The sequence below is a fragment of the Gossypium hirsutum genome, chromosome A07 (genome assembly GCF_007990345.1).
Source record: "Gossypium hirsutum isolate 1008001.06 chromosome A07, Gossypium_hirsutum_v2.1, whole genome shotgun sequence".
Classification (NCBI taxonomy): domain Eukaryota; kingdom Viridiplantae; phylum Streptophyta; class Magnoliopsida; order Malvales; family Malvaceae; genus Gossypium; species Gossypium hirsutum.
In genome coordinates this window covers 8,830,703-8,974,881 of record NC_053430.1, presented here as the reverse complement: position 1 = coordinate 8,974,881, position 144,179 = coordinate 8,830,703, and the positions used below count along the sequence as shown (strand labels likewise).

Sequence of the window (144,179 nt, the reverse complement as noted above, 5' to 3'; positions counted from 1 at the left end):
TCCTCTCAACACCCATAACCAGATCTCCCGCTAGAGGAACCATAATCCCCACCAGAGTAACTACAACCCCTACCGAAAGCTGGACAAAGGAGGAATCCAGCACGTAACCGCCGACAACCCCCATGTGGCATTGAATCCGGTCGACACCAACATTGATTTTTTAATATATTTGTACAAACTTTTTTATATTGTTTCATTTCATAAAATAAAAGTTTTTTTGAATAAAATAATTGTAATTTACTTTTATTTTTTTAATAAAATAGAAGTTCTTTTAAATAAGGTAATATTTTGAATATTTTTATATTTTTAATAAAATATAAATAATGCAACATAGTTTTATTACAACAACTATCAGCTATTTCGATTTGGACATGATCGACTTATATGGCTTGGGTTCCTACACCATCCGCACAACTTCTGTTGGTTGGCTGTTTCTAAGATATCCATATTGTTACGTGTTCTAGTCGAGCAAGGTCGACCCTTTGGTTTGCGATGCAATTCTGTATCCGGTAACAACTTAAATAGAGCAAGTGATACAGACAGCCACTTACATTCATCTGGGACCGGTGGGAATACATGTCTTCACACGTTGTACATGTATTCTATTTTGTACACTTCATCAACATAGCTCATAGGATCCAGACGGAGATTCTGACAAGCTGCAATTACATGAGTGCATGGATAACAAAGTGCGTCAAACTTCCCACAGTCGCAAGTCCTATTTCTCAAGTGTACACAATATTGCCCGTCAGTAATACCTTGGTGCAGTCTGTCAAACTTCGCCACACGAAACCATAGGTTGTCTCGATCGTGACGCACTATGTGTATGGTGTTCGTCATCGCCTTCGCCTTGTTAATTTCTTGCAATACCTTCCTACACCATACCTGGCCTCCCTGCATTTGGCCTTCATAACTCGCTGCTTGCTTTGAAAACAATATCGCTAAACGAAAATATGTCTCTCCCATAATCGATGTTATTGGCAAATGACGTGTTCCTTTTATAACAGAATTTATGCATTCAGCCAGGTTTGAGGTCATATGACCATATCGTAGGTCGCCGTCGTATGCTTGTGTCCATTGTTCAAAAGGTATGTTACAGAGGTAGTCTGCGCCTTCTTCATTAACTGAACGCAAAACTGACAACATCTTATGAAAACAGTCCTTACTTATCTTATACCCTACCAATATAAGTTCATAGCGAAAATTGCGTACAACTCTTCCATTTAGAATGAATTCATTATTACAAACGAAATTATATTAATAGAGATTAAATACCCATGTTGGTCACTTGTCGCTTTCCACTTGTAGATCGAAATTGCCCATAGTAGTTGGACACAACGTGCATTAGACAATACCGATAGTGTGTACGATGTCATAGGATTTCCTGTCGCTCAATTGCAGCTAGTATTCCAGTGCCCCAGTCCGATATAATGCAGTATCAGGTTGAGGGCAGACATGTCTCCTTAACCTAGAAAGAAAAAAATCTCAGTCATCAGCTGACTCCCCTGGTGTTATTGCAAACGCAATTAGAAGGATTCTCCCAATGTCATCCTATGCCATAGCTAGCAATAGCCGATGGGTATATTTACCAAATATAAATGTACCATCAATTTGTACCATCAATTTCTACCAATGGCTTGCAATATAGAAATGCGTCTCGACATTGCTTAAAGCTCCAGAATAGACGATTGAATACTTCACATCCACGGAGCAATCGGTTGTTGTAGTACGCAGGTGCCATTTCAAGGTCTGTTATGCAACCTGGGACGTATCTCTTTAGCTCTAACACCACTGTCACATTTCATTATATGAAGCGTCCCACCCACTATGCATCTTTTTCAACGCCTTCTGCTTAGCTATCCAAGCCTTGCGATAAGAGGGCGTGTACCTTATTTGGCTATGAATATTGGCAATTAAGACCGACACTAAAGTCCTGACATATGCCTTTACCGTCGGTAGTATTAAGCTAGCTAACATATCTGAATCCGTCTTGGGATGATCTTGTGAAACACCTGTCAACGAAGTACGTTAAATAATGCAACATTACATAATAACAATATTATTCAAAAAACCCTAAATACTGTACCTTCAGCACATGTATGTGGACCTTTGTACTTTTTTATCTACCACAACCCTGTCCTTTTCCTCAACGAGGCATAGATTTTTCATGAACATGTACCGTCTTGCACTGCACACTTTGCCTCAAACTTATCGGTAGTTAACCTCGTTCATGATGCTATGTTGTTTCAATGCACCAAGAAAACTGTAATAGCCGACTTTCAATGATGTCGGGAATAGTGGTTCGAGACCACTAAATTCAAAAAATAAGCTCGCAAATTTATTTATTTAATAATTATGAGCCAAATGTAATTTTTGAGGGATTTTTAAATTAGTAATTTGTGTTTTGTAAAGATTTATTAAGTCAAGAAATTGAAGAAAACAATTATCGAGATCTCAATTTTATAATTCGAGACGTAAATATTTTTATAAATATTTATGGAGTATCAATAAGATAGTATTAAAATTTCGTCAGAAAATTTTAATGTTTAAGTGGTTAATTAAATAAAAAGGACTAAATTAAAAAAGGTGTAGAAGTTGCTAAAAGGATTAAATAGCTCAATTGTCAAATGAGGAGGACCTAAAGTGAAAATAAGCCCAAAGGAGATATTTTGGGTGGCAATAGCTGAGAAAAATTAGGAAAAGGGTGAAATGGAGGCAAAATTGGAAAATTGCCAAAATAAGCTAAATAAAAATGGGACCAAATTGGAATATCTAGAATTCTCTTCATTTTTTTTTTATTTTCATCAGCTGAAAAACAGCCATGAAAGAGGGTTCAAGCTGGTTTTCATTATCTAGCTACATGTAAGTTTAATTCTTGCTTTCTCCTTGAAACTTCTATTTTTTAGACTTTTACAATTGGGTCCAACTTACTATTTCATTAGTTTTTGATTTCATGGCTAATTTTTGAAGTTATTATGGATGAGTGCTGGAAGAATATGATGAATAAACATAGAATTGAGGCCAAAATTTTGATATATGATAATTTTATCAAGTAAAATTGATGGAAGTTGATTTTAGGACCTAATTGTGAAAATGTTTGGAATTAAAGTCTAGTACTGAAATTATGATTTCCAAAAGTTTTAAAGTAGTTTAAAGTGATAGAATAAAGTGTTAATTGAGAAAAATAAGATCAATTGAGAGGCTAATTGAGTAGGGACGAAATTGTTATTTATTAAAAGCTTAGGGGAAAAATGGTAATAAATAGCTTGCACTAAAACAATATTTGACAGCAGCAGTAGACTAACTTTTAAAAATCACCATAAATTGTAGAAATCGAATAAGAAAATTAAAAAAATATTAAATTAAATCTTATTGAGTCTAGTTTCTCATAGAAGAAACGGTGCAAGCAATGGATTTGTAAATCATGAGATATAATGAATTTCGTGAGACAAGGTCAGAATGAAATTCGGGTTCCCTTGTTCTGACATTGGAAAATAATAAAAAATTGGAGAAAAATAATTAGGGAATTAAATTTAATGCTTATAATTTTGAATGAATCTATTTTCAAGAGAAATAAACGGGAACATTATTTGAATTCTGTACAAGGAGACAATCATTTTTTAGTGAATTAGGGTCGGAACTGTCAGATAGCAGAATAGGGGTGACTTTAATGAATAAACTGTACTAATTGGATAAACCAAAAATTCTGAAAATTTTATGGTAATAATATATGTGAGTCTAGTTTCAGGTAAAATTAACGGATCTTAATTTGGAGTTCTGTAGCTCAAGATATAAATAATTTAGTGACTATGACTCAAATGGACAACTTTGAATATACATATAAGTAAATAGTGAAATTATTGATAATGTTACTTATAAGCGTATTATATAAATTTAAGGATATGAGATGGAGAGGAGGAGGAGGAGGGAAATATGTATGAATATTCATCTAGCATAGCTAATTTGGATGTTTTAGGCTCAGGGACTAAATTGAATAAAAGTAAAACTTTATGGGCAATTTTGTAAAAATGTCAGAAATGACCAAATTGCATGAAATGGATTATTTTATTATTTAAATTACAAAATTGAGTGAAATTATTAATTTAGTTCAAGATCGGGGAAAAACATGTTTTAGGGATTAAATTGAAAAGTGTTGAAATTATGAAAAATTTTGATATTTTATAGAATTCATGGGCTGTTATCAATATGTATGAGAATAATAGCTGGAAATAAGGATTAAATTGCAAGAATTTTATTTTCCTGATCCTAAGGATGAAATTATCATTAAATAAAAGTTTAGGGGCAAAATGGTAATTTGCCTAGAGCATTAATTAAATGCATTACAATATGAAATGAATGAAAATGATGATCAAATTTATTTATAAAGATCCGGATGACTCAAATAAGAGACTTGATCATGGAAAAGAAAAGATATCGGATTAATGAAATTATAAACACAAACAAGTAATGAGGTAAGTTTGTGTAACTTGAATTGTATTTTTAAATACTTGAAATATGTGGTTATGTGATGAAAATATGATTTGAATGTTCAATTCATGATAATTGATGAAAGATTGATAATACTCGATATAAATTGAAAATAAATCCCGATTGAATGGAATGGAATTCGATGGCTCATTGGAAAAGGAATTGACGGTAAAAAAGATCAAGCCCGGACGAGTGATCCTATTCTGATATAGCCCTCCCGAAGAATATGTGGAAAATGGATTTAGCCTGGACGGGTAATTCGAATTAGGGTCTAAATTTAGCCTGAACTGGTAATTCAGATCCAAGCTCATTAGAGTAATTGTCATTGCAGGGGATTTAGCCTGGATTAGTAATCCCGCTGTAAGGATGAGGTTCGCGGGAGTGTGCTTTCTGAAATGAAATGTGTAAGACCATGGTTGAAAGATACCATGGCAACATGATATGAAATGTGTAAGACCATGGTTGAAAGACACCATGGCAACATGATATGAAATGTGTAAGACCATGGTTGAAAGATACCATGGCAACGTGACATGAAAAGAATAAGACCATGGTTGAAAGATACTATGGCAACGTGACATGAAAAGAATAAGACCATGGTTGAAAGATACCATGGCAACATGACGGGAATAAATAAGACCATGGTTGAAAGATACCATGGCAATGTAACATGAAATAAACAAGACCATGGTTGAAAGATACCATGGCAACCTGACAGAAAATGAGTAAGACCATATTTGAAAGACACTATGGCATCATGTCAAAGATAAATAAGACTGTGGATGGGAGATGCTATGACATCAATTGAACAATTGATATTCAAGTAATATGTATCAGATAATGAATGGTTATATGAAATGGTTCTTTGAAATATTTACAAGAATTGGTCATATGGAAATATATGTACAAAATAGTTGAATGAAACAATTAAGAAGATAGATAAATGAAATAAGTATAGGAACATGGAATTTAATTTATGTAAATTTTAATATGAACTATTACCGAAATAAATATACATAAGATATATGGAAATTATGGTGCATGAAATATTGATATAACGAAATGAATGATATATGCTTACGAAGAAACAGTAAGAGAATAATATGTGTCGTGACATGTACATATATGATTATCTTTGATATGTTGATACAAGGAAATTATGTAAGTAAAGACAATTATTAAACTCAAGTGTGACACGTCGAGAAAATAAGTATATCAATGTTGAATTTATATGAAATATGTACTAGTATACTAACAATGTTCCTGTTTGATGCTTATACAAGTGCCAAGCTATTGATTGAATGGTAATATATTTATTTATATGATGCATTGAATCGGTAAGTATTTAATTGAATTTTTTTAGGTGATCTGCAAATTCTAGTAATGCTCCGAAACCCTGTTTCGACGACGGATACGAGTTAGGGGTGTTACAAAAACTATCCTTATTGGAAAACTCATTACCAACTTCTAATTCACCCGAATCTAATAACGAACTTGTATGATCACTTGTTCTGTATGGTAGATCTGGAAACTCTAACGCATCATCTGCAGATAGATCGACATTATGCATGTGGACTGGAGGCGAGTATGCCCTGAATCATGGATCTTCTTCTTCATCTGAACCCCCTTCAACATCTTCAGGTTCGGTTGGAATAGGCTCTGTTTCAGAAAATAATGCAACTTCTACATTATCGGGGTCGGACTCTTGAGGTGGATCCACATCAGACTCATTATCTAACTCACCATCATCTGCAACGTACGAGGTCCCCTCACCAATGGATGTCGTAGGGAGTACATCATCCCTTCTTCTGGGCATTTCATAACGTCCCCAATTAGATGTAAATTGCCAACCACTAGAAGTTGATGTCATTCCCTAGTATGTATTTCTAGCATCAAACATCGACCCACTGAGGTGCATTTCCCATCTACTGACGGAGTGTTGTGCAGAGGTTGTATATTCCATACTGCTACCAAACATAGGCACTTCTGTGTTTTGCAACCCATTAACGGAGTGTCAGGCAGGGGTTGTGTATTCCTCTCGAACAACAGTAGATGTTGAAGTTGCAAATGCATCATTTGGCGATGAAAATTGTACATATAACTCAATATAGGGTGATCTACTAGCAAGATGAGTCTGCACCATTGCCTCCAAGCTACGAGCACCTTTGATGTCGAACGAGTCATATGTCACAGGATCAACAGAAGCACAAAATCGATACCTAATAGACAAAACTTTCATTGGTGTCGTTCCGAAGATTTTACGCCTAATTCTTTTACGAAGTTCTGTCAAATCTATGTTCTGGTTAAAAACTAGTTGTACTGTATTCTCCGATAAAAAAACAACGCCTTTCTCGGTGTGACGAACCTCACCATCATAGTAAATAACAGCACTAATACGTTCACTCATCTTCAATTTCTATTCTGCTTAGCGTCTCTAATTTTTCTTGCTATAACTTATGCAACCTGAGAATAAAATTTGGCTCATTTATAGCCTCAGACAAAATAAGAACTACTGTAGAAAATGAGCGTCTACGTGGGAGCTTTTTTCAGTACTTTTGCTGACAGTGCATCCTGCTTGAAGTGTTTTTGACACTATTTGTTCAGAAACATCTTCTCAAAATTATTTTTTCAGAAACTACTGTAGAAAAAGAGCGTCCACGTGGGAGCTTTTTTCAGTACTTTTGCTGACAGTGCATCCTGCTTGAAGCGTTGTTGACACTATTTGTTCAGAAACATCTTTTCAAAATTATTTTTTTAGAAACTACTATAGAAAAAGAGCGTCCACGTGGGAGCTTTTTTGAGTACTTTTGCTGACAATGCATCCTACTTGAAGCGTTTTTAACACTATTTGTTCAGAAATATCTTCTCAAAATTATTTTTTCAGAAACTATTGTAGAAAAAAAGCTTCCATGTGGGAGCTTTTTTCAGTACTTTTGCTGACAGTGCATCCTACTTGAAGCGTTTTTGACACTATTTGTTCAGAAACATCTTCTCAAAATTATTTTTTCAGATACGTCTTCTCTAATATATTTTTTCAGATACGTCTTCTCTAATTTATTTTTTTCAGAAACTACTGTAGAAATTTTTTTATTGCTAATATATTTTTTTCATAACCCTAAACACAGAATTATTTAAAAAACTAATCCATAATTTAATTAATTAACCCTAAACCCTAATTTATTTAACTTTTTTCTTAAAAACCCTAAACCTTAAAACCCTAACCCTAAACTCTAACCCTAAATGCAAAAAAAATTCTAACCCTAAAAAAGGGCAAAACGCGTCCCTAGGGGAGCGTTTAGTCTACATCAGCACAAAGCGCGCCTTAAGGAAGCTCTTTGTGCTGACGTGGACAAAACACTCCCCCAGGGATGCGTTTTTCTGACATGTTACTTGACATTGCGTTGACGTGGACACGCTTTCGGGGAATTCAGCCCTTTCTAGTAAATAATCAAAAAGTTTATCCATTTTCGTAAATATTTAAAAAAACTTTTTCTTATAATTTGCCCGTACATATTTTCACTTATCAATTACTTAAAATCCATCTCTTTTACTGTTTCCATCATAATTTTATTTGAAAGTGCAAATTTTACCATATTAGTTCACTTTGTAGATCAATTTCGGCACAATTTAATCAATAAAATATAATTTACTTCATTCATTCCATAATATAAATTGTAATAGCCATATACACATACCTTCATTTGGTTAGGAGATTTTTATTAAAGTATAATAATAAATTTAATTTTTAGTGTCTATATGTTTTGTTAATTTGGTTATTATTATTATTGAGTTAAATTTAATCATTAGATTTTTTTATTTAAAAATTTAAATTGCTTTTTAACGAAAATGTTGACTAAAACATTAATTTTTTACGATGATGTGGTGGCAACCCGTGTCATAGTTCACGTGTACTTTATGCTGACACGTCATTATTTATGTTATATGTTATATCAATAAATAATTTAAAATTGATAAAATATTCAAAAAAATAAAAATTCAAAATTATAAAAGTTATAAGAAGTTCAAAAGAAATTAGCATGAAATACATGTAGATTGTTATGCAAATTGTCATATTAAAGAAGTTAATGTTTTAGTCAATATTTCTGTTAAAAGATTCAATTCAACTCTAGTTGATGGTAAAATTTAGTCAGTATTTATGATAACACTTCTTTATTATCCCTTAGGAAAATTTTGAAATCATCCAACCAGAATACTACAATTACAAAAGAAAGCTAAAATTTAAAGAGCACTTACCTAGCACCAAGCTCCTCACTTCAAATGCTAACTTTAGCTTCAATTTTCTTCCTTTCTCACTAATAGATAGGCATGGAAACACACCAACATGAGAAGAGGTCAATAAAATATTAAGTGCAATATAATCAGGGACTGTATGGATGTAGTTGCAGTAATTTATAGTAGCTTGAAGGATTGCATAAAAAGAAGGAATTGACGAGCAACTGCAGCACATTCATTAGGTGCTTTGTCTTCTCTTCAACGTACTACATGCAAAGCAACTCAATAGCTCTTCTTTTTCATAGATAAATTTATACATGACAATTTAATTTTGTTGAACAGCCACTGTGAATGGCCATAAATGACAGCAGCAATCAATCTTGAATTGGTAAAAGCCAAAGCTTGAGGCGATGCAGCAAGAAAACTGCAGCTGCTCTCTTCAGTATTGCTAATAGATATTTGGTAAATTCTTCTATTAGTCCATCTACTTTGCAAAATTTGTTAATGTAGTCTTTGCACTTATTCTAAAATCCATTTGGTCAAACTCTATTACTAGTCTTATACTATATGTACAGTTGTAGATTTTAGTCTTGACGCAAATAACACTCATTAATCCATTAACTAGATCTTTAGTGAATAATATCTGAAAATAACAAGCTAACATGGTATTACACGTGATAATATATTTGTCATGTCAAGTTTTGGAAATAGAAAAATTTTAACTTAATGAACTTAACAATTATTATTTAGTAATGATTGGAATTCTAAAATTTAAAAAGTATCCGGGACTAAAAAAATTAAATTAAAGTATATAGATTAAATTCACAACATTCATAAAGTACATAGAAAATCTAAATATTTTCTTAATTAGGGGTCAGCATTCGATCCAGTCGAGTCGGATCGAGTCAAAAAATTTCGAGTTAGTCGAGTTGACGAATCCTATTTTAGCAACAGAACTCAATTTTAAATTTTTTCGAATCGGATCGAATCGAGTCAAAAATTTCGAGTCAAGTCGAGTTGAGTTAACAAATCCTATTATTTGTACTCAATGTTGCTCTTACATGAACCGATTATTTAACTAGGAAACGAAGTATAAAATTATTTAAAAACATAAACAATATAATGGTTTTGCCTTTTAACTTAATTAGTAAATATTTATCAAAACAACATAATTTTACCTTTTAACTTAATGGTTTTGACTTTTAATTTTAAAAAAGGCAAACATTTATCAAAATGACATAGTTTTACATTTTTTTTATTCGGATTTTCAGATAACTCGAATTGTGTAATTCACATTCGAGTTAAACCGAAAAACTTATTTTTTTATTCGAGTTAATCCAAATAACTTGATTAACTCAAATAACTTGAGCTATTTAATTCAAAATTTGAAAATTTTATCGAAATTTTCGAATCGAATCGAATTTTGCTCACCCTTATTCTTAATTGTGTAAAGATTTTGTCAAAGTGGGATGGTTTTGCCACCTAGGAAGTAGATTTTCAATTAGTTTCATGTCTATCGATATGTCATTATCTTAATTAATTATGTTACTTATCACCACTACCAATTACTTTATAGAATTTTTATGTGGTATAAACACAATTTAACCCCTCTTTACTAAATGGCATAATTACTCTTTGAGTCCTACAATTTATCATTAAATTTAAATTAGTCATTGTATCGCATTTCATTAAGTTTGAATATCTTGCCACCTTTTTATATATATATTTTTTTCATCGATTTTTATTTTGGTTAATACCATTGTGTAATTAAATCATTTCCCTCTTAACATAATATCCATTTGCTAAATGGTCTAATTTTACTTCAATCCTCCAAATTATATCCATTAACGTAAGGATAATTTACACCTTTACTGCCTCACCTAGCAGAATGAGTACTTGTTTGGTGGGATTCCTGGCTCCTATTAGGCTAGACACCTAGCCTTCAAGGGTTATCATTAATACTTGCTGCCATCTTCCATGCATAAATCTAAAACTTCAATAATTTATTCTTATTTTATAATTTCTAATATATTTTAATGACTAATTATTAACTCTCAATTTGCCACTTTTTCCCATTATTTATTTTAACCAATTTCATTGTCTATTTCCTTCATCGCCTCTTCCATGCAATGGCCTGAGTATTATTATTATTATTATTATTAATTTATTACAATTTTCGTAAATTTAAAATTTAATTCTTTATACTTTTAATTTTAAGTATTTAATTCCTTTATTTTTCTAGATTTTAATATTTAGGTCCAATAGTTAACACTATTAAAATTATTTGGTCAAATTTAGGTTCATTATGTAATTTTTTTAGTTACATTGCTACCGAGTGAGTATTTTTTTCAAATTGTCACACTAATAGATAGGCTTAGATTAGAGTTCTAATCATACTAAAATATCCCTGGAATAATCAGAGTTCAACTGGGAGAAACAGTCTTACTTGAAGTCTAAAACGCAGCTGCCTACTAGGAGAACATTCTTGACGTCCCATGCATGCTCGTCACGACGTCATTGCCACATTCATTTGGGGTTTCATTGTGTTGTCGCAGCGTCACTTGTCTTCACATCGCGACATCGCCTTTGTTTTACCTCTTCTTCACTGAATCGTCGAATGTCTTCCTAAGTGCTTGTAAAACATCTGATAAATGCTAGCCACACCCCACGAAACTCCACCTTGACTTGTATTTATCACGCCTCCATTTTCATTCCTTGTAATGGGCTAAACTCGAATTTTGCAGAATGTCAACCAAGTCTAAACCGTGCTCGAACTTGGAAACTAAAAGACTTCTAGTAATACTCAAACATGAGAGAAAACATCAACTCTCTCCACCTGACTATAACCCTCTGCGGCCAACTTTGCCTCGAGCACTCTGCGAACTATTCGAGTCTTAAAGACCAAAAGGGGATTAGATTATTCTCTAAATCAAGTACATGCCTGCCAATTGACACTACGCCACCTTCAACCCGATAAAGTGAAAAGCTACGAATCAACACCCTCGTCCTCGACCACATCAGCTACCTCCGTAATTATTTGAAGTTACCAAAAATTGAAATTTGTGATTGTCAAACTTCTTGATATCCAAAATTATTATTGTGTCACTGAATGATTCGATCTGTGGAAGCTGAACCTTGGGACTGATTCCAATTTGTTGGGGATCTACCCGTATAAACAATGAGCAAGAAAGGGTAGAGAAGATTGAACACAAATATTTACGTGGAAAACTCCTCTGAAGAGGATAAAAACCACAGGCAAAAGAGGTGTCGACTTTTCACTAAATGAGTAAATAAATGAGAGTACAATATGGAGAAAATAAACCTAAATGTACAAACCTAACCCCCAAAAACAAAGCCCTATCTCGGGAACAAAATTCTCTCTATAGTCACCATGAAAACTCTCACCAAACTCATATGTGATACATCTTGTCGCCTTCAAAGAAAAACCCTTATTGATTGGCATTCCAAAATAGGAATACAATGGCCCCTTTAAATAAACTTAAATTAAAGTTCTAATCATATTAAAATATCCCTGGAATAATCAAAGTCCAACTGGGAGAAGCAGTCCTGTTTGAAGTCTAAAATGCGACTGCCAAGTAGGAGAACACATCGTGATGTCCCATACATGCTCGTCACGACATCATCGCCATGTTCGTTTGGTGTTTCATCACACCGTTGCAATGTCACTTGTTTTCACGTCGCGACGTCACCTCTATTTTACCTCTTCTTCGATAAATCATTTAACGTCTTACAAAGTGCTTGCAAAATGTTTGATAAATGCGATGCATACCCCACAAATCTCTACCTTGACTCGTATTTATCACACCTCCTTTTCCATGCCCTGTAATGGGCCAAGATTGATTTTTTCATAATGTCAACCAAGTTTAAACCATGTTCGAACTTGAAAACCTAAAGACTCCTACTCTTCAAATCAAAGTTGTATAACACAACAAGGGCTAGTAATACCCGGACAAGAGAGAAAGCATCAAATCTTTCCACTTTAATGTAACCTTTTGAGACCAACATCGCCTCAAACATTATGTGAACCATTTAAGTCTTAAAGATCAAAAGGGGATTAGATTCTTCTCTAAATCAGGTATATTCTTGACATCTGACACGACTCCACCTTCAACCGAGTTGTGTGGAGAGCAACGAATCATCACCCTCATCCTCGGTTACATTAGCTATCTCCTTAATTATTATAAACTATCAGAAATTAAAATTTGTGATTCATTGAACTTTTCAATATCCAAAGTCATTGTTGTGTCACTAAACGAGTCGAACTGCGGAAGCTGAACCTTGGAACTGATACCAATTTGTTGGGGATTGACCCATATAAACAACGAGCAAAAAAATATAGAGAAGATCAAACACAAATATTTACATGGAAAACTCCTCTGAAAAGGATAAAAACTACGTGTAAAGGAAGTATCGACTTTTCACTAAATGAGTAAACAAACGGAAGTAAAACATGGTGAAAATAAACCTAAATGTACTAAATGTACATAATTTTAATAATTTCTAGTATAGCATGCTTATATGCAACATTAATTATGTTTTCAAAAATTACATAATTTTAGCAAGACTATCCACTAGAGTAGTAGTCACCAAATTATTTATATCTTGACCTACAAAATTCAAAATTAAGATCCACTTTTTATTTTTGAAACTAGACTTAATGAAATTTGTACCATAAAAAATTCAGAATATCTACTTAATTAAATTAATACAGTTTATTCTTTAAATCCTCATTTGTTCTGGTACTAGGCAGATCTGACCCTTCCTCACTAAAAAAATATTAACTTTCAGCACAAGTATCATATTAATTTTCTATTTATTTCCTTTGAAAATAGACTCTTTAAGGTTTTATTCATATGAATTTCATATCCTAAACATATTTTTAAAATTTACAAAGATTTTTCAAATTTAGAATAGGGGAACCAGAAATCATTCTGACATTGTCTCACAAAAATTACTATATATCATAATCTATAATTCCATTGCTTACACCGTTTCTTCTATGAAAAACTATACTCAATAGGCTTTAATTCCATGTTTGATTAAAAATCTAATTCAATTTCTACAATTGTTAGTGAATTTTCAAGTTTTAGTTACTTCTGCGGTCCAAAACTATTTTAGTAGAAACATTTTCTTTTCCATGGTTCTTTTGTAATAACTTTCATCTAATCACATATATTTATTATAATTTTAGTTTCTGTCCGATTTAATCACTTATATTTATATGTTGATAACATATTCATTTCTTTACCTTGACACTTTTCATAGTTATAAATCATATCCACTCACTTGAAAACTTGGTGTCTCTTTATGTCATACTTCATCAATACTTTCTACCTTTAATGTATAAATTAAAATACATATATTATGTAATGGGCCAATTTAGCCCGGGCCTGTATAAACACAAAACCAAATTATAAAGTCCATTTACATTAGCCCATTAAAAAAATACTAGTCCAATTACAATTCAAAATTCAAGGCCTAAGTGGCCCAAAATTGAAACAGTTGCAGAAACCCTAGGTTTCTCAGGTGAGCCGCAACGACCCCTTCATGCACCACTCCACAACAACGACCTGTACGCCACAGCTGGCCCTGTACACCCCGTACCTGCGAGTAAGCCAAAACCACAACAGCAAGAGCAAAAAACGAAGCGGAGCAGAGAGAAGAAATTGAAATTGTATTTTTCTTCTTCATTGTTCTTTGGTTCGGCTATAAAGCCAAAAACCTTTTCATTGTAATTTTTACAGACAGAATACACGCATACTGAATAGCAAAAAGAAATAAAAAAAGTCATTGAAAGGTGATTTCACATTTTTTTCTCCTTTATTTTCGATCTGCTTGTGATTTTTTTTAGCATAGAAAATGAAAGGTGTGTTTGAAACAACACCGATGAAAGCCCACATGCCTCAGAAATATGGAGATTCGGGCTAGGGTTGTTTTCTTTATTATTATTATTATTATTTTCATCAGATTTTACTTTGTTTTTTGGTAGAATAGCATAAGATTTTAAGTTTTTCTTTAAAAAAAAAAGAAGAAAAAAAGGGAGAAGGAGTGCGCTTACCCAATCTCCGTGGGCGTGTCCTCCGTTGACAAGGTCCGGTCGCCATTGGTGCACAGTCGGCCATCAAATAAATGATGGTTTAGGCGGCTGCATGTTGAATCAAACACTAGGGGGAGGGGTTAAAGCTTTTGTTTAAAAAAAATGAAAGGTTGTTGAGTTTTGAAAAGGAAATAAATGGGAATTAAAGTTTAGCATCACATTTGGAAATGATGGAGTTTAAAGGAGGGGACCCACGCGTGTTGACCTAATCCAAAAGATTGGATCCGCATTCTTTTGTTTCAAATGGGTTAATGGCGCATTTGGTCCTCCTCTTTCGCGCCAATTTTCAATTGGCTTCTGTTTGTACTTTGTTTATTTTTTAAATGTTCCCTAATATTTGTATGTTCTTACATTTTAGCCCACGGTGTACTGCTGCGTTTTAGGCTCTGGGATATTCCCAATTCTAGTCCTCATGCGATCGTGTGCATTATATATTGGCCTCATAAACTATTTCATTCCTAAATTATTCTTATTATTTTTAATTTGATTTCAATTAGTTTCCTTTTTCTTCATTTCATACTTCTTTAATCTATGTTTACCATCATACGTCATTTGATTACTCATTTTAGAGTAGTTATATTTTCATGTTCAATACATTATTTTATGTAGTTTCTTTTTATACATTATCATATACATATATATACATATACATTATAATAAGGCTAATGTCACTTCATTTGTATAATGTTTTCTTTTGTATTCTAACCATGTATTTTAGCATAATTTTTTGCTACGATAATATGTTTTGTATATATATTTTGCATAAAATTATTTTCTACTTGTATTAGTACACATATTTGGTTTATATATTATTAAACCTATACACATTATCATTTCTATATAAATTAAATTTGCATGTACTCAATTTTAAATTTTTATGTATATATATCGATACACTTATTACTTTAATAGATTTTTTATTTAAAATACTTTTTGCTTTATGATTTATTAAATCTTCTCTTTATATATATATGAAATTATTTTTAGAAACATCATCTTTGTAATTTTAAAAATTATTATTTTTGAGTATTTCTCGATATTATGTTTATGTTTTTATATAGCCTCTTATTTAAATATTTTTAATAAAAGGGTGTGTATATAATTTTTAGATTAACAATGTATATATATATATATTATTAATTTCATGATCGTTTTTTTTTACAATAGATTTACATGTACATATGTCTTTTAAATCTATTTTGTGTGTTATGTCTCGTCTTGTACCCTTATTATTCTTTTGTGTTATATATTATTAAAGTTAGCATGTAGTTTGTCAACTTTTAAATATATTTGTGTCTAAAATATTTTACATGTATTTGATTCAAACTTTCACTTTATAATGTCTATTTCAAAAAAAATTATATATCTATCCCTAGTTTTTTATATATAAATTTGTCAACCTACATTTTATGTGTCCATTTATTCGTCGTTACTTTAAAATAATTTTATACCATATTATTTCTTCGGTTTGCATTTTGTTTTGTGTATCTAGTAGTGGTCATATTACATTATGCCATGCATGTTATCGTTGCATTATTTATTTGTTCATTGTTTTATATTACTATGTTAATTATTCCTCATGCATGATTGAGATTGAGCTATATTTCCAAGCTAATTGCACTTAGTTGTAAGTGTTTGTTAGTTGGTTAAATAAATCGTATTGCCTCCACTCTTCCATTGTCATATTTTATGCGTACACCTATTACCTCATATCATCGTTTTCCACTTGGTTTTTGAAATGCGGTTCTATAAGATCCAAATTTTTACAATTAATTTCGTCTTATTTCTAGTCGAATTAATACGTTTTAAGCTAGTTTTATAATTATTCATTTAAAAATTCTTTAAAACGAAGACGAGATTTGATATTTGGCAATTCGCGAAATCATGCCCTAACGTGTTGGGTTGCAATTTCGCGTTTGCTCAAAATGATCCAATATCCCTTTTGTAACATCTTGATTTTCGGGTTTTTCGCGATTCTTGATATTTTAAAAAAAGTTTCTAAAATTTGGTATGTAATTGTGAAATTCAAAATTTAAGTATGTAAATGGGCTTGTGGAAGGCCCATGTGTTGGCCAAAACCCGGTAGAATTTTCAAAATTTGGACTAAAGAGTTAGGGGTTCTGGCTAGGTAACCTTATGTAAAGTTGTGGGAGAAATGTATCACAAAAAAGAGCTTTAGTAAGGTGGCAAGGGTGACGCCACTAAGCTCCTAAAAAGGTGGCAAGGGTGGCGCCACTAAGCTCCTAAAAAGGTGGCATGTGGAGCTTAAGGGAAGACATGGGATCGATTCCCTGTGTTGGCAAATGAGGTTATTTATTTTTGAGCAGGAAGGGTAAGTGATGAAACCCAGGTGGATTCTGTTGGAGGAGTTTGAATTAGTCAAGTTCATGGATTAAGGAGGGATAAGGGGAGAGATTTTAGGGATTTGATATGGAGATAGAGTTGACCGAATAAGGGAGATTGGAGAAGGGATTTTCGGCAGAGGGGTTTTGTTAGGGATTTTCGGCACTTAGGTACTTGTGTGTCTTTTTCTCCCTTTAGGTTAGTCTTTTCTCTTTATTTTTTCTTTTTGCAGCCGAATCTACTATCTCTCCATTCACCTATTCTTCCTTCCCCTTCTTTCAAACCAGCCCACTATTTTCCCTCCATTCATCCATTGTTTCTTTCTTTTATCTCTACTTCTGCCGAAATACCGGAAAGCTATAATCAGTGAAGTTAGGGGGGTGCTGAATCTTTGTTGACCAGCAACTCTCTTTTCCTTTTCATTGTTGGTGTTCAATCCCCTTATATTTTAGGCATAACGAATTCAAGAGGAGAAAGACTGTGGTAAGTGCTCGAACTCTAAACGATTCCTAGAGTAACTATTGGCCAAAAGCCGAAACCCCTCTAGTTTAGGGAGGTGGCCAAATATGGGTATAGGCTTTATGGGGTTCTTCTTTTAATATTTTTATGGTTTCTATAGTGGAGGAGCAGCAAGGCATAGTGTCGATTTGGATTAGCTTGGATCACCGGAGTGGCTAGATCTCGTCATAAATCTCGGCAAAGGTAAGGTGCCTAAGGCCATTATGGATGGTGGCCGAATGTGTAAGTGTTAATATTAGATGGTTCTTGATTTGGTTCAATTATTGTGAGCTAATTTATTAACGGTTGATTATAGGAGAAATCGTGTAGGAGATCTCGTCGAGGAATATCGCAAAACAAGTGTGTAACGAACCCTTTTCATAGCTTAAAGCGATAAATGCCGAAAAGCCTGAATGCCGAACTTCTGGCATTTCGAGGACTTGTGAGCAAGTGAACGCTCATTAGTTAGTTAGATTCGTTGAGATGATGATTGGGAACATTGGAAACGGTAAGAGCGCAATTTTTGGCGTTTACGGTAAGTTGGGCTTCGAGGGGCCGAAGTGGGGCCCAATGGGCTTTCGGGCCTATTTGTAAAAAAATTGGTAGAAAAGGAGAACCTATTAAATTGCGCATCGAGACTGATAAAACCGTTATTGAATATAGGCTAAATGGGCCTAGATGACGAAATTGGCTAAGTAGGGCCCATTAGGGGTTTTTAGGCCCAATAACTCGATTTCGCTAAAAATGGGCCAGAATCACTGTTTGCACCTATGAATTGTTAGTAACCGTTAATGAACATAAAAACCCTAATTTTTGGAAAAATTACAGGATTACCCTTATAATATAAAAATGACCGTTTTGCCCCTAGGTAAAAATGACCATTATACCCCTAGGGTTTATAAATGAATTTAATACATAGGATTTTGATAAACATGTTATGTATGATATGGACATGATATGTATGATATGCACATGATGTATTCATAAATGCATTGGGTTGGGTTTTTATATGGATGAAGGAAGTGCAAAAGGGCTTCTGCCCCAGTTATCAAAAGGCCTTATGCCCTAGTTATCAAAAGGGCTTATGCCCCAGTTATTAAAAAAGGGCTTATGCCCCAGTTATCAAAAGGGCTTATGCCCCAGTTATCAAAAGGGTTTATGCCCCAGTTATCAAAAGGGCTTATGCCCCAGTTATTAAAAGAGCTTATGCCCCAGTTATTAAAAGGGCTTTTGCCCTAGTTATTAAAAGAGGCTAGGCCTCCAGTTATATGATAAAGTAGCTATGCTGCCAGTGGAAAGTAATGGTTGGGTGGGTTGAGTTATTCCCCACATGGTGTGTTGGTTGGTACGGGTGAAGAGTAGCGGATGGTGGGTCAAGTAGTCTCCCCAAATGGGTTTGCATTCATTTGTTTTTTCATTGACGATACATGTGATATTGAAATGGGCCTATGGGCCATACCGTTTATAGTAAAAGGCTTTAGCCCAGTTATATGATTTATGAAAAGGCTACGGCCCAGTATATACATATTGAGATTGGACTTGGGCTAAGGCCCAGCAGGCTGATATTGTTTTGGGCTCTGAAAGGGGCTTGTTGCACACTGAGTTTCCAAACTCACCCCCTTTCCTTAACCTTGCAAGTGAGCCTTGATATGGGGACTTGGAGCCGGAGGGGATTCAGAGTGGCCACGATGACCGCCTTTGGGCTTTTAAATAAGCGTTGGTTTCCTTTAAATTTCCTTTAATTATTATTTATTTTTGGGTTGTAATAAGGCCATTTTAACTTTTCTTTTATTTCTTTTCGGGATTATATTATTTTTAATAACTATAAAACTGGTTGATAATTATTCAAATGGGCTAGACTTAGGACGTGTTTTCAAAACGATACTTGATTTCAAAATATCATAACGCCACGATTATTCGATTTATCAAAGACGTCCACTTAAACAAATTTAAACTCGATATAACAAAGTGTGGCAATGGTCGTGCGCATGTCTAGGATTGGATCCAATCGAAGAGATTGGTACTTAAGCAGCCTTCATGGCTCACCTCCTCTGTCTCGGATACCTACCTGGTGCCCAGCTTCCATTCATTTTGTTAACTCAACAAAATATATGGTTTTTAAAACACTAAAACGGAATATGGGTTTTCAACTCTAATGTGGCACGTCAGATTCAGCCATAACGTCTGGGCGGGGTTTGGGGTGTTACATATTTAGAATTTCACCAATGTCTTTTAAAAACCCTTTAAAACGGAAGCGATATTCGATATTTGGCAATTCGCGGGATTGTGCCCTAACGTGTTAGGTGGCAATTTCTCATTTGTTCAAAATAATCGAAGGTCCCTTTTGAATTTCACTTATGTTTTCTAAAAACTCTCTAAAACGAAGGTAATGTTCGATGTTTAGCAATTCGGGGAATCGTGCCCTATCGTGTTGGGTTGCAATTTCCTGTTGGTTCCAAATAATCGAACATCCCCTTTGGAATTTCCCTCATGTTTCTTAAAAACTCTAAAAAATAAGGCAATGCTCGATGTTTAGAAATTTGAAGAACCGTGCCCTACTGTGCTGGGTTTCGATTTTCTCGTTGAACTAAATAATTGGGTACCCTTTTGCAGTTTTCAACATAAAAATTTTGGAAGTCAAAATTCATCAGGTTTTCAAGGGCTTAAGGGATCATGTCCTATCGTGCTGGATGTGGTGCTATATTCCTCTTAGGCAAGAGAATTTTGGTGACTAATTCTGGTTATTCAAAAGTTATCAAAAGAGAATCACATTTCAAAAAACATTTTTTTAAGCTTTGACATAAGGACAGTATTTAATCGATTTGGTACCAATTTTGGGCGTAGTGAGGGTGCTAATCCTTCCTCATGTGTAACCGACTCCCGAACCCATTTTCTCATATTTTCGTAAGACCAAAATTGTTGTTTTAGTAAAAAAGAAATGTTTTATTAGAATAACCAAATTTTTAGGTGATCCGATCACACCAAAACGAAATGATCAGTGGCGACTCCCCTTTTTCATTTTTTAAAAGTCGATCCCCATTTTGATTTTAAATTTAAAAATGGTTTGGACAGCTTGGCAACTCCACTGGGGACTATCGAGAGAGTCAAGCCATAAAATTGATTGTTTGCTGTCCTTTTGTCAAAAATCGAAAATTTGTTTTGAAAATCATGATTGCATTTGTTTGTATGATTGTTATGGTTCGGCCTTTTAAAATAATGCTGCATTTCATTGCATGACCGCTGCGGTCACACCGTCTAAGTGGGAGTAAGAAACTATGCTTTCATGAGGTTTTCACCTCCGCATGAGCTAGTGGATTACTTCCGGGATACAATCATACCTATGATTTCGTGAGATTTTCATCTCCACATGGTCATAGGGAAATGTATTCCCCTGAACCGAACTCGATCCGTATGAGCCTATAATGGGTGAGGATTGAGGAATCTACTGGTTTGGGTACCTTTACTCTAGAACCGAGCCACATATAGAGAGACCTAGGAGCTTACCCTAGGTAGAGCCACTCCGAACCTCTAGTGATCACCCGAATAGGTACTTTATTTGTTATTTATTTCTGTACTAACGTGTTTTGTTTTTATTTGTTCATGACTGCATTGCATTACATCATCATAGAAATGAAGTGCTGATTCATATTCGATTACTAAATAGAACAGTTTGTCATAAGAAAACGAATTTCTTAATAAAGCGGATTACAATACGGTTGTCTGAATTTGGTCCAAGTGAACACGACAAAAGAAGGCTAACAGTTCATGGAGTAAAACAAAATTTTACCTAAGGATTCAAGCTGATAAAGGTTATTTGAAAATCGTCCCGTCTCGACTTTCTTAAAGGAGCTAATCAACATCGCGAGGATAGTAATTCATGGCCTGGATCAAGCGAAAAGGAGCGAGTAGAGGCATTTATTGGAAGCTTGCGAGATTTGACTTTCACGAAGAAAGGGGATCAATGCCTTTGCCTGGAATACGAAAGCAAGGCTGTATACGTAATCCGTTTTATGTAAAAGAATTTGTTTTCTAGAAAAGTTGTTCTAAGGGAATTGAATTCAAAATCAACATCTTTCTTTCCTTTGCATTCATCCCATGCATTTGCATTGTATTGCATCATTTGCATTGCATTGCATTGTTTTACTTGCATTAAATTTTCCCAAAAGGACTCTAATTAGGTAAAATTATTTCAGAACCGACAAATGATATAGACCAAAGGTTGGAGAGAATAGAGCAAAGGCAAATATAGATGCAAGACCAATTAATCAAAATTCAACAAGATATGCGAGAAATGCTAGAACTCCAAAGAAATATGATAGACCAGTTAACCCAGTTATTGGCCGGAGAATTTGAAAAGAGGAGTTGCCCAGTGGTCAATAGTGAGGATGATATTAAAGAGATCATCTATTCCCCAGGCTTTACCCCAATAAGCGTCCCGACCCAACCAGACATGCAAGAGGTACCCGTCATTATCGAACCCCAATATCAAACTGATACATCGGCACTATTGAGCTTCCCGATGGGTTCAGGTTTTAATCCGGAGGATGATCAAGCTAAACCAGTTGTTCTGGTAGAAACGAAGGAAAGGAGAGAGTGGACTTTAAAGGCCCCGAAGAAGAAGGAAAAGAAAGCAAGTAGTGCGAATAGGTATAACAAAGGCTGTTCGGAGCCGGTTATGGTAAACCAGCCAAAAATGGTAACTACCAGTCGTCAGGCCTCCCCAAGGTAAGAACCCCGTCGAAGACTGAACTTAGAAAAACCCCAATTCATACACATCCCAATCACGTATGGAGAGTTGTACCGCGTTCTGTTCGACGCGCATGTTGTATCCCATTTTTGCATAAAACCTATACAACCCCCATACCCTAAATGGTACGATACAAGTAGCCAATGTGAATACCATGCGGGAATCACAGGGCATTCCATCGAGAATTGTACCGCTTTTAAAAAGCTAATCGAAAGATTTATTAAATTGGGTATCGTGAAATTCGATGGTCCCTCTGGAGCAGGAAATCTGTTATCCAACCCTCTTGTTAAAGAGGTGGACATTATGAGTTCCATGATGGATAGGGGCATGAGATCTAAGGGTGCATTAAGCTCAGGACTTTAATGCAAGACCTGGTATTGGGTAATCCAAACATTAACGACATATCAGAAGAGGGAACCCGGGAGTAGACTCTTCAAAGCTTCTGCCCTTACGTACTTAGGGTGTTTTAAACAATGGGACTGTGAAAGAAATCCTTATATTTTTAGAGCTAATCTAGAGTAATATTCAAAACACACTTGTTGTTTTAAGCCTAGAAGCAACAAGAATCCTTTTGTGAAATAGGCTTATGTCCAAAATCTTTATTTCAATGAAATACATGTTTGTTATCGTTTTGAGTAAATATTCTTTTATTCTTTTTATTTCATACTGTACAAATGATTATTCTTAGATTATTTCATTCATGATCATACCATATAAATAATCATCCTCAGAATCATTTATTCTTTGGAATCTGCCTTCGTACTTACAACAGGTCTCCAGATATCAACGACGTGAGCGACGCTGTCACTAATTCCAAGTCTCTTTTTGGGAAAGATATGGGTATAGAGGGATCTCGGGACCTTGACGATGATAGAGATTGTAGCCTATCTCCTGATTTGTTGAGAATGGTAGAACAAGATGAGAAATAGATCCTACCTTACAAAGGGGCAATGGACGTCGCGAACCTGAGAGAAGAGAAAGAGATAAAGATTGGAGTGTATAACACCACAGATACAAAGTGAGATGTCAAGAATACTAAGATATTTTCACATGATCGTATCAAGATATGCTTGGGCTACTAAGGACTGTGAATGCTAAAAAAGGTCCATATGAGTGTCAGGAGAACACATGCTAATGGTTAGCTAGGCTAATCATGAGGTTCGAGTGCTGCTGATCCAACATGGAAGGGGATTGTATCAGTCAAGCTGCGAATGCCAAACGAAAGAAGATAAGACTTTTATGCCTCCTCGATTTCTTCACAGATTTTCTATATGAGGGGCATGGATATTATGGGGCTGATCTCGTTAAAAGTTTCTAACCGATACCGATTCATCTTTGAAGTTGTCGATTACTTCACGGAAAGGGTAAAAGTCATTTCATATGCCAATGTTACTAAGTCGATAGTCATCAAACCCTAAGAGAGAGAGAGAGAGAGAGAGAATTAAGTGTCGATAAAGAACGCCAGAAAGATTCAATGTCAAAAGTTGGCAATCTATTCAAAGATCAGACGCCATATCATAGCGCAGCAAAATCGCGAAAGATAATTGAGGCTTGTAAAGATTAGCATAAGGAAGTCACCGTCGAATGTCGACCAGAACTTTTTCGGGGCAACACATTGCTCATTTGAATAGAAACGGTTTTGGAAGATGAGATTTCTTTTGGCCAAGTCTTGTCAAAGCCGAAGTTGGATCAGGTAGAATAGATCCAATCCCGACATGATCAGTTGAATTTGAAGAAAGGAGGTTGAAAGTCATATGTCATGGTCCAATGTACCAGAAATGAATGATGCGAGTCTACGTCAGAAAGGTTCATCCTAAAGAATTCCACGAGGGGGACCTAGAGTGGAAAAAGATCATTTTTATACAAAAGGACTTCAGAGGAAAGTGAAAAGCCAATGCGAAAACCCGTAAAGGACACTTTGAGACCTTCAAAAAAAAAAAGAAAGAAAGAAAGAAGAAAAAAAAAGAAAAAAAGAAAAGAAAAGGAGAGGTCAAGGCGAAAACTCGCAAAATGCGCCTTGAGATCAAAAGGGATTTGAGTTGAAAACCCGAAAAGGGCGGCTCAAATTTGAATCAAAATGAGGTATACAGTAGTCTTGCTACGCCTGAATTAACAATGAAGAAGTATGTTACTCTTGGGGCATCGACAAAGTACTCCAGATCCCCTAAATACATATTGAGCTCAAAATAGACCTCGAGAAGTTTGTACAGAGAAGCTCGGGCTGCGATATCTGGGGCACCTAATTTTTATCTTACCGCACTGAATTTACTATCTTTCATTACTATATTCGTTTCAAAATATGCTCCCAATAAACTTCCTTCTTATTGCATTGCTATCTTTGATTAACTTATTCATGTGAGTTAATTGCCTTCTTATTACATTTGCAATCTTTGATTAACTTATTTGATTCGACCTGTGCTCTTACTCAATTTCCTTCTTGTACATTGTTTTGATTTTTTTTGAGCATTTTGCATTGAAATAACAATTAATTGACCAATAAAACTTTCAAAAAAATTATGCATATTACTCTGGAGGCTTCTAAATAGCACGGGAACCTGAAATAGGACTGTTGTTTAGAACTCACCAAACCTAAGGGATGGAAATGTTTGAGAAAGGAAAGTCTAAATTGTGGCTATCTCTTTGAATTTTCTATTAAAGGTATCGATTAACAAAGAGGCAAGTATTTCATCGATGATACAACCTCGACAAATGACGAGCAATGTCAACCCAAGTGTAAGAGGGGATCATTCTCAGGAAAAGAAAGATGATATTCTGTATTCACGCAAATATCAGACATGCACACAGGGTCATTACACCCGAAGAATGATGTAACAAATCAAATTGATCCTATACCCTGAGTTGTAGTGGGTTGGATAAGCAAAAACTCCATAAAGTTTCAGTTGGGCAAGCTTGCCAAGCAGATTGAGATTGTTTCTTTGGGTTTTCTGTCAAGAATACCAGCTGAACAAGATGGCCGCGAAATACGTCAGTGATAATGTCCTGATGAACGAGCAATGATACCTGGATCATTTTCATTTCCGCATTCATATATCATTCATAACACATCTAGTTAGGAGCATTTGATTTATTTAGATCATAGCATTCTAATCATTTTACATAAACATCACATCTAGTTAGGAACAATTGATTTATGTTGATCATAGCATCCTAATTATTTGGCATAAGCATAGGCCTATGAAACAGATTGTAGATCTTGTCTCCCTGAAGTTGCAGTGGGGCAAATCGAAGACAACGAATCTTGGCTTCTTGAAGTTGCAGCGAAGCAGATTTAAGCCACCATCCTAACTCCCTAAAGTTGTATTAGAGTAGGCTGAAGATTGTAGATCTTGTCTCCCTGAAGTGGCAGTGGGGCAAATCGAAAACGACAAATCTTGGATTCCTGAAGTTGCAGCGAAGCAGATTTAAGCCACCGTCCTAGCTCCCTAAAGTTGTATTGGAATAGTGTAATACCCCTACCCGTATTCATTGTCGGAATAGGGTACGAGGCATTACCGGAGTTTACGAATTAAATTTTTTTTATATTCAATATAGCCCCTTTATAAATATCTAACCTTCCCTGCAATATTAAATCGAGACCAATCCACATCAACCAAATCAATTCAACATATTTTCAAGATAAATTCATGCATATTTATAAGATAAGATAACGTCATCACATATCTAAAACCAGGTTTTTTAACCATACTAATGGCTAACTTTACATTCATTTCACGTTAACATTTACTTTGTTAGCTTATACATGCCATTGATTTCCAAAATAAAGTTTCTTTATATACCGAAATCCTGAGATTGACAGTGTGATATGTCTCCGACCAAATCCGACCTCCGAGCTCTTAACACTACAAAACAGGGAAAAAGGAAACGGGGTAAGCGCTTTGTGCTTAGTAAGCTCATGTAACAAGAATTATACTTACCTAATATTTTCAATACAATATAATAAACATTCATATATCCATTCAATGCATTATTACCCTAACATGCACAAACTCAACATTCAAGTTAGTACAATAATTTCCATGTATCAATAATATATACCATGATTGATGAGCTCGTCAATACCATGATTTCGATTTCCTTGTTATTTTTCCATATTTATCCCGTTGAATTTATCGGAATTTCGATGGATTTTCAGAGGTACACTTTTAGTGTACAATTCCGGGTCTGTCAAATCATATTCATGTACGCACATTTCCATTTCAAAGAGCACACTCCCGCGAACCTCAACCTTGCAGCGGGATTACCAGTCCAGGCTAAATCCCCTGCAATATAAACTCAGAGTATTGTCGGGATTACCAGTCTAGGCTAAATCCCCTGCAACGACAATTACTCTAATGAGCTTGGATCTGAATTACCAGTCCAGGCTAAATTCAGACCCTAATTCGGATTACCCGTCCGGGCTAAATCCATTTTACACATATTCTTCGGGAGGGCTATATCAAGATAGGATCACCAGTCCGGGCTAGATCCTTTTTACCGTCAATTCCTTTTCAGAGATCCATCGAATTTTCCTTTCATTCAACCGAGATTTCTTCCCATTTTATCAAATATATCAATGTTTCATTAATTTTCATACAATGAACATTCAAATCATATTCACATCAATAACATACAATCTCAAGCATTTAAGAATCTAATTCAAGTTACATGAACTTACCTTGATACTTGTTTGTAAACAATAAAAATCTACTAATCCCGAACTTTTTCCTTTCCTTGATCTAGCTTCGTATTTGAATCTTCCAGATCTAAATAAATAAATTTAATTATCAATTTAATACGTTTCATGTTCATATGCAACATTCTCTATAATTCAACTATTATTTATAGTTCATTCAAAGATGTCTACTTGAGCCATAGTCACTAAATTATTTATAACTTGAGCTACGGAACTCCAAATTAAGATCCGTTAATTTTCTCTGAAACTATACTCATATATATTTTTACCATAAAATTTTAAGAATTTTTGGTTTAGCCAATAAGTATATTTTATTATTTAAAGTCACCCCTGTTCTGCTGTCTGACAGTTCTGACCCTTCTTCACTAAAAATTAATTATCTCTTCATACAGGATTTAAATGATGTTCTTGTTTGTTTCTATTAAAAATGGACTCATTCAGGATTTTACACATATAAATTTAAGCCCATAATTATTTTTCTTCAATTTTTTATGATTTTTCAAATTCAGAACAGGGGAACCCAAATTCATTCTGACCTTGTCTCACAAAATTCATTATATCTCAAAATTTACAAATCCATTGCTTACAATATTTCTTCTATGAGAAACTAGACTCAATAATATTTAATTCCATATTTTGTTCATCTTCTAATTCAATTTATACAATTTATGGTGATTTTTTCAAAGTTAGTCTACTGTTGCTGTCCAAACTATTTTTGTGCAAGCTGTTTATTACCATTTTTCCCCTAAGCTTTTAATAAATGATAATTTCGTCCCTACTCAATTATCCTCTCAATTGAGCCGATTTTTAAAAATTAACATTTTATTCTATCACCTTAAACTAGTTTACAACCTTTAGGAATCATAATTTAGCAATAGACTTTAATTCCAAGTATTTTCACAATTAGGTCCTAAAAATCCATTTCTATTGAAATTACCTAATAAAATCATCTCATAGACAAATTAAAGCTTTAATTTCATTCTATTTCATCATAAACTTACAGCACTCAACCATGGTGACTTTCAATTTCATCCATAAAATCAAAAACTAATGAATTTAATAGTAGGACGTAGTTGTAAAAGTCTTAGAAACACAAAAATTACAAGAAAAAGGCAAGGATTAACTCACTTGGTGCAAAAATTATAAAATACCAGCTTATAGAACCCTCCTATGGCGTTTTTAGCTGCTGGAATTGAAGAGAAATGAAGAGAAATCTAGATATTTCCTATTTAGTCCTAGCTTTATTCAGTTAATTTTGCAATATTCCAATTTTACCCTTAATTTATCAATTTTTCTGCTGATTTCATACCCTTGCTGTCCAGCCCAAATAAATTTTGGGTCTAATTGCCTTTTAAATCCTTTCTCATTAGACTCTTAAGCTATTTAAACATTTTAGCAACTTTTACACCTATTACAATTTAGTCCTTTTCATTTAATTGACTACCCAAACATTAAAATTTCCTAACGAAATTTTAATACCACATTAATAACATTTCATAAATATTTATAAAATTATTTTTGACTCGGTTTTACGAGATAGAGGTCTCGATACCTTGTTTTTACCTAATTTCTTCAATAATTTCTTTTTCTATCTAATCACTAAATTGGTAAAATTTTCTATCAATATTTTCATACGATTTTCCTATCATATCAATTTTCTAGCAAAAATATTGAAATAAATTTCTCTTTAAATCGGATCTATGGTTACGAAACCATTGTTCCGATAACCTTGAATTTAGGCCATTACAAGTAGGCTGAAGATTGTAGATCTTGTCTCCCTGAAGTTGCAGTGGGGAAAATTGAAGACGACGAATCTTGGCTTCCTGAAGTTGCAGTGAAGCAGATTTAAGCCACCATCCTAGCTCCCTAAAGTTGTAGTGGAGTAGGCTGAAGATTGTAGATCTTGTCTCCCTGAAGTTGCAGTGGGGCAAATCAAAGAAGACGAATCTTAGCTTCCTGAAGTTGCAGTGAAGCAGATTTAAGCCACCACCCTAGCTCCCTAAAGTTGTAGTGGAGTAGGCTGAAGATTGTAGATCTTGTCTCCCTGAAGTTGTAGTGGAGCAAATTGAAGACGACGAATCTTGGTTTCCTGAAGTTGCAGTGAAGCAGATTTAAGCAAGCCTTAACTCCCCAAGTCGTAGGGTAACAGGCTGAAGATTGTAGATCTTGTCTCCCCGAAGTTGCAGTGGAGCAGACCGAAGATGATGAATCTTATATCCCTAGAGTTACAGTGGAACAGATTGGAGCAACAATTCTTATACCCCTGAAGTTGTAGAGAATAGGAACAAGGCTACATCGAAGAAGAAAAACACCAAAGAAGTCATGATTTGGCGAGACCGGGCAAAATTGGCCCTCTTTGAAGTATTTGCTCTATTCTCGTTACACGACAATGAGCAAAGAGGGGCAACTGTAATGGGCCAATTTAGCCCGGGCCCGTATAAACACAAAACCAAATTATAAAGTCCATTTACATTAGCCCATTAACAAAATACCAGTCCAATTACAATTCAAAATTCAAGGCCTAAACGGCCCAAAATTGAAACAGTTGCAGAAACCCTAGGTTTATTAGGTGAGCCGCAATGACCCCTTCATGCACCACTCCACAACAACGAGCCGTACGCCACAGCTGGCCAGTAGACCCCGTACCTGCGAGTAAGCCAAAACCACAACAGCAAGAGCAAAAAACGAAGCGGAACAGAGAGAAAAAATTGAAATTGCATTTTTCTTCTTCATTGTTATTTGGTTCGGCTATAAAGCCAAGAACCTTTTCATTGTAATTTTTACAGACAGAATACACGCATACTGAATAGCAAAAAGAAATCAAAAAAGTCATTGAAAGGTGATTTCATATTTTTTTCTCCTTTATTTTCGATCTGCTTGTGATTTTTTTTTAGCATAGAAAACGAAAGGCGTGTTTGAAACAACACCAATGAAAGCCCACATGTCTCGAAAATACGGAGATTCGAGCTAGGGTTGTTTTCTTTAATATTATTATTATTTTCATCAGATTTTACTTTGTTTTTTTGGTAGAATAGCATAAGATTTTAAGTTTTTCTTTAAAAAAAAAGAAGAAAAAAAGGGAGAAGGAGTGCGCTTACCCGATCTCCGTGGGCGTGTCCTCCATTGACAAGGTCCGGTCGCCATTGGCGCACAGTTGGCCATCAAATAAATGATGGTTTAGGCGGCTGCATGTTGAATCAAACACTAGGCGGAGGGGTTAAAGCTTCTGTTTTAAAAAAAAAAATGAAAGGTTGCTGAGTTTTGAAAAGGAAATAAATGGGAATTAAAGTTTAGCATCAGATTTAGAAATGATGGAGTTTAAAAGAGGGGACCCACGCGTTTTGACCCAATCCAAAAGATTGGATCCGCATTCTTTTATTTCAAATGGGTTAATGGCGCATTTGGTCCTCCTCTTTCGCGCCAATTTTCAATTGGCTTCTGTTTGTACTTTGTTTATTTTTTAAATGTTCCCTAATATTTGTATGTTCTTACATTTTAGCCCACGGTGTACTGCTGCGTTTTAGGCTCTAGGATATTCCCAATTCTAGTCCTCATACGATCGTGTGCATTATATATTGGCCTCATAAACTATTTCATTCCTAAATTATTCTTATTATTTTAATTTGATTTCAATTAGTTTCCTTTTTCTTCATTTCATACTTCTTTAATCTATGTTTACCATCATACGTCATTTGATTACTCATTTTGGAGTAGTTATATTTTCATGTTCTGTACATTATTTTATGTAGTTTCTTTTATACATTATCATATACATATATATACATATACATTATAATAAGGCTAATGTCACTTCATTTGTATAATGTTTTCTTTTGTATTCTAACCATGTATTTTAGCATAATTTTTTGCTACGATAATATGTTTTGTATATATATTTTGCATAAAATTATTTTTTCTACTTGCTTATATTAGTACAAATATTTGGTTTATATATTATTAAACCTTTACACATTATCATTTCTATATAAATTTGCATGTACTCTCTTTTAAATTTATATGTATATATATCGATACACTTATTACTTTAATAGATTTTTTATTTAAAATACTTTTTGCTTTATGATTTATTAAATCTTCTCTTTATATATATATGAAATTATTTTTAGAAACATCATCTTTGTAATTTTAAAAATTATTATTTTTGAGTATTTCTTGATATTATGTTTATGTTTTTATATAGCCTCTTATTTAAATATTTTTAATAAAAGAGTGTGTATATAATTTTTAGATTAACAATGTATATATATATTATTAATTTCATGATCGTTTTTTTTTACAATAGATTTACATGTACATATGTCTTTTAAATCTATTTTGTGTGTTATGTCCCGTCTTGTACCCTTATTATTCTTTTGCGTTATATATTATTAAAGTTAGCATGTAGTTTGTCAACTTTTAAATATATTTGTGTCTAAAATATTTTACATGTATTTGATTCAAACTTTCACTTTATAATGTCTATTTCAAAAAATATTATATATCTATCCCTAGTTTTTTATATATAAATTTGTCAACCTACATTTTATGTGTCTATTTATTCGTCGTTACTTTAAAATAATTTTACACCATATTATTTCTTCGGTTTGCATTTTGTTTTGTGTATCTAGTAGTGGTCATATTACATTATGCCATGCATGTTATCGTTGCATTATTTATTTGTTCATTGTTTTATATTGCCATGTTAATTATTCCTCATGCATGATTGAGATTGAGCTATATTTCCAAGCTAATTGTACTTAGTTGTAAGTGTTTGTTAGTTGGTTAAATAAATCGTATTGCCTCCACTCTTCCATTGTCATATTTTATGCGTACACCTATTACCTCATATCATCGTTTTCCACTTGGTTTTTGAAATGCGGTTCTATAAGATCCAAATTTTTACGATTAATTTCGTCTTATTTCGAGTCGAATTAATACGTTTTAAGCTAGTTTTATAATTATTCATTTAAAAATTCTTTAAAACGAAGACGAGATTTGATATTTGGCAATTCGCGGAATCGTGCCCTAACGTGTTGGGTTGCAATTTCGCGTTTGCTCAAAATGATCGAATATCCCTTTAGAATTTCACCCATGTCTTTTAAAAACCCCTTAAAACGGAGGCGATATTCGATATTTGGCAATTCGCTGGATTGTGCCCTAACGTGTTGGGTGGCAATTTCTCGTTTGTTCAAAATAATCGAAGGTCCTTTTTGAATTTCACTTATGTTTTCTAAAAACTCTCCAAAACGAAGGTAATATTCGATGTTTGGCAATTTGGGGAATCGTGCCCTATCATGTTGGGTTGCAATTTCCTGTTGGTTCCAAATAATCGAACATCCCCTTTGGAATTTCCCTCATGTTTCTTAAAAACTCTAAAAAATAAGGCAATGCTCGATGTTTAGAAATTCGAAGAACCGTGCCCTACTGTGCTGGGTTTCGGTTTTCTCGTTGAGCTAAATAATTGGGCACCCTTTTGTGGTTTTCAACATAAAAATTTTGGAAGTCAAAATTCATCATGTTTTCAAGGGCTTAAGGGATCATGTCCTATCGTGCTGGATGTGGTGCTATATTCCTCTTAGGCAAGAGAATTTTGGTGACTAATTCTGGTTATTCAAATGTTGTCAAAAGAGAATCACGTTTCAAAAAACATTTTTTTAAGCTTTGACATAAGGACAGTATTTAATCGATTTGGTACCAATTTTAGGCGTAGTGAGGGTGCTAATCCTTCCTCATGCGTAAGCGACTCTCGAACCCATTTTCTCATATTTTTGTAAGACCAAAATCGTTGTTTTAGTAAAAAATAAATGTTTTATTAGAATAACCAAATTTTTAGGTGATCCGATCACACCAAAACGAAAGGATCGATGGCGACTCCCCATTTTTTGTTTTTTTAAAAGTCGGTCCCCGTTTTGCTTTTAAATTAAAAAATGGTTTCGACATATTATACTTTTCATTCACTATATATTTAACTCAACTCATTGAAATACAAGTAAGGTTAATTTGAAAACTTACCTCTTTTGATAAGAATTTCTTCTCTTTTGCTCCTCTTCCATTTCTTTTTCAACTTCATCACCACCCTTCTCTTTTCATCTATTTTTCTTTACTTCCATCTACTAGTTTCTTGCTTCTAGGTTGATGAACATACTCTCTAAGATATTTACTTCCATTTTCGTTTTTGATGCTCATAGAAATTCTCATGATTTTGGAGTGAAATAGTAAAATTGAATAACCAATGACCAAATTGTAAAAGAAGGAAATATTTTTTTTCCTCTTTCCTCCCTTTTATAATACTATTTTATTATTAAAATATCTCATTTATTTATTATTAATATATTATTTAAAATATTACCAACATCATGATTACAATCCAATGGCCTATATTTTATATTCAAGGCTAAGCAAATTTAATGGCCATAATTTATCCATGTATCCAATGACATTTTGGTAATTTTACTCAAAATTATTTATTATTATTTTGTTAAGTGACCATTTTGCCCCTGGTCAAATTTTATATTTCCATTTATGTCCTTTTTCACTTTTGGTTATTTTCATTTTTAGTCTTTCAACCTTTTGAATTTACACTTTAACCTCTCAACTTTTAAATATTCACACTTTTAACCCCATTACTTTTTACTTTTTTATAATTTAGTAATACCTTAAATTTATATCTCACAATATAATACTATATATTTTATTTATTTATTTTTGGACCTTTTCCATTATCTAATATCTTCATCTAGTAACATTGATGTATTGTATTTCATTTGCTTGATAATTCAATTATACACTTTTTGCATATAACACTTTACAAAATTTAAGAAGATAATTTTTGGGGCATTACATTTCTCCTGCCCTAATAAAATTTTGTCTTCTTAATTTGAGTAATTATAAATTCCATTATTTATTTACTTTCTTTTATTGCCTTGATATCCTTCTCCCTTGTGATCATATCTCTAAAATTTTTTTATCCCAATAATGCACTTGCTTCTAAATTCTACGGTCTCTTGAACATATATTTTACTTATCCTTCTATTTCATATAATTTTCTTTCTTTTATTTCTTCATGTATTCTTGTATATATTTTCAATCTATAAGTTATCTATAGCCTTCATATATCCTCCTAATTCTTGACATAAATCTTGACCTTCCATTATTTAACCATGACATACACTTCACTTAATTCACATTACATCACTAACGTATAACTTACTATACCACTCCATGACCTTCAATACCAAGTTTAGGATATTCTAACTTATTAATTTCTATTTGAAGTTAAATTGTCTCTTCTCACCTTTACTTGATGGTCATAGTAAACTTTAACCGTTCAATAAATCTAACACATCAGTTTAATTGTATTATTAAACTAATACATCATCGTATTTTTTTCATTCATTATTTCTAATAATAAGATTTCAAATTATAATTTTCTTAATCGATTTTCTTGTTTCATTTTTTTCTCTAACATCCCTTATCATTTACTTTCTTTACATCTTATTTCACTAAGAATCTATCGCATATTATTTTTTACCAAAGGGGTTTTGAGGATGTTACAGTGCCTACAAAACATCTGATAAATGCGAGACACATCACAATCTTGATCAACTAGAGTTTCACTTTAACTCAAACTTTAATAGCTCAAATAAAATGTTAAAATATGTTACAAGTCTATGTACTTTTCCAAAAATTAGGAATTTAATCCATATACTTTTATTTTATGAAATTTAGTCTCTCTACTTTTCATATTTCAAAATTTAAGTCCAACTATTAACACTGTTAAATTTTTTTTATTAAATTTGTTGTTATGATGTTTTTCAAATAAAAAAAACTCATTTGGTAGCCATATAATTTTAAAAAATAACTGTAATTAACTTGAATTTAATAAAAAAATAACAATATTAAAAGTTGGACCTAAATTTTAAAATATGAAAAATAAAAATTTTAAATTTATAAAATAAAAGTACAAGAACTAAATTTTTGTTTTTTAAAAATACAGGCATATTTTAACTCAAATAAAAATAGTAATCAAGAAAAAAAAATAGTAACAAATAAAGTAAAGTAGAAAAAAAACTGGATTAAACTCAAAATCTACTTAAATCAAATATTAAATTATTCAAGCTTTAATCAAAATTTATTTTCAGTAATTTCAACTTATAAAACTCCACATTTTTCATATTTTCAAAATTTATTTGAAAATAAAGGTCGTATAACTGAAAAATATGGAACTCCACATTTTCATATTCAAAACACACTACACAGTGTTCAGACCCAATCATTCAATGTTGCCCCATAAACACAGGGATTTGGCCCACAGCTAAAGTAATTGAACGGTCCAGATTGATGATATTTTTCTCGTGTCCAAACACCGAAGTAGGGTCATTAATACCCACCACCCATCTCTATGGTGCAAATAACAATGAACTTTCTTTTTTAAAATAAAATAAAAATTAACTGAAAATAAAAAAAAAAAAGGGAGGAGCAATGATCCACCTGTTTGTCAGTGACAATCGTACATTGCTTTGGGCAACGAGCAGCAGCTGGGACCCACCATCTAGAACTGATAAGGTCATTGGCCCCACCCCCACTCCTTTAATCATTTATGGTTGTAAAAAAATAATCACCTCTAGCTTGAATTTATAAGTTTAAAAATAGTAATTAATTTCATAACTTTTAAAAGATGAAAATTAATAAAAACTATTGTATAAAAATTACTTTTTAAATATTTTAAAAAATCAATAACCTAATAAAACATAGTTGAGTCTTTTATTTTTTTTAAAATTGATATATATTTTGCTCTTGTTTGTATTAAATCGTTTTTAGACTTAACTGATATTTAAACTTAAAATTTATCACATTCAGGCATGTATACACAAATGTTATTAAAATGTGATGATGTGACATTGACAACTTCATTTTATGAGATCTCATATTACAATATGTGGCAAGCTTAAAAGTACATAATTTTATTAAAAATTATAAAAATTATTTTACATTTTGAATGAACTTAAACAAAATAACATTTAAGTTTATTTGAATTTCGACATTCGTATGTCAAGACCTATTCCGAATGTGTTATAGTAACTCAATATAATTTTTGTTATTATAACAAAATAATTATTGATATATTAATAAATTATTATTAATATCAATTAAGTAATATAGCAAAAATAAATAGTATTTTGGATAATGGTAAGTTTGTTTAATTCTGTGCTTTTATCTATATATATTATAAATATTGTAGTACTACAAAAGAGGCAGTAACACACTTTTTTTTTTTTACTATCTATATTACTACTAGAGTAAATATACTTTTTCTGAGATTTAAATTTAGTTTTAATATTCATTGATATCCGTGTTTTTTTTTTAAAAAACTAAATACTTAAATTTGATTTCAGCCACACGTTTTTTGACCAATTTTTTAACAAATTTAAAATGGGATGATATTGACCCCTTAGGTTATTACATGTTACATACATGCCACACCATTAGTTAAATGTACCGGCCACATTAGCAAACCTGTTAAAAAACTGAAAAAAATTGTAGAAATATATAAAACTAAAAATGAATTAAAATATTTAAAACTTTAAAAAACTCATAAAAATAATATATTTAAAATTTCAGAAAAAAATAGATTTTAAAAATATATAAAAATTCAAGAAAAAAAAGTTTGAAATTTTATTTTAAATTTTATAAAATAAAAATATATAAAAATTTAAAATTTATAGCTAAAATTTTAAAAAAGTAAAAAAAAAGTAAAGTAAAAAGAAAGCAAAAAAGTATTGAAACTTAAAAAATAAAATACTCAAAAATGCATATTTATAATAAATATAAATGCAAATTTAAAGAAACTTTTAAACTACTAAGGATATCTTTTATTGTTAATTATATTATTAAATTGATATTAAAATAATTTATTAGTATTATTATATGATGATAATAAATATAATATTAATTAATTAATATATATTATTAGATTAATTAATTTGTTCATACCATCTAAAAGTTCTACATAAAAATAACACAATATATTATTAATTAATAAAATTGAAAATCTATAAAATCATTGAATATAATTGGATAAATTAAAAATAAAAATCAATTTTTTTATTAAATATTTTAATTAAATAAATTTAATTTATATATGATTTTATTTAAAATATGATAATAATCAATCATGTTAAAATCAATTTTTTATAATTAATAAAAATTAAATCTATAAATATAATTTTACATTAAATATGATAATAATTATTTTATTAACGATTTTTTTATTAAAATTTGAATATAAAATTAATAGATAGGTTCTTCATTCATAACAAATTATTAATAGTTATAATTATTTTGTTAATAATGTTTCCATTGTTGAAATAGTTATTATTACTTAATTATACTTTCAATCCATATTAAATTACATTTTTTTTATTGAAAAGTAATTATCACTTAATTAGTATTACAATTATATATCAATAAAAACTAATTTAACACTATAAATATATGCATCAACAAAGCATTTTCACTCAAATAACAATAAAGAATTATTAGAAAATTTTATATTTTAAGGTTACGTTTCCATCACCAAAAAAAGGTATATTCTCATTATTATTTGATAAGCTTAACTATTTTTATTTGATATTCGATAATTTTATTGTTATTTGATTTAATAATACTTATGCATCAGATGATGTTATTCATCATTGTGTTTTGAAGTATTATGTTAAAAGTAATGGCGTATTACAGTGTTAGTTCTTTGTAGGTGATTTTTTATTTTGTATGAAAAAGGGACTTACGATCATCACATCACTACATTGCAATGCCCATGGAGCTACTCTCACATCTTTGTCGAGGAGCAAGGATATATCTTTGCAGGTAAATTTTAATTCATAGTCGAATGTGAAGTTGTTTTATCTAATTATTGTTTTCCACTTTTTATTTTCATTACTTTCAAAATATCATCTTATTCTCTCAATTATTTTTCAAAATTAATACACTTTTATTATAAATTATATCCACCCCAATTTAATTAGTAATAAAATTTTTTAAATTATAAAAACATATTATTTAATGAATTAAAAAATAAACATGTAAAATCACGTGACATTGGAACTAATAAATTTAAAAGAAAATTTTACTTAAAAAATTATCCGAAGCTCTAAAAGCATCTACACTTGTATAACATTTAATAGGGATAGGTGGGGATGTTGTAGTGAATGATCTAGACCGTTCTTTGTAATCAATTATAGTCATCAAATCAAAAAGGGCTTATTATATAAGAGAAGGCTCTCCTCCTTGATTTTTATAAAAGCTAGCTTTTTGAGTGAATACCAAGGTAGTCATGTGACACCCCACACCTGATTTGATTACCGGATCTGAATGCGTAACGTCACAATACATTGTCGAAGCAACTTAGACTATTTCAAGTAATTTAATCAAACAATTTGACATTAAATCATAATAATCACATACAATCGTAATTATCAACATAAACATGATGATTCAATGTTATATGATTCAACAAATAAAGTTACAAATTTATGATCAATAAAAATGGAGTTAAGACTCGAATCCAAACTCTATTCATAAAAGGGGATTATATGTCTCGAGATAGGCCTCCCCTATTCCACTATTTTAGCTTTAATGTTTGGATGTCTCGAGACAAGAGATTCTTGTCTCGAAACATGGAACAGAGCAAAACTAGTTTAGCTTCGATGTACCCTTGTCTGGAGAAAAAAACCACTTTGTCTCGATACTGGGTTAAGGATATCTCAAGACTAACATGGAATGTCTCGAGACATTAACACTTTGCATGAACAATAAGGTAAATTTTATTTTAACAATTTAGAGACATGTTTTTCCTGTCTCGAGATTGAATGGCAAAATAACCAAAATGTTTGTTTTCAAGCATTCCAACTAAAGCAAGTTATACCTAAAATAAGCCTATATGTAGATCAACACAATAACAATCAATTCAATACATGTAATCACAATCAAATACCATCTAAGCATACAATCCAATACAACTAGACAAAACTTATCAACTAACACATTCAAGCTTGTATGACCATGCATAATTAGCTACCAATCAAAGGTTGAAAATCAATCTTGGAAACCCTATAGGTCACCTTACCAAATATACTGTAACATGAGCATATATATACAAACAAAATATCATAAGAACTCTAAAATACTTTCTAATGAATTAGGTACATGCCATATGTATTAAACATAGTAAAAATAATATAAAAATAGACGAGTTGAGAATTGATTGCTTGGATGCTGATCACCCACGATCACTCCAAAAACCTACAAAATATGCGCATGAAAACAAACAAATTTGTACATTGAGTATTGATTACTCAGTGGTGTTGTAACACCCTTACCCCGGCTTGGTCGCTAGACCTGAGTTATAAAATGCTACAACAAAAAACAGAACATATAACATTCGCATATAAAGTTAAACTTACAAGATTTCATGTAAACACCTCAATCAATCATGTTTCATAGCATTCATATTAAATACGGGTCTCAATCAGACTTACGAAATCCTTTAAACCAACCTAATAACATGTAAGGACTTAATTGTAAACTTTACAAAAAGTATGAAAACTTCATTAAATAAGGGTCATGCGGCTGTGTGACAAGTTGAGGCTATGTTGAGTTAGGTAGCATAGTCGTGCTGTCAAATCGTGTAACAAGCTGATGCTGTGTATAACAGGGTCAAATGGCTATGTAGCCAAGTCATGTAATAGGTTGAAGTCGTGTCTAAATGTAAAATTTCTAAGGTCACACGGTCGTGTCCAAGATCCTGTAACAGGCTGAGGCCATGTAAGTTGGAATCACACAGTCGTGTAACTTATTGAAGCCGTGTACATGAATCAATACCCAAATCAAATAGAGCACATGGCCATACCATATTCCCATGTGTGACACACGGCCGTGTGTCAGACCGTGTATACCTAAAAGAACCTTTTCAAACAAGATACATAGCCCTATATCACTTAAACCACAAGCAAGCATTAAACTATCCCTCAACTTGTTCAAGAACATAAAAAATATGCTAAAACCACAACTTAAATCAATCACCATAAGTGCCTAATCAATATGCCACCATAGGCACCACAATTTATCAAGATAAAACCAATCATTCACACCATGTATAACCAAAGATTCATGCCATACATTCATTCCAAAATCATCATTCTCAAGTGTCAAAATCAATAAGAAAAATGCACCATAAGTATTAAACATACTTTTACCATTACATGCCACCATCAACCAGAAACAACTATCAGGGCATAAACAAGTACCACACATACAAGCACATTTATACAAAGCTATCAACTAGCCTAACTTCAACTCCAACATTTACATAACCATATATGGACACATAAAAAAGAACTAATTCACACTTCCTACTTGCATATATGCATATAATCAAAACACCTATTTACATGTCACTTATAACCTATCCCAAATGATAAAAAATCTATCGAGTCATTGAACGGATAGTGTGAGCTTTGACTTTATTTCCAACCAGCCACATAATTTCTGATGATCTATAAGAAAACAAACATAGCAAACGTAAGCATACACAATGCTTAATAAATTCGTACAGAATTTAACATAACTTACCGATGTTAATATAACTTAAGCATTGAACACATAATTATATAATTAGGTAACATGACATTCTTTGATATCCTATGCACATCAAAAGCCCAACAAGGTTAGTTTCTTCACAAATGAACATAAAACATGATTTATGCCTTTATACCATATACAAAGCTAACATATATGGCTCACATAACACCATTTATTTTGCTACTAATTTGTACCATCATTTCTATTTTATAAACCTTGTTTTCACTCGTTGAAATGTAATGAAATAACGTTGGATACACAAGATAAAATTTGCTCACATGAGCTGTGAATATAATGCTCACACGAGCTGTGAATGTAAGTGCTCACATGAGCTATGAATATGGGCCTGCTTACACAAACTGTGCGTCAGGATGGTAACTTTACACGATGCTGCTCAAAAGAGCTGTGAAGAATCCGCAACAAATGCATAACCTTAGCCATCGATAAAACATTCAAGACCAGCACCTGAGACGATAATAACCCTAATGACATATCATTTGAATCCTAGTTGTTCACTACGTTCATACGGGCCTCACTTTATATCCACAACTTCCAATCATTTAAACACCAACATATTAACATGAACTCAACTATATTCATAGCCTTTTTCAATCACCAACACCAAATATACCATTAATTACAGTTTAGTCCATCTATTATTCAATATTATTGCACAAAAGATATGCAATCAAAAGTCATACAAATACATATTAAATCAAAAAGGAAATAAATAAATCAACTTATACATTATACAAATTTACCTAAACCGAAACAACAACAAACACGACATCAAGAACTACTCAACAATTTTTTTCTTTTCAATGTTTATCTACCGGTTGATCCGTTTCTTGATCTATAATATAATTTAATTCAATTATCAACTTCAAATACTTATAAAGCATAATTTTATGCATATGACTATTCATTTAACACTTTAAATTATTTTCCTAATTTTTTTATATTTTCTTCAATTTAATCCCTAAAATCGATACCTTTATAACTTTCACATTTAAACCCCAAATTTCAAACCATTTTCAATTCCATCCTTAGATAACCCTCTAGAATCGAAACTTATAGAAATCTTTGGCTAATTTTATAACTTTTCAATTTTAGTCCCTAATTCAAAAACTAACAACCATCTCTTTACAAATAAGTCCTATTTCCTAACAAAGTTCCAAACTATACCATTTAACATCCCAATAAACTTCAAAACAACAATGGTGACTTTAAAAATCCTTGATAGTTTTACAAAATAGTCTTTGGGCTAGCTAGATTAAGTTACAACTATTTCAAAAATATAAAATTTACGAAAAACGGTTTTGAAATTTCACACCATGCAATGACCGAATGTTTCCTTGAAGCTTAACAATGGCTTCTCCTTCTTGTGCTTGTTTATTTCAGTGGTGGAAAAAAAAAGTAAGAATATGATGGCATTTTGTTTCTTTTTACAATTTAACCATTAAAAATTAAATTATATTTTAACATTATTTTAGAGAAAATAAGCTCCTAACCGTCCACTTCCTAGCAAAGTGGGCAAATTACTATTTTGAACCTTAAACAACCATTAATCAATCCACTTAACTAAAAGAAATCAATAGAAATTAACTTTCTCGGTTTTTACGATTTAATCTTTTTTCCTTAATTGACCAACCAAACATTAAAATGACTAAATTTTAATACGACACTCTATTAGACTCGAAAATATTAATTAGTAACATCTATAGACTCACTCATCAGATTATGGTCCCGAAATAACTGTTTTCGACACTACTGAAAATCAAACTATTACAGGTACTAACATTATATGAATTTAAATATAAAAAAATTTAAATAACAAGAATATAATTATAACATTAAAACAAATCATTTTCAAAATAATTTGTGATAATCAGAATTAGAATGACATAATAAACATTTACTTATAGCCCTATTAACCGGATGCAAACACAAGTACAAGTACACGAATTTAACCCCTAACACTCCATAATAAGCACCAAAGTATTGATCAAGCATAAATTCACTGACCCCCCTAACACTCCACAGAACGTAATGTACTGAAGTGCCAGAATAAAATTGCACCGAAGTGTTAGAATGATTGCATCGTAATGCCAAAATACATTTATTCAATTTCGTCTCTATAAACTCTTTTATTTGAAATGCTCGTATGTTTTGATATTCATTATCAATTTGAAATCCAAATTTGAATTTAATCACTATTGACCTCGTACTTCCATTCTATAGTAAAATTTTCTTTCAACTTTCAAACTACTCAATTTGGTCTCTAAACACAAAAAATTAACTATATAAATTTTTATATAAGCTTTACTTAAATTTAATTTGAAACTTTTTATTATAACATTAACCTATTCCACCATACACTTAATTCATACTAGCTTGCATGAATCTAATCTTTTAAACCCCAAAAATTCTCAAACTTTCTATCAATGTTTCATCTAAATAAATTAAACAATTTCTAAATTCATGGCTTAGGTTGTAATTATTTACTAACATATATTAATAATCCATCAAAAATTTACAAGAAAAAACCCACTTACCGTCCCAATTAAGTTCATGGCAATGGAAGAACAATAAGCTAAGTTTTATTTTCTTCCTTTTTGTTTTGGTTTGGGAAAGATGGAGAAGATGATGTTTTCATCTTCTCTCTCCCACTAAGGGATATATATAGATAGATATATAAAAGTAACAAACACTCCATTAACTTAATTCAGCTTAGTCCATGAATATAACTCAGTTCAATTTTAGCATGATAATTGGTTTCCAAAAATCGGCTAGGGGAAAGTATTCTTTTCTCTAGATGTTTGTGTCGAGAGTTTGGGAAACCCTCAAGGCTAATACGACTCAATCCATCAAGAATGGCAACTCAATTCAATTTTAGCATTATAACTGGTTAACAAAGAGATCCTCCCTCTGGTTAGAGTTTGCAAATGCTCATCTCATCATGTGGATAGATCTCTTGTCACAGACATGGTTAAAACTGATGGGAGTTAGAAGTAGAATTAGTTTGAACAATGTCTTGATTTATCTATATTATTTTCTATTTCAAGGACACATCCTCCTATGGAAGAGGCTGATCAGGATTCTCTATACTGGCAAGAATGCAAGATGAGAACATCACAGTAGCCAAGGCTTGTAGGCACTTAAAGGAACTAGTGGAATCTAGAAGACAAAAAATGGCAGGAAGTTTGGAAGTTCAAAGGTCCATAGAGGATAAGGAGCTTCTTATGGCTAGCTCTTCAAGGCAAATTACTAACTAATACGGAGCAATGTAAACGGGGAATGTCTGATAATCCTTGGTGCTTCATTTGCGGAAAAGAATTCGAATTAGTAATCCATGCATTAAGAGATTGTTCTATGGCTAGAAGTGCTTGGGAAAGGCTTCTTCCTGCACCTATTCGTAGCACTTTCTATGTTTTTTCTCTGTTGAACTGGAAACAAGAGCAATTTGAAAATTGGAAACTTGGACTAAAGTCAAATCTTCAATGTCATAATGTGGAAATTATGGGAACTTAGGAACTCCATAGTTTTCAATAGTGATAACCATAACGCTGATAAATTAATTAAGCATTGTTTGATATTTGCTAGGTACATTCTGGATGCTCGAGGAGGAAAGGACTTAAGGAGCCGAAAGACTGAGAAACAGTTACCATGGACTAAACTACCTTTGGGATGAACCAAACTCAATACAGATCGTCTTCGAAGAATATCGCTGCAGCTAGTACCCTACTTAGAGATCACAATGACGCATGGATGGCGGGCTTTGCTCGTTGTATTGGTATTTGCTCTGTAGTCCAAGCAGAACTTTGGGGAAGGTGCTAGTCGAAGTGGACAATATCATGGTGGCTCGCATTTTGACATAAGATCTTCCTAATAGAAAGGACTTCAATATTGGCAGGAACATTAAAGATTTTTTAGTTAGGCAACGGAAAATCCAATCCGACATGTTTATAATGAAATCAATAGGGTTGCCGACTGCCTCTCTAAAAAGGATCTTTTTGATGATCTAGGCATTAAATTCCTCGACAACCCTCCAAAAGAACTTGAAGAAATATTGTCCACTGATGGAGCCGGGATAACGTTTAATATGACTTGTTTATGCATTAACTAGTCTTTAAAACTTAATTTCTCATTTCTTTAGAAAAAAAAAACCTAAGGAATGCTTTTTTGGCCTCTTCCAAGAATTATTTGCACAAACAAAAATGCTGAAATGAAATTAATGGTGTAACAAAAATAAATATAAAAAACCCAAAAAATGGAGACTTTTTTCAGCCAAAATGGACGGCACCAATGTTAAAAATGGTGTCTTCTATCCCACCCGAAACCTAGAAAGAACCTCATATTAATCACACCAAGAAAAGTAAATTTTCAACCTTTTTTGGCAGTAATGAAAACCAAATTGTATTTTTTTTTCTTTTTTGTTATTTGAAAGAACAATCAAACCTCACGTGTGTTACACATCAAACTACACAACTGATCGAAACAAGCAAAGAGATGATCGATGCATGGTGGTATTTGATCAACTCTACGACTGATGACTAGTTGCATCATGTCGGTTATCGCCGCCTCCGGCGCTTCGACCACCACCTGCACCTCCTCCTCCTCCGCTGTCGTTGTTTGAATGAGACCCGCTCGCTTGTGATTCGGATACTTGCCGATAAGGATTCAATCCAGCTAATATATTTAAATGTCCTTCAGCACTTATGCCGGTACTTCCTCCTCCACCAGCAGCAGCAGCAGCGCCACTAGTAACACCGCTTGAACCCAATTGTTGGCCTGGCAATAACGCCATCGGAGCTGGAAAATTCATGAAATGCAATCCACTAGACATAGTGCCCCTATACAAAGCACTGCTATTCACGGAAGGAAACGTCCATATAGGGTCGCCGCTCATTACTTGATTATTAGAATTAGTTACCATCCAAAAATTAGCCGGAATATGACCGTGAGTTGCTGCTGGAATCACGCCAGTGCTTGACTGCAACAAGTAACTCCCCATTTGATGTTGTGAAGATAAATCTTGCTCGGGTCTTCTCTTCCTTCCTAGACTATTTTCTTCGTTTGCTGATATTTCCAACGAAGAACTATTATGATCACGCAACTCTTGCTTAGCTTGGAACATGGAATTCAAGTTACTGCTTGATTGGAGGTTAAGGAATGTCGGGGTTGTTTCTAATCCAATTCCTGGGAACAGACTTCTACGTTGTTGCATAGAGAAGTTGGAGTTGAAACCTGAGGATCGTAACTGAGTGGGAACCGACATGGTTGAGCCTGAACTGCGGAGGGAGATGTTGAGGGAAGTGAAGTTTGCTGGGATTGTTCCAGTACCAGTGGCGGCGATCACAGCTGGTTCAGCTTGTTGGAGTAGCCATTCAATGGTTTCACCATCAGATTTATGGCCTAATTCACGAGTGAGTTGAAAAACCCTGGCTGCACAAAGAGCTGGCATTCGGATCCTACGGCCACGTCCATCGACCTTGGTATGTCGATCTTTGGTTGAAGTACGTTTAGGGGGTGGTTTTTTAAAAGGTTCTGGCGAGATTTGGAGGCTTGAAATGGAACGACTCGTGTTGGGTTGATCAGCAGAGGATGAAGAAGAGGAAGAAGGTGGGACAAGGGAAGGGAAAGGAGGGGAAGAAGAGGAAGAACAAGGCTGGTTATCATCTTCTTTCTTCTCAAGTAATTGGAATGGGAAAGTGGGGCGGTGTTGCTGCTGCTGTCGGTGGTGGTGGTGGTGGTGGTGATGATGGAGTTGATGATCATCACTTCCTCCTCCTTCCATGATATCATGAAAGTAATAGGTCGTTTCTCTAAAGGTTATCTTTGGGGGGGGGATCGGAAAATCTAGTAATTTATTCGTTTGGTGGGTCTTTCGATCTTTGTGTTTTAAAAAAAAAAAAAAGAGTAAAAATGATATAGAGGGGATTATAGGGAGGGAGTGTTATGAATTAATTTGGTTTTTATTTGAATTTGTTTTCCCATGAAAAGCTTAGCCTGGAAAATTCCTTTAGAGAATACATGTGTTTTGACGCAGATAAAGAGAGAAAGGATAAGGGAAGAGGGCAAGCTTTAAGCAACAAAGATAATGAGTGGAAATGATATGATATGGGGTGAGCTTTAAAAAGCAATATATTTTTAATAAATATGATTATATGAATTGAATGAAAAAAAAATAAAAACTTAGGAATTTTGTTTTAATATCTTTGGATCAGTGGTTGGACAGGACAGCCCCTTTGGTTCAGACTCCACGTGAGGTGCTCTTTTTTATCATTCAATCCATAAAGACAGTGGTGGCCAAGGTGGGACCCAATTCCAAGTCAAAATTTTAAAATATATTTCTTTTTTCTGTGAGACTATTGGACCCATCTCATTCAAGTAATTATTTCATTTTTGCCTCCCTATTTCATCTTCATTTTTCTTTCAAATTAGTGGGAGTCCAGGCTTAAATTAATTAATTAAAATTTGAAATGTCCAACTCTAAATTTAGATTTATCTCCTTCATTCCTATCAAATTCAGCAACCAACTCTCGGGTAAAAATAAACCTATTTTAAATAATAACCTTTTTACCTACTTTGACAAATAATAAAAAGAATTCCACCACCTTCAAAAACCCTAACATTGATTTAACTATGATATAAGTAGACATACATACAAATTTAAATTTGAAAGCAAAGTTTTAAAATTTTTATTATTCGTCTTAGCTTAATTGGTATAGGCATTGTTATTAATATAGAATGACGTGAGTTTGAGTACGCTGAAGCACATTATTCTTTCATTTTTGGTTGGAATTAAAGAAGGATTATGAGTAGTTTTAATCATTCTTTAAAAAAGAATAGATATTATCAAAAACAAATATTAACAACTTTATCTTTAAATTAAACTCATTTATATATATAATATAAAGTTGTTACGTTGAGTGCTTTCGCAATGTTAAAAAGAAAATTAATAATGGTATCAAATCTCTTATTTTGAGTTGTACTAATTAAATGATGCGCTAAATATAATTTATATCTTTTTATTTAAAAGGAGTGAAATTTAAACAAGTTGAATTGAAAGTAAATATATATAAAGCATAACAAAAAATTAAATATATGAGATTCGTGATAAATATATAACTTTACTTGTAAATTTGAAAAATATGAAATATAGTTAGGAATTCACAAAAAATATGTCCAGCTTTTATAGTTTGTGTTTTAATATAAATTATATTACTTACTTTTAAAAAAATAAAATAAAAAATATGTGATAAAATATAAATGAATTTATTATTATTATTTTACTTACAACTTTATCATAATATTTTTCATTTTTAAAAATATTTATTTTATTAATATATTAATGTGTCATAAAATTGTCAAATAAAAGAACATTAAAAAGTAAACAACATATAAAATCAATAGAGAAATTTCTTGCATCTTATTTTTACTCACCCAAGAGTTTTATTTATAAGCACTTGTAATACAAATAAATGGAGCTTATTTAAATGCTTTATTAACGCATACATCAAGCAACTTGCATATCTACTTTCATAAATAAAAGGGGGTTATGTAACAACTCGTTTTTAGTGATGTTATAAATAGTAGTCTCGAGATCATAAATTCGAAAAGTGAGTTTGTAAATATTATTATTAAATATTATATTGAATTTTGATTTGATAAATTTTGTTAATTGGACTAATAGTTAAGTTCAAGTGGTTTGTCCCTAAAGTTATGTGATTTTGAAAAATGAGATATTGAGACTTCATTTCTGTAAACCGAGCCCGTAAATATTTTATTAAATATTTATGGAGTTACTATATAGGTGTATTGAAATTTGGTTAAAAAATTTTAATTTTAAATAATTAATTTAATAAAAAGGATTAAATTGTAAAAGTTATAAAAGCTAATCTCTATTAGTTTATTCTTGCTTAATAGCCATAAAATCATGGGTGGAAGATTAGACCTTATGTTACAATTAGACCATATTAAAGTAGCTTGGACGATTAGTGGGTTGTTTTTAAGTATTTTATATGTTAAAATTTTATTTAATTAAAAGTAAAACATATTTTATAATAAAACAAAAGTAAAAGTCATTTTAATTTCATCATCTTTTTCATTTTTTGAGTTAACACCGAAACCACCATTATTTTAGAACCAAAGCTTTGGCCTTGGCAAATTTAATTGCATGGTAAGTATTTCTTATTATTTTTAGTAATTTTTTTGTTTTTGATATCGTTATAACTTAATCTAGCTAATATAGGGACTAATTCGTAAAATTGTGAAATGCTTTGATTTATGTCATTGATGAAATTGTAATTTTTTTTTGAAGTTTGATGATAGATTATTAATCTTGATAGTTAAATAGGACTATTTTGTAAAGTGGTTTTGGTTAGTTTTGTATTTAAGGACTAAATCGATAAAATAATAAATTTGGCATGAAATTCTTGTGATATTTTAATAAATATGGAATGTAATTGCATGGCGAAAAATTGGCTAGCATGGAGTTGGTTTAATTGTGATAAATTTGAAAGTTTCGGGTTTAGAGACTAAATTGAATAAATTATAAAAATTTAGGATAAAAGTATAAAATGTTGATTAAAGGGTTAATTACATGAATTTTAGTATTTAAAAGTATTTGAATTGGATAATTGAATTAAATTATAATATTTAGATCAATAAACGAGTCAACCAGTCAATAATCGCAGGAAAGAAAAGTTTGCGAGGTAATCATCGATGTTGTGTTCGTTGTCATTTTTGGATTAGGAAAGTTCGTGTAATGAATGAATCGATTTAGTTGATGTTTTGAGAATTAATAAATATCTAAGTATGTTGTATTTAAATTTGCTTGCATGGTAAGTATTAAGTTATGAAAACAGATCAAATTGAAACGAAATTACAATTGAGGGTCATGATTGAAAATGGAGAAATTATACAGTTGAATTCATGGGACAAAGAAATGCTTAAGTAATTATATGATATGAATGTGAATCACGGCCCGTATGAACCTCGTGAATGTTTAGGATACAAATGACATGTCATTAGGGTTATTTACAGTTTTGGGTATTGGTCTTGGATGTCCTATTGATGACTAAGGTCCTACATTTGTGGCGGATTCTTTATAGCTCGTGTGAACAGCGTCGTGTAGCCTAACATCGCAACCCACAGCTTGTGTGAGCATTTACAATTACAACTTGTGTGACCATCGTTCCCGCATATCTGACATTATTTCATTTGGTTCATTAGGTGAAAAAATAATATATGAAAAATGATATATGAAATGGTCATATGACTCGGTTATATAAAAAATGATATATGAAATAATTATATGAATTTGTTATATGGAAATAGATATATGAAATGGAACATTGGATATAGATATTTGAAATGAAATGTGAGTTGTTAAATGAATAGGTGATGATTGAATTGAGTTTTAAATGTGTTTATTTGTAATGTTTATGACATGATAAAGATATATGTTTTGCATATGTGAACTCACCAGCCTTGTGGGATTTGTGGTGTGTATAGGAAATAAATGAACTCATGACCTTGTTTATATAATTAATTGCAAAATGTTTTAGTTACGGTAAGTTTAAGTTTAAGTTTAATACGAACTTACTAAGCTTTATTTAAGCTTACTCTATTTGTTTTTTCTTCCTTGTAGATCATCAGATATGAGCTGTCGATTGAATTGCTTTTGGAGATCACACTATCCATCAACTCTTTCGGTAGTTATTTGTTTATTTTAGTTGGTTATAAGTGGCATGTCAATAGGGCTATGGTATCTGCATGTTGGTGATCATTTCATCATGTTTTGTGCCATTTGAATTATGAAATATGTGTATTGATGTAAATCTTTAATAGTATTTTGGTTGGTTTGGTAATTGATGGCATATGTGTGCTTGAAACTTAATGTTCGGTAAGCTATTTTGTTATTTGGTTTACAAAATTAAATTTGATTATACTAAAATTGATGAATAAAATATTAAATTAAAATATATTCACTAAAAAAATAATAAATAATCAATTTATATAATTTAAATGATTTTATATAAAAACTCAACCTTTTAAGTGAATTTATACTAAATGTTGGTTTAGATGAGCGGTGCGTTTACCTGTGATTAGTGTAAAAATAGCGGTGAGATTAAATACTGTAATGATACTATAGCATGAGATAAAAAGTAAACTAAATGTATTGCACCGCACTCAATCTCCCATCCAAATTAACCCTAAATAAATAAAAAGTGATGGATTCTAGATAAATTGAACCAAACCAAATAACCAAAAGTGAATAGTTCGACAAACCCAATCAACGTCTCAAGTTAAAATAATATAAAACTCGAAATATTTAAAAAGAAAAAAAAACTTAATTTTTTTCATCCTCAAGCAAACAAATACAGATATGAAAATGGATTAATCGAGTTAAGAAGTAATATTATAATGGGTGATCCGGATTTCATCTTCAGGCGTAGTGGGAGGATGAGTCTTGTTCCTCAGCCTCAACTGCAAATACTCACTGTATTGAAAACCTCTGTATTTGGGTGACTCACCGATGTCTTTAGTGAAGTGTGGCAATGGTTCAACCCATTTATCTCCCTGCAAGTTATAGAAGAAAGCAAAAGAGTATCTGCTTCTTCCTTTAGGCCTCACCACTCTGTGTGTCGCGCTTTTGAATTTATTGTTGCTCAATACCTTTGCCAAAACGTTTCCACCACCAAAACAGTCAATCAATTCTCAGAAAATGTAATGTATTTCGTATACAATGGCAATGTTTTTGGAATGGTACCATCTGTCTCTCTATTGTCAAATTTAAATCAAATAAATTATTAAAAATTAAAATATATATATATAAAATTTAATTTGTGGATTTTTCGATTCAACCATTTTAACAACCGATCAAGTCTAATTCAGAAAACATTGGCAACTAGAGTCATTTATTAAAAGAGGAAGATGGTTACTCTGTACAAAGGTAAAGAAAAAAGAAGTTAAGACTCTTAGAATATAATTCTTGTATTTTATGAAAGTAAAGAAGTTAATCCACTATCTTGTAATTAAATTCCTAAATTGAAACTTAGTAATTCAACTATTTATATGTAAATAATTAATAAATTAGTTCGTTTCAAATTAATGTATTTATTAATAATTGAATTTCTCTATCTTTGTAAAGTACAAACACTAGATTTGATAAATTAAAATAAAGAGATTAATCTCACAATTTCAATGAAGTAGAAAGATGGAATTCATCGTTAGACCGAATTAATAAATATTTGCTCTGATCTATCATGTTTTAAATTTTAAAATGATTACTTTACTCTTTATAATATAGGTTAATATTTAATACACTGTCGATATATAAATCTCGTGTACCATTAATTAACCATAGTAAGCCACCTCATAATTTAATAAAATAAACAACTTGTCACATCTTGAAAATCGACGAATCAAAAAAGGTGAGTAAAGTAGGTATGTAGGTTGTTAGGCCTGCTGTGGTAACATAATCTATCAACCTATTAGCCTGATGGCGAGTTAGAGTATTGACGCATGCTAGCATTAAAGCATCTGCCCGTTGGTGGTATCTAAAAAATTGATCACAGGATGTTTCCAAGAGAAGAAAGAGTACGCCCATGAGAGTGCACGCCTGTGAAAGGGTATGCGCCAGAGTTTTGTTTACTAAGAGTCTGTCAAGTGTATGAGAAAGCTGTAGGAGACTTAATTATCTTTAAGATCATACCGAACCTGAGTCACCACCAAGGTATGGTACACTCGAATTGCATGAATACTATCCAATTAGATTTTGTATCAGGTTTGGTTGGGAGTTGTTGTGATTCTGCAGCAATAGAAGTAGAGATCAGAGTATAGAGTAGAGTAGCAAGGTCTGTGAAAGATTACTTGTACACTAAAACAAGCCAACTAAACAAATCGTCACAAGCAGCATGGTTGGCTATTTCTCAACAGGAGTCAATTAGATTAATTTGACCCTCCTCATGACTGGTCAATAGTAAGTTAAACCTTTACCGGATTTTATTGTACGTACCCTGAATTTGGTAGGGAAATCAAGGACTGAGAGTATATTAATGGGAAAAGGACACTTCGAATGGTTTTTGCTATATGCTTAATGTTCAAGTTCTTTTTTCTATCCTCAATATTCTCTTATTCTTTTTCGTTAAGATCGAACTAAGATCTCATTTAATGAGTAGATGATTTAGCCTTCTGGTAAGTCTTACAGCTTTGCACGTTAAAGTGTTATAAGAAGGTCTTGTATGGGGGTTGCTTGTAGTTGAAATATTTGTAAAATGTCTGTAATGAGGATTCTAATGGAAATCTTATGATCGTTTAAGCAGTTGCTAATGCTGGATCAGGAAGGACTGTTGAAGCAAAAGCTCTGGGTCGAGGTAAATGTGAATTTCTGGTTAGACTCTAAACTCGACTCTTGCATGTCATGTAATTATGTGTATATGTGTTTCTGAGAGACATATACAAATACGTAAATAAGGTAAACAATGTGCGGCATGATATGACGTTGTTTGATATAAGATGTTCCTGGCATGTGTGTAGTCATTGCCTAATGCTTTCATATTATATGATTCCAGTACTTGACAATTCTAGGCTATGTAAAAAGGTGAGAAAGAGATTCGTTTGTATTGCCTCCGGTAGGGCATATATCTATAATCTATTCATCTTACGAACATATTCCTGCTCCATTTTTTCTTAAGAAATAAGAAAAAATTTCACTTCAAATTTCGGACCTCAACATCTCCGGAATCCAATGAACAACAACGATTACTTAGCTATAATACTAACCGGACTGGCAGATTACGAAATAAATCTGTGAAAAGCCCATGGTCATGGTATCATACGATAATACGCCAAGAGGGCATGAAGGTATAAGACCATGTGGGAGAAGCCCTATGATATCTACAGAGATGGTCCATCGAAACAGTAAATGCGAGTTTCATGGAGAGCCTTTGTAGCGAATCCTTTGAAAAGCCTTTGTGGCGAATTCTCTAGAAAGCCTATGTGGCGAATTCTCTAGAAAGCCTTTGTGGCGAATTCTCTAGAAAGCCTTTGTGGCTTGTTATTTGAGAAATCCATAGAGTGAATTTTTGTAATGATCAAGTGGTGAGACGCTAGTCTCCCTTGCGTGAGATCTAGGTATGCCTATAAGACATTTTCTGATAGAACTCTCGATAGAGTAGCCAACTAATGAATCCGCCTTAGTGATCTGCCATAACAGGGAACTTGGGACATCTAGAATGTTGATGGTGCAAGTATCCGACAAACTTCGAAATTTTTAGGTTTTATATTGACGTCATCTGAGATTCTATTGCTTGAATTAAAACATTATATTCTTCTAAGTAAGTATGTCTGTCTGAACTGATTTGAAAATACAATATAACTGGTGTTCTAATAATTGTTTGGTTCTGTAAAGGAATTCGTCAATAGTCGTAGCCACTGAGTATCGTTCTGAGAATCATATCTAACGACAAATTGCAAAGATATTGTGCAATGGGATTTGAAGTATGGTGTAAAGTTTGAGATTCGCCAGTCAGGTAAGATGAATATGACATGGTTAAGTGCTGAGATTGACGTATGGTTATCTGCAAATTAAAAACCAAAAGGTATCCGCCAAGGTCTGGGAAGGGATCTAAACCCTTGATTCGAGAAATTATACAACACCATTAAAAGGTAATAATGAGTGAGACCCACTAAGTTCCTTTGAACTTATATGCATCTTTTGGTATGCAGGTCTAAATATTGAACCAATGCACCGAGAGGGATCAAGTTAGGGTTGCACCATGGTGGTAGACCAAGGGCAATAATATGCATACAAAAGGGACATCCATAGAATATGTTTTTCAAAAGTCAAGTTGTAATATACACAACAAATATGTCTATCAAACACTTTGTTGTAAGAATTTATTTTACCTTTGAAAGTTTTGCGACAAACGATAAATATATTATTCAACCTATTGTCTTAGAAAGGATTTTATAAAGATAAGAGGAACATTCAGCATTACTTTCGTAGATTGTAAAATTTTGCTAAGTATGTAAGTATTTAATTACACAACTATCAAAGTACTTTTAAATAAATAATTATAAATTCATTTGAACAAAATTAAAAATTGGTTATAATTCTTTTTATTTTCATCTCCGGATGAAAAGCAGCAAAATAAATTCTTTGTTTAAAATATTAAAATATAAAAAAACCAAAAAAATCTTAATTTAAAGATTTAGGGTTCTTAAAATCTTTAAAGAAAAGCATAAACTGAAAAAATTAACCCTTTTTCTTGTTGTTTAACACTTTGGATGTAATTTTTTTTAATATTTAATATACGTATAAAAAACTTGTGCAATTCTTTTTTAGGTGAATTACCCATACACGTTGATTTTTAACTAAAATTATCAGATTAGATCGGATTTCTCGAAATTTATCGGAATAGGCTAGTTTTAGAGAGATTGTGTGAAAAGCTGGACAAGTTTTTAGTGGTTTTTGCAAGAAAACGCTTCTAGTTGGACGCAGTTTCCTACTTAGTCAACAAAGCGCGTCCAACTAGATACGTTTTCCCTATTTTCTCTCCTCGATCAGTTTAGGATTTTGTTAAGGATTTTGTTTTAGGGTTTTTTTTTTAGATTTTTTAATTTTTAACTTTTTTATATATTCTTTTAAGATTTTTATATTTGTTAAAAATATAAATTTTAGAATTTTTATAAATATTTTGATTTTTTAAATTATTTGGCAATTTATAAAATTATTGGTGTAATTTTTTTTTTCTGAGAGACCAATTTGTTCATTTTCAAAATTGTTAGAGACCAAAAATGTATTTACACCAATATGTTATTCAAATTGTAAAATTTAATTCGATTCAAACTCAAAAATCGAATTACTCATTCGAGTTAACTCCAATAATTCAAAATTCAAATTCTTTTTTCAATTTTTGGGAATCAAATCGAGTTTTACTCACCCTTAAAATAACGAGTAGATATACTAAAAAAAAGTGTATTTTTTTAAAAATATTCCTAAGATATCTGACCAATTTTGGGGTGAGGGACAATTCTGCATGGAGTTGACAATAGGAGAGTTTGGGACCCGAAATTTCGTCCAGTTAAATGCGCTTTGCTAAGTTAGTAGGAAAGCACATCAAGTTGGAAGCGTTTTTCTGCAAAATTCACTAAAACATGTTCACACTCTCTCTTCAAAATTCATCTATTCCGGTAAATTTTGAAAAAATAACAAATCTAATAATTTTGGTTAAAAATCAACATGGGTAATTTAGCCTGATGTACTGTGTAATTCTTTTAAATTAAATTTAAACTAAAAAAATAATATAAAATATCTTAATAATTTAATAAATTTTTTACATTAAAAAGCTTTTTGAGTGGCCAAGGCGAGAAATGGGCCTATTTTTTATATAAAGTAACTTTTATAACAAAGAAAAATAAGTGATGTTGTATTACCTGAATAACATCGCTTATGTTGACCACTAATGTGCCTTTTGCAGGGATCACAGGGATCCATTCCCCATCCTTACTAACTTCTAAACCACCTGCTTCGTCCTGGAACACCAAGCTGATGCAATTTGAATCTTCATGTTCTGTTAGTCCATTGTTCTCAGATTCAGTAGCTGGGAAGTAACGAAGTGCTACCATGAAATCCCAGCTCCGATCATGATTGTATTCTTTGAGGAAATTAGGAGGGAGACCCAAGCACTGATTCACAATCGTCTCTACAAGTAGACCTGTTTCTGTCAACTTGGAGAAAACATCTTCCAACACTCGTCTACCAAAGCCAATGAATCAAATCAAATAAGACGAGGTTTATATATATGGTAAAAGTACTAACAACAATTGAATTGTATTTTGTCCCACTATTAAAAAATAGATAAGTTGGTCTTTCTACATTAAATAAGAGTAAATTGATATTTTTATTAAAATATTTTTTATTTTTATAGTTAAAAACTTATCACAATACATTAAAAATGAGATACACATGATCATGTGTATCTCTTTAGTTATTATGATAATCACGCTAATTTTTAACAATAAAAATGAGACCAATTTTTTTCTCTGTATAATTTATATAGATTAATTTATTCATTTTTAAAGTATGGGAATAAAATATAATTTGACTGACCACCTCCATGATTATATAGAGAGAGAGAAACGTACTTGAAATCAGGTGGGTTTTGGGGGAAAACATTGAAGGTAGATCCTGGTGGAAACATCAATAGATATTCATTCTTGTCAGGCGATTGTTGGGGCTGTGTGTTGTAACCAGCAGGAAGTGGTGCATTTGAGGCTGGACTGCTTTTCAGTTTCTCGTCGGAAGGATACTCGAAGAAAACTTTGGAGAGATCCAGGGCTCGTTGCAGCAAGTTTATGGGGACACCATGGTTCACAATTTGAAAGAACCCATACTCGGAACACGCCTTGGTAATGACTTCCATGGCCTTTTTCTTGCCATCTTCATCATTTTTGGTGAAAGGTGAGAGATCTACAGTGGGAATCAAGGGCTCTGCCATAAGTAAAACCAAGTTTTGTTTTGAATCGGGACACTCTCAGGCAGGAGGACATTTTGTATATAAAGACACCATTCTGGCAACTCCAAAATCAACCACCTACTTTTGTCTTTTCAACTCTGTCTTGGTGTGATTGGCTAGATACCATTTTTTTTTCACAAATATTCACTCAACTACAGAACTACAAAAATCAGACTGCCATGAAAACAGAGTTAAAATATTAACTAGACTGCCATTTATAAAATTTTCTTTCTTTATCTCCCCTTGATTATACTAAACTCACCCCCACCAAGACTTTAAAAAATTTCTAAGAACGAACTCTTTTCTTATACATAATAATATTGTCACTGTATTATAATAATAATAATAATCTCATGAGAAAGTGAATGTATGGTAATTGAAAAATCCATTACTGAAGTTTTCAAAATTAAACTAATAACCGAATCGATAAAATTGCTAATTCACTAATTTGATCAATTCATAAGATTCAATTAAATAAATTATTAAAATATTTAAAATATTAAAAAAATCAATATAACTAATTTTTTAGCTCGATTCAATCAATTTGTATCAATTCACAAGTCAACCAATCTAATTTTTTTTTTCAAAACCGATTTTTTATTCAACAACTGGTGGAGTTTTGAATTAAACAAGCTGACAAATAAGTCAAAAAATTGTCCAAGTAAAATTCAAATATCTTGATGCTTGATTAAATGATTAAAGTCGCAATGCATTTTAAAATTTTCAAACTCAAACTTAGATGAACATAAAAATTAGATTACTTTTTACTAAATAAACAGCTTTAATCGAAAAAAATCAAAACATGCAACTGCAGATGGTTGGTGAAAAGAATACTCTCGGTTTAATCAAATTGATCCAGAATCATGTTTAAAGAAAAATGATCTTGAAAAAGAAATGCAATAACTAGGGAAAAACTATTAGCCATATGCATTAAACGTCAATTCCATTTTACCAATATATCACAAATTAATCATTGATAAATTCACATGTCAGCTAAATAGCAACAAAAATAATCTATTCTGCATTTTACACGCTAATTAAACAAAACTATAGATGAAGACCAGAACTCCAATATTATGCAGAAAATTTCTTGACACCCGCAGGGAGGAAAACCTGAAAAAAGGTAAATGATACGGGCAAGGATAAATGAGTCAATGCCAGCTGCTTATAAAGCAAAGAAAGCTATCTTGAATTTGGTTATCCTCCCCGTAACAACAGCATCTAGGAGACAACTTTACACTAAGTTCTTACTTAAAGCAAGGTAAGCAACAAGTATGATTAAAAGGCCAGCAGCGAATTTAGTTATCGTCATCGTCATCGTCTTCATCATCATCATCATCCTCGTCATCATCTTTTCCCTGTCAGTAGACAGACATTAATGATTTTAAGAATGTACTTGTAAATGATCTAAACATAATGCATCAACCTGATGAGTATATGTAACTCACAAAATTTCAATAGTCTGATTTTTTTACAGTCTTTAAATATAGAATAGCTCATTTAGCCATAAGCATTTTGACCACAAGTTGTTCCGTCAGACAAATTCACAGAAAACAGGAACAAAAGAAGACCTAGATGCAAGTATTCACTATGAATAAAGAGAAAAGGCATCTAATGCTTTCAGAAATCAAAACTTCCATCGTTGTAATATAGACCTCATTTCCCCGCTTTCTTTTATACCACCACTAAATCAATGACTTCATCAATCAATATACCAAACTACAAGCATCTTTATTCTGTGACCTGACTCTTAAATTCAGTTAATGAGTATTCAACTCACAACTAAACTTTCTCTACATGAAATGAATTTCAAACAATTACCTTATCTCAAATTATATTTATCATACACCAGACAACTGCAAGCTCAAATTGCTTCTTCATCCAATGTATGGTTTAAAAATGTTGAATGAGGTAGAGAGTTGTAGAGCTAAGATGATCCGACATAATCTAAATGGTATGCACACAAGACAAGATCCATATATACCCACTGATTTCTGTCAGTAGGATAACCCTTGACCAATATTGGTCTCTAATGCATTCAATGTATCCTAAGCCCAAAACATAAAACATGTTGTTGTAGGAAAATGAATCTATGTCCTCTATCTTGATTCAAATGACTTCTCTAGTACTAATATGACAAACATTGGCATGCTAGTATATTCACATAATCCAATTGATTTATTCCACATTACTTTAGTACAATCAATGCAAGAACTTTATCAAAAGAAACCAGCGCATTATAGCATACACTATACCGTAAAGTAGTCGGAATACTGTGGGTTTATGTAATGCCATTATAAAGAGGAGAATTCATAATTTACAACATAAAGTAAACCGTTTTCAATAACTAAGTAAAATACTTATTAGAAGAACCAGTTAAATAGATGCAAGTCAAGTCTAACAAGCAAGATAAAACAGCAGGCTCTTGCAAGTAAAGGTGACGCATGTCAGCTTAATTTACAACCACCTGAGCAAAAGGAGATGAGTAATTAAATCCTGATCACCATATACTAGCCGGAAAAGGATACCATTCTTGTCAATATTCTGATTTTTGTTATTAACAAAACCTAGTTCCACTGATAAACTCACATTTAAACTGGAAGAGAAACTCTAGTAAGTATAGTTCCCAGCTCCCCCAAACATATCTAGATAAAAATAGTACTCAATCATTGGTGAAAAACAAACAAAACAAATATTAAAAAAAGACCAAAACCTACAGCCATGCTATTTTTATCTGAAAAGAAAAAAAAATCTAGTAAAAATGGTACATGAAATACATGTATTAATTTTTTCACAGAAACAAAAAACTTCAAAAAAAGGGTTTTACCTCTTCATCACCATCAAAATCCTCTTCATCAGCTTCCTGCATCAAGTTGACAAAAAAAATTAGCACAGGAAGCAAAACTGATCAAACAACAGGTATATAACAAAATCAGGGGAAGAAGCCAGAAGATCAAGAAGTTACATTGTTGAAATAAGTGAGTGGGTTGGGCCACAAATCCTCCTTGATAATCTCTGCTACCTGTAATGTTTATCAGGTGAAAGTTTAGATCAGCTCTTTTAGAAAATAAGTAGAAGTCTACAGATAGATAGTGCATGCAGAGAGAATTTACTTCATCATGAATTTCATCCATGTCATCTTTCTGATGAGCATCAGTAAACCAGGTGAAGAAACTGCAGTCACACGTGTACCAAATTTAGTATAATATAGAGCTAATTGGAAGCATGACCGAGAATAAAAGAATCAATACAACACAGAACCTAACACTTGCGAATTAAAGTTATAATGCAACTTCAAAGAACCTAACAAGTATGTATAAATACAAAGCATTTATAAGTACACAATAAAATATTTGCCAAGAAATTGCAGTAACCAAAGCTTTACTAGAGTAACTAGACCAGGACTAAATAACACATAATACATGTATAGAACACTAAAAAGGAAACTGAATCTCTCATTGCTTGGCTCAATAAAACAGAAGATAACTTAAAAAGAAATTATATTACTATAAAAGGCTAGTTTAGAATACAAAAAAGAATATATTACAAATATTGAGAAAATAGTACCGAAATTACAACATTTTACAACCTGAAGATATTAAATAAACTAAACTTGAGTTTTATGTTATGAAGTTCTTAAGACAGAAAATTAATTGACAGGTATGATCAACAAACCTTTCTTCTGCAAGTTGCCGCTTGTTTCCTTTCTTCTCATGATTAACTCCATTTGGCAAGCCCTTAACATTGGAGGAGAGTAATTTATAATATGCGAGAGAAACAGATACCTAGAAGAAGAATAGCCATCAAAAGAGGATAAGCCCTCACCATGCCTTCTTTCCACTTGATTTGTGTGGCAGTAATTTTAGTTCCTTCATCATGGAAGGTAAAGGTCTTTGTAAGCTTTGAATCTTCAAAATACGGATTGGGATTGAAGTTCTGAGAAATTATAATCAAATTCAATCAGCAAGCCATCAAGAGAGATTAGAGATGAATTATATCTACTACCAACCAGTGGACTGCAAGAAAGTAAGAGCAGTTTCAGTTTCCTACAAAAAAAGGTAAGAAAAGGAACATGAAAGAACTTACAAATGTAATAGAGTACCCGGATTTCAGATCTTTAAAATCCTCCACTTCAAGTGAAGTAATATGCTTGAATATCTACCAGGTAATAATAGTTGAAAATAAGTAGATGAAGAAATAAGACAACAGTTCCATCTAAAATTACATAACAGGAAAACATCCAGAATTACATTTAAAATATAAACCAAAAATCAGTTTTGCAAAGTAACTATGAACAGGATGAAAGTTTTCACTTGAGGAGAGAAGTGACTTTACACCTTCTGATCCTCTTCAGTCAAAAGATCACCAAGAGCAGGATGACTCAAGAACTGCACATCAAGAAGGCCTGTGAATCTAAACATGATTCTAAAACATGGAGAAAGCAATAAGATAAGGTTCACTAAATTATTACGAAAAAATAGAATCACTTACAGCTGTTAACCAGAAATCAGGGATCTTTTTAATGATGTCTTTCCGTTTATCATAGACTGGTCTGCGTACCTCATTGTACTTCTGCTCCACTTCCAAGACTTCCTCACTCGCCTCCTCATTAATCTAATTATACCAAAACGGAACAAACGTATCCGTCAACATTAAATCACCTTCTCCATAATAAGGCATAATAACCTAAAATGAGCCCCTACAACCCCCATCCCCCACCCCCAAAAAGAAGATTCAGGAAGCAAGAGGAACATAACAATTAAAAGACTTGAGCTTTCAACAATGAATTCAGATATATATACAACAAATAATCAACATATAAATTAGATCAGATACAGAAACTAAGAGTAACAAAATAATAATTTTAACATTTATTTTATTTTCCAATGATAGAAATTACAACAATGTTGATACTTATATCATTTCAAACAACGTTCAATTAAATTTATCCCAGTAAATCAAAATGAAATCCAAATTTAAAAAAAAAATCAAATTCTACTAGCAGTTTTCTTGAAGTTCTCATAAACCCCAATTTAAAATATATATATGCATGGTATATAAATTATCGAAAAATGCAAACAGAAGAATAAAATGAACCTTCTCAAGCTCATCTTGGATCTCTTGAAGCTTTTCAATGGAAAGGACGAGGTCTTTATCGATTTGTTCAGAGTTCTCTTCTTCTCCTTTCTCTGTTAATTTCACCTTCTTTCCTTTGTCCGCCACCATCTTATCTTTCTCTCACCAAATTTTTTAAAAAAAATCCCTAAAAATTCAGGTTTCCCGGTTTTGCTCCTTTCTCTTTGTTTTCTCTTCTCTCTAAAACCCTATTTTTTTCTTAGATATCTACAACGGGGAAAAGTGAGAAAGGACAAAATGCAAAGGTTTTGGGAGTTGCAATCTGCTCTGTTTGGGATATTTTTGGGAATATGCAAATGGACCAATAAAAAACTGACAGCTGGACATTGTATGGTATTATTGTCATTACAAACCATGATAATAACGGAACTTTCGGAGATTCCATTTCACAACCAGCATCGGAATCCATAAAGTACTTCACTCTAAGCTAGTAAAAGTATTATAAAAGTTTTTTATTAAGATTTAGATTATATTTTATTTCTTTATTTAAAAAGTAGATAAATTAATTTTTGTACATTAGATTAATGAGTAAGTTGTTATAAATTAATTTTTGTGCATTAGAGTAATGAGTAAGTTGTTACTTTTGTTAAAAATTTTATTCATTTCTACTATTAAAATTAGTCATTATACGTCCAAATGAGATATACGTACCACGTGTAACTTCTTAGTCATTCTATTAACCAAGTCATTTTTTAATAGTAAAAATAGATGATTTTTTTAATAGAAAGGATCAATTTGCTCTTTGATCTATTGTAAAAAGACTAATTTTACTTTTACTTCTACTCCTACTCCTACTACTACTCCTACTCTTATATCAATCGGAGTGAAGACAACTTCTTTGCTTCTCACAATTTCGTAATTGTCTCCAACTTCAAACTCATGTCGAACACCCATGTTTAGCTCATCATGCTCAATAATTGAGGAATGACCCTCATCCTCGAGCTTGGGAATATCATGCTCAACCTCTTCCATCGGAGTGTTTATTGTGGCTTAGCATTGGACGACTTCTAATAATTGCTCCAATGTATTGGACATGGATGACATAGCAGCTTGCCACAAAGACATGCTCTCCTCCAACATTCCAACCCGTGTAGCAAGGGATGGGTCTTTTATGCACTCGTCACTCTCCATGTTACTTTTCGAATAATTATATAGAGAGTATGAATTTTGCTTCGAATAACTAGCCAACTACTCGAGATTGTAGCTATCTACACCATTTGCATACCCAGACGACACATGAGAATGCTCGTATGAATATTCATGTCATTTATGATCACCGTAATAACTCCAATGGCTCGTTGAATCTTCATTCGCCAAACTCAACTGCTCTTTATAGTTGTATTGGTCACCCAACCACATATATCCATTGTGTAATATCCCGAATTAGGGCCTAAATGGAATAGTGGTTTCGTGACCACAAATCCGAGATAGAAATAACTATTTTATAATTATTTTTATGTTTATGATATGATTGTATGATTGTGTGAAAATTTCGTGATGAAATCCTATGCCTAAAGTGCTTAAATTGAAATTAGGGACTAAATCGAATAATTTGCAAAACTTGCATTCTAGGAGTTTTTAGAATGAAATTGCTTTGGAATATTAATGAGGATGTCTTAAATAGAAATTTGACCAATTTCTAAGTCTATGGACAAAAATTGGGCATAGATGGAATTTTTTTGAAAGTTTAATAGGAAGGGCATTTTGGTCATTTAGTTATTAAAATGAATTAAAAATAAAATTAAAAGCCAATTTTTGTCCATCTTCTTCATTAGGCCGAAATTTCAAGGGTCCTCCATAGTTAGGGTTTGTTTCAAGCTTCCAAGCTCCATAATTAATTTGGCATTATAGATCAAGAGAAATGAGATTCAAGTCGCGATCGAGGGAAAAACAAAGTTTACGAAAAATAGGCTCGATTGCTAATATTTTGTATCAAGGTAAGTTCATATGTAAATATTGTAATATAACTGTTATTTTAAATGATTAATGCTATTTGTACGATATTATGATTGTTATCATGTAATTCTATGCTTTGTGGTCATTGTTGGACAACATGCAAAAATTTTATGAATTATGTGAAAAATGTGAAAGACTACAGAAGTATCGTCATTGGTATTCCAAGGAGAATGGTAAAGGAGTACGAACGAGGAAAGTCCCATTGAACCTTAGAAATATACTAGGATATTTGGGCATCCGAGCTCGTTGAGTTGAGTCCGAGCTCACTTATAGATGCGAACGCCTGAGCTCGTTGAGTTGAGTCCGAGTTCACTTATGAGCGGGTTACATGGTAGCTTGGCTACATAAGTTCCGCAGGCTATTGAGTTTTTCTAGCTGCGGGTATGGCACTTACGTTCATTAAATCCGCGTATTCAAATTATATTCCGATGTGTTCAACGGGTGAATCTTAAGTGAATGAGAAGAATGCCTAAAACGAATGTGATATATTGGTAAGTGTGGTGAATGAGAAAATTTGACAGGTATGTGCTTAAATCCTCGGGTTGAGAACTTGGTATGATGAAATCGTAGAAAGATATTAAATGCAAACGAAACACGAATGTCTTGATGTTGTTTATGCAAATGATGTTTTATGTGGAATTGCATGATTTTGTTACTTGCTATTTGCATGTGAACTTACTAAGCATTTATGCTTACCCCCTCCTTTTCATTCATTGTAGTTGTTGACAAGCCGGCTTGAGAATCGGGATAGGTCGAAGACTCGTTCTCACTATCCGAAGGCCTAAATTGGTAAAATGGCTTGTGTATTTTGAATGTGGCATGTATGGCAAAATACTCACTTTCTGTAAATGATTTTATGACATGGTTATGGTTTGGTAAGAAAAGGGTTTGTGAATGATTAGCCATTGGAATGGCCAATCTAAAGCATATTTGATGCCATGTATGTTTAAAATGCTATTTAGTCCATGGAAATCTATAGTAAAGTGAAATTTGTTATAAAACAGAATATTGCTGTAGCAATGATGTGAATTTGAAAAATCACTAAAAATAGTAGAAATTGACTTAAATGATGAATAAGTATATTTTCATATGGATTGAACAAAACAAGTATATAAATTATATTTTATGAGATATTTGAATTTTTGTGAAACAGGACCAGAGTGATTTCTGGATCCCCTGTTCTGACTTTAAGAATTCACCATAAATTTTACAAAAATAATTAGAAGTCATTCTTTATATGTACAGATTCCTTATTGAGTCTAGTTGTAAGAAAAACAAACGGCATAGTCATTGAAATTTTTTACAGAGAGAAATCTGATTTGTAATACACAGAGGTCATAGAAGTTAAACCCTGAAACAGGGGAGACTTTAACTAATAAACTGTACTAATTGGCCAGACCAAAAATTCTATAAAAAAAAATTAGTAGATAGATATATGAGTCTAGTTTCAGGAAAAATTTACGGAATTGGATTTCGAGTTTCGGAACTCGAGATATGAACTTTTAAGCGACTATAACGCAGATTGCCAGCTTGTCTGGAAGTTTTAAAAATAAATTGTTTGAGCTGTATAAGTAATAAATTAAGTCTGTTAACACCTCGTATTCGACTCTGGCAATAGTCTCAGGTACAGGGCATTACACATTGTTATTAAACATGATTAAGTTAAATCTTCAACAAGGCAAATTTAAATAAAAACACAAAAATAAAATACTATACAATGAAATAAAAAGCACTAACTCAAAATGCTTCAGTGTGCATGTGCTGAGGTAGAGAATCAACACAAAACTATCAAAAATAAAGTGGTTATCTGCAAGTGTGACAGGTCAGTTGTAATATTCATAGTATTATAATGGAACACTTTAGAGTATTCAAAGGATCGAACTCAAATGATTGTCAATTTGGTAAATGTGTTTATCAAATTAATTATGAGTTAAGTAATTACTAATCTAGTTGAGTTGAAAATTATTAGTGCAACCAAATAAAATAAGATTTAAGCTATATCTGAATTAAATAAAAATAAAATATCAAACTAACTTTCTTCTTTTTTTACTGGAAACAGTGCAAAATGGATTGAAATGATGGTCAAATGATTCATGGTTTACTAACTAAGCTAATAAAGCTATGATGATTATATTGTTTACCGCTCTTAACTAGGAATCTCCTCTTAGTCTCATTCTAAACTAAAATATATCACCTAAGCTCTCATCTCAGTCTCACTTAGCATATAGATATCTTCTAAGTCTCACTATTCGGCATAAATGTATCACAATCCTACATGATAAAGTCTCATTTCGGTCTTATCTATCTAAACTTTCACTAGAGACGTCAATTCTAGTGTAATATAAAATTTAATACACTTGAACAAATAACTAATCAAGGCATAGATAGTAACTTAGTTAAGTAACACACTTATTAATCAACCAATAAAATGATTCAGCACATGATTAGGCTCAAATTCCAAACAAGCATGTTAACAAACACATGGTAGACATAAAATATAAAAGATAAAAGTTGAGAAAATGCTCATTAATAGATTAAAATATGATGAAAAGCAAGAGCTAATTCATCTTCATCCACAAGGTTCCAACAAAAATAAAGAAACAAAAATGCTACAACAACAAGAAAAGAAAAATAAGAGAAGAAAAAGAAAACCTAAACTAAGAAAAGGAGAGGAAAACTTATCTAATGTCTAATCTAATTTTCTACACTAGCCTCTAGCCACCCAAATAGTTTATATAAGATAGTATTTATACGTAAAAAGTACTTTACCTGACATTGACAATTAAGCCCTTTAAATGAAGAGTGACTTGAGCTTGTTTGGATATAAAATTGCCCTTATAGTTTTTTACTCGTCAAACTTCAGCATTGCGACATCCGTGGAAGTGGGCATGATACTGGCTTTAGGGGTTCTTGATCTCGATAGTAGCCCTGGCTTTCTTCACTTCAACCATCAACAGTGGTATCGTAACCTTGAAGGCTGAAAGTCGCGACTTCGAGTTTGGTATTGCAACACAACACACTGAGTGTCTTAACATCCTCGACAGACTGTTCCAAGTTGGTTTCTCGTTGAAGTCTTGCTCCCATGAGGTGATGGAGGCTCAATGTCGTGACATCCTGACATTAGTGTCATGATACCCACGACAATTAAGGTCTTCCTTGATGTTTGACCTTAATCATCTCTTTACACAACTCAAAATCAAACATTAGACTCCCAATGGCATAGTTTTGCCTATTTGGGTTTTAAAAGAGTTAAAATATAAGAAAACTTATCATTAACAGTAAAATCTAAAAATTGATTAAAAAAATTAAAAAGACTCATAAATTACTTGAAAGCAAGCTCATTAAGTATTCAAAAGAGCTTAATTTGACATATCCAATTATGACAGATCATGTTCCCCCCTAATGTCCATGGTGGTAACAATAAATTCATTTGATCAAGGGCTAAAAATGGTCAATTAACTACTGTTGGGGCCTATCAATTTTAGGTTGGACAATCATGGAATCTTAAGGATGGTAAGTGGAAATTACTTTGGAAATGGTGTGACCCTCAAAGAACAAAGCAATTTTTATAGCTTGTGATGCTTGAGAGACTTATGAAAAATTTTGAAAGATTCCGATAAGGTTTTACTAAGTCGGCAACTTGCATGTTGTACAATGCAGCAACGAAAGATATTATTCATATTCTTTGAGATTGTAGTATGGCAAAATTAGTTTGGAGCCAAATCATCTCTTTGCCGAGTAGTATTGGATTTTTGTTTGTCTCTGATGGATTAGGTTAGTGTGAACTTGCAAAATTCCTTCGACTATGAAATTGAAGGGCTCGATTGGGAAAAATTTTTCATGATTTGTTATTGTAAACTATGGAAAAAATATAACAGTTACATTTTCGGGTAAACGGATTATTGTGTGTCCTAATTGGTAGCCCATTGCACAAATTAGGCAATGTATTTCAAATTGACAAAAGGTTAGGGGAAGGCATTGATCTGCCATAATTCGTTGTATTCGATTAGGCCCAATTCTATAGTTAACGAGCTGGTCTTATAAGTTTCATTTCTTCAGACTTAGTAAATAAACATTTTTATATGTTTATGACCTTCTAGGCTAATTTGGGCCTAAGGGGATGCTAACGTGTTGAATAAGTGTGCAGGACATCATTCAAGGGCAAAAGGATAGTAGATTATTCCTGATGTTGCAACACGGCAAGTAGAATACCTAATGAGTAGTCTGCTAAGGATGTCACGACACAGGCTAGATGATGTCACGACACAGCCCTGAAGATACCAAGAATAAAGCAAACTGCCTTTAGTGTCGCAACACAAGCTTGATGATGCTGCAACACAGCTGCGACGAGGCCAATTTAATGAGCAAGGGTGTTTTCGTTTACACAACCTAAATTAACATGTTCAACCGTCCTTGCTTGACATAGTTAGGTCATAATACATGTAATCTATAAGTACTCACTTAAAACAACACATTGTGGGGATTGATTATTAGGTTTTTATTTTGTTCTTATTTTTTAATTAGTTGATTTTATGTTCTTGTAATCGGAAGATCCTCTTCCGAAGTGAGACTTTTGTGAGCAGGGATTGTTTTAGAGTCACGTTTTTATTGATAAATCCATGAGCATCTATTTCCTTTATTATATTATTTATATTTCTTTCTTTAACATTGTTAATTGAACGTTTGTGTAAATATTAGAATCAATTTATACTTTATACATATTTTGCATGTTTCAATTATACTAATCTAATTAATGGATTGATAGATAGAGTTCAATTTGGATTGGTTAGATCTAGTTGAGTGCAATTAAACCCTAGGATTGACGACCCTAGGAAGTCATTTGGTAGAAATTAACTCGAAATCCGTATTGCCTACCAAGCATCACTTAACAGATTAGTGGTTAGGGAAGGAATAACTTAAAACCATATGCTTGACGATCCTAGAAAGTCATATAGGCGGGAATTAACTCAAAATTGATATTGCCTATCTGTAAAAACCTTACCCTGCCCCTGTTTGAACTGTGTCATTGAGAGGTGAGTAGTTCTTGTCGACTAGTTAAGTTAGTAGAAGGTCGAGAAGCCCTGCTAGGTTAGTTAGTAATCAACTATTTAGAACCCTACATCAATAAATTAATCAGGTAAAACAATTGCATCTAGGCTAAAGGAACTCGCATAGTTGAACAAGGGATAGGAGAAGCCGAAACATGAACTTAGGAATAGAGTTAGGTTTAATTCAATTTATTTGGTTACTCTTATTATTATTATCTTGCTTCCAGATTAACATTACTAATTCGTGACTCGAGTAGATTAGTAGTTTTTTTCGGTAATTGGCTTAATTGCAATTTTTCCCAAACTGCAACCCCTAAGGTACGGTCCTCAAAATACTTACTAATTGTTTCGTTGTAAACAAACTATATTACAACCTGACCTGTATACTTACAAACACCGTCTTAGTTCATATCTTTAGTTGCAGTTTTCTCACTCCTAACATTGGTACGTCGGGAGGCGGTCAGGCATCGTCGATTAACAACAAGGCAAATGAGGCTTGGTAGAAACCAGATTTTGGTTGGGTAAAATCAACACAAAAGGGTTTAGAAGTATATGATGGATCGATCAAATATACATAAGTACTGAACACTGAAAGGATTTGTCAAAAAAATTAATTTTGACTCTTCTGATAATTGGGGTTCATGATATAATTATATTATATTTATTATCAACATAATTGGAAACCTAATGGGTCACACATGATAATAAAATTTGGGAATTAAAATAAAATAAATAAATTTAATAATTATATAATGTCCAAGGATTAAAGGTGTAATTAATAAAAAGTTGGTTAAAAACCTAAGCCTATATATATAACTTATGCCTCCCTTTTCATTGAGAATTTAGGAGTTCTTTTCCCCTTTTTTCGCACATCAATTCATAGCTTAGAAGAAACTCTCGATTTTTTTCTTCAAGTTTTGATATTTCGTTTTTGACGCTGAACTAAAAAAGGTAAATGCACATGATCATATAACTAGCATTAACAAAGTGGATCTTGACCTTACAAAGATTTTCTCAATTCTTAGTGTGGAATACCGTTACAGGTTAAAGCTTAAACAGCGGCATGTTTTCAACAACCAAGCTCAATGTTCATACAGGAGTGGACAAAATTTTAATTGGTGGTACTGACCCCTTGGTTAGAGGTATAGATTTTTTCTACTGGTTTTCGTGTTCTTAGACATGATAAGAACGTCCTACTAATCCTTGGAGGAATATAATATTGTATGTTCTAATTCTTCTATTGAGCTACACTTTTGATGCAAGTTTATTTTAATTTTTATTTTTCGGGCTTGCAATCGAATTCCAACACTTCAATCATCCTTATTTTCACAATTTTGAATAGTATAGCAATAAAGTTTCCTTGTTTATTTTGATAGAGACTAAATTGCTCCTTATCCTATAGTTTATTAATGAAAATAGTTAACACAATTATCAATTGTGTTTATTTGCTCACATTCTAAATAGTATATGGATTAAATTGCCCTCTTTATTTTGAAAGGGACTAAATTACTTTTAACCCAATAGTACATGAACCTTTTTGGTGTTTATTTCTTAGGGTAAACTACACCCAATATCACTAAACTATTAGTAAGTTTATGTTTGAGTCACTTAATTTCAAAAATTCCAAAATGGTCACTGAACTGTTTAAAAGTTTTTATTAAAGTTATTAGGTTGTTAATTTTTTTAAAGGGTCTGGGTAGCCAGCTACAAGCGACGATTGGATGATCAGTACGGTGTATCAATACCCATCGATGAGTAGAAAACATACATTAGATCCAAGTTGATTTGACGGTTAGTGACGAAGATTGTAGAAAAAATGTTTTTTAGATTTTGGTTTGCATATTTGTAACGTGTAGAAGAACATACTTTAGATCTAAGTTTATATGACAGTCAGTGTCAAAAATCAAAAAAAAAAGTTGTTTGGATTTTAGCTTGCATATTCATAACGTTCAAAGCAATTTCATAAAAAAAAATTGAACTGTAGAATAGAGGGGATGGAAAGCTTTCAATTGGTGCAGGCAATGCGAACAGAGGAAGTCATACAACAATGACTTTAACAGTCTAGTGACTTAAATGAAAACTTTCAAATAATTTAGTGACCATTTTATAGCTTTTTGAAGTTAAGTGACCAAAAACATAAACTTAATAATAATTTTGTGACTTAGGTATATTTAAATAAAAATAACCCATAGTTAAATGATAATAAGGGTGTTAAATTCTTTTCAACATTCTATAAATATTTTTCAAATAAAAATATGTTTTGAAAATTGCACACTATATTTCAGAACTATTGTTTTCAATAAATCCTAGTTTAAACATTTGAAATTGTTAATAAGGGGAAAAACAATAATCATATGGTTTTAAATGGTTTGTCCTTGTAGTCCCCATTTTTGTCGAACACTTCGAACTCCACCACTAATAATTCCCATTAGTTATGCTTCCTTTTCAGGTAGACGTAGAATTAATTTGGTCGGTTTTTTTTGCTTTCTATCTTATGGTTCATATTAAACCTGTTATGGCTTTCAATTTGTAATTTGGTGCAAGACATTCCTTTGGCAATGTTACGGCCTATTACTTGTTTTGTCTGGCCGACATACCTTTTGCTTTCTGGGTTAATGCTGATGTTGGAAATAAATAAGAAAAGTAGGTGCTTTCTTGAACTCATTTTCTGTTGTTTTTTAATGTTTAATGTGCTGAGTTCTTGATTTCAAAGGCTCAAAAATCAGTTGATGTGCATCTTTTGGATATGTAACAATTAGGATTTTAGCCTAGTAGTTAAATAAGGGCACCTGTTCCGAGTGGTCCATTGCCAACTGTTTTGATTTTTAGCCTCAATCCACTGCCAACTTGTAGCTTAATTTATAGATGTAAATATCTATTAGGAGTTCTTAGATAATTCTGATTTAATGTTTATCTTTGAATATTTGATGTGATGGACAACCTCTACTTTCCCTCCTTTAGTTTGGAGATATTGATGTTTGTTTATGGAAGTCCGAATTTTTTAGTTGAAGTTTTTAAAGCATTATTGTAAGAAGTTAATGAATCCATTAATGGACCGATATTTATTATCTTTGGTGGTCGACGAGGGATTTTGTCTCTTAATTTTGTGAGAGTTTGGGTGCGTGAAGAGGCAGCGGATTCAACTAAGTAGGAATGCCTTGTTGGGTGTCTAAAGAGGTGAATTTGGTGGAATTTAAACACATGCCCTATAGCTAGCCCAAGTGGTAGTGTAGTTACCCGTAAGCGTCATATATGTTATAGGACATGGACTCAAATTCTACCCAAGTGCAAATGTTGAGATTTCTTTTTAGATGGTAATATAGACATTTACAATCCGCCTTCTCAAGCACTTATCTAGGCACTGTCACTCTGTTGAACTCCCCACCTCTTCAAGAAATCAGGCTTTCGGTGAAGTCATAAGACAAAACCCTCATAGGAGATAATATCAACTCGTTAAAGGGTTTGCTAACCTTCTATGGACAACACTTCAAAGACATCTCTCTAAGAAGTTAGCCTTCCCTCAATAAGGTTCAAAGTAGTTTAACTAATCTTCAAATTCCCTTTGGTTTGTATGTTATGTTGTACTATTACCTCTTCATCACTTTATGCCTCATAAAAGAAAATGTTTTTTTTGTTAGTTTGTAAAAATTTCATGAAATATATAATATATTGAGACAACCAGGATATGAGTGATCAAGATAAGATTTATCCCTTCTACATAATGCGAGCAATATTTTAAGCCCTTAATCGATTGAGACTAGAAATATATGACCATGCTCAAATGAGTTTATATAAGATATTGAACTCCTGTTTATCTACTTTACTTTAATAAGTATTTAATAAATTTTAATTAAGAAATTAGTTTGAAAAGAAGATATTCATGTTTTGATTTAAATTCTATAATATTCTATTGTATGTGATTTAATAGGAGTTTTGAGTAAATAGGAAATTCTATTATCCCATGTTTACTTCTTCTCCCAAAATACTCTTCCTAGCATACTAGAAATTCAAGAGAACTCACTATGAGGTTCATAGATTGTATAATATTGAAATCTGATTGTGAACCTAATATAATATTATACTTATTATTAGTTAAAAAATTTTAAATTGGCTCTTAATTTCATCGTTTTTAATATAATAATAAAAAAATTTAAAATATAATTTATGTTTCAAATGTAAATATATATATATTTGGACTTAATAACGGACTCCCTTCAACAATATTATTTCTAAGGTTTAAAATTGACATTTCTTTATTACCATTATTCTCAACACTTATTAATTTAAAAAGGGTATATTCATTTTTTTTAATTTCTATTTTATATTTGTGTTGAAATATATGACAAAAACAAATGAAGGGTTCTGATAAAATAACATGTCATCACTTAAATATGTCATTGTGGGCAACAGTCTTTGTAGCTTTCATCATTGAATTATATCACCATTGAAAGTTTAAGCTTTCCTTTAAATATATAAGGAAGGAGAAACTTGATGCCATGACTTTCTAACACACGGCACCTTTTCATCCAATTGTTTGCTCACTTTAAATTCCAGCTATCCTATTTAACTATTATATTAAGAGTCAAATGGTATTTTATTTTTATTATTTAAAAAATAAGTAAATTAATTCTTATATATTAGATCAATGAGTAAGATGATCATTTTTGTTAAAAAATTTATCTTTTTTACTATTGAAAATTAGCGTGACAGGCGAAATAACTAGATAGTGACACATGACACGTGTATCTCATATTGATGTGTATGAACTAATTTTTTAACAATAAAAATAAATGAAATATTTAACAAAATAATCAATTTACTCTTTTGACATAAAATACAGAACTATTTTACTTATTTTTTCAAACTCTCTTCACATACTTTTACCCTCCCTGTTACAAATGTATTGTCTCAGAAGTACAACAATAAAGCTTCAAGACATATGTCCGCCTATGTTATTTTTTCAATGTGAAATTCTGTCGTGTACTTATTTAGAGAATATTCAACAATTTATCTGTCAAATTAACAAGTAAAACTTTGGACAAGACTATGCATCTTTTGTGTCCTAATAACTACAAGCAAACTAAAAGAATGCATTGTCTTAAATTGGAACATCTCAGTTTATAATTGGTCAAATTCTATAATTAGTTTTTCTACTTTACTCAACTTTCAAAGGTAGCTATTATATAAATTTAATCTTTCTATTTTATGATTTACAATTCTCAATCCAACACTTAATTTTGATTAGAATGTGTCGTCAAAGTTAATGACGTGATTTTTTTGGGGCTTAATATATTAACTGACCTATATAATTGGGAAGTCATCAATATTTAAGAATTTTTTTCAGATCAATTTATGTGGCACTGGTTTGTACTCTAACTCTACTTCGCTTGGAGTTGATGGACCTTGATTGAGTATTTAGAATAGTCGATTCCTACCAAATTTTAAAGATTTTACATGGAGATGTCTTAAAAAGTATATCCCTATCAGTGTAATAAGATTAGTGGTTAAAGAGGTTAATGTGCCTATTGCTTATTATTCTGTGTGGGGAGGAAACTTTAGATATATTTTTGTTTCTTGTGATTCGGCTCGTGCTGTCTGATAGCATGTTGAGCTCAAGTGGTATTATATACCTGAATAGGTAATTTATATACCATAAGTTAAGAGCTTGAATCTCACCAAATGTTCGACATTCACATTGCCTTTTGATGAATATCCGTACGTCCACGTATAGTTAAGGTGTCTCCTCCCATGAATAATACACGACTCTTCGTGAAAGGAGAGGCAAAACCCTTTCAAAAAAACAATACTTTTTATTGTTGAAAGACCATGTCAGCATCACGTTGAAGACTTCTTATAGAAGAGCTAATCCTCTATTAACAACCATAAAACTACCATAAAAGAAAGCTTCACTTAAAAGTAGAAAAGAAGCTACAAAACATGAATGTCCCCCCAGTTGAAAATCAAGAGAACAATAATAAACCTTTAACTAATGATTGAAGATAATTGATCAGACAAGTGTGGTCCGTTTATGTTTCCGGGCTGTTTTGTATTTCAATGAAACGAAACTATGTGGACCATTGTTGATGACCAAATCAGTAGTTTAAGATTGTATGTAATATTTCTGGAGAAAATTACAGATGGAAAAAAAAAAAAAAGAAGAAAAATTTATGTCATATGGGAAAGCTTCCAGCCATCTTTATCCTTATCACCTTTAAGATTTCTCATGGAAAAAAAAAATCTTGTTTTGTTCATGAGAAATCAAGATCTTCCATACTGGGCATGGCGGTGACTGGTTTTGGAAACTGGTGCAACTTTGTTGGCTTTGCTTTCTCATCACTTCTATATGCATTTTCAGCAACCATTACTGCTTTGTGACTGTTGCACCCCAATATCCCACCGGCCCGGCTTCTTTGTGCTTCTTTCGTCACTCTACCGGCCGGAACTCTAATATTTTCCGATGATTTCTTCCCATCACGATCTGAAATAAACGAGCAATCAGCTGCTGCGCTGGCCGTGACGACACTCCATTCAATGCTGGTCTCACTTGGTGCATATGGGGTCATACAACTAGACATGCCATCAGATACTTGCCTTGTAAACAAAGCTTGACCATTGCCTGATATGTTATCGATCTCGAACAGATCGGAACTCGCATCGCTCTCGATATCATCACCTAACCGGCTGCTACGAGTTATTGATGAAATGGTTGGGGCATTAGGAATGGCATCCCAACTTAACATAGACAGTTTCCTCTCAAGGTTCTTGGCTATATCTCCTTTCTTAATGGCAGTGGAACCAAAAACTTCAAGGGATTTTCTTGGATCATCATCAAGTTGCGCTTTAACTGTCACATTTTGAAGCCCCGGATTAAGAACCGGCGGTTTATAATAGTATGCCTCTCGATTCGGTCCAACACTCATCCGATCGAAACTCTGGTTGAGCAATTTCGCTTGATACCGCCTCCGTCGATCCAGACTGTTAGGCCTATGATTGATTTGAATTTCATCTTTTCTATTCTCAACCACCCTTCCATGATAATCAACATTTTGATTGACATAAACAGATTTCCCATCCGAACAAGACCCGGTGCAGCTAAGATTCGAGAAAAAACTCCTCCCATCAACCTTCTTTAACCTGTTTTCAGATCGGTTCCTCATCGAACTCCGTAACAAAACACTTTGACTGTTCCAACTTGCTTCAGAACTCGCACTCGGAGTTCCAGGCCATCGCCTCGGAGTCATCATCCGATGCAGATCGCCCCGGTTTGGTACAGGCTTATTCGAAGACTCTTCATCATCATCATCATCCAGTTTCATACTGAAGTATTTTTCTGCACCAAAGACACTGGTTTCACCCTCTTCAAGCATCTTGTTCCGGTCTAACCGTGCAGGAGTAGTACGGATTCCGGCACTCGGAGCAATGGCAGGATGGGGAATTTTCCTCTTATCGCTTTCCATTATGGAAGCCTTTGAGATTCTCAGGAAACTGTATAATGTTCCATGTTCAGGATTGAAGAGTTGTATATATGAAGAGTAGATGTAGGGTAGGACTGCAACTTTCAAAGGTGTAAATTCAGACCCTATTTTTGCCTGGGGCTTTGATTCACAATTATTCACTCTTCTCTCACTAGTGTACTTGTTATTTTCATTCTGCACCTAAATTTCATGATTTGGGAATTATCATTAATGTGCAATTATGTTACTTCTCACTCTATAGATATGTTCAATGCTTTTCATGGGCATTTTAATATACATTAAATAGGAATTTTGAATATAAATAAAAAATTAAATACCCCTTTTGGCACTTATATTATAATTAAATTATCATTTTAGTATCTTTACTAATTTTTTAAAATTATTAGTTTGACCTTTGTATTTTTTTCTGTAATCCCCATTACTTTATCTATATTTTCCGTTAAATTTTTTTAAAATATCAGAAAATTAAAAAATCATTAAAAAAACTTTGAAAGCTATAAAAATTTTTAAAAAAATTATAATCTATTTTTGAAAATTATGATAAATATTTTTTTAAAAATTATAAGTATGAAAATATTTAATAATTTTGTTTGAGGTTTTTAGAAAATTTTAGAATTTTACCAATTTTTATGCTAAAATTTTGAAAATTTTAGGATTTTCTTTTTGCAACTTTTTTATTTTTAAAGAAAATTTAAGTTTTTTACACGTGGTAATACTTGATTGGATGAGGTGATTTTTTCTAATGGAAAATGATGAAAGTACAGAGACTAAATTAATAAAAACGGTTCATATACTGAAGTGATCATTTAATTATAATATAAGGACCAAAATAAGTATTAAGCAAAATGAAAACAAAGGATTAAAACAAGGCTTAATGTTCAATTTGGCCTTAAATTATGCATGTTTTTCCACTTTGATACCTAATTTTTTGCCAGATTAGTACTTAAATTATCATTATGTTACTTAGTTTAGCCCCTTTTTTTTTAATGGTATTAAAAAAAAATCGGCTGTCATGTGGCAACTTTCAACCAACCATAATATGTCACATAGCACTTAGGTTTATTTAAAATAAAAATATTGATACCATTGAGTGGACATTGATCAATAGTTTACTATTGTTGACCAAATGTTGAACGATGTAGACCGACCATTGACTTACGTTGATCGTCCATGCGGTGCTACTAGAACGTGCCACGTTACCTTTTTAAAAAATATTATATATAATATATGGTTTAAAAACATAAAAAAATCATATATAATATATGAATAATTCAAAAAAATTTTAAAAATATAAAATCTAAAATATATAAAAATAAATTTAAAAAATCTAAATATTATATAAAAATTGAAAATTTGTCAAAAAATATTTTTTTTCAAAAACTCTAAATTCTAAAAATTAAAAAATATATACATCTTAATTTCTAAAACTTTATATATATATATATTTTTATGAACTTTGTCTATTTTGAAAATTTAGATATGTTATTTTGAAGTTTTAGAATTTTGAAAAAAAATAAATTTTATAACAAATCTTTTAGAATATATATTTTTGAAAAAAAAAAGATTTTTTTGTATTTTTTTAAAGTTAATATATTTTTTAATTTTTTATAATTTTTTCAATATTGATATATTTTTTATTTTTTAAAATTTGTATTTATAATTTTAGTTTTTTTATTTTTAAAATATTTTTAAAAAATCTGAATTATTTATATGTTATAGAAAAAAAATTACATTTTAAAACAATATATTATATATAATATTTAAAAAAAGGTGACATGTTGCATTCTAATAGCACCATTGACGACCAAAGTCGGTCAAAGATTAATCAACACCGATCAATGGTCAATCAACACAGGTCAACGATGAGTCAATGATTTTATTTTAAATAAATGTAAGTGTCATGTGGTATATTTTTATTAACGCCACATGACTGTTACAAAAAATGAATTAAATAAAGAAATGATAGTTTAAGTATCAATAAAAAAATATATATCAAACAAAAAAACTAAACATAATTCAGCCAAATTCTAACATTAAGAACCTTTTAAGGTGTGGTCACAAGGGGCACATGATTGCACTTTAAAGTCTATACCATCCAACTTATTGAGAATAAGCAAAAAAAATATTTTAGAAACAATTTTAATATTGGATTAAATTCAAAAGTTGATTCCAAGTTTTTAATGCATATTATAAATGGTAGAAGAAATATCATTATCATCGTCCCCATCATCATCCTTTTCTAAAGGCAACAACATTTATTTCTTTATAATGGTGTTCACATAAATAAATAAATGAACTCCAAAGGGTTAAAATTATGGAAGAAAGGAAGAACGAAAAACTAGGCACCCTTTTAAAGTTATCCAACTTTGCTGGAAAATTTTAAATTAAAATCAAGGATAAAATATATGGTTAGTTTCCGTAATTTGATAAAATTTTAATTTTACTTCATATACATAAAAAAGTTAAAATTTAAGTTTTATTTTTTTATTTAAAATTTCAATCTAGTCAATTAAAATTGTAAGTATTTTCTGTTAAAATTTGTCAACTTAAAATTTTGATTAAGCTATCCTCAAATAGTATATAATTGTGGTCTCTAGGAGATCTCTCTGTTGTCTAGTTGTTCCGAGCCTTATATACCATTTGTCCCTTATCCTTAGGTACCATGTGCCATGCTACCATTGGCAAGTTAGAGTCAAATGGCCAAGTGGTCTAATGATATAAGTTTAGTAGTTTGGCGGCATGATTTGCTCTGTGTCACTTCGAATGAGACGTTCTGATTGGAGCCTAGTGTGGTGATTAATGAATGGGGCTCACTTGGTTGTTGGCTTGGAGGGTTTCTGTGAGAGATTTGTCTGCACTATTCATGGGCTTACTGCTTGGTCTGGGCAGTTAAGGTATAACAATTACCCCCTTTCCCCCGTCAAAAAGGAGGCTATATAGTGGTCGGCCTTGAGATGTGATCATGTCCTTATTTTGGAGGAAAAGTGAGAAGTGCTGGTGAAGAATCTACAATTAGTATGAAACACTTAGAATTTGAAATAGCAAGCTTGTGTGTGTATAAGACACATCTAGTCAGCATTTCAAGAAACCTTGCGCATTTAAAGACACTCATTAATGGTTGTGTGTTACAATGCATTATTAGAAAATGATGCTAATAATTTCCTCTTGTTTTGAGTTTCAAAATTGCCTGCCGCCAGGTGTAAAACTTTGGTTTGTGATTGGAGGTCGTGCTTGTTGGGTTCTAGAAGCGTCTTCTGGCTTAAGGGGTGTATATATACTCAAAGTACTTTATTATTTTTCACCGGAGTTAGAAAATTTTCCATAGTTTCTTTATTTTTCTAAGTCTTTGCTTTTCTACATAGTTCGTAGCAGACAGTGCTTTGTAAGTTACTCCACTTTTTTCTTTCTCTTTTTTACTATTTTTTCTCAATTTCTTGAGCAAAAATAATGAGAGGAAATTGGGGTGTGAGGCATGGAGTAGTTTGAATGTTGATAAGCGTCAAAAGACAACAGTGTAGAGGGTTGAGAGAACGGTATGTGTGGGTGGGTAATTTGAGATCCAGCAACCAGGCGCATTTTAGAACCTATTTTGTTTGACATCGCTAAATCAAAGTATACACCCTGGGATGTTGTTCTTCAACAAACACCAAGGTGATGAGGGCTTAAGCACTTGGTCATAGGAAAAGCTAACAACTTGGGTTTAAATTGGATGAAATACATCTTGGTTGAGCACAAGTTCGTAGAGGATTTTACCTTCCCTACCAAGTGGAAGTTGCCTCCAACTGACTTAAGACTGTTCAAACCCAAGTTGAAGAATCCTTTCAGCATAAAATAGTTTGAGGGTGATCATGGTTCAGAATATGTGGATGTATTATGTAACGATCCGAAAGTTAGTAGTGTCAAAAAATACGATTTTGGACCCCGTTTTCATAAACCGAGTCTATAAATATTTAATAAAAATATTTACAGAGTTATTATGTAATTGAATTAAATTTTGAATAGGTAATTTGGCTGAAATTATGTTCAATTAGGGCTCAAGGACTAAATTGTAAAGGTTCATAACTATAGATTAATAATTGGCCAAAGACTTAATAACTTATATAGCAATTAAACCAAGACCTAAAATGGTAAATATACTATTTTATAATAATAGCAGACAGTTGAGTTATTAAACTTGTTAAAATAATATTAAGATTATAAGTATATTAAATTATAAAAATCATAAAATAAAAAGATGATAAAAATTTATAGTGGAAGGAAAGAGAAGGGATTTTCTCCTTTCTTCCTCAAGTAGTCGAACTACCAAAATTAGATAAGAAGCATTTGACCTTAGGGGTTTCAAACTTTGAAGCTTCAATTGGTTAGTTCAATTTAATGTTTTTCTTATAATTTTTATGTTTTTGAGGTCATGAGAGCTTAATTTAGCTAGCCCATGTATCAATTTGTAAAACTGTTAAAGTTTTAGAAAGTTTTCATTGTTGATTGCTTGAAGTTTTATGTGTTAAATTGATTGATTTTAAGCTTAAAGATGAAAAATAACTAAATTGTAAAGTTAATAGATAGTTTCATACTTTAGACACTAAATTGAATAAAAAGTAAAATTGGTTGTAGAAATAAGAAATAGGAGGTCCCTAATAGACAGAAGTGAAATCATATTTTCAATTTGGAGTTTTAGATTGAAAGTTATGTTAGTCTCGATTTTAGGGACTAAATTGAATAAATTACAAAACTTGCAAAAAATGACAATTGTTTGTGGATTTGGTTGAATTTTAATGGCGTTATATATTTATGTTAATCCACAGCTAACGTCGATTAGGATTCCTCGAGAGGAAAAGGAAAATCTAAAGCCGACGACGAATAACATGAAATTTACGGTTTGTATTTCTATGATTTGGGGCCTATTTAATTACTACATTTTCATGCCATTTCACATCATACATTGTTGAGGGAAGTCATTGAGGACTACTTGGGCCAATTTGATATGTATAAGATCGATTTCTGAGTTAGAGACTAAATCAAATAAAGTACAAAATTTGGAATTTACTTGATAATTGCTAATTGGTATGGACTTGTGTGGAATTATGTTATGTAAGTTATGGATTTATAATATGCTTTTTGATTTGAGAATTATGATTTGTAAACTGAATTGAATATAAGGAATTGGACATGAAATGCCCTATTAACTGTTTAGGCCAAGTCGGATATAATTGACATGTCATAAGGTCAAAATACTGTTGATAGCTATTGTTGTTGGGCAACCCAAGATGGTAGATTATTTAATGATTCATCCTTGTTAGGCAATCTGGGGTAACAAGCTGATCGAGTTGAGAAAATCATTGTCGTCGGGCAATCTGAAATGGTATTATGTATCGTTAAAGCGTCATCGTTGTCGGGCAACTCGAGGTGACGAATCTGTGTATCCATTCTGAGTCTGTGTTGGTTAATAGGGTTAGAAATAAAAGAAATGCTTAATTGACATATGATATGATCTATGTATGAAAATCAGTATGCTAAATGAAATGAAAACAAGCCTTGGGGGCTGATTATGGATTTAGGAGTCAATAGACTCAGAAATGATTCGAGATATTGTATAAAGTGAGATTTGTATGTATGCTCATATTTGTTAAAGAGGAAGAATATGTAAAATTTATTGTAGCTATATCTAATACTTTAAATGAATTTAATAGCTTATAGAAAAGTTGGTATGTTGGTGAACTTATATGCATAATCAATGGTTGTATTTGTGTCATTATGTATATAAAGACGATATATGCATAATCAATGGTTTAACATCTTTTGGGTATTGAAATTGTGCATGATGCATATGTGTATTTATTTGTCTTGAATCATAGATTACATGGAGTGTTTTACTCAGCGAACGATTTGTTTATCCATGCACAGGTAACTTAGATTATCGGTGGATAATGAAGAGGTCTTCTTAACATCTAGTACTCGAACCCGGCTCAATAATGCTTGTACACTTCCGGTTTTGTTTATAACTTGGCATTTATCTATCTAAGTTAAATCAAGTTGTTTGATGTTAAACTCTTATATCTTTTGATTTGAGTGTGTTAAAATGTAAATTGGCTAAATGATCATGTCTTATGTAAGTCCTTATAAGGGTAGGAATGGCTAGTATGTGGAGTGATGATTAAACATAGTATGTCTTGGATATTGATTAGGTTGCAGATAAATCATGTAAGTTTTTATAAAGATGATAATAATGGTTAGATGTGATAATAATGGTTACTACTTACTTGATAATAGTTTGTTAGGTGATGCTTGGAAGGTACATAGGAATGTGAAATGGTACTTAAGGATATGTATGAACTTAAACCTGATAAAATGTAATAATTGTTTGATTTATGTTCCTTTGATAAATTGAAATTGGGATGTTGGTGATAGATTGAATGATAATGTTGGTGCTAAATTGAAAGATGATGTTGATAACATGTATAAATGTAGATATAGTCTTATGTTTTAGGTAACTTTTGGGTATGGTTTATTTTGGTTGGGATGAAATAGGTACCAAATGCAAATTCTAGGAATTTTCTATAAGGTATCGATACTTGGGTAGGGTATCGGTACTTAGCATTTTTCAAGCAAATTTTCAAGAAATAGAATCCAAAAACGGTATCGATATCAGTCTAAAGTCTCGATACTTTATATTAGAGTACTGATACTTAACAAAGGTATCGATATAGTTATTTTTGTTAATTTTTGGCAAAACATCGAACCTTAAATTGGTATCGATACCAAAATATCGATACTAGTACCTAGATGTAAATATCAGTACTATGAGCCTAGTATCGTTACCTTTTAATTTAAATTAATTTTCCTAAACATCAAAACTAAAAATGGTACCGGTACTTATTAAGGGTATCAATACCCATTTTCAAACATTGAAAACTTTGCAATTTGATTATATTTCATGTTTGGTTTAGCATTTGAGCTTTCATAAGCTCGAGTGAGTCTCAAAATGTTTGTTTAGTGTATGATTGTTGTATCATGGAATGTTTAAATTTATGTATAAATAATTTAAGTATAGTGTTTTCAAAGTTAATTGCTTCGGTAACGTATACGGTATTCTATTACTCGAACCTGACGTTCGAATCGAGCAATAGGGTGTTACACATTGCTTGATAAGTGTAAGCCGTAACGATTTTAATTAAAATGACCTGGCTAGGGAGTTTTGAAATGAAGCCCAAGACATTCTGGAACATATGGAGGCATGGCCATATGGTGGACAAGATAAAGAGGTTCGGATTTTGCTAGGTGTCACTCCTAAACTTGGTAATATTTGATGATGTATGGGTTTTTCCCCAATTGTAGGTGGAGTAAGAAGAAAAATAGCGAACACTTGTACTCTGAGATCGAGGTAGAAGATGGTGAGGATGTTGTGAGGGGTAGGTGACACTAGAGACACCTCGAGGTATGGAGTTGGAGGAGTTAGAAACTATCTGTGAGAGGTGCTAAACATTGGTGGAGAGTCTAGAATAGTTAGAACATTTTTTTGCTAATGACTTTGAAGATACTAGCACATGTCTTCTCACTGGTGAATGAGGTTTGGAGGGTGCTGTTGAATCCAGACGAGCAATTTTCAAAGGTGAGGATATGGCAAGCCATGGGATACTTGTCAAAGAGTTGTCTTCAAATGAAGAAGAAGGTTCTTTAAATATTCCTCATTTGGATAAAGTTGTAGATGTGTTGGCCTTGCAAATGCATGTTCATGATAGCAGGAGTGGTTTAATAAATTCATGAGGGATCACCTTGTGAATCCTTGCCTTGTAATATTGTTTGGCCTTTTTCGAGTTTTTCTCTCTCTCTCTTTTCTATTTGTAAGTATAATGGCTAACTCTTCTGTGGATGACGAAATAGATGTTGCGCAAGCACTGCTCAACAGTATTAATGTTAGGATGCATCAAAAGAGTGTTGGAAAAATTCTGATTTGAAAATGTTTTTTTTTTGCACAACAGAAAATTAAAATTTTGAAAATCGATCCGGCTTGTGATATTTATAGCAATAAAGCTTAACTAAATTCGTACTTGTGTTTTTGGCTTAGCAGACGTTTGTTATTCCTGACTTTCAACCAAATGTTCTTCTTCGCTATTATCATACCACGAACTACTTCGAGTGTGGACTTGAATCAATTGAATCGAAACATAAAACTAGAAAATGTTTTCTCTCCTTTTGAGCTGAAAATGAAAATTCTCTCTTCTTAATAGAAACCGGTAGAATTGTTATTTCAGAAAAATATATGTAATAGTTGAGAATAAATTCTCTCTATTTTTTGGTAGATAACAATCTCTTAAAGTTGTGTTCATAGCTCTACCGGTGCCATTTATTTATAAGAACAGAAGGTAGAACCTTTGTTGAGTTGTAGTGGTTTATTTCAAATAGAAAAATAATATTCTACTTAGAATAAGACTAAGGTGGATGGCACACCCTAGTATTCCTACTAGGGTTGCCACCCCCTTCATGTTAATGAGGGGTTTTTGGGCCTCTATCACATCGGGTCCAATTACGAGTACCTGTAATTGGGCCTTTTTGACCTAGTACCCTGTAATGTGATCCAACCCAATTCAGTTTTTATATTTCCAAAAATAAACTTTAATATTTATATATAAAATAATTTTTTCATCCCTATTTTACCCCTAGCAAAAGTTTGACAATTTTACCCTTGGTAAAATTTTGTTGATTTTGCCTTTGGTAAAATTTCAAGAAAATATGCTAAACATTTCACAACTCAACATGTTCAGTATGGCCAAATGGTTTATTTTTATTTTTGGGCTTCAAAATAGCCCAAAAAACATAAACTCAGTCTTTCTATCATTTTTTAAGTAATCCATATAGGATTGCAAATGGATCATTTCCATTTTCATTTCCATGTCCATTTTTTGAAACCTGCACTCATTTCCAAATGATTTCATTTCTCCCTTTTGAAGAAAACCATAATCATTCTTGAATGTTTCTCATTTCTCTTTTCCTATTCATTTCGATTTAAACACACAATTCATTTTTAGTTTCAATGAGCTAGTTGAGGGACCGATTGGATATATGTAGTTGAGGCTCAAATGGTTTGTAATTAAGTTCCAGCTTTTTGCCTATTAATAATAAACTCATTTAGTCACAAAGTCATTCCACTGTAGTATCGTGATTGAGCTCTCCCCAATGATATACCATTACGAAAGCAACTACTCAGAGTTTGTCCAATGACTTTGTCATAAGTGTGTTACCCTCATAAGGTATCATTGATCTTTTTGGGATAATATCAGTTCTCCCAATATGATCCTATTTATCTCATGGTCACCATTACATCTTCCTTCATTAAAAATCAATCACTATTAAATAGTGATCAAGTCATTCATCATAAAGACGGACGACCCGTGGTTACGTTACAATTCATTGATAGTTTCAATGAGCTAGCGGAGGGACCGATTGGATATATGTAGTTGAGGCTCAAATGGTTTGTAATTAAGTTTCAGCTTTTCGTCTATTAATAATAAACTCATTTAGTCACAAAGTCATTTCACTGTAGTATCGTGACTGAACTCTCCCCAACGACATACCATTACGAAAGAAACTACTCAGAGTTCATCCAATGACCTTGTCATAAGTGTGTTACCCTCATAAGGTATCATTGATCTTTTTGGGATAATTTCAGTTCTCCCAATATGATCTTATTTATCTCATGGTAACCATTACATCTTCCTTCATTAAAAATCAATCACTATTAAATAGTGATCAAGTCATTCATCATAAAGACGGACGACCCGTGGTTACGTTACAATTCATTGATAGTTTCAATGAGCTAGCGGAGGGACCGATTGGATATATGTAGTTGAAGCTCAAATGGTTTGTAATTAAGTTTCAGCTTTTCGTCTATTAATAATAAACACATTTAGTCACAAAGTAATTCCACTGTAGTATCGTGACTGAACTCTCCCCAACGACATACCATTACGAAAGTAACTACTCAGAGTTCATCTAATGACTTTGTCATAAGTGTGTTACCCTCATAAGGTATCATTGATCTTTTTGGGATAATATCAGTTCTCCCAATGTGATACTATTTTATCTTATGGTAACCATTACATCTTTCTTCATTAAAAATCAATCACTATTAAATAGTGATCAAGTCATTCATCAAAAAGACGGACGACCGGTGGCTACTTTGCAATTCATTTATGGTTTTAATGAGTTAGCGGAGGGACCGATTGGATATATGTAGTTGAGGCTCAAATGGTTTGTAATTAAGTTCCAGCTTTTCGCCTATTAATAATAAACTCATTTAGTCACAAAGTCACTCCACTGTAGTATCGTGACTGAGCTCTCCCCAATGGCATACCATTACGTAAGCAACTACTCAGAGTTCGTCCAATGACCTTGTCATAAGTGTGTTACCCTCATAAGGTATCATTGATCTTTTTGGGATAATATCAGTTCTCCCAATATGATCCTATTTTATCTCATGGTAACCATTACATCTTCCTTCATTAAAAATCAATCACTACTAAATAGTGATCAAGTCATTCATCATAAAGACAGACGACCCGTGGCTATGTTTACTTTTCATCAAACATTTAATGCTAATGAGAGGATATCATTTAATCATGTTTTGGGTTATGAATTCCACTTTTGTGAATGACTCCATGTACTACAGAAGTCGTACACCCAATGCACCAGCTTTCGGTTCCTTATCTATTTGAACTCAGGCTTTTACTTACATTAAAGTGTACAAGTCACACATACATAGTCTGTCATCCACTTAAGATTTAGGTATGCTACACTATGAACGTTGCAAGTGAATAAGTCCATAAATGGATTTTGGATCTATTATGCTTGGCTCATGTCCGATGTACTTTCAGTCCAGCCAGTTACATCTATGTCTCTATTTTCTAAGAGTCATCCACTCCGACACCTAAGACAAAGCATCTTCCCAATTGGATTTGATAGAAAACATATTAGTCTTTCAATTGGTTTGCCCATTTCCAATTAGACTAAGGACATGTGTAGATTCATCTACTAATATAAGTTGTGTTTTTGTATTATGATCCGACCACATAATACTGCTTAATATTACTTAAACATTAGAAAACCAGTGAGCAACATTTGCTTCTATTTTGCTTTGCATACAAAAACCATGTGAGAACAATATACAAAGTATTAATATAATTCATGAATAATTTTATTAATCAATCTATTCGAAAAGTTACAAGTGTACTTAGACAAAATATTACACTAAGGCACCAGATCCAACAAAGAAGTTCTACAGTGTTTAGGGGGATAGCTCGCAACAAAAATGAGTCTACTGGAAGGTGGTGTCTACCTGTTCCCGAAGTAACATTGGTATAGAGGGCCTTCCTCCTATCCCACTCTTAGTGCAGGCGAGGTTGTACCGTCTTCGATCCTGTTACCCTAGTTCCATCTGCTTCACCCTTTAATACCTATGTTGGGAGTGGTTCTATCGAATTAATGTTTGGCACAACTTCTAGCACCATTGTAATGGCTAGCACTTCCCAGTTGTACCACCTTATCATGTTTTTTGCAATATGCATATCATCTCTACTAGCCTAGGCTTGTGTATGGATACTAGTGGCTAGTAGCTGGGATAGGCTTCACAGTATATTTGTTGGTATGGATATGGTAAAGCAAATTGATTGTAAAGGTTGTTATAATAAGTTCCAAAGTTCTAGGTTAGTTGGGTCTGATTAATATTTTGGTTTTGCTTTTTATTGACTTGATTGGTAGAAATGTTGGTTTCTAGGTTTTCCATCAAAAAGATATCATGATGAGATTGAGTCCATGCTTACCATACAAATTTTAATGGTAATTTAGGTAAGGTGGTGACGATGTGCGATTCACTTTGTTTGGTACAAGGTAGAGATCCATCAAACATGATGGCTGGAGAAGAGAGTATGAAGGAGAAGAAGAAGAAAAGCGAATTGGGTTTTGTAGTATTTGGGGGATATGGTTTTGTGGTATTTGGGGGATCTCTATGCTACCTAGTTACTTCAAACCTTCTATACTCTTAATCCATTATCCCTAGGTGCCACGTGTCATGCTATGATTGGTGAGTCAGAGTTTGGTGTCCTGAAGGTATAGGTCTAAGTAGGCTGCCATTACGATTTGCTCTGTGTGACTTCAAATGAGATGTGGCAAGAGCCTAGTGTGGTAGTTAATGAATGGGGCTCGCTCAATCGTTGGCTTGAAAGTTTTTGCAAGGGGTTCTGCTAAAGGGTTTGTCTGCAACTTTGGTTAGCTTATTGCTCATTTTGAACAGTTAGGATGTAACAAACTTTTGAACTTTTAAAGTATAGAGATCAAATCTCAAATTCTATATAAGTTCAAATATGATGCACAATAATATAGAGTTAAAAGACAAAAAGAATCTTCCTTGTCTTAAAGATAATGGGGCTAATATTTATAAGGTTGTTGGAAATTTAGTCATTATATTTATCACAACAAATATATAAATAAATATCAATGTTAACAATTAGACCTAAATTTTAAAATTTGAAAAGTAAAAAAACTAAAATCTTAAAAATACACGTACAAAAACTAAATTTCTTATTTTTGAAAAGTATATTTAAAACACCACCCTTTTCAAGGACATGTGTGAAGTTAGTTTTGATTTTGTTTTTCCATTTTAAATATCAATGCATGTCACATTCACCCAATTCTAAACAAAGTAAACAAAAAATAAAGTCAACCATAATAAAGCTACTTTCACATTTCCGTGGCTATTTTTCTTATAATCTTACGATATCAAATGATAAATTGATTCAATAATACCAAGCTTTCTGAAAAAAAATGTGTCCTCAACTAATCAATGATAAACATTGCTGAATTGCATATTTCTTTGTGTTAACTAGAAATAGTTACATTCCGAGATAAGATTAATTTTTAACCTTCTTCTTTTTGTTATTTGCTGTGATAATATCTCCCACAACCCAATATTTTTTTACGGCAAATAGTACCGTTTCGGATACTAGAGGACCGTCCTCGTGATCCACCATTCTAGCATCCCATCTCATTCCTCCCACAATTTTCTTTACCTTGATCAACACGTTAACGTTATCACGGATTATGACGGACCCTTCAGGCCGTAAAATTCGATCCATCTCCAGAAGAATGTCTTCGGCTCTACATCTGCAACGATAAAACACAAGCCTATAAGCTTCCACGGTTCTTGTAATCACCAAACATGTTGTACATGTGTGTGCAAAGATGAATTCGATTAATTGAAAATCTGGGCAAACGCTGCTTCCTAGGCAAGTCATTTAAGGTTCAAGCTGTTGAGTTCTGCAATTGATACTAAAGCATGAACATAGTGACTTCGAATATAGAGCGAAAACTTACTTATCCTTGTACAAACTGAAGATACCGTCTGCGTGAATGAGGTCGTATGTCCGAGGATACGTAGAGAAAGCTTCACACCTGACATACAGAGGAACCCGGAAGGACGGGATCCGTTACAAAATAGTTAAGAAAGTCACTTTAAGGATATACACGAACCGGGAATCAGAAATGTTACAGTTACCAGTCATGATATATGCCGATCAATCCACGGTCGGAAATAACTCCCAATGTGTCTTTTTCGGCTATTGTTGGCATAACATTCATGACCCACAGCTTTGGAGAATCAAGAGCGGCAGCAAAACTTCCTAGACCGGCATTCATGTCCATGATGTTGCGAAACCTCCCAGAGTCGATGAGATTGTTTATACTCTTATATGATTTGAGATGCTTCTCCCATATCTGAATATCCTCTTGATACATATCGACAGATACTCCGGGAACAGATCCACTCGATATTCTAGGAGGGATAGCATTAAGCCTATCCGGAAAGGGCTTCCATTCTTCATATGACTTGGTTGACTTCGGATAAGGAGTTACGCATGCTTCCATTTTCTTGTACCTGTGAATACAATACAAAAGATTCTTCAAAAACAAACAACGTAATTCCGTTATTCGAAATTGCCATTTCTATTTAGCCAATATACATATGAAAATCCGTTTGTAGGCAATACTATACCAGACATCACCCGGATAGCTTGGTTCACATAGATTCGGTTTTATATCTTGCTGGCGACATAAATCGTAATTTGTTCTTTTCTTCCAAACAGCAATGTCACCCAGCTCATCCAGCTTTTCCCAACAAAGGAGTCTCGCAATCTCTTCGATTTTCCTTTGTTCCTCTTCGAGATCCTCTTTAGGACGCTTCCATGCTCCGAAATAAGTCCTCCAGTTGATAGGAGGACCAGAAAGAACCCAATAACCACCTGGTCGAAGAACTCGATCGACTTCCATCATGTACAATCCATCTGTCGAATGATGTTCAATAACAATGTTATAATGTACATTCCATCATATAGGAGTTGGCATATGCTTAAATTATCCCACATATGGAGCCCCCCTTTGAAAGGCTCCTCAAAGAAGATAACTTTTATAGTTTTCATGCTCACCATTTTCGCCCCATGGAATCAAGCAACGAGAACAATGAGCCATGTCAAAGGCTCTCGTGGCAAATGGCATCTTTATTGATCCGAGAACTCCGATAACAGCTGGCACACCTCTTTCAAGAGCAAATTGAACTTGTGCTTCATGAGAATCTCTAGGTGCAAATGACATTGTTATAACATTCTTTTTGAATAGATATGCACCGAGACTTGCAACCTGAACACCGTACAAGAAAAATCAATCTGCTACGACGAATTTAATAAAGAATGCATGAAAAGCATTCAGCCAATAACATTACAATAGTTTCTTCAATGCTAAGTTTCAATTACATCAAAAAGCATGTTAGTTGAAGAACATAATAGAATTAGAAACCTGATTTATAATTTAAACTTACCCCACATCCTGTATCTAATGCGGTTCTCACCATACCATTGTCTATCGGAATCGCGGATGCAAGTTGATTAATATACGTATCGGCTCCTTGCGGAAATTGCGTGCCTCCACCTGGGAACCTAAACACATTTCCCTCATACTGAATCCAGTTTTGTACAGCTTTCTCGACTGTCAAGCTCTTATAGGGTGCGTTCGCAAATGGCACATAGTCCCTACTTTGTGGCCATGGAAATGGTGTTGCATATCCTTTGGGAGCCGGGATAAGACACTGCAGCTTCTCATCTTCAGGAGGACAATGTCGTTCCCGGTAGATCATATTGTCTCGAGGAAATCTCATCGCCCTCATTTGATCTTGACAAGGCGTGTAATCGACATACTTTGCATGACATGATGGGAACTCTTTGGCTGCTTTGTCTGAACCATCAGCCGTCACAACATCATCACCATGATGAGTCTCGTAGTTAAGGTTTGAAATGACGCTGCAATCTGTTTGTTTAGTGATAGCCGAGGCGATCTTGTCGCCTTTGCCGAAACCGCTTTGTTGCCAAGCACCTAATATATAGAAGAAACAACATAAACCAATCACTATGAAAATCGACGCCGAGCTCCTTGATTTCAGCTCCCCGGAGTTCCCTTTAATTGCCATAATTCACCTTGAATCTGTTAACTAGAATGAAGGGAAAAAAAAAGAAAAGGAAATCCTTCAGTAAGGCCTCATAAACTATAACTAAACATGAAAATAATACAATTAAACCAAAGGGTTATGACACATTTCAAATTGAAATACAATTAGACTCATATTGCAACAGATATAATTAAGAATGAAACAAACAAGAACAGATCAAACACGAAAACCAGTAATGCCCACGGTGATCATACAGATACTATATATATATATTTCAATGACGATCAGGTGTGGACAAATATAGAAGAAAATACAAAACTTTAAAGAGATTCAAAAAGCAAAGGTTGAAACTTTTTGAATGGATTATGATTGGTTCAACAATGCATTAAAATAAGATAAAATAAAAAAACAACCCACTTTACGATTGAAATAACATGTTAGAAGTAAAAATTGTAAGAGAAAAAGATTCAAAGTTTCTTACAGAACACCAATGTCAGGATGGAGTCGTAACTAAACCATGAGCAAAGGTTTTTGTTGCAGGGGGTAGGGGATTCCAAAGAAGGGAAGAAAGGTAGTTTTCTTTAAAAATATAAAATAAAAAAAGGGAAAAATGGGATATGGAATGGGTTTGGTTTGTAGGTTTTTGAGTTGTTGTGGGTAAGTTAGTTTGTTGAGAATGTCGCTCTGTGTTTTTCGGAGGAAACTATGAACTTGTTCCTTCTTCTATTTCCATTGCCACTTTTTCCGGTTTTAAAATAAGAAATCATTTTCCCCCTTCTTTATTAAAGAAAAGAAATCAATATAAATCTTGTTATAAAGAAGAAACTTTTGGAATTTAGTTTAAATTTTTTTAAAGGCATCTTCCAACTTTACTAGCCTTCCATTTAATTTTTTTTGTTTATTTTAGCAAATAAATTTGTATTTTTTATTAAATCATCAAAAAAATAATACAAGTGGAGTGCCACATGAATAATATAACAATATTTAATTATTTTGTCATTTTTTTATAATTTTTAATTTTAAAAAATAAATTTTGAAATTTTTTTGAATTTTTAAAATTTTAAAAAATCAATTAAAATGCTAATATATCATCCACGTGACGATTCACGTGTATGACATGTCAACAAAGTTAAAAAGCGTTAACTTTTTCATCCATTTTGGGATGATTTGACAAAAAACACAAGTTGAAGGGCTAGAAATAGCGAAAAATAAATAAAGGACTAAAATGATTTCTTTTGTAAAGTTAGAGAGCTAAAAAAATTTACACAACCTTTCCCGGAACTTATACAAGCCTACTTATGCTCTAAAGTTAACCCGAGATTGAAAAAGGACCATATTTCACATACCAATCCAATTCACATCTTGAATACCAATTCACATCTTGAATACCAATTCATATGCTTTATATGGATTCTAACCAATATCAAAACATGTCATATTTAACTATGCATCAACAATCCATCATTGTACCATTTTAACTAGGATCTCTATCACATTAATATACATTCAATAGCATGCTCATACCTTAATTCTATCAATTAAACAAATAATACCAAACTTCAATTACTAATTTAGCATATACATGTTTATAATCATTTACTAATTTCAAATTTAACAATCCTGAACATAACAAAATATTAAGGTGATTCCATTAGGTACATGCCAACTAACAAAACAAAAGGGATCCACTAACATTGTTGAGTCAGGATTCTATCTAGATGCTGAAATCGATGTTCGGAATCTCGATTGAAACCTAATCTGCACACGAAAAACAACGATATACTGAGTAATAAACTCAGTAGTATTTCTACAATCGAACATTATAGTACAACTTAAATAAATTAAAAACACTTAATAAAAAGGTCATTCAATACCAATGCCAAACAACATGTTATAACGTATATTCCACTATATGAATCATTTCCTTCAAGTTCAATTAACTAGTATAGGAGTATCATACATTATCACAACTTATCCCGAATCAAATCAGTCGATTTGTCTCAATTTCATACCATTCTTCCGAGCTTATAATTCATTTTACATAATTTTTCACATTAGCCATTCATTTCATATGTCCTTATCAATTTTACATTTTAAATCCCTATTAACTTTACTCGGACTCGAACAGATATACGAATCCAACCAACATACCAATTTTGGCACCCAGTGCCTCATCGAAAAATCTGAAGTAAATAAATTAAGCCCAGCGCTTATCAGTATAACCGAAGTAAAAGTTGTGTCCAGCATTCATCAACACATAGTCGAAGTAACTTGTACTCCAACTATCCTATGGCATGCCAACTATATCTGACTCTACCCGAACAGTTAATAAGGTATCCATTTATCCAATTCATAATATAGTTCAAATTTCACAACTTATCATTTTCAATTCATTAACTAAATTATCAATTAATAAGTATAATAGCATGATTCATCCCAATTCAAAGTCAATTTTACATTTACATCAATTTACAATATTTTCAATTTAGTTTTCTATCTTAATAATCAATCCAAATCATATCAAGTCAACTCGATTTGTCAATTTCAGCTCACCTGATCTGCCACAATTCGTTGTAGTAGATAAAACTACTTTTTATACTTAACTAGCTCGTTGGAAAGCAATTTCATTATGTTTTCGTTTAGTTTTCACTTATAGTACTTAAATAATAAAATCAATTTTTTTAGTAATTTATATGACCTTGTGGGCCAAAGTAGGCCTAAAGGTAGACTAATAGGATTGGTGAGTGTGCAAGACATTATTCTGAGGCACAAAGATAGTAGACTGTCAGCGATGTTGCAACATGGGCTTGGATGCTGCAAAACAGTGAACAGAGTACTAAAGGAGTTGTTTGCCATCAATGTCGCAACACAAGCCAAAGGGTGTCGCGACACCAACATGACAAGGTTACTTAATGGGCTAAGGGTGTTTTTGTCCACACAATGAACTTTAACAGGAAATAGTCTTTCGTTTTAGGTCAAAGATTAGCAACCAAACCTAGGCCTATAAATAGAATTGTTCTAAACACTTCAGGGACAACTTTTTACTTAGTTTAGGCTCCGCTTGTTTGCGAGTAAATTATTTTCTGGAAAATAATTTCTAGAAAATGATTTACTTTTCGGGTGTTTGGATGAATCTGTGTAAAATATTTTTTGTTGTTTGGCAGATTTCCTGAAAATATTTCATAAAAGTTGTTTTAAATTAAACAAATATATATTTAAGAATTTATTATCTTTTCATTGTTTAATTGAGTTTATTATATATATATATTAATAAATTTATATTTTAAATTATTTTTTCATATATTGCAATGATTTATTTATAAATAAATAATAATACTCAATTATTAAGCTAAAATATTAACTTTCATAAATTGAAAGCAACCAAAGCAATAGAATCAAGCTAATATGTCAATTATACAATAGTAATAATCAGTAGTATGGGTTAAGTCATATATTTCCACATCGAGCTAATAAGTCAATTATACAAGTACAATGATCAACAGTATGGATTAATCCTTGTATGTCCTTCATTGAGTAGAAATATTGTAGGCATTTATCAACCCATCCAGCATTTACACAAGCAAAAAGAACCCAACAATAACAAAGTGCCTATAGTAATATCAACCAACACCAAAATATTGCCTTTACCAAAAACAAAACAGTAGCTATACCAGCACAAACTCTGTACTAATACCAACCAAATCCAATATCCAATATCAAACTAACAAAATACCAAAGCTCTTCGCTTGCTTTTAATTTGCAACTGATTCTTGTGTGCTTATAGGATCTCCACCAGTTTGGCATTTCCTATTTGGTGATTTCAACTTCACTGAAGAGCTTGCAGTTGATGTCCGACCTGACTGTGTTGTATTTGATCTTAATCCAGACTAAAAATTGTAAAATTATAGCAAGGTAAGTAGTTATAAATTAGCAGAAATTGAAATATTGCTAAACTAAAACTTACATAGAATGTCTGCTCTCCAGTTTTCATATTTGCTAGAGGCCTAACCTAATGACTGACCACCTTCGAGTTTTCATACTTGTGGAATGCTTAGTTGTGGAAGCTGACCTAAATTTTTTTGGTTGATTCTTCCTCTCCAATAAGCTAATATTACATTGAATAAAGGTAGACAGAAATTGAAATCAAAGCATGAAATAGAATATTAATAAAATTGGAAGTGGAATGATTTAGAAAATTGAAGGCCTTTCTTATTCAGATCAAGCTAGTAATATAACATCTAAGTTAAACAAAAGGCTAAAAACTGGTTTTCTAAAAACAAGAAACTGCCTCATATTTGATGTTCTATACCACAACTATTACAAGCTGTGAATGTCTCTTGGGACCACGACATGCTAGGAAATCTAATACAAAATCACTAGACACTAAGCTTGGAGGATAATAGATTGTATACACCAACGCAGCTTTAGAACCCAAATTAATGATTGGAATTAAAAGAAGGTGAACTAGGTAGGAGCCATAAATGACTCATGTCTATAGTCACATCACATAGAAGCCATCATACAATCACATAATAATGCTATCTCAGGGCTTTCAATGTACATCATAAAAGACCCCAATTCAACAATAATAAATTTGGCAAAGAGAATGTTAAAGTGAAACTCTTTAACTTGTAAGTTGTTCTTCTGTTGGCTAAGAGAATGACACCAATAAATAAATCAAAGATAAGAGGGAGATGGAGAATCAAATAGAAAAGGGGGATAGATAAAAATGAGAGATAATAAAAATTATCATAGTTCAACCAAAATTACAACCTTTAAGCATTAAGCATATCCAGATATATTGAAATCACAAGCTAAAAATATGGGAAAGACCATTCTCACAATGGAACTTCCCAACCCAAATCATTTTCTAGACAAAACATTTTGGTACTAAGATAATCTAGAAATCATTAAAAGTAAACATAAAAAATGCTTAATGGGGGAAAGACTATATAAGAACACATTGTATCAAATAAATTATAAGCAACTTGATTAAAGCAATCAAAAACTACTTACTTCTGGTGGTGCTGCACAAAGCATGTAGAAATAGTGATAATTTCTCTCAAGATCAGACACTTGACAAACACGTGATCTTTCTAATAAGTAAGTCCTGATAGGAGCTCCTGAAATCCTTCCCCTCTGGTCAAATTGAATCTCCACAAAGTTACCAAAACGACTACATCATTCAAAACATGCATGTAAAGGTAAAAAAAAAAACAATTATAACATAGAATCTACTACATGCAAGGTGTAAAACTTGTTAAAACAAAATACACTCACCTTACAGTCTTAGTATTACCAAATGCTTCTAAAACAGGACTGGACTACAGATTAGCAGAAAAAATAAATAAATTTTATTATATGTGGTGCAAATTGGGCATTGTTAAATCAACCTATGATGAGAAATTTATGCTCTAAGGATCATTTTTAAGCATATCCTTTTCCACTTCCAAATAATGCATCATTTTGAAATGATATGCCTCTTCATGTATCTAACTTTACCCTCATCTTGAGTAAAAAATAATTATCATTTTCATCATTTGGATTATCATTTTCATATTTTAATCCCAAACCCAGAAAAAATTTAAAAATAGAGAAACAAAGATAGGCATAAAACCCAAACCAACGCTGCTTCATTTTCAAAAAAAATCACCACTAATTCAGCACAAAAAACAAATGGCTATTCAACAGTATAAAAATACAGAACCAAAATGATGGCATACCTTAAGCAGTTTTTCAAGAACAAGAAGAAACGAAAATGATAAAGAAGATAAAAAAGATGCCATACCTTAAGCCAAGACCCTACGAAGAGGAAGATTTGAGCGAAACGAAACAGCAACGTGTAATTTGCCTGAGAAGAGAATATACGCGACGGACACAGCTAAGGAAAAATGGGAGAGATTATAAAAGATGAAAAAATGAAGAAGTAGAAGGAGAAAAGTTACCTGGATGAAGAAGGAGAAGGGATGAAGAACGGAAGCAAGGAGGAGAAAGTAACCTGGTGAGAGTTGGAAAATGTCTTACAGAAATAAAATCGGTAAGACATTTTCTATAAACTCATACTCATTTTACCTGTGTTTTGTAAAACATTTTCCAAATGTAAAATATTTTCACTCTTCCAAACACAACACCGTAAAACTATGAAAACATACAAATGGACCCTTAATTTTACTTTCAATTGTAATTTAGATTTCCTTTCAATTGTAGTTTTTATTTCAGTTTTCTATTTCGTTCTTCGTGGGGATTGGATTGTAGATCAATCAACTCTTCAGGATTACCATTCGGGCTATTATAATTATATCAGGATTTTTCTTATCTTTTTTCTTGTTTTTTTTCTTAATGTTTATCTTTTCCTCGATTTACAGAAACAGGATCCCTAAGCTGTCTTTTCGACACCATTGAAAATCGGGTCGTTACAAAGTACATTCAAATTGTATCAAATAAATTAAACTTTATGAATCTTGTTCAAAATCAACTTATCTAATTGAGATGAGATTAGATCATCTAATTATATTATAAAAATAATATGAAATAAATTAAAAAAATATTAAAAAATTCAATTTCTTAAAAATAATTAAAACAAATGTAAATAAATTTAAAAACTCCAACTTTTTAATCACTACTTTATTACTATTTTCTGGGATACTTCTAATTTATCAATGCTAATCTGTTAATCATTAGGAAAATAGATAATACTAATTGGATTCAACTAAATCACAATGCACATCAAGTTTATGGTGTAAAATAATATTTACATGGATATAAAAATAGAGTTGAGAAAACAAAACGCATCATTCATCCTAAAATGATTTTGATCTTGCCAATGAAATGTTCCGTCTTCAACCTTTAAATTTCGTTTTATATTTCTGTATTTGTATGAACAATGCATATATTTTTAAATATTATTGTTTGAAAATGATTTAATGTTGAATGATAATATAATGGTAAATTTTAATTTGATTGATATATAATTGTGATATAATTAAATGATAATTAGTTTAAAATAATATCTAACAATTAATTATTAATATACTTAATTTTGTAATTCAAACCAATAAAAATTATATTATACAAATAAGAGTAAAAACTATTATTGATTATTATTTTTAAAAGTAAATCTTAATTTTAATTGATATATAATTATAATAATTAATGATGATCTGATGGTCAAGGGTATTATTGCTGTAAGCGTAGCTTGAATTTGAACCTTGTTGTTCGGGTTATAATATCTAATAATATTTCATTGATATCTAATACAATACTATGGTAAATCTTAGGGACATATAATTATATCACTAATTTGTAAGGGTAAATCTTAATCTAAATTGATATAAAATTGTAACACTAATTAAATTATAATTAATTTTAAATAATATTTAATAATAATTAATTAAAATACTTAATTGTATAGTTCAAATAAATAAAAATTATAATATTATCAGAAAATAAAGAATTAGTGTGAATTCAATAATATAATCAACAATAAAGAATATTCTCATTGATTCAAAGATTTTTTAAAATTTAACTCATTGATTCAAAGATTTTTTAAATTTTACATTTATTTTTTATATAAAATCAATTTAATCAATTGAATGCAATCTTTTCTCTTACAAATTGTAGATAATTTTCGATTTGACTAATTTAATTAATCAATTCGATTTTAGCTAAATAAATTATTGAAATCTTATAAAAATTTTAAAAAGTATATATTATTGAAAATCGATAAATTTAATTGTTGATTGGATGGATTCAACTAATTCCGAATAGTGGATTCTTGTCCGAATAAATATATGGACCGACTCCTGCGATCCAATTAGAAGGTACGATGGATAAGATAGAGTCCGACTCCTCTCCCTATAAAAACCCTAGCTCGTCAAGGAGAAAGCTTCTTTCTCGATCAATCCAGTATATTGCCAAGAAAATTGAAGAGTAAAATTAGTTATTTTTAGTTATTATGTAGCACTATATCACTTGATACAAAAAGATAAATAAGAAAAAAGTTATCTACATTTACAGGCTGTTTGTCGGAGACGAACTGAAGATATCAATTAATGCCTTAGGTTAGTTTCTTATCTTCTTATCCTCTGTTTTTTTTTTCTATTTGAGTTTTAATTGAAATAATAAGGAATTTACTTAATTTACATGGAAATGGGTTAAATTTTAATAGCTTCAAATCCTGCTTATCTTCATTTTCTTCTTTTGAATGCAAAGTTGAAGCTAATAGAATTTTCTTTGATGCCCTGCAACTCAACTAAGTATCTATTTTTTGCCTCGCACTCTTTCCTTTTATTTTAGTATAAAATTCACTGTTCTATATTCGAAATTTTCACGCTATGTAAGAACAAAATGGAATTCTTTACCTGTACTGTTTCCGGCCGTGACCCGTATCGTTCTAGTAGGGGTCACTTAGGGTACCTTCTTTGCTTTTGGTTCTGCTCAGTTTCAAACCATTGTTAGTATAATTTCCAGTTTACCTGATGCTACCGATCTCTTTTGATGTTGCAGGGCATTATGGGTTGATTGTGTTAATGTTCTTTGTTTAGGCCTTGGTGAATAATTGTTCAGGTGCTTAAGGTGGAGGTTTTGACAATGGTGTTGTTGACTCATCAATTGCAGGTATTCTAAGAAAACTTTGGACTAAAACTAGTAGATTACAAGTTAATGGGATCAAGATATTGAATAAAAGTTCTTTTGAAACAAGAGCTTGATGGCTGAGTTAAAAAGTTACCACCTGACAGTGCATAGGTCCGATGAATCCATGAAGTGATAAAATCCTGTTCTGGAGGCTCTCTTATGAACTGCTTTGAAGATTATTTGTCTTTTTGAGAAGAGTCTTATTTGTTTTCATCTATTAACATAGAGATCTCAGTTTTCTTTTAGTATTCATCTGAAAACTTGTAAGTGTGTTGTTCATTTTATTGGATTTCAGGATTCACAGATAGCATTTCCATCAAGGCCTTTAACAAGGGGGAAAGGTTTGACATTAAAGCGACATGTAGTTACAGTTCATATGCTTGGGAGAAGAGAGAGGGGCATATCAAGGCACTCTGCTTGTTCAAGGTAACCAACTTCTACCCTATGATTATGCAATGTTCAATGTTGGCAGCTTGTCACTTTGTATGATACTTAGCTCGATAACTTTGAGGCTATATTTAGAAGTGCTGATCCTGAAAAGACTATGCTTTTAAATTAGCATACTGAATTCATTTTGGGAAAGAAAACCAATAACGCTTACTCTTAAAATATTTGTTTCCTTTCCCCCGATTTGTCAATTCTTTTTTTTAGTTTTATCATAATCTAGATTTAGAAGCAAATTTACAAATTGAATGAAGGGAGGTGGAGAATCAATGATTTTCAACGAGTGTGTATAAAAAAGTAGGCTGGTTTGTTCATTTCTGAGCTTACATAAGAAAAGAAGCCTTTCAGTTTTCCTAACCTTATTTATTGCATAGGGAGAAGTCCCATTCCTTTTGCTATTTGTAAATTGCTTTGATCTTGTTGGTTATATTAAACATCAGTGATGTTGAATACACAGCGTAGAACTTGTGGTGCACAAAACTTCATCAAGATAATTTTAGGTTGATGTGATGTGAGTTTGTGAATGTGAAGAATTGTTATTGCTCTGCTAAGATTGGCAAACAGCAACCAATTGGTTCAATGATACTTATTCTCTAAAAATGCAGGTCTCTGCCAATCATGTTTTCTTGTCATTGATGTCTTTTCCTCTGATAACATTTCTTGCCTCAGCATTCTTTTTGTTTTCTTTACTTGTGAGGATGGGAAAGATGGTTTTGCGTCGCATGGTGTGCCAATAGAGCGGGCCCAAACATTGTCTTTGATCTTTTATGGAATTGCTTGTCAGTGCTATTTTACTCTTTCCAAATAAATAACTTTTGGTTGTGAAACAAAATAAATTTATTCTCTTCTAAAAATTTTATGCGACTATCGCAATGAACACTGGTAAAGGGAAACAGCTTTGCATTTTGAAAAGGATGTGAACTAGTTTTCCTTTCATTTTCTTCAAGTACTTCCTTTTTCATCTTATGCATTGTAAACATATAATTTAGATGTCTTATTATTGCAGTATAGCGGCTTCTCATACCTATGGTTTAAAAGTAAAAAATATTGGAATTTCAACCTTCAAAGGCAGTGGTCAGAATAATGAATTGAGAGGCAGAACAAATAATGCATTTCTTTCCAAGAATACTATTAAAGTTTCTTATGTGCCAAAAGACGGGGAAGAGACCATGATAGAATCTTCAAATGTTCATAATGTTCCACTTGCCTATGCCTCAGAAACAAGTGAGAACCATTTGGGGTTCCCTGCTATTCAGAAATTATTCAAGAAATGGATAATGATATTGCTCTCACAATCCCCACATCAAGTGATGGATGAAGTTATGGGGGTTGGACCTCGCCCAAGGGATACATCAGAAACTCAAATTGGCACCCAAAGCAATGGAAAAAGTGAGATCCTAAAGATGGTTTGGAACCATTTCTGGGATATGGATGTAACCATTAAAATACCCATATTATTATTGTAAGTATTTCTTCCATGAAAGGCATTATCTCTCTGTGTCCTTGGAGATATTCCTTGCTATACTATGATTTATTAAGGCTTTGTTTTTAAATATTTGTGATATGATATAGATGCACAATGCCTTTTGTCAAGAAAAAAGTGAGAACAAATTATTTTTTGACTGTGTTAAGGGCTTTTGGTATTGCTCTGCTCAACTGTTGCTGAGGTAGCTGTTTACCTTGTTTGGATTCTGTCATTGTCAACTGATACTATTGCTTGCCTATCTATCCTCTGGATGATCAATTCAATGTTTACTGATATCATATGTTGTATGTGTCCAATTGTAGCTACGAATCATTCTCTATATTAGTACTTTCTGTCAGTCTTGCTTTGAATGCCATCCCGTCTCATTAAATTGTAATGTTATTTTGATAACCAATGCCGTGGATAATTTATTTGATGATCTTTAGATGAAAAAAAATGCAATTATACATGTATGTACATTGCTAAGAAATGCATTTCTGTGTCTGCAGTATTCCATTGTACATGGCTGTTAGTTTGATTTATGGGGCTGAAGTTTCAAAGGAGTTAACTCCTCTATGGGTTTTTGGGCCTCTAATTGTGGCTCTTTACATCAGGATTCTCAGAGGGTTGTGTGCACTCTATGTTTTGTGCTTGAAGCAGACACTTCAAATTGTTGGGAACTTACCGACTTATTACGTCATGGCTTATAATTATATTGCACATGGAAAGCTGAAGGAAGAAGTAAGAGCTCGTGTGTGGCAACCAGTGGTAGACATAAAGAACTTGGACTACAATGAGCTATCTAGAAGAAAGATGAAAGATTTCCAAGAGTGGATGATGGAGGAGTATGTGGACATTGTGGAATCGGTATGGCCATATTATTGCAGAACCATCAGATTTCTGAAGAGGGCTAACATCATTTAGGGTTTGGATTCTGATACGAGATAAGTCTTAGGTGAGATGAAAAGAGTGGCATTCAAATTCAACCTCGAAAATGTTTGAAATTTTGGAACAGAGCTAGCAATTATGATGATGATGATGATGATGATGATGATGTAGAGAACTGGTTTTGTTAAAGCTCAACTCAAGGCTGTTCTTATTTTTGCTTGTATTTTGATATACATGGTGATGTTATGTAGTAGCAGATGGTTTGCTTTTGCGCGGGATGATTCATTCCTTGTAACAGCTTCTTATCCGTTTTTCTTCCGAGTTCGGAGTTGTATACAGTCATTTTAACTTGCAAGTTCCTAGTTTTTGCCAATCATTTTGAAAATAGAGGCAAACACCCAAAAGGTCAATTTCAGAGGTATGGATTCCACTGTTGTTCTCGCAAATTAGAAAAATTACAACCAAAACACTATAGAACAAGTATATCTGACCCATTAGCTAAATTCAATTTTTCTCAAACCTAAACTAAGAGGACAATTTTTTTACAGAACCCCTCTCTAAATTTGTCCAAGGCATAAAATTTTCTTCTCAACTTCCTACGTGCGATTAAGTCTGGAACATGTCACATTGCAATGCATTTCCAATGGGATCCAAGAATTTTAGGGTAAATTTACTAAGATTGAAAATCTCTTTTTGTTTCGGAACGTATTTTGAAACACCTCTATCCAAATTCAACAGCTTAAGTTATGATTATTTTAACAAAAATTACTTAAACGGAATATTTTTTAGAAATTCAAGACGGAATTTTTAAGTTGGAAGTCACTTTAGACATCAATTTCTATTCTTTAAGCTAAGTTTTAGAATTTTATATTATGTAAAAGTTTATTAGATATTAAATAATTTTATTTGTTCATTTAATTAGTCTCTCCAAAAGTCTATAAGCTGCTCATTATCAACTTCCCATATGACACCCTGTTTCACCTCTTTCTTGGCCGTACTAATTCCTTTCCATAGTCGCGAACAGTTATCAACATAGAGATCATCAGGGAGAGTGCCGACCTATTTGTATTTGGACCGGAATATTTGCACCCATAGTTGATCCAATTTGAGAATCAAATTGAAACCAATGAACGCCGCATTCTGTAGGCATAAACTTTTGAATCCAAGGCAACCGGTTTTTACAGGTTGGCAGATATCGTCCCATTTGACAAGGTTAATTTTCCGTTTATGACCCTAAATGAAATTACGAATAATTTTCTCCATTTCCAGCGAAACACTTTCGGGGATGACAGCGAACTGCACTGCATAAATGGGAATAGCTGCAAGGACTGCTTTAGCCAAAGTAATCCTCCCAGCAAGCGAGAGAGTTTTTCCTTTCCAACCAGCAAGCTTTTGTCTCATGTTCGAGATAAAATACTGAAAGGTTGCCTTCGTTACACGTTTGTGGAGTAAGGGAACATCTAGGTACATCCCAAGATTACTCACGTAGTCCATAGAGACACATTCTTAGAAAAGAAAACTCAAGTCTTTTGACAGCTTACCTTGTACCCAGAGTACATACCAAAAGTGCTTAGAACAGATCTCATAGTGACCATCTGATCCACATATGCCTCAGTAAACAGGATTAAATCAATAAAAATTTTAGATTAGGTCAATAATTAAATTATAATTTTTTTAATTAATTGAGTACAACTACTCGTAGATTAGTCAGAGACGAAATTATTTTCCTTTCTGTTTCCTTTAGTTAATTTCTTCTGATTGTGGAAAGAGGAATGCTAGACTTGTTGGATGATCAAAATAAGCTTGAGTGTTGATGTTTTTTCTCTATGGAACTAATAATATGATCACAATTAATTGATTTATTTCTAAAATTTCCTTTATAAATTCCTGACCACCGCTCTCATCTCTCTCTTCACCCGTCCCCGCCTCCAAACAAGCCTCTAGCGCCACCACTTTGTCTCAGCCTCGTCTTTCTCTTCGTCCTATTTTATCCCTCTTCCTCTTCTCCTCCTTCAGTCCCGGACCCAAACCCTCTCTTACCTTCAAGTTTTCCGACAGAGCAGGAAATTAAGTAAGGTAATTTTTGAAACCTAAGCTTTTATTGAAGATTTACTTGAGTCATTATCTGGTCTCTGCCTCTGCATCACTTTGCTATATTTGCTTTTCAGTTTCCTGCTTGTTAGACTGATATCACCGCTTTTTTCCGTTATATTGCTATTTGCTGACGTGATCCGCTGTTATTCATGTGAAATAGAGGCTGCGGCGCCGCTAAGCCACCGCAATTTGAAACTTGAGAATAATTGTTTGTTTTCTTTCAAATACTGGAGCATTCTAACTACTTCCGTTTTTCACATTGCAAACACGCTGAGGATTAATTGAAACCCTCAGACTACCTTTTGATGTCATCTCCTTGCATTTCCTTTTCTCTTTTTAATGGTTTGAATTCATATAAAATCACGTCAATGGAGGATTACCTGGAACTTTGTTGTGAAAACTTCCTGGCCTTGCTCTTTGTTATGCTCTCTACTCTCTCTCTCTCTCTCTCTCTCTCTCTATATATATATATATAATATGGGATAACCACTTACACCGGTGTATAGTTTTACACTCTTTTGGATCTTTTTATACAAAAATTACAATTATATCAATAAATTCAATGATTAGAGCGTTAAAACGAAACCGATGTAAGTGGATCTCTCCCCATATATATATATCCAGACATACTTTTCATTTTGTTAATGGTACTTTGGGCCTTTGTAATGCTTCTTATGTGTTAATAAATGAAAATGAATCTGGGTTTGGTGCAGGTTGTTTGTCATTACCATTTATCTGAAAATGGCAATAAAATTGACAAGGAAAGTATTTGTGAATCCTTGCTTCCTTAGTTACAACTCTTCGCGATTCCTTGTCAGGTTGAGTTCAGATCACGACACAAGGTTTTTCCTTAGCAAATTTTTTGGTGGTAATCAAGAATCTGGTGTGATATGCAGACATCTATCCTTTTCTCCTGCTACAAGTCTGGAAAGGTTAAGTTGGGAAGGTTCTTCTCATACAGTGTTGTTGACAAAGCTTGAAAATGCTTTGAAGGATCTCAAACTGGATGAAGCATGGGAAACTTTCAATGATTTTATAAGGTTGTATGGTTTCCCTAACCATTTGCTCGTTAGCAGGTTCATTACTCAACTATCCTACTCATCCAGCCCTTGTTCACTACAAAAAGCTTATGATTTGGTTATGTTGGTCCTGAAAGAGAAATCGTATCATCTTCGGCCTGACATCTTGGTTAAGCTAGCTCTTTCTTTATCAAGAGCTCAGATGCCCATTCCATCATCAACGATTCTTAGATTGATGCTGGAAAAGGGGATGTTACCCCCAATGAATGTACTGCAGTTGTCATTTCTGCATATGGTCAAGACAGAGGTTGGGGCATGTATAGCATCCAATCTGTTGATCCAGATTTGTGATAATTATGTACGATTTTGTTCAGGGAAAAGCCCTTGTGCAAACTTGCTGAAACCTGATACAGTGATCTTTAATCTTGTGCTTGATGCTTGTGTTAGATTTGGCTCATCTCTCAAAGGTCAACAAATTATAGAATTGATGTCGCAAACTGGAGTTGTTGCTGATGCACACTCAATCATTATCATTGCTCAAATCCATGAAATTAATGGACAGAGGGATGAGTTGAAGAAATTTAAAGATCATGTTGCACCTTTACCAGTGGCTTTTGTTTCTCATTATCGACAATTCTATGAATGTTTGTTAAGCTTGCATTTTAAGTTTGATGACATTGATGCTGCTGCTGAGCTTCTGTTGGACATGAATAGATCACGGGGATCCCATCCTGTGGATGATCCTGGGAGGGATTTCCAGAAGCCTCATTTTGTTCCAATTGGATCTCAGAATCTCAGGAATGGACTGAAGATACAAATCATGCCTGAGCTGATACATAAGGATTCTGCCCTCAAAGAAGAAGGTAAATCAGATCTTGTTTTGTTTAGGGGTAAGAAACTTCTTCCGTCTAATAGGGCTCTGTCCAAGCTCATTAATGGTTATAAAAGGCATGGGAAGATGGATGAGCTGTCAAAATTTTTACTTGGCTTAAAAAAGGAGCTATATTCATCAGGCGAATCAAGTGTGATATGTGATATTATAGATGCATGCATTTCATTAGGCTGGGTGGAAATTGCTCATGACATTTTGGATGACATGGAATTTTCTGGGGATTCCTTGGATTCTAGTGCATATATGGCACTCCTGTCTGCTTATTATAAAAGAAATATGTCTAGGGAGGCAAATGTACTGCTAAAACAAGTAAGGAAGGCTGGTTTGGTCATAAATTTAGCTAACAATATTGTCTTATCCAAAAATGTGCCATCAAATGTAGGCAGAAGTTCTCTTTCCATAAAGGAAGCATCTTCCATTTATCAACCAAGTCTGTCCAAATGTCTTGTTGAAGAAGTAAGTGATGCGGAGAAGGCTGTATCTCATATAATCTATGAATTGAACTCTTCTATTTACTTCTTTTCCAAGGCTAAAATGATGGGGGATGCACTGAATATATACCGAAGAATGCAAGAGATGAAAATCCAACCCACTGAACATACGTTTATGTATCTGGTATGTGGGTATTCTTCACTAGAAATGTATCGTGATGTTACCATTCTATGGGGTGACATGAAGAGAATCATGGAGACTGGAAGCTTAACCCTGAGTAGTGATTTGTACGAGTTTTTACTACTCAATTTTCTTCGAGGTGGATACTTTGAAAGAGTGATGGAGGTCATTGATTATATGAACAAGTGTAACATGTATGTTGACAAATGGATGCATAAGAGTGAATATCTGAAAATCCATAAGAATCTTTATAGGAGCTTAAAAGCATCAAAAGCTAGAACTGAGGCTCAAGGTAAAAGGTTTGAGTATGTTAAGGCTTTTAAGAAATGGGCTGGCATTAACTGAATGTTTTCAAGCATTTTGGGACGGAAGTTGAAGTTGAATGTGCTTTCTCTCCTGGTAAGGACAAAGGGTTTTTAACATTCATTATTCTTTATCCTAAATCACGTTGTTTGTTTTCTCTGTAATTAACTAAGGTGTTTTTTGGATTTGGACTGTTTAGTCAAGGACATGGTAACAGAAGAGGGAGCCTGGAATTTGGAGGCATTCAGAGATTGGCTGCCAGAAGAAATAGTCAGAAAGATTGCAAGCATTCCTCCCCCGCACCCCCAAGCAGACCCAGACAAATTCTTTTGGATATATACATCCAACGGGGGCTTCTCGGTCAAAAGTGCGTATCGGATGGAAAATGGAAGGATGTCTAGAAATTCCAAGGCCCACGGCGAGTCCGGTTTTTCTTATGGCTAGTTTATAAACAACGATTGCTTACTAACCTTGAATGGGTTAGACGAGGCATTAACCAGGACGGAGCCTGTCCAATGTGCCAATATGAAGCAGAAGACAACTTACATGTTCTTATAGAGTGTCCGGTAGCTAAAGATATGTGGAAATTGATTGTGTCAGAAGCAAGCTGGTCTCAGTTTTTCTCTAACAACTTATTAGAATGGGTCAAAACAAATCTAGGAAATCATGGGCGGCTGCCGAGGCATGGAGTCCCTTGGTCAACGCTTTTTGGCATACTAGCTTGGGGTATATGGAAAAATAGGAATTTTTTTGCATTCCAAGGGCTCACTTGGAGTTCTGTGGAAGCCATTAAAGTATCAATAAGTTAGGCAAAACAGTACAATGCAATTAATAGTTGGGATTCGTCTAGGAATAGCAATTCAGAATATCTTCTAGGAAATTGGTAGGGTAGGTGAATGTTAGTTTTAGTCGAGTAAATTTAGGATTTTCTCTTTTCACCAAAAAATAAATAAATAAGGTGTTTTTAGATTTAATGCCCATCCTTTGTATTGATTTAAGGTTTAATTCATGATTTGGTCCCATTTTTTCACTTTAGCATTTGAACTTTTTCTTGTCTTAATTTGATACCTAAAGTATCAATTTTTTAATGCAGAAAACTAGGTGGCCAAAAAATACATGTCTTCGTTGGTTTTGGGTTTGAAATGAAGAGAAGATGATTGCTCTTTTGGAATTAATTGGAACGTTAGTGGGTTACTTCTTTCTGTAAAAATAACTTCCATTACTTGTATATTCTAACATTCCCCTCCTATCTCTTTTTTTCAAATTAGTCCTCAACCTCAAAATTTCACAATTTTTCATTCTTTATCCATTTAATAGTTGCTAAAAATTCAAAAACAATTTCTAACTTCAAGAATTAAAATTTCTCTACTAAATTAAATTTGCTTTTCGATAATTAATCTTGGTCAACCTCACGATATTTCATCGAAAATTTACGAAATTCAACACTGAAAATTTTGGAGTGTTACAGATAGAGATGTTATGGATCGAGGTTAAGTATGATATTAACACACTTTAAACTTTTAAGTTGACCTAGTTTGAAATATGAGTCTAAAATTTTATCCAATCTCATTTATATTTGTAAATGGCTAATCCTATTTCATTTTAGGTCTATTCATATTTCTTTTGAATTTTTTAAAAAATATTATATAATTGTAAATTTAATATTTACTAATTTTATATTCTTTTTTATTTATTAACATTTTATTCATTTTTTTATGTAAATTAACATTTTATATGTAAGCATCTTAATTTTTCAAATATTTACATTATAGTATTATATTTTACTATAAATTAAGTTTTTGTGTTATAAATTATATAATATATAAAAATAATAATAGATTATATTATAAATATAAAAAATGGGTCGAGTTAGGTCGAGCTTGACCCATATTTTAAACAGGCTTAATTGTTTTGTCCAAACTTATTTTGGGCCTAATATTTTTCGCAAATCCTCTCAAATTTCGAATGAGCATTTTGGAGTTAAACAAGTAGCCTGACTCATGAATATTTCTTGTTGCATATACTTCATAGTTTCACCTTTTATAGCATATTTAAACCAATTAGATGAGTTCAAAGTTTCCAACCATCTATATTAGCCATTCTTGTAGAGACCCGGGAGTTGTATAACCTTAGAAAGAAATTGTATCATTGAAGATGCCTCGGGCATCGAATGTAACACTGTCTAACTGGGGTCATCGCTAGCTTGGATTAAGGGGTGGTATAATACTACTATCCCCCTTAAAGTTTTCTATCCAAAACCTTAAATAACCTCTCAAATAAGAGAAATAAAAATATAAAAAAATTTAAAACCTCTAGAAAGTGGATATACAAAGATTAAGATTTGAAAAAACAAATAAGCACAAGTGATTTTTAAAGGAAAATGAGTATAACAAATGAAATAAGAGCTTTTTGGACTTTGATATTTGAAAGTTGCTTTTTGTTTTGATTTGAGTGTTATTGGACCCTATTTATATATTCTCATTGATTTGAGTGGTATCGATGCCTTGAAGAAAAATAACCATTAAATGTATTTGAGTTTTGATGCTTTCAAGATAGATATCGGTACCTCATGAGGATGTATTGATATTTGATGAACATGTATTAATAACATACTCTTTTAGACAGTGTTATAGTTATTGACTTCCAATATATCAATACTTGGAGGCTAGGTATTGATACCATACCACTCTAGAAAGTGCTATTAGACATTGTTTGAGTATCAATATCTACAAGCTAGGCATGGATATTTAGTCTAAAAATTGCTTGAAATTATCTTTATAATATTTTTGAAATGTCTTGAGAATACTTAAAAATATTTACAAAAGATTCAATACATTTTGAATCTTATTTTTAAGTTTTATAACACTTTGGAAATATTTTTAAAATATCAATTCGGCAAATTTGATTAAGGAAATTTTAAAATAGTTTGTTATCTCAAAATATTTAAAAATAAAAACTAACACATAATTTAAAATAAATATATGTTAAGTTAAATAAAAATAATTAGAATTAAATAAAAATAATATTTTGAAGTTTAAGTTTTTTATTTTATTAGGAGATTATAATAAATTTAAAAAAAAATCATTTTTTAGTGAAATTTTATAGGTGGATTTGAGTTACTCAAATTATCTTTTGAAATATTTTGAAATTCTTCGTTATTTTAACTAAATAAGTAAATTTATTTTTAAAAATTTTAAAATTCGGATAGAAATGAAAAATTTGCTCCGAATGTTTCCACCAAATAGAGATGACTTTTTTGCTAAAAAATTAGCATTTAAAAAATTATTCATGTTTGCTAATTGAGTTTCAGCTTGATTGGCATGGATATTCCTGTCAATATAGGAGGACGTGGATTCGAGTGCACTAAAGCTCATTATCCTCCTATCTATGGGTTTGGGATGGGTCATGGGTAGTTTTAGGTATTATATCAAAAAAGAACAAATATGATCAAAACTTATAATGATATTATTCAAAAAAAATTCATGTTTTTTTTTATAAATTGGGTCATTATGAAAAAATACATCCAGTTGAGCTTTCAGTGATCCAAAAACAATCAATTGACCTATTTTATTAATGGAAACCTTCAGTTGATTGGCTTGACCGTTAATCTCGCTAACGTGGCTGACGGAAGCCACCAAAAATTGCCATGTGATAATATATTGTTGTGGCATTGCACACCAGTAAAAACTAAAAAATAATTTTTTCAAAAAATATATATTTTTTAAGTAACTAAAATGTGCATTTAAAATGAAATTGAACAAATGGTTGTTCAGATTCATTTTGAAAGAGTGCAAGACTAAAAAACTTCAAAAAATTATAAAAAGTAATCAAATGTTATGTAAAAAAAAATTCTGAAGTATATATAAAAAATTCAAATGTGCAAAAACTTAAAAATTATTATTTATTAAAAAATTCTAATATATATATATAAAATACATGTTGCGAAAAATAAAAAGACAAAAAAAAATCAAATTATAAAGATTATATCTACAAAAAATACATAATACAAGGACTTATACAAAAAGTTACCAAAAGCTTCCATCTTACAATTTGTCCATATGTTTCGTAGCTCCTAGAAACCAAGCACCACCATATTTTTATCATATGATCCATGACCATGGGGCTGCACTTAATAGCAGCAATAGCCAAACGGCATCTCTTATCTTCAACCCGTAACTTCACCCCTTTAATTGCAGGCTTGATCTGCCCTTTTGCTCTCAAATATTGCTTCAAATTTAGGGTAGTGACTCGGCTTTACATTGATTTGATCGATGCGAGCAGGCCCTTCTTTTTTCAGTTGATTTGATCAATAGTTCTTGAAGCTGATCATCACCCAACAACAGCTCTTTAATATTAAGTAAATACATGAGATTTTTTTTATTCTTTTATAAATTTTTTTATATTTTTTTTTAGTTTTTACATATTTTATTTGTTTTAATAATTTTAAATTTTTTAAATTTTACACTCATCCAAAATGAATCTAGACAACCATTTCATTCTATATATACATTTTAATTATTTTTTTTATTTTTTGAAATTTTTAATTTAAAAAAATATATATATTTTTTATTTCATGTCATGTCAACATACTATTACATGACAATTTTTGGTGATTTCCGTTAATCATATCAACAAAGTTAACGATCAAACCAATCAACTGATGGTTTTCGTTAACAAATAGACCAATTTGTTTTTTTTAGGGTCACTAAGCACTTTTTTTTATAGGGACTCAATTAATTTTTTAATTTTTTATGTAATCTAACTTTTTTTTCCATAGTGTATAATTATAAATAAATCATATAAATTTTTATAAAGAAAATAGTGATTATTAAGAAATAAAATGATGATTGTTTTAAGCTTCATGAGCCTTTCATCTGCAATTAGCCTAAATTTCAAATTAAAGTATCTTTAATTTAAACTTCTTTTTCCACTTGACTGCATGTTTAACCTCTTATCTTTTTAGAAATACATAAAACATTTCATTCCACTAAACCTTAACAATAAAACTCACATCATGTACAATTATATATCATTATGTTTTATTATGTTTAAGTTTTAAATTTAGAATGTGATTGACTATCATTTTGATTTTTTTACTTAATATAAAATTTTTTAAAAAAAATATTGATTAAGATGAGTAAGCCAAAATATGAAGGAGATTTTATTTTATTAAAAATTTAAAATAAATTATCTTTTTTTTAAATAAGATATTTAAATTACCATAGATATATTTTATCTAAAATTATTCAAGGTAATATAAAATATTATATTAATAAGATTAAAATTAAAAATAAATAATTTATTTTTATCAAACAACGTAATTATATTTACTAATCTATCAAAAAATTCTAATATAAATTCAACACTTACAAATTTTAACAGTAAAAGTTTAATACTTAATTTTTCATTATTTAAGTTTTCAATTTACCAAACAGAAACAGACCTTTAGTTAGTTATAGTGTGGATTATTCCAATTCTTAACTAATTATAGTTTGGATTTTTCTAATTTTTAATTTGTTTGTAATTCTAGTTGTAATAATTTTAATTTTAATTTAAACATATACTCAAATAAGAGCTATAGAAGCAAAACATTTATTGGCTATAAAGCAAATCCATAAACAAGTCTTTAATGACGTTTTTGAATCTGTCAACTCAAAAAGCATTCTAAAGTTAGCATAACACGCACAAAAAAAAATGAAGCAAAAACCCAAAAAAAAAATTATTTTTGTAACTAGATTCTTCAACATATCATGTGAATAAAGTCCCCCTCTGCATCATTTATTCACACACATAACCCAACATTTCCTCTCCTCTCCAAGCAAAGTATCATTCCATCCTCCACTATTCCATTTTCTTTCTTCTTAAATAAATTTCCAATCCAAATGCAATTCCCTATCCCACTCTCTAGCCATGACTTTACTGTTCGTGCTCACTGTTTGTTTGAGTTTTCTAGCATTATTAGCTACACCTAGTTTTGCCACCAATCAAGCTAACTCATGTCGATCATATTGTGGAAATATTACCATAGATTACCCATTTTCTCTTGATTACGGCTGTGGTCATCCTGGTTTTAGAGACCTGTTGTTCTGCATGAATGATGTGTTAATGTTCCATATCAGTTCAGGGTCATACAGGGTCCTAGATATAGACTATGCATATCAAGCACTCACATTACACGACCCCCACATGTCAACATGTGACACCATCGTTCTAGGCGGTAGAGGCAACGGCTTCACCGTTGAGCAATGGCGAGCGCCATATTTCAATCCAACACCTGATAACGTGTTCATGCTCATAGGTTGTTCAGCTGAATCACCATTGTTCCAGGGTTTCCCTGGGAAGCATCTGCCATGTAGGAATGTATCAGGGATGGGATGCGAGGACTACTATGGTTGTCCGGCATGGAGCCTGATTGGTCACAAGAAGGTAGGATCAGTTTATGGGTCAGGGCCGCCAGAGTGTTGTGCGGTGGCATTTGAGGCAATCAAGGCTATAAATCTGAGCAAGCTGCAGTGTGAAGGGTATAGTAGTGCATATAGTCTAGCACCGCTGAGAGTTGATGGGGCAGGTGGGTGGTCTTATGGGATTAGAGTGAAATATTCAGTTCAAGGAAACGATGAGTTTTGTAGAGCTTGTGAGGCCACTGGTGGAGCATGTGGATTTGGAACCGACGGGGTTAACCAGTTGTGCATGTGTGGCAGCTTCAATTCTACCACCAATTGTGATTCAGGTCAGATATATATATTCCTAAGAATCTTATAAGAAATTTGATGGTTTATCAGTTTGAAAATTTTCAAATGTATGATATGTATTTAACCTATGCATACCATTAATTTGTTGTTCAATCGATTCAGTATGTTAAAATACCATCGAGGCCCTCATATTTAGAGTTGAATTTGCCCACTCTACTTAAAAAAAAAATTAATCCACATTAGATCAAAGAGTAAATTAATTCTTCTATTAAAAATTTCATCTATTTTTACAGTTAAAAGTTGATCTTTTTACCTGTTTGGTTATTTTATTAGTCATAATCAATTTTTAATAGTTAAAATGAATAAAAAATTTAACTAAAAGTAGTAGATTGCTCTTTATTTTAAAATATGTGGACTAATTTACTTAATTTTTTTGAATAAAAAATACAATCTAACTCTTACTATAAGAACTTATTGATACTTTTACCTAAATATTTCCAAACATTTGTCTCTTAAGGTTCCAGTTGAGTTTGGCTGGGTTTTAACTTCGCCTACCAGATTTGTGTAACTATGTGGTTAGTTTGATGGTTGGATGTTTGAAGTAATCAAACTTTGTATTGTGCAGAAAGCTCAGCATCCGGTAAAATGACACTATCATTGGCAGTCGCATTAGCAGGTATCTTTTCTACATTTAATTTTTTTATTTGAAATTTAATTTTTTTTATTTTTTTTTTAAATTTCAAAATTTCTGAATTAATGCTATTAAATTCACTACTAATATGACATTTTGAAATAAAAAAATACTCCTTTGATAAACATGCAATAAGAAAAATGAACTTAAATTTAACACAAGAATTTTAATAATATTAACCTAACATGACTTATATTTTTAAATCTGAAAAGTATAGGGATCAAATTCTTTAAAATAAAAGCATATTTTAATACTTAGTTAATAAATACATTTAAATTTTTTAAGATATCACAATTCTTAAGCCTAATATGATAAAATAATTAAAATATAATTATAATACGAAAAAAACACAACCAGGAGTATAAGCACTTAATTAAGCACTACATTACTACATTGTTTGCAGGAAGTTTTATATATATGGCAACCTGGATAATGGGCAGCTAGTCTTGAGACAAGGGACATTCAACATTTTGCTTATCAACTCCATGTAAATGCTACTTTTGTCTTGGCTTATACCACTACATTGTTTGCATAGCTTCTTAATTTCTGTTATATACACTTTTTTGATCTCTTGTTGAGGGAGAGTATATATATACACATATATATTATGTTCCCATTTATACCAATCATTTTGAGTTGGTCTAGCAAAATTAACATATTTTAATTTCAACATTGCAGAATGATCAAATTGCCAACTTTTGCATCTCTGAATTTCATGTTTTAAAGGGTTAAATTTGTATTTAATTTCTAAACTTGTATTCGATTATCATTTTTGGTATTTAAATTTTCTTTATATCAATTTGATATCTAAAGTAGCAAAACATAGTTAAAAAAGCTCCTCTTCTGCAAAGACTCGTTGCCTATTTATAGGCAATTTCTTAAACTGAGGAACAAAACAAACACTATTCACTAATTAACTCACTATTCATTTGAATAGTGAATTTACATCATACATGACATAAAGAAATATTTATTACGCAACGTGGACTTTTACACTTACGACACTACATGATGAATGGTAGGTACTTCTCATGCAAAATGGTCGGTGTAGAACACAATAAAACACACCACGTGACAAAATACATAACAAGACGAAAAAGTCTCGAAAATGGCTTGTCTTCTCCGGAATGACATATTTGTCGTGTTTGTTCATCCCATAACTTCACAAACTATATCCAGATCTTCCTTCTACAGGATTTCCTGTTTGATACTCTCGAACTTCTTCGACTGCTGTTGCGAAGCTTTTATCGTCCACAATATTGTCGTCCGTTTGGTATCTATCAATCTTGCACAGTGTATAGGCTTGATGAACCCAATCGGTTAAAAGGAGGTTTACGAATTTGAACGAGTCAACAGTAGTTTCCTTAGTTTGTCCAATATGGGTTACGTAGGAAGGAAGTGACCTTTGATGTGATCAACATCGGTAGGTTCACATGCCTTGTTTTTAATGGGTCTTGGCAAGAAACACAATTTCTCTTACTTATCTTCCATGCTTCACTTGTATTCCATGTCTTGTACTAGTTCGTCCACGTACCTCTTAGGATAGTTTTCTTACGGATTTTCTTTGTATGCTTGGAAGCTGGAACTCGCTCGAGGGTTGGACTTTGTTCTTGATGCACAAGGTAGTTAAAATACCTTTGTACCATTTTGGCTTCATGAAGGGTTCTCGTACAGGGAATAGAAGAAGTTAGTGTGGGTTTTTGTCGTTGGTGTGAATCTTTTGTTCGTGTAGGGCCCTGTGGAAGAGGATTATTATGTAGGTTTCTTCGATGTAATCTTCACGTCGATCTTTCCATGTCTCAGTGGTTGAGAACCATTCTAGGAAGGTTCTAAGGGTGTTCCCTGTGGAACGTCCTGTGACCACCCATTGAATGTTCTTTGTTGGAAACTCAATGGCGATTGTGTAAAGTTGGGTTAGGTACCATAACAGTGAGAGTGCTTCTTTTAGGAGGCTTTCGTAGTACAGGGTGTGAAAGAGGTGGAGGAACGAAAATTCCGGGTTTATGCCTATGGGTCTGATAACACTGTCTCTGTGTTTTTTTATTACCTTGGACTAATGGTAGAACATTTGTTTGGCTCTGGCTTCAAGGGTTTTATGACCTATGTCATCTTTTATTTCACTTGGAGTTAGTCTAAGAGGTCATTTGAGGAAAAGCAAGTCTAGGTTTGAGGTTGTGGAGGTGTTTGAAGAAGAGGGAGAGGAAAAGCATTGGGGATGGTAAGGACCCATAAACGCGATGACTGATATTAGTTTAGGCTGAGGAAGTCTGGATAACATGTCCAAGACGATGTTGGTGTTGCCTTTTATATGCTTGAAGGTAAAATTGTACTGGCTGAACCATTGTGCCCATCTCAGGAGTTGAGCGTTGGGTAGTCTCTTTTTGAAATTTAGCATTTGGCTAAAGGCTGCCATGTCATATTCAATATTAAAATGACATCCGATCAGTTAAAAATCAAATTATTGAATGCCATATTTTACCGCTAGTATCTCTTTCAAGGTGGAGTGGTAGTAGATCTCTAAGTCCTTGAAGCGTCTGCTCTTATATCCGCATATTTGTATTCTTCCGTCTATCTCTTCAAAGACTACTGCAGACCAAAACTTTTTACTTGCATTTGTGTGCAGAATCTTGTGTGATTGTTCACCTTGTGAGGGAATCTTTAAAGTTGGGATCACTGTAATATTTTCCTTCAGTGTTTTTATGCCTTTTGAGTGTTTCTATGTTCACTGGCCTGACGATTCCTTTTTCAATGGTTTCTTGAGGAGACTGATTATTCTCGTTAGGTTCGTAATGAACTCACTTAAGTAGTTTACAATTAGGAGAAACTGTTGCACCTGTCATTTCGTGAGGTTTTCATTCGAGAACTATTGAAGCATTTAGGCGATGTGGGATTGCGCTTTGTACTATTCATCTTTCAGGTGCATGCCTAGGAAGTTGATCTCTAGCGTGCACTACTCCTTGAGTTGAGAAAATCGTTCTACACTCTGTTGAAACATCGCCGGTCAAAGAAAAAGTGTTCTTGTTGATACGAGGGTGTCAGATCTGTTTATATCGAGAAAAGTCACAGGTAATTTTTTTCTCTCGATTAGCAAATCAACCAAGAATATCAAGAATTTTAATTGGTTAATTGGTCCCAACTGTGGGAATAGCACACAGAGTTGAGTTGTAAATTGGTCAATAAAAAGGTAAAGAAGACTTTGAGGTAACTCACTTAAATGATTGTGATTTCGTGCTTTACTTGAATTTTCTTGACAAAATTGATGTTTTACTAATTCTTTTTGCAGATTGTATTTGCTTCTTAGATACTCAAGACAACAATGCGTTATGCCGATGAGTCGAGACACAAAAGGTGGAACTAAGGTATTGTTGACAATCTAACTAGCTAAGGATGTTCCGTGTGGTGGGAATATTAACTTGGTAAATCAGAGTGCTACAAAGACCCCCTTGAAAATGCTAAAGGAGTAGAATAACAAGATTAAGCCTACTGAGTTATCAATAAGGGAATAAATGCTAGAAGCGAGGTACATCTCAAACACATATTTAGTGTTTTGCATTATGACTTACCATTAGCTTGACAAAGACATAAGGGCCCTTTCAGAGTTTAAAAACGAGTAAGCCGAGTGACTTACAAACTAGAGTTAGCGGCAAGACTCAATGTGAACCCAATGTTCAATAAGGCATGCCTAAGCTTATTTGTGTAAATCAATAGGATCCCGATCGAGACAAGTCATAACAGGGGCAAGTAAAAGCGGTGACCTCTTACAATCAAGATGTACAAGAGAAAAATACAGTGCAAGTTAGGCGGCAACAAAGACATAAGCCGAGGCAAATGCTTCAAGAGGTAAAACTACCTAATAGAGAGTAGTTGGCAATCAATCGAGGCATCGAAACCGTTTTGAGATGAGTCAAACCAATGTCATCCTGAGGACGCGACAACGGTGTTGCTAGAATGGGTGGGGGAGAATGCCACATGTCACTGATCAAAACCTGTGAACATTGTGCACAGAACGTCCCATAGAGGTCAACTTATTAAATGAGACTCATTTAACCCACATAAACTAACCTAATTTGTGGAACCCATAGAGAAACCCATCTACTACTAGAATTATTAAGGTAACTAATGTAAATCTTAAAAATGCATAGAGTATATAGTTTAAGTTTCTTAAGACTCTCATCTTGAAGATACACACAAATCTCAATCGTCAATGTAACTCAACCTATAGCGTTAGTTTTGGAGAGATCATCTATAAATAAAAACATTCCCCTCATTTGTATTCACTTGGTTGTAATCCTTCATAATATTGAATACTATAGAGAACATTTACTCAAACATTGGGTATGCGCTATTTTTCTGTGAATTTTTGTTTGTTTGTAACTTCTTTTGTCTTTCGAGTTTCCACTTTGCTTCAGTACCTTAGAATTTCTACAAGAATTCTTATTTTCCGAGAATAGGCTAACTTAGACAGGATTTGAACCTAACAAATCGCTTAAGATTGCACAGTTTGCAAAACTAAAGATCTAACCCCGTGATACATACGCATGTGATAGGAATACTAGTGTTTATATATTATGTTTTTTTTCACCTCATTAATTATTTGAATTTTTCAATAACTTTAATTTGTATAGCTTGAACATTTCAATATTTTAATTTCAAATTTGTTTATTTAAGAATTAAATTATTATATACCATATCTAAAAATTTAATCCCACTTTGTTGATCGTAGTGAGCCGACATATTCTAGTTTTATATAATTTGAAACTGTTTAAGTCTCCTAAAGTGGAATCAACCCAAATTCGAAACAATGAACCATCAGGAAAGTCATTAAGCTTAAACCAAAAAATGATATTTTTTTTTCTCAGCTACATTTGCTCTTTGCTAAAATCAAGTGGCATTCCAAAAATGAAATATCCCAATGACGAATATGGACCAAAAATTAGAAAACTATTTTTTTTTAAAAGATAGAAATCAAACCAAGCCTACTACTTTTCTGGCCTAAACTGCAAACATGTCCTTCAATTAATGCCACTGAACATTTCCTAAACCAATATAAACTTACCGGCTAAACTTTCAAGCTGCCTTGGTTTTGGGCTTTATGCGCTTCACCTTTGAGTACAAGAACACTCCAGCAAGAGCAATTCCAGTGCCTGCCCAAGATATCACCAGAATAACATCTTGATTATATAGAAGCCTTAAAAGGACCAAAACAAACAAGAACAAAAAAGACCTTCTCAGTAAAGATCTAAGTGGAATGTAAATTTTACCGAGAGAGTTAATAGGTGAGACAGGTGTTTTGAAGAATAGAACAGAGCTGACAATAACAACCACCCTCTTCACACAGTTGCCTACGGAATGAGTAACAGGGGATACCCTTTGCAATATCATATACGAAACCTGCATGATTACAATCGAAAACTAATTAGCTTTGCACTTACTATCATGTGTGAAGAAAAAAATTAAGGTTACATTAAGAAGGTTTTGGCATCGATCGAAAACGAATTCAACATAAAAAAACAAAACAAGAAAACACAAAGGGACATTAGGATATCCAACATACTTCCTGAACTCATCTTGCATTCAACATTTTCTCCATTATTTTCAAAAGAAGGGTGTAGCCAAGGTTCCTTAGGTCAAGTACATAGGATTTCTTTTCAAATTTGGTTACACAAATAAATTTGAAAATTAAAGCAGATAGATTGAGTATAATGAGAACAATGTAAAACATTAAATAAAAATAATATCAAGGCACAAACTTTTCATAGATTGTTTTTTGATCAGAAAAAACTTAAAAAAAATTTCAATAAAATGATCCATTTAAATAAAATATCCAAATTATTCAAATTATTAAAAATTTTGCATGCGTCATGATGTCAAAAGATTTGTGAATTTATTGGTTTTGATTTTGACTTTTTAATAAGAATCCTCTCAAGCTTTGACTAAGGAACCTTAGCAAAGTGTTGCCCCTTTTTTTCTTATTCATTCCCCACAGTTCTAATTCAGAAACCAATGACTTCATGTTCAAGTATGCAGTTCTTAAGGAAGACAGGAAAAACCATCCAACACCCAACACATCCTCACCTGCTGATAGGCATGGAAGCAAAGAGCAGCGAGTAGAGATCTTACAACAACTTCTTTAACATTCAAACCCTGTTCGCCAAGATAAAGACATAACCAAATGAGAAGAAAATTTCAACAAGACTTGTTAATCAAATGCAAAATCAGGGTAATTATAGCAACTTTAGCTGATTGAGTGTACTCACAGCAGATTGCAAATAGGCAGGGGTAAACTTGACACCCTCCATGAAGATAGCCACAGGGGATAGCAAGATAAGAGACATAATTGTTATTATTGAGAAGAGGGTAATGTTGTCCATCGACTCCTGTCACATAATAACATCTAGTTATGTGCCAATACTAAAGTTAGTCCCAAATTAAATCTGAACTATAAAAAGACCATGTTGCACTCTATGGATCAAATGGTGGATCGAAATGCCACTTGGACAGAGTTAGCACTACAGAGACCAAACACAACAAAGATGAAGTAAAATAACCTCTTTATTAACCATGACTTTTTTGCTGAGAACATTACGAGACTGGTTTGTCAAATTCGAAGCCATTGCAGTCCAGAATCCAGCCCTTTATAGATTAAAGCAAAGGTTATACTCAAAGTTAAAAAGGTAACAAATTCAATAAGCACTTGATATCATGATCTCAGTACCAGAATCAGAAACGTATTGCACATGAACAGTGTTGTCATGGGCACAAAGTATATCTTAGGTGCTAAAACCCTTGTACTGCCTCAGGTGCAAAGTGAAAAAGGAAAAAACAAGGCACTTACTTGCTGAAGTAAAGCATAATATGTATGTATTTTTGTAAGTGCTTCTGTGTGTCTAAAGAGTGATCTAGTTCACTCACAAAACATGCAATTTTTCCGTTGGTCGATATGCATGATTTCTTATGATCTACAACTGTTGTTGAATACTCAACTATTAAAAAGTAGAGAGTTTGATGCTATCCCTTTCTTACTTGTAAAGGTACATCTAATGAAAAACGTGAAACTAAAAGAAAGTAAAGAGAACTTCATTCAGACAGGCATTTTTTATGCTTATCGCCTTCTAGAAGAGCATGCCTAGGTGCAACAGGCATGCAACTCACCGGGGAGGGTCTGAGGTGGTTTTGTTATCTAGCACTAAGGCGTAATCACACCTAGACGCACACCTTGACAACACTGCGCTTGAAAGAATTTCAATGGTTAAATATAGGTATTAGCATATGCATTTTCTAACCAATTGAAAGAGGCCTCAGTGACAGATGCAAGTGCAACTCCTCCAACAATTGGTACAAGGGAAGCAACTACCCAAAGAGTTGGCAACTGTAACAACAAAACATCATAATCCAGGTTAGAACAGCCAACATGAAATAACACTTTGAACAACTTCAAGAGATATTGAAGAGCAAAGGAAACTCAAACAGGTATAATTTTTTTATCCATCTAAATTAGGATGTTATGTTTTGATATTTATAGAAAAGAATGTGAAAAAGAAAGAATTGACCAAAGAAAAGCTAACAGGAAACCCGACCTCTCCTAGAAACATTGCAGAAAGCACAACAGAGAAAAATGGCTCCATAGCTTTAATCGTGTGAGTGAACGAAACAGCCACTTTTCCGAGACTCACATTCGTAAAGAGGTTGCCCAAGGTATGCACCACAGCAAGTGGCAGAATAGCGGCAAGCTGGCAGGAAAAAGTTCAAGAATCAGTATCATTTCAGAAAAGAATCACTATTGGCACTGAAACAGTCCAAATACCTGAGCACCATTGATTTTTGGTCTCTTGTACAAATTAAAAGTCCACATTATAGTAACAAGTATAGTCCCAACAGCAAACTGAATTGCAGTGACAGTTATAGGGTAATGGAAGGCCTTCAGAACCTGTGCACAACGAAACACAATTCAATCACAATTTATTCTCTTCATTATATTCTGAGATTCAATTTAGTTACCAAAATTAAAAGTAAAAACTGATAAAACAATACTATAATTTATTAGAAATGAGCACGAATCTAGAATATAACAACACTAGATCTAACATCCATATAATAATTTTGTTATCCAAAAAATATATATATATTATTATCTTCAATTCTTCAACATAATTTGCTTTGCAACCAATCGCTATTTCCTTTTTCGACAAAACGGCGTTTAAATAAAATCTTTCATAACTTAGAATTCATTCGATTGCATGTGTAGTAATCATTTAGATTGAACTGTAGAATTTCAACTGAATTTACTTTTCCAGCAAAAGATTCTTTACACCTTAATTTCAGCTGATGTCATATTAAAAAATAAATAGAACAAAATAGAAGGTGAAATCTAAGGAAACTTTAAGTTGTTTTTCACGAAGAAAGGAGATAAAAAAAAAAGAACCTGTTTGTTGTAGATATTGAAGTAGATGTTGAAAATGTACCATAATCCAAACAGCAAACCAAGCTCCAATGTCTTAAGCAAGCTACCTGACTTTCCGGCTTCACCGGCATTCTCGGCCGCCGTTGCTCTAAGTTGAAGGGGACTGGGTTTAGAAAGAGAAGGACCGGAGGTCCAGGCCCTGAGAGGAAAAGACGAGGAGGAAGAGAGAGACCAGGATCGCTTAGGGAAAGAAGGAATGGAGATGGCATTGGCAGAATCAGAAAAATCACGACCTTTGGAAGCGACGTGAATAGGATAAAATGTAGGATTGGAAGCGAAATTCCGGGGCTTCAGATAAGTATGTGAAGAAGGAGAGGGTAAAGAAAAAGCTGCACTTTGCATGGTGCTGGTGGTTATAATTTGATGAGAGATCTGAAGGGGGGATTTATGGAGAGAAATGAAATTAGCTTGGGGGAATCCGTCAAGAAAGAAAGGGGGTTGTTGGAAGCAGCGAGTTTGTAGTGTTGTGCTACTTCCCTTGCAGTCCCTGAGACAGTGAGGACTCAGGGAAGACTATGAGAATTACAGTATGCTTAAGGACAAAAAAAGCTTACCCTCACCTTTTACTGCTCCATTTGAGCGGTGAAATTAGCTTAAGGTTAGGTTTGTTTAGTAGATTTTTTAAAATTATTTTATAAAAATTATTTTTAAGTAAATAAATATATTTGAAATTTTCTTATTTTTTATTATTTAATTGAATTTATTTTTATGTATAATTTTATATTTTACATTGTTTTTATATATATTAAAAATATTCTGTTAAATTCAGATTCATTATAATGTTATTTTTTAATTATATTACTATTAAGTGAGTATTTTTTACTTAAAAATATAACATCAATAAAATTGACAAAAAAATTTAACAATGTCAATAATTGGACTTGATTTTTAAATTTGAAAAGTTAAGGACTAAATTCTTGAAAATAAAAGTATAAAGACTAAATTACAAATCTGTGAAGTGTACATAGACTTATGACATATTTTAACCTTTATACTACAAAACATTTATTATTAATATATTTATAAATATAATAAATATTAATTATTAAAATATTAATATTGAATATTTTTATATGTGAATAATATTATTTAAAATTATTATTTATTATTAAAATAAAATTGAAATATTAAATTTAATAAATTATATTAATAATTTATTATATGACTAAATATAAATAATTAAATATGTATGTTTAATAATATTGAAAAATATACTATTTTTAATATTTTTAAAAATAAAAATAAAATTTATTATCAATATAATAATATTAATCTTGATTTAAGTTAATTTTTATAAAAAATTATCTATAGATGAGTTTTTTTCGAAAAATGACTTAGGCTTTTCAAAATGATAAGTCATTTTACAGGAAAAAGAGCTTATTTTACCTTGACCTGTAAGTCATTTTCAGTTGACCAAACTATTTTCTGTAAAACAAACACAGGAAAATGCAAAAAATATTTTCCGTAAAATATTTTACATGTAAACAAACGGACCCTAAGTGTAAATCATTTTTCAGAAACCAATTCTATGGATTATTTTATTTTTATATAAAAATTAATTTAAATTAAATTTAATATTATTATATTATTGGGTTAGATAAATTGTAACGGTTGAATAAAAGTTCGGATAACACATTTAATTAGATCAAATACACGAAAGGCTCAAATAAGCCCTGATAATACAATGGGTGACAAATTCTAGTGCATGTTGTCGCCCTCAAAATTTTACTTCAAGTGGAACTCGTATTTTCTATTAAAATATTATTTGTTGAAAGCTCTTGTACAATTTTTTCTATAAATAAGAACTATGAGTTAACCCATTAATATACACCTTTGAGCACCAATATTCTATTGAAAAATAGTGACAATTTATTTTAGAGAATAAATTCTATTTTCCGCAATAATATTCATAGTTTTTGTTTTATAAAAAGAAAGAAATTTCTCACTAAAAGTTAAGTAATTTTTTTCATTTTGTACGATGATTCAATTTGTTTTGAGCCCATGCTCAAAGCGGTTCAAGGTTTGAGGGTAGTAGATAAAATCAATCAGTTGAAAGTCGAAAAATGACCTAAATCGCCTTCGTACAAAGCACAAGTATAATTTCGATTAAAGTTTATTACAATAAATATCACAATGACTTGATTTTAAGAAAAATTTTAAACTTCCCTTGTTCATAATAACATTGTTTTCTAAATCAATTTTTTCAACACCTCCAACTCTTAAGGAAAAAAAATTCACCCTAAACTCGATTCCGAAATAAAATAGGAAACTTGTGTAACACCCCTACCCGTATCCATTGCCGGAATAGGGTACGAGGCTTTACCGTAGTTTACTGAACATTTTCAGATAATTCTGAGTCATTTATTATTCATATTTTGAAAATAATCATAACATCTCTCTATTGGCCCTTGAAGCCCCAAACATACATTAGAAACCAATCGGAATTAAATCGGGATCATAGAATTTTTTTTATTTTTTTTATTTTTTTTCCAAAATCTTAAATTATATTTTCATCTAAGTACTTACCATTTCAATGCTCCTTATAATTAAATGTGCTACCATTCAATCAATAGCTTGGCACTTGTCTAAGCGTCAAACAACATCATTGTTAGTATTCTTGCACATATTTCATATAAATTCAACATTGATATACCTATTTTCTCGTCATATCACCCTTGAGTTTAATAATTGTCTTTACTTACCTAATTTCCTCGTATCAATATATCAAAGATAATCATATATGTACATGTCATGAAACATATCATTCTCTTACCGTTTCTTCATAAGTATATATCATTTATTTCATTATATCAATATTTCATGCTCCATCATTTTCATATATTTTATGTATATTTATTCCGGTAATAGCTTATATCAAACTTAACATAAATTATATTCCATGTACTTATACTTATTTCGTTTATCTATCTTCATAATTATTTCATACAACTATTTTGTACAAATATTTTCATATGACCAGTTCTTGTAAATATTTCACACAACCATTTCATATAACCATTCGTCATCTGATACATATTACCTGAATATCAATTGTTCAACAGATGTCATAGCGTCTCCCATCCACGGTCTTATTTATCTTTGACATGATGCCATAGTGTCTTTCAACTATGGTCTTACTCATTTTCTGTCATGTTGCCATGGTATCTTTCAACCATGGTCTTATTCTTTTCATGTCATGTTGCCATGGTATCTTTCAACCATGGTCTTATTCATTTTATGTCACGCTGCCATGGTATTTTTCAACCATGGTCTTATTCATTTCCCGTCATGTTGCCATGGTATCTTTCAACCATGGTCTTATTTTTTCATATCACGTTGCCATGGTATCTTTCAACCATGGTCTTACACATTTCATATCATGTTGCCATGGTATCTTTCAACCATGGTCTTACACATTTCATTTCAGAGAGCACACTCCCGCGAACCTCATCCTTACAGCGGGATTACCAGTCCAGGCTAAATCCCCTGTAATATAAACTCATAGAGTATTGTCGGGATTACCAATCTAGGCTAAATCCCCTGCAACGACAATTACTCTAATGAGCTTGGATCTGAATTACCAGTCCAGGCTAAATTCAGACCCTAATTTGGATTACCCGTCTGGGCTAAATCCATTTTACAAGTAGTCTTCGGGAGGGCTATATCAGGATAGGATCACCCGCCCGGGCTACATCCTTTTTACAGTCAATTCTTTTTCCAATGATCCATCGAATTCCATTCCATTCAACCGGGATTTATTTTCAATTTATATCGAGTATTATCAATATTTCATCAATTATCATGAATGAACATTCAAATCATATTTTCATCACATAACCACATATTTCAAATATTTAAAAATACAATTCAAGTTACACAAACTTACCTCATTGCTTGTTTGTGTTTATAATTTCATTAATCCGATATCTTTTCTTTTCCACGATGAAGTCTCGTATTTGAGTCGTCCGGATCTTTATAAATAAATTTGATCATTATTTTCATTCATTTCATATTCTAACGCATTTAATTAATGCTCTAGGCAAAATTACCATTTTGCTTCTAAACTTTTAATTAATGACGATTCCATCCTTAGGGTCAGGAAAATAAAATTCTTGCAATTTAATCCTTATTTCCAGCTATTATTCTCATACATGTTGATAACAGTCCATGAATTCTATAAAATATCAGAATTTTCCATAATTTCAACATTTTTCAATTTAATCCTTAAAACATGTTTTTCCCCGATCTTGAACTAAATTAATAATTTCATTCAATTTTGTATTAAATAATAAAATAGTCCATTTCACACAATTTGATCTTTTCTGACATTTTTACAAAATTGCCTATAAAGTTTTACTTTTATTCAATTTAGTCCTTGAGCCTAAAATATGCAAATTAGCCATGCTAGATGAATATTCATACACATTTTTCCTCCTCCTTCTCTCCATTCCACATCCTTAATTTATATAACATGCTACAAGTAACAATATCAATAATTTCCCTATTTACTTATGTGTATATTAAAAACTGTCCATTTGCATCATAGTCACTAAATTATTTATATCTTGAGTTACAGAACTTGAAATTAAGATCCGCTAATTTTATATGAAACTAGACTCACATATATTCTTTCCATAAAATTTTCATAATTTTTTATTAATCCAATAAGTACAGTTTATTCTTTAAAGTCACCCTTGTTCTGCTGTCTGACAGTTTTGACACTTCTTCACTAAAAATTAATTATCTCCTCGTACAGGATTCAAATGATGTTCTCATTTATTTATATTAAAAATAGACTCATTCGGAATTCTAATAATATAAATTAAATTGCATAATTATTTTTATCCAATTTTTGATGATTTTCCAAAGTTAGAACAGGGGAACCCGAATTCACTCTGACATTGTCTCACAAAATTTAGTATTCCTAATAATTCACAATTCCATTTCTTACACCGTTTCTTTTATAAGAAACTAGACTCAATAATATTTAATTCTATATTTTGTTCATCCTCAAATTCGATTCCAAAAATTTATGGTGATTTTTCAAAGTTAGCCTACTGCTGCTGTCTAAAACTGTTTTAGTGCAAGATATTAATTACTATGTTTATAACACTCTTATTTTCTTTCTCTACACTATTTTTCATCACTTTCTCTTATTTTCTCTTCACTAACATATCAAGAACATAGGATCATATGTAAGGAAACTCTACATTAACATCAATCCCATGCTTTTTCAATAATATCAAACTTAAAAATATATTGAAATCATGATGTTCTTACCTTGTTCTATTGATTTCAATCTTCATCTTGATTTTCTCTCTCCTTCAGCTTCCATTTCTTGAATCCAACTTGATATTTTAACTTCCCATAGCCTCCTTAATATTTTTCTCTCTTGGTAGCTATGGAAATTCTTTTGATTTTTGAGTGAAAATGTTAATTTTTTGGTAAAATGACCAAATTGTAAAGAAAAGAAAGTTTCTTTCTTCATTTTCTCTTCATATGTTGGGTGCATGGGAAAAAGATGATGATTCTTTATCTTTCTTTCCTTATATATACTAAATAAAATAATAATAAAATAATAAAATATCATTTAAAAATTAAATTAAAATATTAATAAACTAATATTTATTTATTTAATCTAAAATATCTCCAACATCATCATTGCTTTCTAGATTTCTCTCTCTTCCAATTGATTATTTTGCCATTCATTATATTTTAAAATTCCATCATTGAGTCATCATTTAATTTGGTAAAATTATAATTTAGTCCCTCATAGTTCTTCACCTATTCAATTTGGTCCTAATTCATCCATTTCCTTAGTTTCTAGATCCTTCCACTCTTAAAATATTTATACTATTGGTCCTTCAACTTTTTCATATTTACACTTTAACCCCTCAAATTTTGAGTATTTACTCTTGTGCAACAAAACTTTTCTAACTTTTACAATTTAGTCCTTTCTTGAATTAATATATTATAATATACTTCTCAATTTTGACATAACTCAAAATTTTTCTTTTATCACTTTATTTCCTTATTTTACTATATTAAGGATAATATCTTACTATAAATTTTCGGGGTATTACAAGTTACTCTGACCTAAATTTAATTTAATTATTTTACTTTTTATTTTGAAGTAAATAATTTTTTTTTTGAATTTAGAATTAAAACTTGATATACATTTATATATTTATTTATTGAAAGAAATATATATATATATATCATGATTAATTTTGTAAATATCTCGCGACGGGAGGGGTGGATGTGCCTCAAATCCAACCTCAATCTATCCCGACTATGTTTTGTGATTTCACTAGAGTCGCATTTTTCAAACAAAAGAAAAATTCTACCCTACTAGATTTGGGTCAAAACGAAACCCGTCGAATTCGATCATTATTTCATCCTTATCTAGAATTATATTATAGATCTCATTATAATATACAATTACCATAAGTTACATTATATGTATTATTTATACTTAATGAAATGCATACAAACTTTATAAAAATATGATATATCTATATTATCAACATCTTTAACTATTCTTTGTATTTAGCTAAAAAGTTTGATACTATATTCATAGTTATACTAATAATTACATAATATATTATATATAAATAGTTATAGGCAGAATTGCAAAACTTACTCTCAACATTTGAGGGTTTTCACTTCTGTCCTTAACCTTTTTGTTTTAAATCTCATTCACAATGTTGTAAAAATTTTCAAATGAAACCAAAATGGATGGAAACTGTTAATCAATTAACTGTCAATATTTTTGTCTTGACACCTTATCAATTGATGTGAACTTTTGATTTAAATTTATTAAAATTTTTAAAAAATTATTAAATATTATCAAATATTAAAAATGTATAAAATAAATAAAAAAAAGTTAAATTAAAAAAAATTCTCCCTCTCCTTCATGTCTTTCTATTTTCTTTATTTTTTTAATTTTTTTCAATCCTCTTCTTATTTCTTTCATTGTTTCTTCTCCCCTCCTCAAAACAAACCCCAACCGCCAGTGGATGCTCCATCGCTCACCATTGCTGGCCTCTGCCCCTTCAACTGAGGTGGCATGCCACATCAGACAAAAATGTTGATCATTACTTAACTAACGATTTCCATCCATTTTGGCCTTATTTAAAAAAAAATTCAACGTTGCGGGTGAAATTGCAACAAAAAAACATTAAGGGCCAAAGTGAAGACCCCCAAAACATTGAGGGTGAATCTTGTAATTCTGCCATAGTAATATCAATAATTATTATATAACATATGATAATATTTTTTGGTTTTCAAGTATGTTTTACTATTCATGTTCAAGATTTATAAATTTCCCTTCCAATTATATTATCTCCAAAATTCAAATCATATTCTCTTCTTAAAAATATAATTCAATATTGTTGGTAATATATTATAATATCAAATAAGAATTATCCTACTGTTACTTTATATTCCAAAGAGGGGTAATATAGATTTTAATCCGTTAGATTAGCAACTATATTTATATTATATCTATATTATTTTATTCACTTTAATATCTTAATTTTAAAAATATAAAAATTTAATCACGTCATACTTTAAATATTATAATAGAACCCAAGTCAAGTCCAAAGGCAAAAAAATAATTGCAAAGTTTAAATACCAAAAAGAAAGCCAAAAATTATATTAACCCTTCAGAAAATGTGTAAAAAATTCAAAAATTTATTGCGTCTAAAGATCCATAAAAGCATAAATATGCATAGACGATACTAATAGCAAAAAAGATGAATGGTAATTAAAATGGTTAAATCGTTTAGTTTTAATGTTCCATATAATAATATCCCTGAAATTTAAAATCAAGTACCTATGTTCTATATCAATTTTTTTGAATCTAATATCCAAACAAATTTTCTTTTGGATTTGCATATCAAAAAATCCAAATCCATTTCCCCCCTCAAATTCAAGTTCCCAAAAGGTTCATAACGGGAAAAATATGTTTTAGTGAGTGAGGGCATAGCAAGAATAAAGTGTACGTCGAAGCATATAATCCACGAGTACCAAAGCTAACCATGCAAAAAATTCTAAACAATAATAAAATAAAACAACATAATATGCTATCCTCGGGGAAGGTTAAGTTTAAACTCAAACTTGGATACACCGTGGACGTGCACTTCAATAGTGCAATTTCACCAACAGCAATGCGTTTTCCCAAAAAAAACCGACTTAATATAGAATGTACAAACTACAAAAGTTTGAGCCAAAATCATTGACAGATATCGTACAATACATGTCTATCTAATTAAGAACTGTTCCCAGTTTCATCGGTTATCATCTCATCTTTAAACTTTTCAGTATCAGAGACTAAACCTGTCTTGTTATTATTGTCTTCGGTCGGCATCTTGTGCTGCAGCTCTAGGTTAAGCCTTTTAATCTCGTCATCTTTCTCTTCTAATTTCTCTTGCAAGATAAACACCTGCAACACAACCCAGCAGAATTATCAAACTTAAGCAATTACAACAGCAACATAAATGATAAAACAACATGACGAAATACTAGTATATTAGTGCCGACTAAATGAACATGATTAGCATTTGGTAAAATATAAACCAAGAAACATCTAACTTGATGTAACTATGCCTTCATCAGTAAAATAGCAATTGGTGAATATATGACCCTCCTTGAATATGATAAATATAATATACAAAAAGTAGTAGAATTGTTATTAACTGAATTGAGTCAGCAGATACAGTCTACCTGGTGATAACCATCTAGTGTTATCAAGGGCACAAGAAAGATGTTAACTTTAGGAGATCTACTTTAACTAAAAGTCTTCTTTAATTAAAATAATCTTTATGGTATTAGAGGTTTTTCTTTATTTGATGTTCTACTTTCCTTAAGTTTTTATTCAAACAAGTAAACCTATGTAACCTCTATTTAAGAGGCTGATTGACGGCAAAAAAATTAAGAAATTATTTAATTTCAAAGGTTTAGGACTCTCTCTTTAACGAGTCTAAGGTAAGGGACTCCCTTTGATGAGTTTCACTCACTCATCATAGGTTATTCTCGCAGCAAGAATCATAACAAAAGGAAAAACCCCTCAATTGGAAAGTCTACTACTATGAAGTACGGACACGACGATACGACAATTTTAAAAAAATGAGGATAAGGATATGGCAGGTCACAGCAATAAAAAATTCTTTTATATATTTTATATATTAATATTCAAGAAATATATTGATATTTTTATCAATATAATTAAATTTCGTAATATTGAAAATATTTTATTATCACACAATTTATATCCTAACTTCAAATCTATTAAAAAAAATCAAAGTGATATATATGTTTTAGAATACATATTAATTCATTAATTATATTTAATGGTGTACAGCAAACCCCATTATATCTTAGAAAACTCAGACCCAGTCAACTATTAATTCACTTTTCACTTAGAGGGTAAGTTAAATGGCCCGTCTTTTATTTTTTTTCCTTTTCCTTTCTCATCTTTTCAGTTCTCTCTTATATTTCCTTCCCTCTCTGTCTCATCTTCCTCAACCTAGAACCTCGGCCACCATCAACGATGTCAAAATATTGAAAAATACCCCCATTATATCTCCCTCAACCTCCTAATCACATGCACCAAATTAGATTTTAGAAAATCTTAACGATAAGTGTAGATCTACGTTTCAAATAGAGAATTTCTATCACTAACTTTCAACCACCAAAATCCTGTGTCCTTGTATGTCTCATATCTGAGCGTGTCTGATATTTGTTATTATTATTTTGTCATATCCTGATGTGTTTGATATGTATTTTGGCGTGTCGACAGCGTGCCCGTGTCGACACCAGTACAAGGGACTTTTCGGCGTGTCTGTGCTTCATAGTAGTAGGCTTTCTGACAAATTGTCCGATGACTCAACCTGTAAGTTGAGACCGTAACAATTTGATATCAAAGCTAGACACCATAGGTGATTCCAACATCAAAGAGCATTGATGCAAAACTGGAAGTAGTCTAGAATGGTTGAAAGCATTTTGCAATAAGCTATTGCAACAAATGTCATTTCAAAGACAAGAATTGATGACTTCCAACCAAAATCATGAAAGGGAAAAGGGTTTGATAGAGGAAACAACAATGTCAACAAAATAAGTTGTCGACAGAATAGACAAGAGAACAAGACAAAGTCAGCATGTGGATCAAGAACTGTGTCGCGATATACAAAGTTACTTTTTGACCTTTAACGGTACAAAAGATCTTTTGATTTAGCTACACAAGAGTGAGTAATTTTCTCAAACCGGAAAACAACTAAGGTAGATCTGGCCCAAGGAATATTGCACTTTGAGATTTGGCCCACCATTGAAGATTAACCCTTAAGGTGAATTGGTGACCTGCCACAAATTGTAGTGGTAATTTAAGTACTTTTCGGTACTTAACGAACTTGTTTTTAAATCATTTCGTGTTTAATTATTACATTTTTAGTTTTCTTAGCTTAGATTCAAATTATTGCAAAATAAACATTTTTACATAATTTTTCGAATTAGTTGACCTACTGGGCCAATATCAGACTTAAGGTAGTTCTAATGATCTAATTGAGTGTACAGGATACCTATTTTCAGGCCCAAAAGCATCAGGAACAACAACTGAGTCACAACACAACCAAACCAACACAAGACTTTATAATTGAAGTTGTATGTAGCGACACGCACTAGGCTGTGTCGCGACACAGGTCTGACGGAGGACAAAAATTAATCAAAGGTGTTTCTGTCTGCACAATCCATATTTAGTGTGATTAACGCTTGTATTTGACCTAAAATGGGTTGCTAACTTTGTCTATAAATAGGAGGCTAATGCTCAACTGGGGAGAGCTTTTGCCAAACCGTTTTAGGGTTTTAGTTTAGTAATTTAAGATTTTAACTTCTAAATCCTCTAGGGAGATTAATGAGCGAATGTGGGAGTGATTAACAAAAGAGTGATAGTTTTCATATGAATTAGTTTGTATAAATTATTGGGTGCTTAAATCTTAGGATTGATGACCCTAAGTAATCTAAGTTAAACGAGATCTAGAAATAAGTTTATAGAAAAAACTGGAATTTATACCGGTCAAGAAAGCGAGATCGGAAGATAAAAGAGTATTGGTTGATTAGCTAGGTAGTAGAGGCCGAAAAGTAATACTGTCTAGTTAATAACTAATTCCCTAATAAAACCCGAGCTCTAAAGCTAATTATAACCACTGAAGCAAGTTAATCTTCTGTTTGTTATTAGAGAGTTTTTCATTTGTCAACTTTGATTTTGTAGTTTAATATTTATTTTATGACTTCAATTATAGTAATGTAGTTTTTAATGATTACAGTTTAGACCTACTACTGTAGACAGTATTTTTAGATTTAATTCAACCTCCATTGGGTACGATCCTCGGAGTACTTCCAATACCCGTTGGACATTTACTATATTACAATTTGATCCGTATAGTTACAGACACCACTACTATATTTCTATATCTGTGTTAAAGTATTTCCAGTCAAGCGTTCACATATTTGGTGGCGGTCAATTGGTTAACTTGAAACAGACTGGAATGTGAGTGGACCAATGTCAATTCAAGGGCTGTTGGCACGTGCCAGTACAATGTGAGTGGACCAATAGGTCAACTTGTTTACCGCAGAATTAATGAATTCAATTAGGCTTGATGAGGTGATGCAAAATCATCCTCCTAACCTTGTTCAGGCAATGAATTTGACATGATCCTTAAAAAAAAAGCAAGTAGCAAGAACTACAAGCATGTTAAGAAAACCATGGTAACAAACAAGCTAGAGTACTAAAGATACCAACATGGCAATGACAACTCCTTCTTTTGCTAAAAACAACTCCGGCCATGAAGGTATATCAACAATAAGTTCAAGTCTAAGTAGTGCAATAGAATCCCTTTAACAAGTTCAACTCATTCATCATAGGTTATTCACGCAGCAAAACCCCCTTAATTGTAGTAGACTTTTTGGCATATCATCCGATGACTTGATCCATAAGTTAGGACCATAGCATAGTACCATATGACATGGCATTTCACAATGACTTAAAGTCCCCTTTTCAACTTTGTCCTTAAGTTAAAGATTTATAACCAAGAGCTTAGGATGGTGGTAATTCTCTCTTTTCCTCAATCATGACCATTCATGCAGGTCATCCCTTTGATTAGACAAGATGGTGTTATGGTCTCGAGTTTGGGGTTGACTAGTCGAGAGCCGAGACATTGGACAAGTAATACAAGAATCTAATTTAACTAAAGGGCCATTGCCCTTATTTTGATTCCTATTGCCTATGGTTGTGGAACTCTAAAGGAGTTGCCTACTGTTAAACTCTAAAGGAAAAAACTACATTGGAATAGTTGTTTTGAATTGAATAACATTTTCCTAGGTTGAGCCACAAACTGTTTGAATTGCCAAATCCCCCATGTCACTTTTGGCTCCAGATTCAATTGATAGAATGAGAGCTATGCTTCCCCTAACATGTAGAAGACATCCACCCAACCTTATCCTGAAAGGCAGCATTATTTGTTGGCCAAAAATCTCTCATTTATGTAGCCAAACAAGGGTTTCATCCGATCCATTATATGTAGGGAAATCAAGTTTGATGTATTTAGGTACTATTTCCCTACCCATGCTGCCATCATGGACTATTGTATGTCCATGATGCTTCTACAACTAAAACGAACCCCAAAGTGTGCAGTTTGGTCACAAGTGCAGTTTGGGATGCCTTGGTCAAAAGTCTCTATCCCTTACCCAAGAAAGAACTTGCACAATAGAACCTAAATATGTTGTCTTTACCCCTTTCCCAAGAAAGAACTTGCACAACAGAACCTAAATATGTTCTAACTTTGCATCAACTCGTGCCACTAATACAACCAACCACTCTTCATGTTGAGTCAAAGCCTTGCATAGTAGGTTTCGAATTTTCTCATCAAAGGTTTTCTCGTTCTTGGTGCCTAGCTCAAATACCAAATTGTTACGATCCCGAATTTAGGATCAAGTCATGAAACATGAAACAGGAGTCAGATTCAACTAAAGGATCTTTGCCCTCATTTAATTCCCTAGTTTTGCCTATGGTTGTGGAACTCTAGTAGAGTTCCCTACCACAAAACTCCTACTTTTAATTTACTGAAACTTTTAACTTTCAACTTTCAACTTGTTTATTCATTAATAATTTTCCTCTTAAATAAAGGTTAAAAATTTAAGAAACAAGATGAAATTCCTAATTTCATGTTCTAAGGAAAAGAAAATGACAACCATGTATCCTAATTTATTAGGAAAGTTTATTTAAACTAACAAGGAAATTTTAAGAACTCAAAATCAAATCAAAATCTGAATCAAATCTCCTAACAAATCTTATCTTTCCCTTACCTCGACTCCTAAGAAAATGGAGATATTTTACTATTACTGAACTCTCTAATTTAATCAAAAAGTTTCAACTACAAATTGCAATTCACCAATATGTTTCATTTCCCTCAGTTTCTTGTATAGTTCCTGATAATACCTTAACCTTGGATAGATTGTATGCAGAGTTTTGGGTTTGAGCTTTCTTCTTTTTCCTTTTTCACACAAATTTGCTTCTATTTTGGCTTTTCTAGATAATAAGTTTCATCTCAAGTCCTAAAGGAAAGAAAGGTGAAGGAGTGAAGCTATGAAACTGTTTTCAGAAAAAAATGATAAGAGAAAAAGGTAGTGGGAACAGTAGTAGGATATGAAAGTGATTAGTCTACAAAATAAGCGCTCAAAGAGGAGGTTCCAGATATAAATAGCATCAAATAGAAAAAACAATTATTGCTCTAACTTTACAATGACATGGTGCAATGACATCAAGTGGGAAAGAAGATGCATGATGGAGAGGAAGAGCATCTAGTTTTGCTTGTACATTAAAAGTTCATTTTTCTTCCATAAATTATTATCTTTCCCACTCTATAACATAGCAATATAATGATCCTATCTCAAAACATGTCTTAGCTTCTTCAAGCAAATGCCAATTATCATGCAAATAAAGGGCACTAACTTATGTCAAATAAGGAAAGTAGGCGTAAAAAACATATGATATGACTCTGCATGATGGTTATATTGAGGTCAAGTGGCATGGAAATGGCAATTTCATGATTATAAGGGAATTTCCATCTGATGCTCATTTAATGTATGGCATTTGATGATTCAATGTAATGAGAAGATTAAAGATGAGAGAAAGATAACAACCATTTCATTTGATCTTTCCGCATCATTTGTCAGCCCTTCCATTTGTTTGTATAATGCTGCAAGCAACAGAACAGCAATGATCAAAGATGGGCATGAACCAAATTTTCAACCATGGAATAACAAATTCAATTATGGAAAGGCAGAGAGCATATTCAAGTTCTCATTAATGTTGGATATCCCAATCTGGTTCATTCAACCAAAATTCATAACTTATTTAACACGGACCTTCAAACTGGCTTCTAAGTTCTGCATTTTGAGATTTTTGTAAGGCAAGTTTCATGGCCAATTCATGCATCTGCATTGAACAAAGAGTTAGTAAAAATAAGCATAAATAACAAACCAATGTCTCAACATAATAAATCATATGCAGCTTTGAAAGACATTCTAATCTATTTCAGGATTCATTCCAGTTCGAAGTGCAAAGATGCTTTTACAATGCAGCCTGTAATTATCACAATCGATCTATTTTCCACCCCCTAATTTTATTATGGGGGAGATGAATACTTAAACACATAAATTGGCGTGCACCAACAAAGTAATGCATGTATTACCGCATACCTTTCCTTCCTCTGCTTGAGTACCAATCTCCTCATTTTCCTCTTGCAATGTTCTACACTTTGCCATCAGCATCTTTCCCATTTTGCTTTGAGGAGTAAAACTAACAGCAGCAATATTTTCCTGCAGCTCTTTAACTTTCTTGTCCTTTTCCTCAACCAAATTCTAGTACCATAACAGTAGAACTATAAATAACTGATCCATAAGCACAATGGATTACTTAACAGCATCTATCTCCACTTCTAGCATAATGACATCAAAATAACACTGTATCTGTATGGGTAATCTATAAGCACAGGGCAACCTAACAGCAGATTAAACTTACAGGCCTCAACTTTTAAATCTTTAACATGTTCTAGATTACCAACCAGAAACCAGTAAGAAGAATTTGGATATGCGTAAAGTTTAAAAAACAAACAGAAACCGAACTTGTTTCAGGCCTAATCCATTGTGACACCAACTTGTCAAAATTTCCAAACCACCCTAAAGTCCAAAAGCCCAAAGATTAACTACAAATAGTAATATTACAATGGTCCATCTATGGCTTCTAATACAGTGCCTGCCAGACAAACATGTTACTCCCTTTATGATTCCTTTCTGCCCAAATTCATTCTACTTCATTTAGAAAACAGACACCCTTGCACTGATAAGCAAAAAGGATCTTTAAGAACAAACCTTTAAACGAGTAAATTCCTCATGAATGGCAGGATCTAGTAGTAACCTTCTGGCCTGTCACATAAGCCACAAAGAAAATTAAACAGGTAGAAAGGTGCAAAACATCATTTAGTTCTAGGTCATGTGACAGAAACGTTAACAAATCATGTCTAACAAATATCTGGACAAAAAAGAATAAGAGAAGCAGATGTTTGATGAAATCAGACCCATAAATTACACAACAAAATGTTGAATCGCATAAAAATGTTAGGAAGTAACAAGAATAATTCCTTAAATACAGAGGGCAGGTTTGATTGGGGTTAAGACAACTTATAGTGAAAACTCAAAACTCAAAAGACAGATATAATGCCAATATCAGATTATTGGAATGCATAAAATAAGGGTACATAAGCTCTTACGAAATGCATTTTATGCATTTTTCTTGACCATCCTCCCAAGTAGAAAATAAAACAACAAAAGCAAAGAAATTTATAATATCTGCTAACAGAAATAACTTCATTCACTTTGAAGTGAACATTAGATAATACCTGCATTGATGGTGGCTTCAGTTGAACTTTCAAGTCACGAACTGCTGACTGGAAATTAAAAGAGATTTTGGTCATAGTTGGTCAAGCTATTAGACAATCATGTCCAAGTAATCAATGCACTAAGTGGGGCATAATGCTTTATATAAGAAAATAACCAAAAAAAAAGGGTCAGGGTGATCGTATAGAAGTAAGAAAAAATGGTAAAGGTGCCCCCAGAAATTCTTTCAGAATCTGAAGCAGAATAAAAGTCATGACAATCTACACCACAAGCAACAGCAAAGAGAAACTCCCAAAAGGAAGATCGAAAAAGGATTGCACATAGATGAGCAAAACGAATTCTCACTCCACTAGATTTAAAGGAGTTCTCTCCAACTTGAGAATCAACAATAGACAAACATCAACAGTGGAAAAATAACAAAATATGCAGTTTCCTCAAGAAGGAAATGCAGCATACATTTGAGATAACATATTCACCAGCAAGTCCTAATGGTGCACATATTAAAACTAAGGTTTTGCATGGTATGGTAGAAAGAAAATTGGAAAAGAAGAAAAGTAAAAAGATAGAAAATATATTTTTCTTTCCATTGGTGTGCTTGGTAGGAAAGATGAAGAAATGAAAAGAATAAGAAATTTTCTTTACATCATTGCTTGGTAAAGTTGAAAAATGAGAGGAAAGAAAACAAAAAATTTAAAAAAAAAAAGAGGATAATCTTGTAAATATGCACACTTCTATCTCTTTACTTTTCCCTCCTATTATCATACCAATTTGGAATGATTTGTTTTTATGCATTATGATGGAAAATGGTCATCTTTCAGAATTTTTCCTCTCACTTTCCTTTCCTACCAAGAACACTGAAAATTTATTTTCTTTCAACTGTTCCACTCTACTCTTTCCATCTTTCTACATTATCACTCAACCAAGCACACCCTAAAAGATGAGTCGCTTCAATAACAATCCATACTGGAATTAAAATGTTTTTTAGAACAATCATTACTGCACATTGATATACTTTTTGCTTATCTTTACCAGAAATATCCAAAAATTTATCTCATCCTCGCACATTGCCATATTCCACCAGTTAGACAGCAAACAGCATGCTAAACAATCATAGATGGTAGTCAAGAGGGAAAACAAAATTAAAAGATGTCACCTTCAACTCAGCAATCTCCTGCTCACGCTTTGCAAATGTTACAATAAAGGCAGCTTCTTTTTTCTTGGCTTTTTCTAGCTGAAAATAAGAACAAAGCATGCATGAAATTCTGATTAACAGATAAGAACAGTTAATGCAGAAAATATATAGTGAGAAAGTAAGCAATCTTACTTGTTCCTTCAGTGTCTCCTCAGAGGATTTCAGAGTTTGAAGATAATTCATTACTAACTTGGGTTCTACAGAAAATGGAACAAAACAATTGCTCCATCAGAAAAGTAGCATACCTAAAATGATCAATATTTAATAGAACTTCGGACTGGAAAGGTAATCAATAGGTCCTAATATATGAAACATAAATATAGAGAAGACTACAAGAAAAGGCAAACCAGGAGCTATTCCAGCTGGTATGAAGGGCTCATTCTGAAATGCAGAATGCCATTTCTGAATCTCTGATTTTGCAGCTTCAAGCTCCGTCTAAAACAGAAAATATCATAATAAAAAAATCCAAAAAAAGAAGAGAAATAAGAAAAGGAGAGAAAAGGAAGTACAGTTTATGAAAAAAGGTATGAAAGTTCAGGTGGTTGCCATTATATTCTTCAACCATGAAATTTTTTATGGACTAAGCTAATTCCACGCCTATATAATACCATTTCAAAGTGAAAAGGACAGAAAGGGCTAACATGGACATGATAGCTGGAGTCCTAAAGACAAGTCCCTTTCCAAGCCTATTATAAAATCGTTTTATTTTAGCAAGGATAAAAGAAAAGGAAGAAAGGAACACTGTAAAGTATCCATAAAGGTCCTAAGTCAACAAGGAATCATAAAACTTGTACAACCAAAAAGACAAAACTTTGAAAAATCTATGTTGTAGATGGTTTTTCATATAAAACTTATTCTTTTGTGAAGCAAAATTTCCATGCTTAATGTCTTAGTATCTATAGTATTTCCAAGTAGGCGAGTTTACAACATTTATTTATTACACATATACAAATTAAACAAAGAAACAATTCGATGATATCAAAAAATGGATGATACATACTTGGCACGTTGCAAGGGTGTCCTTACAATTCTGAAGGCTGCAAAAGGTGGTAGAAAAAAAAAAAGAATCACGATAAAAAGTGAAGATAAATCTCACAGAAAATTGCAAACAAACAAGCAGTTACATAAACGTATTAATCTCATAGGTATAAGTCATTCTATGCATTACACCTCTCACGAAGTGACAAAATCATCCCTGTTGCTACACCGGGGGCAGTTTCTTCTACTTTAGTATTGCCCTACAATACAAACAGACAAAATTCCTCGGGTTAAAATAACTAAACCGATATATTTTGTTTCTCCACAAATGGCTTCTCGAAGTCAAGTGATAAATGAGTAGGAAATGAATAAGGATGAAAACTTAGAGCACTAAGGTTCCATATTCAAAATTGCCCTCAAATCCTTTGGGTTTGACAACAACAACAACAATAATAATAAACCTTAAAAACTATTGCTACCTTTTTTGATCCAAAAATATCGTCCTCGTCGTCCTCAAGATCACCAAAACTTCTTTTATTACCTGAATATGCATTTGAAAGAAATAATAATAATAATACAAATTGTTCATTTAACTAATTTGCTAAAAAAATATTGAAGGAAAAGAAGGAATCAAATAAGGTTAACCTGAATGCCTTGCACTATGACTCCCAGGAAAGTCACCGCCAAAATCGTCATCCTTTTCTCCAAAACACACCCATTTATCATTGGAATAGGCAAAAAAGATATTAGAAACCCTAAAATGGAATGCATTAGCGCTGCATAGTAAAGAGAAAGAAGCAACTCACATCATCGAGATGCGCGTGAGAAGCCATTGAAGGCAGGATTCCGGCGGACAAAACCCTAGAAACTTTGATTTTGAGTGAAAAGCTAAAAGTATCACTGTGGGCGGCACCAAGATACCCAATTCGAAATTGGGAAGGATGAAGCTCAGATCCCCTGTGACCAGTCACAGGATTCTGTTTGAGGAGATCAATCCAAAATGGCAGTTTAAAACAGTCATGAGTCACTCCGATTATATTATCATTTTTAATAAAAAAATAGGAAATTAAAAGAAAAAATTGATTTTTCTTTTAAAATTTATCTTTTTTTATTATTAAAATTATTCTTTGAACGTGACCGTGCAATGCATATCACGTGTTATTATTTAATTATTCTGTTAACTACACCATTATATTCATTCCCCAACTCTTAAATTAAAATAAAGTATTTGATAAATAATACATTAAAATTATATGTTATATCAAAATAAATTTAAAACAATATTGAATTTTTAACAAGAAATAAAATATTTAAAATAACTAATTTTAATACGCGTTGCATGTGATTTTACAAATTTAATATTTAGTTAGTTTTTTAAAATATTATATTTTAGATGTGGTAATTAGCAGAAAATAATATTTTTATTGATTTATTAAATATAATTAAAATATATTAATTTATCAATTTAAATATTATGATA

At 32.3% G+C, this 144,179-nt stretch overlaps 10 protein-coding genes and 1 long non-coding RNA gene across 22 annotated transcripts; 3 read left to right on the top strand and 8 right to left on the bottom strand.

Annotated features, from left to right (window-relative positions):
• Positions 1 to 45,163: 45,163 nt before the first annotated feature.
• On the bottom strand, positions 45,164 to 46,894 carry LOC107926597 (transcription factor TCP14). Its single transcript, XM_016857493.2, has one exon. It carries the CDS (start codon positions 46,553 to 46,555, stop codon positions 45,299 to 45,301), a length of 1,257 nt encoding a protein of 418 aa, XP_016712982.1. The 5' UTR covers positions 46,556 to 46,894; the 3' UTR covers positions 45,164 to 45,298.
• Positions 46,895 to 51,041: 4,147 nt separating this feature from the next.
• On the bottom strand, positions 51,042 to 57,589 carry LOC107926605 (flavonol synthase/flavanone 3-hydroxylase). The gene is made up of 3 exons (XM_016857500.2): positions 56,917 to 57,589; positions 56,206 to 56,527; positions 51,042 to 51,441 (listed from the first exon to the last, which is right to left on the bottom strand). Exons 1-3 carry the CDS (start codon positions 57,267 to 57,269, stop codon positions 51,172 to 51,174), a joined length of 945 nt encoding a protein of 314 aa, XP_016712989.1. The 5' UTR covers positions 57,270 to 57,589; the 3' UTR covers positions 51,042 to 51,171.
• A 624-nt stretch (positions 57,590 to 58,213) lies between these two features.
• On the bottom strand, positions 58,214 to 62,642 carry LOC107926581 (NAP1-related protein 1). Of its 2 annotated transcripts, XM_016857466.2 has the most exons (11): positions 62,385 to 62,641; positions 61,779 to 61,901; positions 61,625 to 61,675; positions 61,374 to 61,445; positions 61,113 to 61,223; positions 60,963 to 61,024; positions 60,401 to 60,461; positions 60,253 to 60,309; positions 60,115 to 60,150; positions 58,539 to 58,645; positions 58,214 to 58,400 (listed from the first exon to the last, which is right to left on the bottom strand). In XM_016857466.2, the coding sequence occupies exons 1-10, from the start codon at positions 62,511 to 62,513 to the stop codon at positions 58,586 to 58,588; spliced, it is 762 nt and encodes a 253-aa protein (XP_016712955.1). In that variant the 5' UTR covers positions 62,514 to 62,641; the 3' UTR covers positions 58,214 to 58,400; positions 58,539 to 58,585. The 2 variants fall into 2 exon arrangements, with proteins under 2 accessions (XP_016712955.1, XP_016712954.1); XM_016857465.2 differs by having other exon boundaries at positions 58,214 to 58,645; positions 62,385 to 62,642.
• Positions 62,643 to 75,320: 12,678 nt separating this feature from the next.
• Positions 75,321 to 77,027, bottom strand: LOC107926637 (protein PHYTOCHROME KINASE SUBSTRATE 1). The gene has a single exon (XM_016857535.2). The coding sequence runs from the start codon at positions 76,882 to 76,884 to the stop codon at positions 75,676 to 75,678; it is 1,209 nt and encodes a 402-aa protein (XP_016713024.1). The 5' UTR covers positions 76,885 to 77,027; the 3' UTR covers positions 75,321 to 75,675.
• A 12,599-nt stretch (positions 77,028 to 89,626) lies between these two features.
• On the bottom strand, positions 89,627 to 93,137 carry LOC107926618 (probable methyltransferase PMT2). Of its 2 annotated transcripts, none has more exons than XM_016857513.2 (7): positions 92,865 to 93,137; positions 91,760 to 92,425; positions 91,371 to 91,581; positions 90,941 to 91,229; positions 90,446 to 90,823; positions 90,265 to 90,342; positions 89,627 to 90,054 (listed from the first exon to the last, which is right to left on the bottom strand). In XM_016857513.2, the coding sequence occupies exons 2-7, from the start codon at positions 92,402 to 92,404 to the stop codon at positions 89,802 to 89,804; spliced, it is 1,854 nt and encodes a 617-aa protein (XP_016713002.1). In that variant the 5' UTR covers positions 92,405 to 92,425; positions 92,865 to 93,137; the 3' UTR covers positions 89,627 to 89,801. The 2 variants fall into 2 exon arrangements, with proteins under 2 accessions (XP_016713002.1, XP_016713003.1); XM_016857514.2 differs by having other exon boundaries at positions 91,760 to 92,418.
• Positions 93,138 to 95,821: 2,684 nt separating this feature from the next.
• Positions 95,822 to 98,640, bottom strand: LOC107926617 (uncharacterized). Its single transcript, XR_001692223.2, has 5 exons — positions 98,329 to 98,640; positions 98,172 to 98,234; positions 97,400 to 97,522; positions 96,348 to 96,488; positions 95,822 to 96,270 (listed from the first exon to the last, which is right to left on the bottom strand). It is a non-coding gene; the product is annotated as an uncharacterized lncRNA (long non-coding RNA).
• Positions 98,641 to 100,134: 1,494 nt separating this feature from the next.
• LOC107926713 (uncharacterized) lies at positions 100,135 to 104,229 on the top strand. Of its 6 annotated transcripts, XM_016857616.2 has the most exons (6): positions 100,199 to 100,312; positions 100,400 to 100,443; positions 100,889 to 100,999; positions 101,313 to 101,443; positions 102,468 to 102,923; positions 103,436 to 104,229. In XM_016857616.2, the coding sequence occupies exons 3-6, from the start codon at positions 100,973 to 100,975 to the stop codon at positions 103,848 to 103,850; spliced, it is 1,029 nt and encodes a 342-aa protein (XP_016713105.1). In that variant the 5' UTR covers positions 100,199 to 100,312; positions 100,400 to 100,443; positions 100,889 to 100,972; the 3' UTR covers positions 103,851 to 104,229. The 6 variants fall into 6 exon arrangements, with proteins under 6 accessions (XP_016713104.1, XP_016713106.1, XP_040973427.1 ...); XM_016857615.2 differs by having other exon boundaries at positions 100,135 to 100,443; XM_016857617.2 differs by having other exon boundaries at positions 100,192 to 100,443; positions 103,541 to 104,229.
• An 877-nt stretch (positions 104,230 to 105,106) lies between these two features.
• Positions 105,107 to 109,764, top strand: LOC107926596 (pentatricopeptide repeat-containing protein At4g17616). 3 transcript variants are annotated; one of them, XM_016857492.2, is made up of 3 exons: positions 105,107 to 105,885; positions 106,622 to 108,830; positions 108,934 to 109,764. In XM_016857492.2, exon 2 carries the CDS (start codon positions 106,650 to 106,652, stop codon positions 108,774 to 108,776), a length of 2,127 nt encoding a protein of 708 aa, XP_016712981.1. In that variant the 5' UTR covers positions 105,107 to 105,885; positions 106,622 to 106,649; the 3' UTR covers positions 108,777 to 108,830; positions 108,934 to 109,764. The 3 variants fall into 3 exon arrangements, with proteins under 3 accessions (XP_016712981.1, XP_016712980.1, XP_040973426.1); XM_016857491.2 differs by having other exon boundaries at positions 105,109 to 105,890; XM_041117492.1 differs by having other exon boundaries at positions 105,113 to 105,890; positions 106,727 to 108,830.
• Positions 109,765 to 114,437: 4,673 nt separating this feature from the next.
• LOC107926636 (uncharacterized) lies at positions 114,438 to 116,938 on the top strand. 2 transcript variants are annotated; one of them, XM_016857534.2, is made up of 4 exons: positions 114,438 to 115,464; positions 116,052 to 116,102; positions 116,521 to 116,604; positions 116,796 to 116,938. In XM_016857534.2, the coding sequence occupies exons 1-3, from the start codon at positions 114,645 to 114,647 to the stop codon at positions 116,559 to 116,561; spliced, it is 912 nt and encodes a 303-aa protein (XP_016713023.1). In that variant the 5' UTR covers positions 114,438 to 114,644; the 3' UTR covers positions 116,562 to 116,604; positions 116,796 to 116,938. The 2 variants fall into 2 exon arrangements, with proteins under 2 accessions (XP_016713023.1, XP_016713022.1); XM_016857533.2 differs by lacking the exon at positions 116,796 to 116,938 and having other exon boundaries at positions 114,439 to 115,464; positions 116,521 to 116,686.
• Positions 116,939 to 119,638: 2,700 nt separating this feature from the next.
• LOC107926730 (triose phosphate/phosphate translocator, non-green plastid, chloroplastic) lies at positions 119,639 to 125,156 on the bottom strand. Of its 2 annotated transcripts, XM_016857646.2 has the most exons (10): positions 124,540 to 125,156; positions 123,922 to 124,044; positions 123,695 to 123,847; positions 123,401 to 123,486; positions 122,666 to 122,750; positions 122,375 to 122,494; positions 122,193 to 122,261; positions 121,379 to 121,508; positions 121,174 to 121,261; positions 119,639 to 120,103 (listed from the first exon to the last, which is right to left on the bottom strand). In XM_016857646.2, exons 1-9 carry the CDS (start codon positions 124,918 to 124,920, stop codon positions 121,185 to 121,187), a joined length of 1,224 nt encoding a protein of 407 aa, XP_016713135.2. In that variant the 5' UTR covers positions 124,921 to 125,156; the 3' UTR covers positions 119,639 to 120,103; positions 121,174 to 121,184. The 2 variants fall into 2 exon arrangements, with proteins under 2 accessions (XP_016713135.2, XP_016713134.2); XM_016857645.2 differs by lacking the exon at positions 119,639 to 120,103 and having other exon boundaries at positions 120,939 to 121,261.
• A 7,459-nt stretch (positions 125,157 to 132,615) lies between these two features.
• On the bottom strand, positions 132,616 to 143,733 carry LOC107926722 (FKBP12-interacting protein of 37 kDa). The gene is made up of 14 exons (XM_016857634.2): positions 143,506 to 143,733; positions 143,345 to 143,396; positions 143,179 to 143,240; positions 142,892 to 142,959; positions 142,722 to 142,758; positions 142,069 to 142,156; positions 141,854 to 141,918; positions 141,683 to 141,760; positions 140,532 to 140,579; positions 140,005 to 140,058; positions 139,333 to 139,494; positions 139,000 to 139,069; positions 138,775 to 138,830; positions 132,616 to 133,024 (listed from the first exon to the last, which is right to left on the bottom strand). Exons 1-14 carry the CDS (start codon positions 143,530 to 143,532, stop codon positions 132,851 to 132,853), a joined length of 1,041 nt encoding a protein of 346 aa, XP_016713123.1. The 5' UTR covers positions 143,533 to 143,733; the 3' UTR covers positions 132,616 to 132,850.
• Positions 143,734 to 144,179: the final 446 nt, after the last annotated feature.

Coding starts and splice junctions, on each gene's coding strand:
- LOC107926713 (XM_016857615.2), top strand. CDS start 100,973: ATGGTGTTGTTGACTCATCAATTGCAG. Junction 101,000..101,312: donor TGTTGACTCATCAATTGCAG/GTATTCTAAGAA, acceptor ATTGGATTTCAG/GATTCACAGATAGCATTTCC. Junction 102,924..103,435: donor AAAATACCCATATTATTATT/GTAAGTATTTCT, acceptor CTGTGTCTGCAG/TATTCCATTGTACATGGCTG.
- LOC107926637 (XM_016857535.2), bottom strand. CDS start 76,884: ATGGAAAGCGATAAGAGGAAAATTCCCCATCCTGCCATTGCTCCGAGT.
- LOC107926596 (XM_016857492.2), top strand. CDS start 106,650: ATGGCAATAAAATTGACAAGGAAAGTATTTGTGAATCCTTGCTTCCTT.
- LOC107926730 (XM_016857646.2), bottom strand. CDS start 124,920: ATGCAAAGTGCAGCTTTTTCTTTACCCTCTCCTTCTTCACATACTTAT. Junction 124,045..124,539: donor TCAATATCTACAACAAACAG/GTTCTTTTTTTT, acceptor CGTTGTGCACAG/GTTCTGAAGGCCTTCCATTA. Junction 122,262..122,374: donor CTGCCTATTTGCAATCTGCT/GTGAGTACACTC, acceptor CTTGGCGAACAG/GGTTTGAATGTTAAAGAAGT.
- LOC107926618 (XM_016857513.2), bottom strand. CDS start 92,404: ATGGCAATTAAAGGGAACTCCGGGGAGCTGAAATCAAGGAGCTCGGCG. Junction 91,582..91,759: donor CATTAGATACAGGATGTGGG/GTAAGTTTAAAT, acceptor TACGGTGTTCAG/GTTGCAAGTCTCGGTGCATA. Junction 90,824..90,940: donor AGCTATCCGGGTGATGTCTG/GTATAGTATTGC, acceptor TTGTATTCACAG/GTACAAGAAAATGGAAGCAT.
- LOC107926581 (XM_016857465.2), bottom strand. CDS start 62,513: ATGGTGGCGGACAAAGGAAAGAAGGTGAAATTAACAGAGAAAGGAGAA. Junction 61,902..62,384: donor TCCAAGATGAGCTTGAGAAG/GTTCATTTTATT, acceptor TGGTATAATTAG/ATTAATGAGGAGGCGAGTGA. Junction 61,676..61,778: donor CTGATTTCTGGTTAACAGCT/GTAAGTGATTCT, acceptor CTTGATGTGCAG/TTCTTGAGTCATCCTGCTCT.
- LOC107926597 (XM_016857493.2), bottom strand. CDS start 46,555: ATGGAAGGAGGAGGAAGTGATGATCATCAACTCCATCATCACCACCAC.
- LOC107926605 (XM_016857500.2), bottom strand. CDS start 57,269: ATGGCAGAGCCCTTGATTCCCACTGTAGATCTCTCACCTTTCACCAAA. Junction 56,528..56,916: donor CAAAACCCACCTGATTTCAA/GTACGTTTCTCT, acceptor TGGCTTTGGTAG/ACGAGTGTTGGAAGATGTTT. Junction 51,442..56,205: donor ACATAAGCGATGTTATTCAG/GTAATACAACAT, acceptor GTTTTGGCAAAG/GTATTGAGCAACAATAAATT.
- LOC107926636 (XM_016857534.2), top strand. CDS start 114,645: ATGACTTTACTGTTCGTGCTCACTGTTTGTTTGAGTTTTCTAGCATTA. Junction 115,465..116,051: donor TACCACCAATTGTGATTCAG/GTCAGATATATA, acceptor TGTATTGTGCAG/AAAGCTCAGCATCCGGTAAA. Junction 116,103..116,520: donor ATTGGCAGTCGCATTAGCAG/GTATCTTTTCTA, acceptor CATTGTTTGCAG/GAAGTTTTATATATATGGCA.
- LOC107926722 (XM_016857634.2), bottom strand. CDS start 143,532: ATGGCTTCTCACGCGCATCTCGATGAT. Junction 142,960..143,178: donor ATATTTTTGGATCAAAAAAG/GTAGCAATAGTT, acceptor TTTGTATTGTAG/GGCAATACTAAAGTAGAAGA. Junction 139,495..140,004: donor AGGAATTTACTCGTTTAAAG/GTTTGTTCTTAA, acceptor TTATGGTACTAG/AATTTGGTTGAGGAAAAGGA.